The sequence below is a fragment of the Scyliorhinus canicula genome, chromosome 1 (genome assembly GCF_902713615.1).
Source record: "Scyliorhinus canicula chromosome 1, sScyCan1.1, whole genome shotgun sequence".
NCBI classification, from domain to species: domain Eukaryota; kingdom Metazoa; phylum Chordata; class Chondrichthyes; order Carcharhiniformes; family Scyliorhinidae; genus Scyliorhinus; species Scyliorhinus canicula.
The window spans coordinates 214,797,712-214,941,890 of record NC_052146.1 but is presented as its reverse complement, the minus strand read 5'-3'; the positions used below and the strand labels follow the sequence as shown (position 1 = coordinate 214,941,890).

General features: G+C 47.9%; 1 long non-coding RNA gene and 1 pseudogene across 2 annotated transcripts; both read right to left on the bottom strand.

The window, feature by feature from the left end:
• Window positions 1–103,982: 103,982 nt before the first annotated feature.
• Window positions 103,983–140,694, bottom strand: LOC119971617. 2 transcript variants are annotated; one of them, XR_005461875.1, is made up of 2 exons: window positions 140,518–140,694; window positions 103,983–106,362 (listed from the first exon to the last, which is right to left on the bottom strand). It is a non-coding gene; the product is annotated as an uncharacterized LOC119971617 (long non-coding RNA). The 2 variants fall into 2 exon arrangements; XR_005461877.1 differs by lacking the exon at window positions 140,518–140,694 and adding an exon at window positions 115,737–116,387.
• Window positions 140,695–143,110: 2,416 nt separating this feature from the next.
• LOC119971611 lies at window positions 143,111–143,753 on the bottom strand (annotated as a pseudogene).
• Window positions 143,754–144,179: the final 426 nt, after the last annotated feature.

Sequence of the window (144,179 nt, the reverse complement as noted above, 5' to 3'; positions counted from 1 at the left end):
AGACATCTTTAACCTATCCCTACTCCACTCCGAGGTCCCCACCTGCTTCAAGAAGACCACCATCATACCGGTACCAAAGAAGAACCAGGCAACGTGCCTCAATGACTACCGCCCGGTGGCCCTGACGTCAGTTGTAATGAAGTGCTTCGAGAGGCTGATCATGAAGCGCATCACCTCCATACTCCCGGAACGCCTTGACCCACTTCAATTCGCATACCATCGCAACCGGTCTACATCAGACGCCATTTCCCTGGCCCTACACTCATCCCTAGAGCATCTCGAAAACAAGGACTCCTACATCAGACTCCTATTTATTGACTACAGCTCCGCCTTCAACACCATAATCCCAGCCAAGCTCATATCAAAGCTCCAAAACCTAGGACTTGGCTCTCCACTCTGCAACTGGATCCTTGACTTTCTGACCAACAGACCACAGTCAGTAAGAATGAACACCAACACCTCCTCCACAATAGCCCTCAACACCGGTGCCCCGCAAGGCTGCGTACTTAGCCCCCTACTCTACTCCCTGTACACACACGACTGCATGGCAAAACTTGGTTCCAACTCCATCTACAAGTTTGCTGACGATACGACCATAGTGGGCCGGATCTCGAATAACGACGAGTCTGAATACAGGAGGGAGATAGAGAACCTAGTGGAGTGGTGCAACGACAACAATCTCCCTTAATGCCAGCAAAACTAAAGAGCTGGTCATCGACTTCAGGAAGCATAGTACTGTACACACCCCTGTCAGCATCAACGGAGCCGAGGTAGAGATGGTGAGCAGTTTCAAATTCCGAGGGGTGCACATCACCAAAAATCTATCCTGGTCCACCCACGTCGACGCTATCACCAAGAAAGCACAACAGCGCCTTTACTTCCTCAGGAAACTAAGGAAATTTGGCATGTCCACATTAACCCTTACCAACTTTTACAGATGCACTATAGAGAGCAACCTCTCGGGCTGCATCACAGCCTGGTATGGCAACTGCTCGGCCCAGGACCGCAAGGAACTTCAGAGAGTCGTGAATACCGCCCAGTCCATCACACGAACCTGCCTCCCATCCATTGATTCCATCTACACCTCCCGCTGCCGGGGGAAAGCAGGCAGCATAATCAAGGATCCCTCCCACCCGGCTTACTCACTTTTCCAACTTCTTCCATCGGGCAGGAGATTCAGAAGTCTGAGAACACGGACGAACAGACTCAAAAACAGCTTCTTCCCCACTGTCACCAGACTCCTAAATGACCCTTTTATGGACTGTCCTCATTAACACTACACCCTTGTCTGCTTCATCCGATGCCAATGCTTATGTAGTACATTGTATATATTGTGTTGCCCTATTATGTATTCTCATGTATTTTCTTGAATTCTGTTCAATTCCCTTTTCTTCCCATGTACTGAATGATCTGTTGAGCTGCTTGCAGAAAAATACTTTTCACTATACCTCGGTACACGTGACAATAAACAAATCCAATCCAATCCAATCCAATCATGGAGAGCGCTAAAGTTTTTGTCTCCGTTAGGTCGAGTGTAGCCCCTTCCAGCAGTCATTGTCGGATGGGGTCCGACGCAATCCCTGTTACAAACGCGTCGCGCATGAGGAGATTGGAATGTTCGGTGGCCGTAACGGCCTGACAGTCACAGTCCCGTACGAGTGGGATTAGAGCCCGCCAGAAGTCTTCGATAGACTCACCACGGAGTTGAGCGCGATTGGCGAGTACGTGCCTGGCAAAGAGCGTGTTTGCTTTCTGTGCGTAGTTCTCTTTTAGGAGTGCCATCACTTCCGCGTAACTCCTTGATCAACGGGAACACATTGGAGCTCAACCTGGAGTATAAGACCTGAATCGTCTGAGCTTCCGTCGGCGTCAGGTTCGCAGCGTTGATGTAGGCCTCAAAGCAAGCCAGCCAGTGATTAAAGTCCTTTCTGGCGTCGGGCGAGTGCGGATCCAGCTGCAGGCGATCAGGTTTGATCCTGATATCCATCTCTGAGTAAATCTGACTGCAATAAATTGATGCACGATCAATTGCACGAAAGACTCAGATTAGTACAACTGTGGCTTTATTACAGTCAGATGCGTGGCCTCCTACTGCAGCTGGCGAAATGGCTGATCAGAAGGAGGACACGCATATTTATATGGCTCCTTATGGGCGGAGCTGGCCGGCAGGGGCTACCGGTGAACCTGTAGTGCAGGTCCTACCTTACATCCCCTAATACAGGTGCACACAGTGGTTCACCACACTTGGATCCCCAGGTATCTAAATCTATTTTGAGCTATTTTGAAAGGGAGCCACTCGAGCTCTGTCCCGCCCACATTTGGGTTAATTGGGAATGCTTCGCTCTTGCCCAGGTTGAGCTTGTAACCTGAGAAGGTTCCAAACTCTTTCAGGATCTGCAGAATGGCTTTCAGTCATTTTTGTGGTTTTGAGGCGAATAGGATCAGCTCATCTGCATAGAGTAAGTCTCTGTGCTCTCTGTCTCCCCTTTGGATGCCTTTCTAGTTTTTCACGTCTCACAGAGCTCATTGGCAGGGGTTCAATTGCTCGGCAAACAGGAACGGGACAGTGGGCAACCCTGCATTGTGGCTCTGTGTAGCTGGAAGTATTCAGAGTTGGTGGTATTGGTTCGAACGCTCACCTTGGGGGTATTGAACAGGAGTTTCAACCAGGCGGCAAATCCTGCTCCTAACTCAAACTGTTCCAGTACCTTGAGGAGGTAGTTCCATTCAACTCTGTCGAAGGCCTTTTCTGCGCCCAGGGATACGATCACCTCTGATGTTCTCTCCGTGGGGGGGGAGGTCATTATTATATTCATCAGCCGCCTGATGTTCGCAGTGAGTTGGCTACCCTTGAAAAATCTTGTCTGGGCCTTTGCGACCACTTCTGATACACAGCCTTCCAGTGTTTTGGCCAGCACCTTTGCGAGTATCTTTTCGTCTGCATTTAGTAGCGAAATGGGTCTATATGAGCCACATTCCGTAGGGTCTTTGTCTTTATTGGGTTTCAATGGGATTGTGGCCTGTGCTACTGTGGGAGGCAGGGTGCCCCCTGCTAGCAAGTCTGCGAACATATCCCTTAGATGTGGAGCCAGGGCTGGTGCAAATCTTTTGTGGATGTCCACCAGGAACTGTCGGGTCCCGGCGCCTTCCCTGCCTGCATGGAGCTGATGCTCTCCATGATTTCTCCCAGATCTATTGGTGCTTCCAGTTCCCCCCACCTGTCGTCCCCCACACCTGGCATACCCAGCCTGTCGAGGAACTGTTTCATCCCCACGTCTCCGTCGGGGGGGCTTGGAGGTATGCAGGCCTCTGCAGAAGGTCTAAAATGCTCGATTTACCTTTTTTTGTTCCCCTACCAGTCTGCCTCTGCTATCCATTACCTGAGCTATTTCCCTTGTGACTGCCTGCTTTCTCAGCTGGTGAGCCAGTTGGCGGCCAGCCTTTTCCCCGTGTTGGTCCTCAGTGTCTGGCGAAGTTAGTGCACTGCATTCCTGCTGGATGGAAGGTTAAAGTCCATTTGTAGCTTTTTCCTCTCCGCCAGCAGCTCTACGGTCGAGGCCTTGGAGTACTTTCTGTCAACCTACAAGATGGGGTCGATCAGTTGTTGCCTGTCCTCCCACTCTTTCCTGTCCGCACGTCCCTTGTAAGCTATAATTTCCCCTCGGATCACATCCTTCATTTTCATCACAGCAGTTAACTTTCAATGTTAAACTATGAATGGAGTATAAATGCCAGAAAGGGCTGAATGGCCTGTTTCTGTGTTTTGTGGGCGGAGTTTTACAATCCCTCCCATTGGTGTGATTTTCTGCTCCCATGAAAGTTAGTGGGCTATTAAACTGTTCGCTGCATCTTCAGACCCCGCCCTCAACACGACAGGGTTATAGAATTTTGTTCTACAATACATTAAAGTTTTGGTGATGGATTCAGATCAAAGAATATATACATGTGGTATTGAAACGAAGAACAGAGAAGAACATGTCTCAATAGAAACCAGTTTGTTGCTGCATTATGTGTGTGATTATTGATTTCAGTTTATGAAGAAAATGGACTATAGTTAGTTCCCATTACCATTGCACTGTATTCCAAATGACTTGGTGGTATGTGTCTGTTGTTTTAAGGGATTTCTATTGGTAAAATTAGAAATAAGGTATAGTTGTACGTGAGTTTAATTGAACATTTCTGTGCCTAAAACGTATAGTTGAATTCATGCTGGACAAATGTGTTTGTATGTGTAGAGGTTGGTCCAACTGTGTTTCTGTTGTGCTTAGAGAGAGCTATGGCATGAAGAATCAATAAAAGGTTAATGCACGTGACAGTTGCTTAGCAACTAGGGCTTTGTAAGATAGAGAAATTTTATTTAGCTAATTTGATTTTGGTTGGAGACATGTAGTGAGAGAGGGCAGCTCTCACAGCTCTACTAGAAGCAGTTGGTTTTAGAAGGCTGGAAGAAAAACCATACCATGGAGTCATGGTTCAGGGGGTGATCTACCGGGCACACTGCACCCGAAAAGCAGCACGTTGTGGCACAATATGGCCAGTCAATGAAGGGAGACCTTGTTCTCAGAATCTACCCAGCCCGCTAGACATCGCGGGAGGTCACAATGTGAATCCCGCAAGTTGAGGGTGGGTACACATTTCGGCAAATCGGCATATTAGAGTGAGTCAGCTAGTCTCAGCCTAGCACCCTGGCACTGCCAAAGTTTCCAGGCGGTGATTGGACGGGGTGGGGGGTGCACTTTGCGTGTGTGGGGGAGGGTTTGGGCAAGCCCGATAGTGAGTTGGGGCTTGGGGGGAAGTTTGGGGGGGGGGGGGGGGGGGGGTTGCGTCAGAAGCTCGAGAGATCAGGACGCCATTTAAAAACGTTCCGGCAAGCGGAGCTTCTCAATGCAGAAAGTGGGGCTGACTGCAGCCACAGGCGTGTGTTCCCCGCTGAGGTTCCGTATCGAACCGAATGGACAATAGATAGCGGGGTGCTTCACAGCGCTGTGAGAACCGTGAAACACATGGCTAAATGTGCTCGCTATGTTCCCATTTTATTAGATTGGGCCCGAAGTAAACCATTGCCACAAATTTAAAGCCATGATGTGGAGATGCCGGCGTTGGACTGGGGTGAGCACAGTAAGAAGTCTTACAACACCAGGTTAAAGTCCAACAGGTTTGTTTCAAACACGAGCTTTCGGAGCACGGCTCCTTCTTCACCTGAAGAAGGAGCCGTGCTCCGAAAGCTCGTGTTTGAAACAAACCTGTTGGACTTTAACCTGGTGTTGTAAGACTTCTTACTGCACAAATTTAAAGTCCAGCTCATGAACAAAACTAGAGGAATGAAGAGAAGTGTCAAAGACGTCTGGAGTTAGGCAAACAGAGACCACGTCCTGGTTCAGCAGTATTCAAGAAAGATTAACAGCATGTTCTTAGTTAAAGAGAGAATTGTAGTTATCAGATTTAAAGTGGGACGGCAGCCCTCAAAGGTAAAACAAATGCCTGATGTAATTTTCATACAGTCGCTGAATCAAGAGTTAAAACAGTTTATTGTGAGCAGTGTTCACAGTAGTGGGGACAAAGAAATCCTCCAAATGTCAGTGTAAAATCTTGGACTGGATTCACTGTTAAAAGTGGAGCAGAGATTTGTTGAAAAGAGTCATTTGGAAAGTGAGGCACCCTCAATTACGACGCGAGAGCGAGGTCAGTAATCAAAAGGCTTTAATCTACAGAGAACTGAACAGCATCCGAGAAAAGTGTGCTCACCACATGGAGCCTTATCCTATATACCGTTTCCTGGGGGCGTAGCCAGAGGCGGAGTCCCCCAGGGTTCCAAGCATTTTAAAGGGGCATGGTATTAAAGGTCAGGTACCGTTTACAGCAGTTATAAATACTGTTCATCACAGAAAGTCTGGTCTGGTTTTCAGAATTCAAACTGCTCAGGGAAAGCATAATTATGAGGGAGGACTTCAAAGTGTGTTTTGGGAGTGGAGGTGGAATCTCTCATGTGACAATCATCTGGGGGGTTTCTGAGGCGACTGTCATGATATGCAAACATGCAGCGAATTAACACATAGAATAGGACGTGACCAATGAGCAGTCAGGACACTCAGGGGTGGTATCTCACTATAAAAAGGATGAGGCACTCACACCCCGCCTCTTTCCACAGACCAACATCGACACAGTGAGACAGGGTGTATCCTCAGCATCACACCCCAGCACGTGGCTTATAGCAAGGCTGGTTCAGTTAGACTGAGTTACTACATTTAGATTAGCAGAGATTTAAACTCATTGAGAACTGTGCTAATAGTTCAATAAAACACATTGAACTCACTTCAAAGTCTGGAGCATCTTTTACTCAAAACTGCATCAAGTGGCAGCTTGTGTTATTCCAAATTACATAACACAACAGAGACGACCACAGATACTAACTTAGGGTTAAGAGTGGAGAGTGTCTTTGCCCACAGTCATCTTGTGTGCTGAAAAGGAACTTTGTGTTTATAACAATAATTATCTTGATTAGTGCCACATGTAGGCTTACATCAGCACTGCAATGAAGTTAAATGTGACCATTATAGATTAAGACCACAGGGCCGCGGGTGATGCGTCCATCAATTCATTCGGAGACACGAGTTGAAGTAAACTGTGGCTTTAATCGGCTTACAACTGAGCTTGTCTGCGACTGGCTGAACTGAGGGTGGACTCGCAGGACCGCAGCACTTATACTTCCTGCTGGGGGCGGAGCCAAGGGCAGAGCCCTGTACATGCTCCTCATCTCTCCCTGTGGGCAGAGCCGCGCAACGCCTCACAAATGGAGCCCACAGGGACACAGTAATGTACAGTGTGAATTTATAGTGGTTACACATTCACCACATTCACCCCCTGTTAAAAGAATCAAGTCCGGCGGGGGTGACAGGTCTACAAGTTCAGTCGGTCCGGCACCTGAATCGTGCGTTGAGACCGGCGAAGCACTGGTGTTGCAGCTGTTTCGGATGGCTGTGGTAGGATGTTCGGTGCGAGTTCGAGGGTGGACTCCAGGGGTGGTTCTTCCAGAGCTTCGTTCCTGCGGACCAGTGTGACGGGTGGAAGGGAGCGCGAGAAGCAAATAGGTGCAGGGGCGCAGGGCACGGGGGTCGGGTGGGGTGTAGTGTGGGGGGTACATCGGCTGTAGTGGTAGTGGATCCTGCGGGTGCCAGGCCCCAGAGGGAAACGGTGTCCTGTTGGCCATCGGGGTGTTCGACAAATACGTAGTGGGGGTTTGAGTGCAGGAGCAGCACTCTCTCTACCAGGGGGTCTGTCTTATGTGACCGGACTTGTTTCCAAAGGAGGACAGGGCCCGGTGTCCTCAACCAGGATGGAAGCGAGGCCCCCGTGGTAGTTCCCCTAGGGAAGACAAATAATCGATCATGAGGAGTCTGGTTTGTGGCTGTACAAAGGAGGGACCTAATAGCATGGAGCGCATTGGGAAGAACCTCTTGCCAGTGGGAGGTCGGGAGATTCCTGGACCGTAGGGTCAGTAGGACGGTCTTCCAGACCGTCGCGTTCTCCCTCTCCACCTGCCCGTTCCCCCTGGGGTTATAGCTGGTAGTCCTGCTCGAGGCGATGCCCTTGCCGAGCAGGTACTGACGCAGTTCGTCGCTCATGAAGGACGAACCCCTGTCACTGTGGACATAGCTGGGGAAACCGAACAGAGTGAAGACTCTGTGCAGGGCTCTGATAACCGTGGGGGTGGTCATATCGGGGCATGGGATGGCAAAAGAGAAACAGGAGAACACATCTGTAATATTAAGAAAGTAGATGTTATGGTTGTTCGAAGGGAGGGGCCCTTTGAAATCAATACTCAGGCGTTCAAAGGGCCGGGATGCATTTACCAGGTGGGCCTTGTCTGGTCTATAGAAGTGCGGTTTACACTCCGCGCAGATCGGGCAATTCCTGGTGACGGCTTTAACCTCCTCGGTCGAGAAGGGCAGCTTGTAGTGGGCGAGCCGGGTGACCCCCGGATGGCAGAGGTCATTGTGGATAGCCTGTAGTTGGTCATCTTGCGCGCTGGCGCATGTGCCGCGGGACTGGGCATCTGGGGGCTCATTGAGCTTCCCAGTACGGTTAAGCCGATTAAATTGATGCAACCATCAATTCATTCAGAGACACGAGTTGAAGTAAACTGTGGCTTTAATCGTCTTACAACTGAGCCTGCCTGTGACTATGCTGAACTGAGGGCGGATTCGCAGGACCGCAGCACTTATACTTCCTGCTGGGGGCGGAGCCAAGGGAGGAGCCCTGTACATGCTGCTCATCTCCCCCTGTGGGCAGACCCGCAAAACGGCTCACAGATGGAGCCCACAGGGGCACAGTAATGTACAATATGCATTTATGGTGGTTACACATTCACCACAGCGGGCAGGTGTCAGGAGGGCCGCAGAGAGGACGGTTGTGTCATTCCCGATCGCGGGAAGAAGTCCCCAACTGCCGCAACCTGCTTTTAAGAATGTCGGCCGCGAACAACCGATTGGTTGCGGTGTTTGAGGGGGTAGGCGACGTGAGGCTGGGCTGTGTGCTGTTCACCGCATGCGTGTGGGGGGCATGGACTGGGGCTGACGGGCATCCACGTGGACACGTGATCCAATAGTGGTGGTCCTTGCTTGGAGCTCCGCTCTAGTGCTCATTCTTTGCGCGCTGCTCGGCTCGTTCCCTGCCACCGATCGGCAGTATGCAACCAGCGACTCTATGGTCATTCCATTCAACGGCTGGCACAACGTCCCCTTCACGCCCACGATGGTAAGTACTGATCAGGAAGTGGTTGGGTGGATGCAGTGAGAGGGAAGCCAGGCCAGGTTTGTCAGCAAGGAATACTGATCAGAAGAGGTCAGTCAAGGGGGCTGACATATATGAACACTGGAAGAAACCTACACAGTCATAACTTTGTGTCGCAACTCTCTGGAAAATAGGAAGTAAGTCCTTTTGGTGAGAATGGAGCAGGAGGTGACTTGGATGTTTGAACAGTGCAATGCTGTGGAACCAGTAAGAAATAGTGTGACATTGCGTGTGTTTGACAAGTTACTTCATCTCCTCTAAAGTCATACCTTGTAAAGTAAAAACAAGATTGTACTTTTTTCTATAAATGGGAGTATATTTAAATCAAAGTTTGTGTGTAAATGTAAGGATGCACAGGTTCAACTGAAATTGTTTTAATTTTCAACAGTAAAATGTCATAAACTTGGAAAAATTAGGTATTGGAAATAAAGTTTCAAAGTAAAAAAAAAGAATGTCGGCCGCGACCGACCTTTAAATATGAACGATGGAGTCTTTCCGCCAGAGGCAGCAGCAGCGAGAAGGTCACACACAAGGCACTGACATGCCCTATACGTCAATGCTTTGAGTGGCAAATCATGGAAGATAGATTCCTCCATTTTGTAGCTGCCAGCAAGCAAACAACAGGACTGTGTGAAGAACTGAAGATGGGTTATTTTGCAATAAGGAAGAGTGGGCCAGAGGTACAAACAAACCAGGATCTCACAACTGAATCTGCTGGAGAGAAAATCTCAGAAAAGTCCACGGGAGGACAAAGCAGTGCTGGTCTGAGCTGTACCCAGAGCTCCAGGGCCTCTAGTGAACAAAGAATTAAGAAGATACTAAAATTGGGAACAAAGCAGAATAAAGATGATTTCTTGAGTTATGGCTTTAATTGTGCCAATGCAAATCTGGATGCAAAGTCCATGTGTGTTATATGCAGGGAAGTACTGGCAAATGAAAGTTTTAAACACTCAAATCTTCAAAAGCATTTGAAGACTAAGCATGGCGAGTTTGAGGACAAACCTCTTGATTTTATTTCAAAGCATGCAATGAGAACTTAAATCGTTAACTAAAGTCCTGAGCAGAAATGTAACATTGAATGACGAAGCAAGAGAGATCGTGAGGACCAAGCAGGGTCATGTGCCGCAATAAAGGTGAGCAGTAATGGTGTGTCGCTAACGTCAGCCGGCATGTCTCGCGAACTTCGGCCGGCATGCTTCCCGAAGGTCCGCCGGTTGGTAAAAATGTGTCCCAGGAAAGAAAGTTTGAAAAACACTGGATTATGATGTCTAATTGATGTCTAAGATTTCTAATCCAAATTAATCCTAAAACCTGTGTGTAATTGTTAAGATAAATGGGGAGTAAAGGCATAATGTATCACAATCTGATTTTTTCACATTTAATTTTTAAAAAATAAATTTAGAATATCCAATTCTTTTTTTCCAATTAAGGGGGAACCTAGCGTGGCCAATTCACCGACCCTGTGCATATTTGGGTTGTGGGTGTGAGATCCTCGCTGACACGGGGAGAATGTGCAGACTCTACCCAGTAATCCAGGGCAGGAATCGAACCCGGGTCCTCAGTGCCTTGAGGCAGCAGTGCTAACCACTGCACCACCGTGTTACCTTATTCGCATTTAATAATTGTTTTTTGTTGTTAAAATTAATTAGTGGTCCCGCAACTCTGTTCTTCCATATTTTAATTTAAGAAAATAAAAGTTAGAGACTTTTGAGCCAGGATTCCATTCTGGGATCTTCCCATCCATAGAACATAGAACGATACAGCGCACTACAGGCCATTCGGCCCTCGATGTTGCACCGACATGGAAAAAATCTAAAGGCCATCTAACCTACACTATGCCCTTATCATCCATATGCTTATCCAATAAATTTTTAAATGCCCTCAATGTTGGCGTGTTCACTACTGTTGCAGGTAGGGCATTCCACGGCCTCACCACTCTTTGCGTAAAAAAACCACCTCTGACGTCTGTCCTATATCTATTACCCCTCAATTTAAGGCTATGTCCCCTCGTGCTAGCCACCTCCATCCGCGGGAGAAGGCTCTCGCTGTCCACCCTATCTAACCCTCTGATCATTTTGTATGCCTCTATTAAGTCACCTCTTAACCTTCTTCTCTCTAACGAAAACAACCTCAAGTCCATCAGCCTTTCCTCATAAGATTTTCCCTCCATACCAGGCAACATCCTGGTAAATCTCCTCTGCACCCGTTCCAAAGCTTCCACGTCCTTCCTATAATGAGGCGACCAGAACTGTACGCAATACTCCAAATGCGGCCGTACTAGAGTTTTGTACAACTGCAACATGACCTCATGGCTCCGGAACTCAATCCCTCTACCAATAAAGGCCAACACACCATAGGCCTTCTTCACAACCCTATCAACCTGGGTGGCAACTTTCAGGGATCTATGTACATGGACACCGAGATCCCTCTGCTCATCCACACTACCAAGAATTTTACCATTAGCCAAATATTCCGCATTTCTGTTATTCTTTCCAAAGTGAATCACCTCACACTTCTCCACATTAAACTCCATTTGCCACCTCTCAGCCCAGCTCTGCAGCTTATCTATGTCCCTCTGTAACCTGCAACATCCTTCCGCACTGTCTACAACTCCACCGACTTTAGTGTCGTCTGCAAATTTACTCACCCATCCTTCTGCGCCCTCCTCTAGGTCATTTATAAAAATGACAAACAGCAACGGCCCCAGAACAGATCCTTGTGGTACGCCACTCGTAACTGAACTCCATTCTGAACATTTCCCATCAACTACCACTCTCTGTCTTCTTTCAACTAGCCAATTTCTGATCCACATTTCTAAATCACCCTCAATCCCCAGCCTCCGTATTTTCTGCAATAGCCGACCGTGGGGAACCTTATCAAACGCTTTACTGAAATCCATATACACCACATCAACTGCTCTACCCTCGTCTACCTGTTCAGTCACCTTCTCAAAGAACTCGATAAGGTTTGTGAGGCATGACCTACCCTTCACAAAACCATGCTGACTGTCCCTAATCATATTATTCCTATCTAGATGATTATAAATCGTATCTTTTATAATCCTCTCCAAGACTTTACCCACCACAGACGTTAGGCTCACCGGCCTATAGTTACCGGGGTTATCTCTACTCCCCTTCTTGAACAAAGGGACCACATTTGCTATCCTCCAGTCCTCTGGCACTATTCCTGTAGCCAATGATGACCTAAAAATCAAAGCCAAAGGCTCAGCAATCTCTTCCCTGGCTTCCCAGAGAATCCTAGGATAAATCCCATCCGGCCCCGGGGACTTATCTATTTTCACCTTGTCCAGAATTGCCAACACTTCTTCCCTACGCACCTCAATGCCATCTATTCTAATAGCCTGGGTCTCAGAATTCTCCTCCACAATATTATCTTTTTCTTGAGTGAATACTGACGAAAAGTATTCATTTAGTATCTCGCTTATCTCCTCAGCCTCCACACACAACTTCCCGCCACTGTCCTTGACTGGCCCTACTCTTACCCTAGTCATTCTTTTATTCCTGACATACCTATAGAAAGCTTTTGGGTTTTCCTTGATCCTACCTGCCAAAGACTTCTCATGTCCCCTCCTTGCTCGTCTCAGCTCTCTCTTTAGATCCTTCCTCGCTTCCTTGTAACTATCAAGCGCCCCAACTGAAACTTCACGCCTCATCTTCACATAGGCCTCCTTCTTCCTCTTAACAAGAGATTCCACTTCTTTGGTAAACCACGGTTCCCTCGCTCGACCCCTTCCTCCCTGCCTGACTGGTACATACTTATCAAGAACATGCAATAGCTGTTCCTTGAACAAGCTCCACATATCCAGTGTGCCCAACCCTTGCAGCCTACTTCTCCAACCAACACATCCTAAGTCATGTCTAATGGCATCATAATTGCCCTTCCCCCAGCTATAACCCTTGTCCTGCGGGGTATACTTATCCCTTTCCATCACTAACGTAAAGGTCACCGAATTGTGGTCACTGTTTCCAAAGTGCTCGACTACCTCCAGATCTAACACCTGGCCTGGTTCATTACCCAAAACCAAATCCAATGTGGCCTCGCCTCTTGTTGGCCTGTCAACATATTGTGTCAGGAAACCCTCCTGCACACATTGTACAAAGAATGACCCATCTAATGTACTCGAATTATATCTTTTCCAGTCAATATTTGGAAAGTTAAAGTCACCCATAACAACTACCCTGTTACTTTCGCTCTTTTCCAGAATCATCTTCGCCATCCTTTCCTCTACATCCCTAGAACTATTAGGTGGCCTATAGAAAACTCCCAACAGGGTGACCTCTCCTTTCCTGTTTCTAACCTCAGCCCATACTACCTCAGAAGAAGAGTCCCCATCTAGCATCCTTTCCGCCACCGTAATACTGTCCTTGACTAGCAGCGCCACACCTCCCCCTCTTTTGCCCCCTTCTCTGAGCTTACTAAAACACCTAAACCCCGGAATCTGCAATCCAGTTATATCATCAACTGGGATTGTGATTGTGTGTGTCTGTGTGTTGTAAACTGTTTGTTTTTTCAATTCACTTACGGGATGTGTGTGTCTCTACTTAAGCCAGCATTTATTGTCCATCCCTAGTTGCCCTTCAGAAGGTGGTTGGGAGTTTCCTTCTTGAGCCTCTGCAGTCCTTGAAGTGCAGGTACACCCACTGTGCTATGAGAGAGGGAATTCCAATATTTTGTCCCAGCGACAGTGAAGGAACGGCGATATATTTCCAACTCAGGGTGTTGACTGTCTTGGAGGGGAACCTCCAGGTGGTGGGGCTCCCAGGTATTTGCTGCTCTTGTCCTTCTGGATGGTAGTGGTTGGGGGTTTGAAAAGTGCTGTCTAAGGAACCTTGGTGAGTTACTGCAGTGCATCTTGCAGTTGGAACACACGGCTGCCATTGTTCATCGGTGGTGGAGGGTTTGAATGTTTGTGGAAGGGGTAGCAATCAAGCGGACTGCTTTGTCCTGGATGGTGTTGAGCTTCTTGAGTGTTGTTGGAGCTGCACTCATCCAGGCAAGTGGAGAGTATTCCATTACACTCCTGACTTGTGCCTTGTAGATGGCGGACAGGCTTTTGGGGGGTCAGGAGATGAGTTACTCACTGTAGGATTCCTACCCATTGGCCTGCCCTGGTAGCCACAGTATTAATATGGCTAGTCCAGTTCAGTTTCTGATAAATGGTAATCCCCAGGATGTTGATTGTGGGGAATTCCGTAATGGTAATGCCATTCAATGTCAAGGTGCAATGGTTAGATCCTCTCATGTAGGAGATGGTAATTGCTTTGCACTTGTGTGGCGCGAATGTAACTTGCTACTTGTCAGCCCAAGCCTGGATATTGTCCAGGTCTTGCTGCATTTGGACATGGACTGCTTTATTATCTGAGGAGTAGTGAAAGGTGCTGAACATTGTGCACTCATCCGTAAATATCCCCACTTCTGGCCTTATGATGGAAGGGAGGCCATTGATGAAGCAGTTGGAGATGGTTGGGCCTGGGACAGTACCCTGAGGAACTCCCACAGTGATGACCTAGAGCTGAGATGATTGACCGCCAACCACCACAACCGTCTTTCTTTGTGCCAGGTATGACTCCAACCAGCGGAGAATTTTCTCCCTGATTCCCATTGACTCCAGTTTACCTTGGGCTCCTTGATTCCGTACTTGCTCAAATGCTGCCTTGATGTCAAGGACAGTCACTCTCACCTCACCTCTGGCATTCAGCTCTTCTTTCCATGTTTGAACCAAGGTTGTAATGAGGTCATGAGCTGAGTGACCTTGGCGGACCCAAACTGAGCGACCGTGAGCAGGTTATTGCTGAATAAGTGCCACTTGATAGCACTGTTAATGACTCCTTCCATCACTTTTCTAATGATTGAGAGTAGGCTGATAGGGTGGTGATTGACTGGATTGCATTTGTCCTGTTTCTTGTGTACATGACATGGGCAATTTTCCTCATTGCCGAGTAGATGCCAGTGCTGTACAGGAACAGCTTGGCTAGGGGTGCAGCAATTCTGGAGCACAAGTCTTCAGTACAATTACTGGAATATTGTCAGGGCCCATAGCCTTTGTAGTATCCAGTGTTTCTTGATGTAACGTGGAGTGAATGGTATTGGCTGAAGACTGACATCTGTGAAGCTGGGGGCCTCCGGAGGAGATCGAGATGGATCATCCATTCGGCATTTCTGGCTGAAGATTATTGCGAATGCCTCAGCCTTGTCTTTTGCAAATACGCGCTGGGTTCCTCCATCATTGATGATGGGGATATTTGTGGAGCCTCCTCCTCCAGTGAGTTGTTTAATTGTCCACCACTACTCATGGTTGGATGTGGCAGGACTGCAGAGCTTAGATCTGATGTGTATATTGTGGAATCGCTTAGCTCTGTCTATGATTTGCTGCTTATGCTGTTTGGCACACAAGTAATCCTGTGTTGTTGCTTCACCAGGCTGACACCTCATTTTTCGGTATGCCTGATGTTGCTCCTGGCATGCTCTCGTGCACTCTTCATTGAACCAGGGTTAATCCCCTGGCTGGGTTGTAATGGTAAGTGGGAGTTATGCTGGGCCATAAGGTTGCAGATTTTGGTTGAATACAATTCTGCTGCTGCTGATGGCCCACAGCGCTTCATGGTTGCCCAGTCTTGATTTGCTAGATCTGTTCGAAGTCTATCCCATTTAGCACGGTGGTGGTGTCCCACAACACAATGGAGGGTATCCTCAATGTGAAGACGGGACTTTGTTTCCTCAGGGGCTGTACACGTGGCCACGTCTACTGATACTGTCATGGACAGATGCATCTGCAGCAGGCAGATTGGTGAGGATGAGGTCAAGTATGTTTTTCCCTCTTGTTGGTTCCCTTACCATTTGCTGCAGTCCCAGTCTAGCAGCTATGTCCTTTAGGACCCAGCCAGCTCGGTCTGTGGTGGTATTACCGAGCCACACTTGGAGATGGGCATTGAAGTCCCCCACCCAGAGCATATTCTGCACCCTTGCTAACCTCAGTGCTTCCTCCAAGTGGTGTTCAACATGGAGGAACATAGACATAGAACAGTACAGCACAGAACAGGCCCTTCGGCCCTCGATGTTGTGCTGAGCAATGATCACCCTACTCAAACCCACGTATCCACCCTATACCCATAACCCAGCAACCCCCCCCCCCCCCCCTTAACCTTACTTTTTAGGACACTACGGGCAATTTAGCATGGCCAAATCACCTAACCCACACATCTTTGGACTGTGGGAGGAAACCGGAGCACCCGGAGGAAACCCACGGACACACGGGGAGGACGTGCAGACTCCGCACAGACAGTGACCCAGCCGGGAACCGAACCTGGGACCCTGGAGCTGTGAAGCATTTATGCTAACCACCATGCTACCGTGCTGCCGTGGAGTACTGATTCATCAGCTGATGGTGGCCGGTACGTGGTATTCAGCAGGAGGTTTCCTTGCCCATGTTTAACCTGAGGCCATGAGACTTCATGGGGTCTGCAGTTGATGCTGAGGGCTCCCAGGGCAACTCCTTCCTGACTGTATACCACTGTGCTGCCGCCTCTGCTAGATCTGTCCTGCCAGTGAGACAGCACATACCCAAGAATGGTGATCATGGTGTCGAGGACATTGTCTGTAAGGTATGATTCTGTGAGTATGACTATATCAGGCTATTGCTTAACTAGTCTCTGAGACAGCTCTCCCCACTTTGGCACAAGCCCCCAGATGTTAGTAAGGAGGACTTTGCAGTGTCAACAGAGCTGGGTTTGCCGTTGTCATTTCCGGTGCTTGGTTCGATGCTGGGTGGTCCGTCCGGTTTCATTCCTTTTTGTGTCTTCGTAGCACTGTTGCTTCATAGTTCCAGGGTCCCAGGTTCGATTCCCAGCTTGGGTCACTGTCTGTGCGGAGTCTGCACATTCTTCCTGTGCCTACATGGGTTTCCTCCGGGTATGCCGGGCCTCCCGACATTTTTCACGCCCTCCCGCTATTCTCCCCCCCCCCCCCCACGCCCGACCCACGCCACGAATCAAAACGGCGAGCGGCGATTCTCCGAGGCCGATGGGCCGAGCGGCTGGGCCTTCACGCCCGTTTCAACATGGCAGCAAACACACCTGCTCACTGCCGTCGTGAAACGGGCGCCAGATGCCCGTTTGGGGCATTTGGGGGCCCGATTGGCATGGCAGTACCACGGCCGTCCCGCGGCCGGTGCCCACCGATCACGGGCCGTGCATCCATAACGGACGCACTCTTTTCCCTCCGCCGCCCCGCAAGATCAAGCCGCCACGTCTTGCGGGGCGGCTGAGGGAAAAGACGCCAACTGCGCATGCGCGGGTTGGCGTTGTCCAACCTACGCATGCGTGACCGACGTCATCGGCCGCGTCAGCCGGCGTGACACTTGACGTGCGGCCTTGACAACCGTCGTCAAGGCCGTGCCGCCGTGATGCACGGGGCCGCGCTCCTAGCCCCGCCCGGGGGCGAGAATCGGCCACGGAAGTGGGCATGAAGGCTGCCGTGGGTCACGGCCTGTGCCACGGCAGCCTTTACGATTCTCCGCATTTGCGGAGAATCTCGCCCATGCTGTTAGGTAATTTGGACATTCTGAATTCTCCCTCTTTGTGCCCAAACAGGCGCCGGAATGTGGCAAGTAGAGGATTTTCACAGTAACTTCATTGCAGTGTTAATGTTAGCCCACGTGTGACAATAATAATGATTATTATTATTAGGGGTTGAATACAACTGAATGGCTTACAAGACCATTTCAGAGGGCATTTAAGAATTAACCACATTGCTGTGGGTCTGAAGTCACATGTTGGCCAGATTTCCTGACCTAAAGGGGAGTAGTGAACCACATGGAATTTTACGACAATCAACAATGATTTTGCGGTCATCTTTAGACTTTTAATTCCAGGCATTTGGATTTGGATTTGGATTTTCTTTATTGTCACGTGTACCGAGGTACACTGAAAAGTATTTTTCTGCGAGCATCTCAACAGCTCATTAAGTGCATGAAAAGAAAAAGAAAAGTAAAAGAAAGTATATAATAGGACAACGCAAGGTTCACAATATAACTACATAAACACCGACATCAGGTGAAGCATGCAGGAGTGTAGCGTCAATCAGGATTACTAGTCCAATGACAATATCACTATGCTACCACCTTTCATGATTGCTGATAAGATACGTTTTACTCAAAGACAATGCTTTCAGTGATAATGAACATGGCTATAATGAAAGTACCCCATTATGCTTTGTGCTATGATGGTGATTGAGAGCGAGCTAAAGTACGATGCACAACTTGAGTAGCTTAATAAGCTTGAGGGCCCCAACAATTCATTGATATAATTAGTAGACAACAGTAATTGTTTCAAGGGTGTAGCCTGTTAGCTTTCATAAAAGTCCATTTTTTTTGGTCGGATAATCCCTGTCCCGTTAAATCTATTTATGAGCCTGTTTTTAACTGTATTTCCATAGATTATCTTCAGACCTTGATGTCTCTTTTATTAAAATAGGCTAAACCCTATTTCATTTTAGTGTGCTGGCTGCATTTCAGTACACGAAAGGGCTGTTTCACCTGTTTTATTTGATGGCACTAAGTAGTTTTTCATGCTGCTTAATGCATATTAATGAGGTCGTTTTAAGTGTGTTTTGCCTCGGTGCACTGTAATTTTCTTGGCAAATCAAAGTTAAAAATTACAGAATCTCTTTGCATCCTGGGGCACCGTAGATAAATGCAAATTTTAGGTTGATGTAGTTGGACATCAAGTCTGAGAAGAAGCAAGCTCTAATGCTGTTTAATGAATGCCTGATCCAGTGCAGTAGCATTTCGTTTACATGCTGCATTAGAGACACATTATTCGGTTGTATTGCAAATCAAATGTACAAAACCAAATGGAAGAGGAAGAATAGGAACCAAAATTTGAATGTAGCAAAATAGATAACGGTTACAAAAAGGAGGATATGTTTCCCCATGTGCTATTTGAAAAAGTGAAAAGAAAGACGTGCATTATATGGTGGCTTTCACAACCACTGGACATTCCAAAGCACGTTATAGTCAGTGATGTACTTTATGCAGTGTAGTCACTGTCTAATGTAAGAAATGCAGCAACCAATTTACACAGAGGAATATGTAATAATGACCAGATAACCTGTTTTCGTCATATTGGTTGAGCAATAAATATTGGTCAGAACATTGGGAGAATTCCCCTGCCCTTGTTCCATAGAATCCCAACAGTGCAGAAGGAGGCTAATTGGCCCATCGGGTCTGCAGCAACCCTCTGAACGGACACTCTATCTCGGCCCACACCCTCATCTCATCCCCGTAACCCCACACGTTAATCATAGCCAATCCACCTAATGTGTGCATCTTTGGACTGTGGGAGGAAACCCACGCAGACATGGAGAGAACGTGCAAACTCCACACAGAGAGTCATCCAAGGACAGAATTGAACTTGGGTCCTTGGCGCTATGAGGCCACAGTGTGCCACCGTGCTGCCCTTCTTCAAAGTAGTCCCAGGGAACTTTTATATCCATCTGAAAGAGCAAATGAGGCATCAGTTTAATATCTCATGCAAAAGGCTGCAGCTACAACAGTGCAGCCCTCAGTACTGACCCTCTGACAGTGCAGCATTCCCTCAGTACTGACCCTCTGACAATGCGGCACTCCCTCAGTGCTGACCCTCTGACAATGCGGCACTCCCTCAGTACTGACCCTCTGACAGTGCAGCACTCCCTCAGTACTGACCCTCTGACAATGCGGCACTCCCTCAGTACTGACTCTCTGACAGTGCAACATTCCCTCAGTACTGACCCTCTGACAGTGCAGCACTCCCTCAGTACTGACCCTCTGACAGTGCGACATTCCCTCAGTACTGGCCCTCTGACAGTGCTGCACGCTCTCAACACTGACTCTCTGACAGTGCACAACTCCCTCAGTACTGACTCTCTGACATTGCTGCACTCTCTCAACACTGACTCTTTGACAATGCTGCATTTTCTCAGGACTCACCCTCTGACAGTGCAGCACTCCCTCAGTACTGACCCTCTGACAATGCAGCATTCCCTCAATATTGACCCTCTGACAATGCAGCACTCCTTCAGTACTGACCTGGAACAATGCAGCACTCCCTCAGCACTGACCCTCTGACAGTGCAGCACTCCCTCAGTACTGACCCTCTGACAGTGCGACATTCCCTCAGTACTGACCCTCTGACAGTGCTGCACGCTCTCAACACTGACTCTCTGACAGTGCACAACTCCCTCTGTACTGACCCACTGACAGTGCAGCACTCCCTCAGTACTGACCCTCTGACGATGCAACATTCCCTCAATATTGACCCTCTGACAATGCAGCACTCCTTCAGTACTGACCTGTGACAATGCAGCACTCGCTCAGTACTGACCCTCCGATATTGCAGCACTCCGCAGTACTGACCCTCTGACAGTGCAGCATTCCCTCAGTACTGACACTCTGACAGTGCAGCACTCCCTCAGTACTGGCCCTCTGACTGTGCAACACTACCTCAGGACTGACCCTCTCATACTGCTGCACTCCCTCAGTGCTGGCCCTCTGATAGTGAAACACTCCCTCAGTGCTGACTCTGAGAATGCAATGCTCCCTCAGTACTGGCTCTCTGAGAGTGCAGCACTCCCTCAGTATTGACCCTCCGACTGTGCAGCATTCTCCCAGTACTGGCCCTCTGACCGTGCAACACTCCCTCAGTACTGGCCCTCTGATACTGCTGCACTCCCTCAGTACTGGCCCTCTGATAGGACAGCACTCCCTCAGTACTGACTCTCTGAGAGTGCAGCACTCCCTCAGCACTGGCCCTCTGATAGTACAGCACTCCCTCAGTACTGAGTCTCCGGGAGTGCAGCACTCCCTCAGTACTGGCCCTCTGATAGGACAGCACTCCCTCAGTATTGACCCTCTGATAGTGCAGCACTCCCTCAGTACTGACTCTGTGACAGTGCAGCATTCCCTCAGTTTTGTACTGGACTGGCAGCCTGGATTGTTATGCCCAAATTCTTAAGTGAGACTTTATTGCATAACACTCTGACCAAGAGGAAGAGTGCTAACCCCTGAGCCACACTAAATGCTTACATCCAGTTGCTGCAATGAGATATGGACAGGTTAAGTGAGTGGAAAATAAGATACAGATTCTGTATAACATGTGTAAGTATGAGACTATTCAGACTGGTTGTAAGAATAGAAAAACAGAATACATTTTAAAATGCACGAAACTTGCAAATGTTTAATTTTAAAGATACTTGGATGTACTCATACAAGGAACAAATAAATAATTAGTGAGCAGGTACAGCAAGCAATTAGGAAAACAAATAGTATGTTGTTTTTTATTGCAAGAGGATTGAAATACAAGAATGAAGAAGTCTTGCTCCAAATGATTGAGACTTTGGTGTGAACAGACCTGGAAAATTGTGCATGTGCAATTTTGGCCTCCATATTTAAGACAGGGTATACTTGTATTGGGGGAAGTACAGCGAAGGTTCGTTAGATTGCTTCCTGGAGGGGTGTCCAATGATGAAAGGCTGACTAAATAGCGCCTATATTCTCTGGACTTTAGAAGAATGAAACATTCATTGAAACATTCAATATGGAGTTTAATTTGGATAAATGTGAGGTGATGCATTTTGGTAAATCAAAGCAGGACCTATTCATTTAATGATAGGGAGTTGGGGAGAGTTACAGAACAAAGGGATCTAGGAATACAGGTTCATAGCTCCTTGAAGGTGGAGTCGCAGGTGGACAGGGTGGTGAAGAAAGCATCCAGCAGGCTAGGTTTTATTGGTCAGAATATTGAATATAGGAGTTGGGACGTCTTGTTGAGGTTGTACAAGACATTGGTAAGACTACACATGGAATACTGTGTACAGTTCTGGTCACCCTATTATAGGAAGGATATTATTAAACTAGAAAGCGTGCAAAAGAGATTTACGAGGATGCTACCAGGACTTGATGGTCTTAGTTATAAGGAGAGGCTGGGACTGTATCCCGTGGAGCGTAGGAGACTTAGGGGTGATCTTATCGAGGTCTGTAAAATAATGAGGGGCATAGATAAGGTAGTCAACATATTTTGCCAAAGGTATGGGGATCTAAATCTAGAGGACATAGGTTTAAGCTGAGAGGGGAGCTATACAAAAGACACCAGAGAGGAAATGTCTTCACACAGAGGGTGGTGAGCATCTGGAAGGAGCTGCCAGAGGCAGTGGTAGAGGTGGGTACAATTTTTTCCTTTAAAAAGCAGTTAGACAGTTACATGGGCAGGGTGGGTATAGAGGGATATGGGCCAAATGCGGACAAGTGGGTCCAGCTTAGTGATAGAAACTGGGCGGCATGGACAAGTGGGCCAAAGGGCCTGTTTCCATGCTGTAAAAATCTATGATTCTACAACTCTATTCTGAGGGGGCTTGACAGAGTAAGTACTGAAAGATTGCTTCCGCTGGTCAGTGAATCTAGAATATGGAAACATAGCATGGGGATAAGGGGCTGATCATTTAGGACTGAGGTGAGGAGAAACTACTTCACCCAAAGGGTTGTGAATCTTTGGAATTCCATGGTTGAATATATTTAAGACTGGGATAGATTGTTTTTTGGTGTATTGGGGAATTAAGGGATATGGAGAGTGGGTGGAAAATGAAGTGGAAGGCCAGCTATGATTGTAGGGAATGGTGGAGCAAGCTCGGTGGGCCAAATGGTCCAGTCTTCCATCTATTTCTTATCTTTCTTCTGCTAGTGTGAAATTTTATTACATTGGAGTGGATTTCCTGTTGCCGAGGCAATACAATCAAGTGCTTTTCCTAAAAAGAGTCAGTCAAGTCAAATGGGCATGCTCACCTGATCATGTCCCAAAAATATATTCATTACATGTTGACCAACAGTGGCACCTGGGCACATTGACAGTGCTAGGCTTGTACCCAGGTGGCAGTGCCAGAGTGGCAGGCCAGCAGTGCCAAGGTGCCTAGGTGGCACCAGTGTGAATGCCACTTTGCCCAGATGTCTCCCCTGGGAGACCCCCCCCCCCAAGTGACGTTCTGTCTTGTCCCCATTTGTGGGGACCAGCACTGAATAGCGCTCACCTGAGATCTCCGAGGCGAGGAGGTTAGATCCCAGGGCCTTGCTAGATCAGGCAAGCTGCATTTTACAGTGAGACCAGCTGTCTCACTCTAATATGTAGATTTGGCAAATACTGATCCCTCTCACAATGGGCAGGATGCAGATCATGACGTCTCCCGAGAACCTGCTAAAGCAGGGGTGGGCAAACTTTTCCGCGCAAGAGCCACATTCAGAAATTCACAATTTTAAAGGGCCACATAGTAAATTAATAGTCCCGGTTGTAACCAATTAGCGTGCGGCATATACCTCAGCGCTTCCCCCGGCGGCATCCTGCCTTTAGCCCTCTTTTTCTCTACTTTTCAAAAATGGCGCTTCACCCGGTTATGATTCTGGGCGCCTCATATAGAACATAGAACAAAACAGGCCCTACGGCCCTCGATGTTGTGCCGAGCAATGATCACCCTACTCAAGTCAACGTATCCACCCTATACCAGTAACCCAACAGCCCCCCCCCCCCCCCCCCCATTAACCTTATTTAAAAGAAAAAAAAAATTTAAAAAAAAAAATTTTTTTTTTTATGACTTGACCTTGGTAGGCCGCATAAAGACCTTTGGCGGGCCGCATGCAGCCCGCGGGCCGTAGTTTGCCCACCACTGTGCTAACGGGATCTCCCGGTGTCTATCACCTGCATTGCTGGTAGATCGAGCCCTTTATGTTTTCAAGAAAGAGTTAGATTTTGCTTTTGGGGCTAAAGGGATCAAAGGATATAGGGGAAAATCGGAACAGGTTATTGAGTTAGATCATCAGCCATGATCGTAATGAATGAAGGGCCAAATGGCCTACTCCTGCTCCGATTGTCTATGTTTCTATGCTTGTGTGGTGAGGTATCCGGCTTGTTAACTGTACTATCTGAGCTTCTAATCCAAATGCCTAACTCGCTATCAAAATGCTTGGCTCACTAACCAGAAATTTATATTCACAAAGGCATTATCACATTACTGTTTGAGTAGCAGTCTGAAACCTACCCATTATTAAAATGGACAGATTGAGTAACCAAATCATTATTTTTTTTGACAATTAACATAGCTTTAGATGGTCTTAATAAACACTGAAAACTGCATCCACAAGTGAGTTAAATATAAATAGAGCTAGCAATGCCAAATTGCAGCTCTGTTGTTGATGAAGCAATATTTTCCAAACAGGAATGTTAACATGCATGAATGCTCCTCTTTAATAATAAAGAATGATAAAATCCAAACACTGGGCACAATTTACAAATGAGCATGAATTTCACATCAGAGAATCGTGTTATGATACAGTACAGAAGGCAGCCATAAGCTCATGGCTCCTGTGTCGGGTCTTTGGGAGACGGCTTCAGTTAATTCCACCCCTACCTCTGTAATTTGTTTCCCTTTTAAGTATTTATCCAATTTACTTTGGATAGTTACCATTTAAGCTGCTTTCATCAATCTTCCAAGCAGTGCATTCCAGATCACAGCAACATGCCGGGCATTCAAATACAAGTTTCTTCATGTTGTCTAGGGTTGTTTTGCCAATCACATAAGGTATCTGCTTTCTCTGGTCACCAAACATTCAGCTTTCTGAAGGAGACTGTCAGCATCTGATTTTCAAAGATGACACTGTCTGATGCTGTTCATTTTTCCATAAAGTAACCCAATACTCTGTGGCCAAGTATCAGAAGGGAGACTCTCAGAGAAGCGTATGTTAAAGCTCATCCAAGAGGAAACCACAGGGATCTCAGCTCAGAATACTATTCACCATACATGATTTGGACTCAGGAATTAGGAGAATAATTTCAGAATTTGCAAATGATACCAAACTGGAAGCTGCAATTGATGCTGAGAGGGACTGTGACAAAATACAAGAAGGCAACTTGCAGAATTGGTAAATGAACTTCGATATAGCTAAGTGTGAGGTAGAGTATTTTGGTAGGAAGAAAAAGATGGTCAAAAAGTCCTCAGAAAATAAGAGAACAAATGAGGCAAAGGGGAAAAGGAATTTAGGAACGCAGATGCCAAATTGCTAAAAGTAGCGACACAGGTTAACAATTCCATAAAAAGGCAAACCAAATATCAGGGTTTATTTCTGAAGGGATAGAATTGAAAAGTGGAGATGTTGCGTTAAACTTTCACAGAACCTTGGTTAGACCATTCAAACGCCAGATTTGTGTGCCCTCCCCCACACACACACCCCTGATGGATTCTGAGTCGGGGAAGGGGTGCGTAAATTTGCATAGATGGGATTCACTCCGCGGTCCTTCCCCGACCTGGTCACGATTTTACGCTGGGGCGTGTAGGGCCTTGGAAGGGAATACCGTCCTTGCCTAAATTACAGCCCATAATTGACCACTTAATGGCAACTTGACGGTATTTTTCCACCCAGCCTCAATTTATAGGCTGGCAGGCGGATTGATTGATTGTGGGGAAAGCCCCCTTCAGACTGGGTGCGCATTCCCCTCGGGGCCTAGTGACATTCAGACCTCGCTCTCACCCCAAAATATTCCCTGAGGCAAGCTCCAGTTCGGCCTGATGGATGTTTGCTGGGTGATGAGTGATATCCTTTGAAAAGGTGATGACTCATGATGCCACTCAGGCACTTGAGGGCAGAGGTTGAGGAAATATACAATTACTGTCATGCCTCCACGAAAGCAGTGGTGAAGAGGACAATAGGTCGACTTAAAATTAGGTTCCGATGCCTGGACCGCTCCAATCTGCACTATCTGCCAGAGCACGAGTCCCTCATAGTTGTTGTCTGCATAATCTTGCTCTTGCAAGGTGGGAACCACTGAACCAAGAGGACGCAGTAGTCGGTGCACTCGCCTGAAAGGAATAAGACCAATAATACGTCTGATGTGGACCCCTTCAGCTAGGCTGCTAAGACTGGTCTTCCTTTTAAGTCCAAAGGCGCTGCCACCTTCTGTTAGGAAGCTGGATTGAAATGAAAATAAAGAATTGGATAAAAATGAAAGTGATAGGGGCTTGTCTGCACTGAGGACTTCATAGAATCACAGAATTGGCCCATCGAGTCTGCACTGACCTTCTGAAAGAGCATCCTACATAATCCCATACCTCCACCCTATCCCCGTGACCCAGTAATCCCACCTAACCATTTGGACACTAAGGGGCAATTTAGCATGGCCAATCCACCTAACCTGTACATCTTTGGACTTGTCAGACACAGATTAAACTAGCAAGGTGAAAGACATACTTTGTTAAGCAAAGTGGAAACTAGCAGTCGAGGGATCAAGATCATTTTCATACTCAATTGCAAAGGAAGTCTCTCGCAGAGAATCAAGCAATGGGTTTGGAAATAAAAGTAGAAGAAACCTGTCCGTGTGAGACCCCATAGCCTCTGCTCTAAACAAGAAGAAAGGTCCTGTATGGTAAATATTTGCTGGATTTGGCCTAATAGTGTTAAAACCTATGGAATGTTGTTTTGGGGAAGATGTATTCTCAGTGTTTTAGAAAGTTGATAGATTTAGATTGCGGGCGGGGGGGGGGGGGGGGGTAATTTAAGTATACAGTCTGGGCAATCATTATTTTACTTAATTGCAATGGTTATTCTTTGCTGTTGTCTTTCTTGTTGCATTTTAAAGTTTAATAAACAGTTTGATAGTTGAAGAATTCACAAAAAGACTGATCCCTTTCCTCACCAATTTTCACCTCGTTTCTCACATTATTTTCAAAATCGCAAAATTAAATAGTTAAGAGCAGCCACTCCAAGGTTCCCTTCTGGGATTTGGGATGCCCATGCATTGACTATCAGTGGGGTTCATAACACTTCTCAAACATTTCAGACAATACCATGCCAGGACCTCACTACTCCTGTAATAGGTTTGCTGCCTCCACCGTCTATCAAATGGCACTGGTGAGGCTTACACCAACGGAAAAGATAGAAAACTCAGGGCACTGGCACAAAATTCTGATTTATCTGTATGGTATAGATGCAATCAAAGACAAAACGTAAATGGTTGACAGTCACATCAAGACAAAAAATTGCATTAAGAAAAACAACTAAAATCACCTGTGAAAACCTCTTCCTGTGCTCACCGTGCCTTAAAATTAAACTTGTGAGTGCTGCATCTTGGTGCCCCCCTCACTGACTGTGGCATTGAAAACGGTTTGTTGACCCTGCTGTCATGTTGGCCCTGATTAACGTGTCAGCCGTCCTCTGTTTGGTTGGACCTGAACAGGTTCTGCCAGGGAGGGTGTGTCCAGCGACATTGCTGGGCACTGCTCAGGCATCGCGGACAATGAAGGTGGCATGATTGGAAGAGTGGGCAGAGTCTACAGAGAACACAGGCATCTCATCCACCAGCATGAGTTATGTCTGTGCCTCCCTACTCACCACTGGTGGACAGGAACCTAGCAGAGAGACTAGGTGCCTCATTCATCTCTCACACTGACAGTTACCCCCTGAGGTCGCTGCCTGTGTAAGCACTTGGCTGGTCTGAGCACCTAATTCTTTTTCTGGAGCTGCACCTGTCTGAATGGAGGAGATCGTAAGCTCGGTGCTCAGGGTCAACGCAGTGTTCATGCTCCAAATGGACTTCTCCATGACAGTGAGCATGGCATAAGACCCTCAGGGATCTCCACCAATCTCCCCACGCATTCTGTTGGGCATCCAGCATCTACCACCTGAGATTGGAGAAACAAAAAGATCTTAAAATGTTTAGCGGTCAAACAAAGTAAGAGTGTAGAACTTTTTTGAATGAACATAAGAAGCACCTTAACAACATCCTTGAAACAGCTAAAAGAGATTTTGACCAAAGAAGAAATGAGATGTTAATGCACAAAAATGCTACCTTGTCTTTGTTAAATTGAAATGATGGTTTACCACATTGGAGTTCATGAAATAAGTTTAAAAATGGAACTATGGCTATAGTGAAGCAAAACAACGATTGAACTGTAGACTTAAATTAAACTTTCTATCCTGGGGACAAGAAGAAAGGGAAACACACATTTGAGTTGCATACTGCTCTGATGTACAAAACGTGATAATGATGTTACATCCATTGACTTTGTTTTGGTCAAAACATTGTAATGATATAATATGATATTTGCAGTTATGAAATAAGATGATAGTTTATTTTGTTAGATATTTATGATGATAAATTTGTGTGAAGTGTCTCCAACATGATTGTAAAGGAATCTTTATAGGTTTGAAGCTTTCTTTCTTTCAAAGGGGAAGTGTTTAGAGGCTAAAGATAATTTAAACAATTTATATTTGTATTGTGTGGATGAGAAATAAGGCATAAATTTAAGTTTAATTTCTGTTTCTGTAAGAAAGCCGTACAATTTTAGTTTAGCTTCATGTTAAACAAAAGTGCCTGCATAGTTTCATTTCATGTTAAACTTTGGCCGCAATGTAACTCAAGTTTTACGATGTAAAAGCAATTAGAGGCTTTAAAAAATATTAAGCTGTTGCTGAGCAACAAGCGGCCCACACTGAGAAGTGGAAGCAATTAGATTTCAGTTGGAAACAAGTAACCCAAGGAGCAAGAGGCTTAACACAGAAGCTGCCAGCACAGACAGGTAATAAACTAAGGAGCGTACAGTGGTTAGCACTGATGCCTTATGGCGCCGAGGTCCCAGGTTTGATCCTGGTCCTGGGTCACTGCCTGTGTGGAGTCTGCACATTCTCCCCTGGGACTCTGTTCATCCACATCTCCAAACAAAAAATAAAAGTTGGATCTGTTGAGCCAAGGTTCCACTCTGGGACAGACTGTCCAGTAATTATATCAGTTGGAATCATCAGAAAAGTTCCATTTGTCCCTCAACCCTCCACCTCCAACACCATACCCTGCTGTTCCCCTCACTTCCCTCCCTCATACCCATGAACATTGTTGACATTCCCGCCACCTTTGCACATCTGGCCCTTTGATTGACCAGTTCTCCGATCTTACATCCCAGTTTTAACATGCACAGACAGTGGTGTTTTCTGAGACTCTGATTCCTACACCCCTGAGCACTGCTAGGCACAGATACCCTTCCACATATCCAACTGGAACTCTGTATAAAGGACAAGGACCGGCATGTTGATTGTCCCAAAGGGACGGCATTCGGTAAATATATTTGCTGCCATAGGCAGAGTTCTGTGATTGTAATAAAACAATGTTCACCTTACCGCTTGGCTTCCTGGTCTTAATTAAAATTTAAGAGTGAGAAATTGTGGTCTTTTTATTGAAGGTTCTTCTATCACCTGGAGATTCTGTTTAATGTTGAAGAAGAGAGGTGGGATTCTCTATTAATAAACGGCAAAAACAGGTGGCGCGATTCTCCGCAAATGCGGCGAGTCGGAAAGGCTGCCGTGAAATTGGCCGTGTTTCACGGCAGCCTCCGCGCCCCCTCCCAGGACCCGATTCTCCCCCCCGGGCGGGGCTAGCAGCGCGGCCCCGTGAAGCGCGGCTGACACGCACGATGACGTCAGCCGCACATGCGCGGGTTGGCCGGCTCCAACCCGCTCATGCGCAGATGACGTCTTCACGCAGACGCGTCAAACCCGCGCATGCACGGGCCGTCATGCCCCTCAGCCTGATCCTGCGGGGCGGCGGAAGAACAAATAGTGCGCGGGTATCGGACCCGCTGCCCGCAATCGGTGCCCACCGATCGCAGGCCCATGCCACCCTTGGCACAGCCGTGGTGCGGCCGTGCCAATCGGTGCCATGGTTGTCCGGGACGGCACTTTGCGGCCGTTTTCACGAACGGTGAGAGCAGGTGTGATTGCGTTCGTGAAAACGGCCGTAAAGGCCTGGGAACTCGGCCCATCGGCCTGGGGAGAATCGCTGTTCGCCGTAAAAAAACGGCGAGCAGTGATTCGTGTCGTGGGGTGGCCGTGGGCGACGGGGAGAATAGCGGGAGGGCGGGGAAAATGTCGGGAAGGCCCTCCCTCTATTCCCCGACCCATCGTGGGCAGCGGAGAATCACGCCCAGGGAGTGCAATCGGGCGGAGAATAGTTTCCGACGCCAAAATCGCAACAGGCGGTGAATCTCCGTCACCTCGAAAACGGTGTGATTGTTTCACTCCGCGCATACTTTAAACATCGTTTGCATATCATTACTGGGCTCACCCGCGATTCTCCGCCTCCGATGGGCCGAGTTCCCGACGGCGTGGGTCTCTCGTGAACCTGGCGTGGTGGCTGCTGAGAGAGAGAGAGGGTGTACGGGCAGTGTCCAACATCGCCACAGTTTGCTGACAGTTGTGCCGCTGGCTGGGGGGCTTCTGCCAGGCCGGGGGCAGTAATGGGGGGTGGCCAGGAAGTGGGCTGTGTGGTTGGGCTGGACGGACGTGGAGCACCATTTCCGTGACCAGCAAGACAGCCATGCAGCTGGTAACACCGCTAACAGCCCACTTTAAACCTAGTGCCGGGGGTAGTACAGGTGGCCCCCCAGGTCAGTCCCCTAGGTGCCTTTTCGCCCAAGCCGCCCCATTAGCTGTATTGGCACACTCCAGCACGATCAGTGCCATCTTTTTGGCTTCAATATGTGTGTGCGTGGAGAGTGTGTAGCTGTAGTTTGTCAGCCTCCCGAGTGTCAATCACGGACCAGGGCAATCCTGCACCATTTTTCATGGGAATTGACTGTGTTCCACGCGGCACCAGTGCTGGTCCCTCAACAGTAGCGGAATCGTTCCAGGTGAGGCGTCGATATTTCTGTCGTAAAAGTCCACGGATTCTCCATTGCCGTCTCAGAAACGGAAGTTTGTTTGAATGGATGGTTTTTCATAGAATTTCAACGAAAGAAAATATCAGCTATGTGTTGCCATGAAAGACTATGGGCCTAATTTAACGGCCTTCTCACACCTGACTTGGTGTCGGGATGAAGCCGTTGAATCTCGTGAGAGGCCACTCGTGAAATTTGCAACACTTAAGACACCTTGCAAGATTTAATGGAGTGTCGCTAGATGTCGTGCTCTGGATCTTGCCCTCACTGGCATGATCCAGATCAGGATATTTAAACGATCCATTAGGCTCATTTAAATAAGCATTTGCAGGATTCTCCTGGTGTCTGGGACCTAATGACAAGCCTCGCCAAGGCGTCATTTAGCACTGGTTTTGACAAATATAGACCAGTCATAATGGCACCTGGGGGTGTCTCCCAAACTTTTTGAGATCCCTGGGTGGTCGGGGACAGGGCAGGATGGCACCCTGATACACCCTCTTGGCACCCGGGCACCTTGGTATTGCCAGCCTGGTACCCTGGCAGTGGCACACTGGCACTGCTGGGGTACCTGGGTGGCACTGTCAGGTTGTCATGGAAACTGCTAGGGAGGCACTGTCAGGCTGGTGGGGCACTGCCAGGGTGCCAGGGTACTTGGTGGAACTGCTAGACTGGCAGGGGCAGTGTCAGAGTGGCTGGGTGACAGTTTGGCACTTTCAGGGATTGGGCCCGTTGGGCCTTACCAGTGGCGGGGGGGTGGGTGAGGTTGGGGTGAGGGAGCTCATAAGTGGAGGGGCTGAAGGGAGGGGGAAACATCAGGGCATCCAGACAAAATGGCATCCAACCTGCAAGGAGTCTTTCCTACTGGGCTCGTCAGTGGGAAATGACTCGAAGTGCGGCCTCGGTGGAGAGAAACTCCGGAGGCCAAAATTAAATGGCAAAGTGCCATTGACTAATTGGGTGTTTCTCGCAACTGCAGCCACTAAGAAACATCCCGCTATACACACCCAAAACTAGACATATATTATTTTCTGGTTAAATCACGCCCTAAAGGTTGCTAGGCTTATAAATCATGAATCTACATCAGTACGCTAATCTGCACATTTGCTATCCCAGTATTCAGTCGTGGCTCAGTTACTGAACACTTGCACTTCTGAGTCGGAAAGTGGTGGGTTCAAATTCGACTCCAGAGAATTGAGCACAGAAATCAATTTTTTGACATTAGTTGGTTTCCTCTGGGTGCTCCAGTTTCCTCCCTCAGTCCAAAGATGTGCAGATTAGGTTGATTGGCCATGCTAAGTTGTCCCTTAGGACAACCCCTCAGAGGGTTTGTGGGGGATTGGGCCTAAGTGGCCTAGGTAGGGTGGTCTTTCGAAGGGTTGTTGCATACTCGATGGGCCAAATGGCCTCCTTCCGCACTGTAGGGAGGTACTGCTGTCTCTTGAATGAGATGTTGAACCCAGACCCCATCTGTTCTCGCATGTTGCCATAAAAAATCTCTTTCGAATATCTCAAAGGAGAACGGAGGAGTTCGCCCCAGTGTCCTTGGCAATGTTTGTCCCTCAAACAACATCACTCAAAACAGATCACGAGGCAATTATTGTTTTGCTGTTTTTGAGATCTTGCTGAGTGCAAATTACTTTTCTTGTCTTCCATTTCCTATGTTGCAACAGAAACTACATTTTAAAAATTACTTTTTGGCCGCAAAACACATTGGAATATCCCACAGTTACAAATACAATAACCTATTTTCATTCTAATTTTTTTTAAATTTAAAGTACCCAGTTCTTTTTTTTTCCAATTAAGGGGCAATTTAGAGTGGCCAATCCACCTAACCTGCACATCTTTGGGTTGTGGGGGTGAGACCCACACAGACACGGGGAGAATGTGCAAACTTGACATGGACAGTAACCCGGGGCTGGAGCCAAACCCGGGTCCTCGGCTCCGTGAGGCAGCAGTACTAACCACTGCGTCACTGTGCCGCCTAATAATCTGTTTTCATTAACGTGCTTCAGGCAGTCAATGCAATGTCCAGTGTTGAACTGAGGCAATTCAGGTAGGTGCTAGCTTGGAGTCTTGGTTTGATCTGTGCTGAGTTGGATGATCTTGATGACTTGCTTCTGCATCTTGGGTCGAGCAACAATGATTTTCACTCCAGCAGTGACTGATGCTGAAAGGTGTACACATATGGATGATCAGGCAATCAGCCTCGGCTCTGATAAATCAGCGACACTGTACTCGCTAGCACTGAAAAGAATACTTCCACTTGCGGCCAGGCACATAACTAGCATTGTGGATTCGGTGATTGGAGAAAAAACTCAATTACCATTTCATTTGGTTTCAGTGGAACTGAGAATCGGACAGTTTGTGTAATGGGTGACTGATTTGCCAGTTTAATTCTAGGAGGAGAGGTGTTTAAGGTAATGAAGTCATTTGGTAGGATAGATGTAGAAAAGATGTTTCCACTGGGACATTTTAATTCAGCAAGTATTGTGGAATTATATCGTAGCATGAGTCTGAAACTTGGATGAGGCAAGAAAGTTAGAGGCAAGTTTATTTTTTATTTGCTAGGTCACAGGTTGTGTGGTAAACAAATAGAACTAAACTGGGACCAAACAGCCACCAGCCTTGGTCTTGTGTTAACTATGCAGCCGATTTGGTGCCAATCATACATAATGCCAAGCAAATGTACTGTAGGCCTGTGGAATAGTTTCCTATATGAAGCGCAGCCCTTTACTGTGGTCAGTGGCAGAACATTTGGAAATTCTGCCAGTCAAAACACAAATTCAGTTCAAAAATGATTCCATGGCACTTTGACCATGCAGGATGTCAACATTTCATTGCTGCCTAACACTCCCTTATTTTGTCGTTTTTGTTACATAGAATTGCAAATTGCAACACAGACACAGCTAAGGGCCAATCATTCCAATGGGTCTATGCTAACATTTATGCTCCACAAAAGCCTCCTCCTTCATCTCATCTGCTAAAATCTCCTTCTACTTCTTTCCCCTTGTTTACTAACATAGCTTCCTCTTTGCCTCCATGCCATTTGCACCACTCCAATTGTACAGTTCCACATACTCGCAACTCACTGGGGAAAGAGGTTTTCCCTGAATATCTTATTCAGCTAATTAGTGACTATCTACCATTTTTAGCCCCCGGTTTTTGTCTCACACACAAGTCTTTTCTACATCTGCCCTAGGAAACCATTTCATAATTTTAAAGACATCTATCAGATCAGTCCTTAGCCTTTGTTTTTTTCGGGAGAGGAGTCCAGTCTGTGTAGTCCTTCTTGATGGTTGAAACTCCACAGTCTTGGGACCGTCTTTGTCAATCTTTTTCCTACACATTCTCCAGTGTCTCTATACCCTTCTTTACAATGGAGGCCTCAGCGGTTCCCAGACCTCCAAATGTCAATTTTTTGTTGTTGAGTGGAGCACTTCCCGGTAATAGAAATTTTAGACATGATATCATTTTAAACAGGAAACTCCTACATGAAAATTGCAGACAAAGGACCCAACATTAAGCAATTGTCGCAAAGCAGAATTTCAGCCCAAAGTATGAACCAGATTGCACAACTTTATATAATCTGAAGAATTGGATCTTTGCTCATTCAAATATCATACACTGTGGGGCAATAATAAAAAATGTAAGATTATGAAAGGATTGTGCAATGTTGATACAAGCAATGGTTAAGTGATCCAGAATGAGGCACTGTAGAGGCAGGATTTAAAAAAGTGAAAGTTTGAAGGATCGATTTTGAACTTTACCCTAACAGGAATAGGGCTGGTGGGACGTTAAAATTAGATTTGTAAACGTTATCCCCACAGTTCCTGAATCATTTTGTCATTTTTACAGATGACATTGTAGCTTTGGGAATGGTTCCTTACTTGGACAAACAGAGACTAATATAACGCTGCAATCGGGTAATGTCATTTGAACATGCATGTCGTTTCAACCACGGGTTGATTCAGGGGCCCCACAGCTTGGGGGACTGGATATATCAGCTCCTCTTCCAAACTCTCACCCTGTGATTCTCACCCCACATTAAAAATGATCTCTTAGAACCGAGAGCAGGCAAAATCTCTTCATAATTAGAGTTAAGAGGTTGTAGAATTCATTTAAGGGCTAGCGGTTGAGGCAGAATGCCAAAGTTCAAGATAAGGTTGAGAATGGAGCATGTAAATGCGATTAGAGCTAAAGGGGGGAGGGGGGGGGGGGGCATGAACATGGACTGATTGGACTGAATGACCTATTTCCGTGTTGTAACCTATATGTGTGTATATTTCTGCACATATTGTCTGAAAAACATCTGAATGTTGTAAGACGGCAGGGAGGCTCAATTAATACCAACGTGATATAAAAGTAAAATGTAAAGATTTTAAATATTTGAATTATTCCTTCAGTTTTGCAGCTATCTACATTATTTCATCCAGTGGTAAGTTAACATTTTATGTTGCTGGAAACAGGTTTTAAACATTTGGCTCAGTTTAAGTTTCAATCAAGCAGTGTCTTTTCTGAACACATTGGGGACTGGACCTCCTAATGAATGACTAGATTGTCTTTGCAGTCACATATATTAACTATCTCAAACTCCTGAAAAAGAAAAATGGACAGAGCAAAAGCTAGTAAAATGGAGGGGGTTACGTGTAATGCACACATTGCAAAAGAGTATATTATTCATCTAATTCAGTTAATTTTTAATTATATTTTTCTAATCTCACACACAGTTCCATCTCCAAATGGATTTTGTTTCGAAGAATGTGAATTAGTACCATTTCCTGTTCTTAAAATTAATGGTCCTTCATAATACAATGAGGGAAAATGGTGAAGACTCCTCTGATGTAGTGACATTTTCCATATTTATACTAGATGAGCTCATCTTAGAATCAATAATGGAAAATGTTCAGTGCTTTAACACTCTAAATGCTACACGCCCAAGAAACGTCTTCCTTGTGCGGTTTTCACATACATTGTCAAGATCAACCTTCGCTTTCAAACTTACAGGGCTCCCCTCTTCCTAGTCGATTTCCCTTGTTCCACCTTAGGCGGGTGTGCCCTCAAGTGCCAAGTCCCTCCCCACTTTCGTTCTTTCAAACGCTCCTTAAATCATCCCATTTTGACCTATCTTTTGGTCACCTAATACCTCCTAATGTGACTAGTTGTTGAATTTTGTTTGATAGTTACTCTGTTGACGGACATGGAGATGGTTTACATAGAATTTTTACATAGAATTTACAGCGCAGAAGGAGGCCATTCGGCCCATCGAGTCTGCACCGGCTCCTGGAATGAGCACCCTACCCAAGGTTAATACCTCCACCCTATCCCCATAACCCAGTAACCCCATAACCCAGTAACCCCACACAACACTAAGGGCAATTTTGGACACCAAGGGCAATTTAGCATGGCCAATCCACCTAGCCTGCACATCTTTGGACTGTGGGAGGAAACCGGAGCACCCGGAGGAAACCCACGCACACACGGGGAGGATGTGCAGACTCCGCACAGACAGTGACCCAAGCCGGAATCGAACCTGGGACCCTGGAGCTGTGAAGCGATTGTGCTATCCACAATGCTACCCTGCTGCCCGTTTACTGGATTAAATTCACGAGATGCAGCAATGCAACAGAAATAAAATGGCCAATATATTACCAATTGCTTCGGTGACGAGTAATACTATTGCCTGCATTCTTTTTTTTAATAAAAATCCAGCATTTGTTGCAAAATAAATTTTCCCAAAAGTTTTGCCAGGAATGGGTCCTATTGAAAAACTCCTTGAAAGGACAGCAAAGATTCCGGAATATGAGAGAGGTCTTTAAAGCACAGGAAGATTTGTATATGTTTATACATACAAATTGAAACCGATATATTCTGGACACCTTAAACACTGACATCAGCTACTATTTTTGTAGTTGCCTTTATTTTCCAAATATCTACAGAATGTACCGGCAGGGCTTCACGAGGATTCAAGCCCATTATGCAGGCAAGGATAAGAGCTGTGGGAAGATTTGAACCTGCATACAGGGAGGGGCAGTGCTCGTGGGAGGATTCTGAGAAGATGATTCATGCATTTGCTAGGTTTGATGGAAGGTTTTTCCTCAGGTAGGAGAGTCCAGAACAAGAGGGCATAACATTAAAGTTGGAGCTGAACTGTGCAGGGGTGACGTCTGAAAATACGTCATCACAGAGATAAAACGGAACTCTCCCCCTCAAAAAAGCTGTTGAGACTGGGAGCCACTTGAAAACTGAGATCCTTGCATTTCCTTAGGCAAAGGGTTTATGGAACCAAGTCAGTAGGTCGAGTTAAGTTGAAGATCAGCCTTGATCTCGATGAATGGTGATGCAACCAACAATTCACACAAGACGGTGAGTTGAAGTGAACAGTGGTTTTAACCAGCTAGAACTGTGCCTGCCTGCGACTGCTGTGCACTGAGAGCCGCCTGCAGGGCAGCAGCTCTATATACCTCCCCCAAGGAGGCGGAGCCAGGGGCAGAGCCCACAAGGGCATCAACATAATACAGTGCAGTGTAATGTGATACAGTGGTCCATAGATGGAGCCCACAAGGGCAACAACATAGTACAATGCAATACAGTGGTGAATGGTTGCCGTAATACATTCACCACAAATGGCAGAACAGAGGCATGGGGCTGATGGTCCTCCTTCAGTTCCTCTGAACCTTAGTACATTCCTAACATCATTTACCAAATGAACCTGAAATTCCTCAAGTCAGATGACGAGGTTTGAGAATGTAAATGTGATTACAGTAACGTAGAAGGAAACGTGAACATGGTCTGATTGAACTGAATGGCCTATTTCCGTGGTCCAACTTATATGATTTTTCTGTACATGTTGGGTGGAATCTTACCATATTTTTTCAAAGTGTAAGGCTCTGACTCAAAACCAGCGCTCCATTTACACAGATCATCTTTCACTCCAGATCTGGAGCCTCTCTGAAGAAAAGAAACAAGTGGGCGGGGTTTACACTGTCACTCTGGCAGGGAGGGGCCTGATAGAGCTGACACCTGGTTCCACAGAGATCAGGACTTCACCTTTGAAGGAGAATTGAACATTGTCTCTCCCCCCCACTGACCCACCACAATCATCGGGCTCTCTCTTCCCCACCCGACCTCCCCCACCTCCACTGTGGTGGTATCGCCAGCATTTCCTCTTCCCCATTTCCTGCCCCCCCCCACTCCCAAGTTTCACTCTCAATGGCCTCGCTACTCTCCCCCCCCCCCCATCACAAATGATGAGAAACCATTCCACCCCACCACCCCCTACATGTGGCTCCCGTCAGAGGACCCGCCCTGCCACTGCCCCCGTCAAATGTTGGCACTGCCTGGTGGGCATGTCCCTCTCCCACAGGGGTTATAATTGTCTTTGCGACCCTGGAGGGATCACCTTGACTGAATCTCATTTTTAAAAAGCTGTTGTAAACCTATTGAATATGACTTTGAATATTCAGTAAGGGGATAATCATGGATTCAGCACGGAAAAGGTCCCTTGGCCCGTCACATCTGCGCTGGTCAAAAACAACCACTTAAGTATTCTAATCCCACATTCCCTCTAAATCTCCTGTCCCTTACTTTAAGTCTATGCTCCCTGGTCATTGGTCCCTCAACCAAGGGGAAACGTTTCATGGGGTGAGAGCGAGGGGGTGGGGGGCTGGCTAATCATATTCAGATTTATTTAAATGCCTTAAAATGAGGTTCTCACTCTTTTTAGGCATAAACCACATGAGATCACCGACAAAGGGTGGGGGAAATCGGGAAACGCAATCTCTCCGGGAAGGATCGCATTTCCCGATTCTCTCCAGATATTCCATCCATATCGCTGATGTTCCTGACATCGAACATGGGCTGAAAACACCCCATTGTGTGAAGTTGCGTGCAAAACACACATTGCATAACAATATTTTATTAACCTACTTAAGTCCATTTTGAATTATATGACAGGAAGGGAATGTGAGTACAAATCTAAGTGTAAAACAGCAGTCAAAGCTAAAGGTTACAAAATTAGTACAAGGTATCGCGAATGAAGGCAGCATTTGAAACAAAACAGATAAGCTGATGGCGCAAATAGAAATAAATAAATGTGATCTGATACACTTTGCAGAGACATGGCTGCAAGATGACATAGGTTGGGCCATAAACATTGAAGGGTACATGACTTTTAAGCTGAGGACCCGGGTTCGATCCCGGACCTGGGTAACTGTCCGTGTGGAGTTTGTGCATTATCCCCATGTATGCGTGGGTCTCACCCCGCATAACCCAAAAGATATGCATGGTAGGTGGATTAGCCATGCTATATTGCCCCTTGATTGGAAAAAAAAACTGGGTATTCTAAATTTATAAATAAACAAATAATTAAATAAGTAAGTAAAAGACTTTTAAGAAGGTCAGGTAGCTAAGAAAAGGTGGCGGTGTAGCTCTAATAATTAATGACAATATTAGAGCCTAAAGAGGAATGACCTAAATTCAGATAATCTGGGATGTTAAAGTAGTGTCGGTCGAGATGAGAAATGGTGAAGGTAAGAAGTCACTTGTGGGAATGGTATACTAATTGTAGCTGCATGGTAAGATAGAGTATAAATGAGATAATGGGAGCTTGTAAGAAAGGCACGGTGATAATCATGGGGGATTTTAATGTTAATATAGAATGGAAAAATCAGATGGGCCAAGGTAGTCTAAATGAAGAGTTCAAAGAATGTTTTCAGGATAGTTTCTGAGAGCAGCACGTTCCGGAGTTAACCAGAGGGCAGGCTATACGAGACCTGGTTTTGCTCAACGTGATAGGATTAATTGATGAATTCATAATGAAAACAAATCACTGTTTAACACTCACCTGTGCAATACAGCTGCTGGCTCAGGCAGAGGAAGCAGCACCTGTCAATTCCTGGAAAGAGTCTCTGGTGGGTGGTCTCGGCAATTGGGTGGGGGCTCTCTAGTGGGAATCTCTCTAATCAGGGGGTGTCTGTAATTGGGGGGTTCTGCTGGGGGGTTCCATCTAATTGAGGGGTCTCTGCTGGAGGTCTCTGGTGAGGAGGGTGGGGGGTCTGGTGGGGGTGGAGTGGGCAGGTGTTGCATTGTGGGGGGAGGGTAGCCTTCCAATGGACTTTGGGGCCAACTTAAACCCCTTGACCCACTGAGGTCCATTGCCTCAGGGTCATGCTTGTCAGGACCAGCGCCAATTCTCGCCCACGTGTTCCCAGCCCAGAGGACCGTAGAATCAGGTGGTCTTGGAGAATATTGCTCGACGCTGGATTCTCCGCCCGATCGTGAATGGCCCTGCCGGCATCGTGAAACAGAGAATCCAGTCTAAGAAATTTGTGAATGATTTCCTCTGACAGAGTGATGTAATTTGTTTTAATATAACTGGTGCTCCTGGTAAATAAGTTTTTTTAATTCTTACTCGCTGCAGTTTGATAAATGAACAGAGACTGCTATTATATGAAGAGATCTTTTCATTTGAACAATGGTTGTTTTTGATTTGTCAGGATAAGCAAAAGGCAGGAAACTGTTGGAACCAGTCGGAACTCAATTTAAAATGGAAAGATTCCACTTTGAAATCAGTGCTGCTCAAAGGTTTCCCTGGTTCAAGAATGGGTACAAAAACAGAATGGATAGATGTGTTTCCAACCGTAACATTTTCCTGAACCTCCAGAAAATTTGATTGCAGACAGTTACAATGCACGAATCAAGACTAGTGATAGACTGAATCGTGGGATGATTCTGTCTGAGCAGTGGGAAAAATATCGCAAAGCTGCCAAACTACGCCTGGAGTTCAATATTACATGTCCATAACAAGGCTGACCTTAACTGTTAACGAAACTCCGAACGGAATCATCCTGCACCTATATTCTGGAGCAACAATGCAGTTTGCTGTTATTGACATTAGAAGTAGATAATCAGAAGGAACTGATTCGCAGAAAATATAGCCAGCAAACCATATAATTGAACTTCCAGTCAAGTGCTTCCAAAACTGACTCTCAGCTTTCTGACACAGTAATTGGCATATCTGAGAAAATTACTTTTTCAGGGAATTACAGCACCAGACAGGAAACTCTGAGTAACAGTGAGCATTTTGTTCAGAACAGCAGAGAATTACATAGGAAAAGGATATTCAGAGCAATGGTCCATTTATCTTTATGGTCCACACGAGTCTCTTCCCAGCCTACTGCACCTCATCCTATCAACGTACCCTTGTATCCCTGTCTCCCTCATGCGTTTAGCCTATCCATGCTATTTGTCTCAACCACTCCCTGTGGTAGCAAGTTCCATAATCTCACTGTTCTCTGGATGATAATGAGCCTCCTGCCCTCCCTATTGGATTTATTGGTTCTGGGTAGTTTGAATGATAATTATTGAATTATTATATATGTTGTACTGATACTTTAAACATTACATTTTCAGTTCTGGGGAGGTCTAAGATAGGCAGTGACTGTAACTGACTTTACAAAGTAGAAACATATGGGACTGGATTTCACCAGGGTTGGGGGAGGGGAGAGTGGGGGGCAGACTGTGGCCCCTCCCGAAGGAAAGTTAGTCCAGAATGGAGATAGTTCTATCCTGGGCTTTTAGGGCACAGAGGGGTGGGAGTGCCAAATGAGGATGAGAGATGAAAGGGGGATAGGAGGCTAAGTTTTGGGGTTCTGACAAGAGGAACAAATGGCAGAGAGGTCGGTTGCATTTTGGGGGTAGGGTACCCCCGATGTACAAAAGGCATCCTCCAGTTTTTGTCCCTCTCTTTCTCCCTGCCTTTTCAAGGAAATATTTTCAACAACGACCTTTGCACACTGGCCCACCAGCCATTGCCCAGCGTTTTATAATAACATTGCAGATGGATTGAGGCCCTTAGTTGTCCCTTAATTGAGCAGTTAAAATCATGGGCATCTCCACATCATGGCTACCAGCGACACCGCAAACTGTAGGGTCAAAATGGAAAGGATCTCCAAGAAGATCGCGCATGTAGACACTGACATTAAAAAGAGTATTATATCTTTGACTTTGTCTACATATATGTTTCTGGAACCCACCTCTTCATTCAGCTGAGGAAAGAGCAGTGCTCTGAAAGCTAGTGATTTGAAACAAGCCTGTTGGACTTCAACCTGGTGCTGTAAGGCTTCTGACTGGGCAATTGAAGTCAGTAGGCCTAAGGCAGGTGGAATAATAAGTAGTTTACTCACCTTCTGTATTATGGTGAAAAGGTCAATGGTGGGCAGTATAGAGTAATGGGTTAACATCAGTAACACCTGATACTGATGTAACTACTGATGCAACTATGATGCAATGTCACATGACTAAGAGACTGCGATCTGGTGGGAAGCAGAAGCACAATCGTGTGTAGAGTTCCTCAGATGTATGTAAATCTGTAAATAAAGAAGAATAGTTTTGATGAATAGCAGTTGATGGTAAAATACTTAGCGGCAGCACGGTAGCATTGTGGATAGCACAAATGCTTCACAGCTCCAGGGTCCCAGGTTCGATTCCGGCTTGGGTCACTGTCTGTGCGGAGTCTGCACATCCTCCCCGTGTGTGCGTGGGTTTCCTCCGGGTGCTCCGGTTTCCTCCCATAGTCCAAAGATGTGCAGGTTAGGTGGATTGGCCATGATAAATTGCCCTTAGTGTCCAAAATTGCCCTTAGTGTTGGGTGGGGTTACTGGGTTATGGGGATAGGGTGGAGGTGTTGACCTTGGGTAGGGTGCTCTTTCCAAGAGCCGGTGCAGACTCGATGGGCCGAATGGCCTTCTTCTGCACTGTAAATTCTATGAATCTATGTAACAGGCAAACGCTACCAAAACCCCAACTAGACCCTGAACTCAAGAAAGATGATGGCAGCTGGTGGTTTTTGACGACTTTTCATGGGTACCATCTGAAACATAGTGAGAGCAGACAGAGGGTAAAGACTCAGTAAAACTCCAGGAGAAGACGGCAGACCTGAGAGATTTACAAATCCTTGGGAAAAGATCAAGAGGAAAAAGGATTGACGATTCACCTAAGTATGGAGTCAAAAAAGCAGTGAGCACAGATCACAATCTATAAGGTAAAATACTGAAACATTAGCAGGTCCAGTGCTTAGGAGAAGCATGGACCCAACTTTGCCACTGCCAGAACCATTCCAAAGCACTAAAGGCTCACAACAGGCTCAAAGTTGGGAGAATTGGAGGAAGAGATTCTCTGGATACAGAACAGCTTCACGTTTACATAAAAGGGGCCAGGAGGATCGTGTCAGTACTTTACCCAATGCAGTGGGGGCCACAGCAGACAACATTATTGCAAGACAGGACATCAGTGAGGCGTTGAGCTCATATTAGGAAATCCTCCAGCCATTCAATTCATGTCTTAGTGTTCAAAAGCATTCGTTCGTTGAATAAGTGAAATGTAATCGGAGTTGTAACTGGGTAAATCCACAGATAAATTTAGAAATGGCCTGTACAAACTCGCAGTGAATTGCGACTTAATTGTGACTTTGGGTTTCTCAGAGATTAATTAATTTGCAATCGTATACTGGAAAGAGGCCTCAGGTGAAACCCGATCTGACCTTTTGTAAATGAGGAAAGATTTAACTCTCACAAAGAAAGAACTAATAACGCGACAGACCGAGCTTAGGAAGCTAAACAGAACGGTTGTTCATAGAATCATAGAATTTACAGTGCAGAAGGAGGCCATTTGGCCCATCGAGTCTGCACCAGCTCTTGGAAAGAGCACCGATATCCAAGCCCACATCCCCACCCTAGCCCCATAACCCAGTAACCCCACCCAACACTAAGGGCAATTTTGGACACTAATGGCAATTTGTCGTGGCCAATCCACCTAACCTGCACATCTTTGGACTGTGGGAGGAAACCGGAGCACCCGGTGGGAACCCACGCATACACGGGGAGAACGTGCAGACTCCGCACAGACAGTGACCCAAGCCAGGAATCGAACCTGGGACCCTGGAGCTGAGAAGCAATTGTGCTAACCACTATGCTACCGTGCTGCCCCCATGAAGATCGTGGGGCGGGATTCTCTGACCCCGGGGCCGGGTCGAAGAATTGCCGGGCCGGGCGCGAATCACGCCCCATTGCCAGTCCGTCGATTCTCCGGTGACCGGTGAATCGGAAGCATTGGCGCCGGCGCGGTCGATTCTCCGCATGCGATAGATCTAGTTTCCTCCAAGATAGCCCCATTCCTGCCGGCGCCGTTCACATGTGGTCCTACCCGGCGGGATCTCGCTGTTCACCCTACGGGGGGGGAGGGGTGCCTGGTTGGAGGGAGGAGGCTCCGACGCCAGAAGGGGCTCCACCGTGGCCTGGCCTGTGATTGGGGCCTACCGATCGGCGGGCCAGCCTCTCCTGGTGGGGGCTCCGCATTCGCAGATCCGCGACATTGTTTGACACCGGTATAGGTAGCTGGAGCTGTGTGAGTTGCTCCAGTGCCATGCTGGCCCCTGTAGGGTTGAGGATTCTGCTCCTGGGGGCCTCTGACGCCGTCGTAAAACGCGATGGCAAAGAATCCCGCCCGTGGTGCCCCTTAGAACAAAAGGTGTGAAGACATGCAAAATGTCAGTCAAATCAGAAAGAGCTCAGCGAAGCAATTGCCCGCAAAATCAGGAAACAGCTCAGCAACCCCTCAGCCGTTTCCCCCCCACAACCTTGAGATGTTCTCGGTGTAGCAGGAAAACCCTGAACAAGTAGGGCACACATCATGGAGAATTGAGTACCATAACTATGGGAAGTTGGGACTGATGCACGATCAATTGCACGAAAGATTCAGATTGGTACAACTGTGGCTTTATTACAGTCAGATGCGTGGCCTCCTACTGCAGCTGACGAAATGGCTGATCAAGAGGAGGTCACGCATATTTATACGGCTCCTTATGGTCGGAGCTAGCCGGAAGGGGCTATGGCGAACCGGTAGTGCAGGTCCTACCTCACATCCCCGAATACAGGTGCACACAGTGGATCACCACAAGGACATTATAGAATAGTTTGTGTCATGTTCTGTAAACTGGCTGGCAGGAATGATGCACTACAGAACATCCCATTCTTGACTAGTTAAAATAATTTATTATAAAATAAATGCATGCTAAAAATAACTGGAATAAGTATATAACAAACTACTGACACTAACTAATTATTCTTGAGCTACTGCAAAATATATCTATCCACCAACTTACTCTGAACTCCCCGAGGCACAAAGTCACATGGTAGTTTATATTACCATCTGCTGGTCGGAGGTTGTGCACATTATTACATACAAGATCGCTTATGCATGTCATCACATCCCCTTTTTTTTAGAAATGCAGTTATTTACATTCATTACTTAATTTTTTACAATTTAATATGATATGCATAAATCATTATAATATTCAGAAATTTACAGTCCTTCACAAATTCAGTCGCTCAGGTTTACGTCATTGATCTTCTGAATGGCTGCTGAATCTGTGAAGTTAATTCATCTTCCTTTGTAGCTGTGGGTGCTGCTTATCGTTCGTCCTGTATTGTGTCTGTATCTTGTTGTTGTGGCTCCATATGCTGCACTGCAGCTGTCTTAGGCCCACTTCCTACTTCTTCTGGTGGTTGCATTACAACTTCAGCAGAGCCCCTTCTGTTTCTCCTTAAGACTACGCCGTCATCTGTGATGATGAGATATGAATTTGGACCTGCCTTTCGCAGTACCTTCGTATACTATGACCATCTATTCCCTTTGGAATCTTCCAGTCTGACTGCATCACCTGGCTGAAATGGTTGGAGTCTTCTCACAGATTTATTATAAAACGTCTTTTTGCCTCCTTTTTTGAGAGATCAGGGGCTGGATTCTCCGACCCCTCGCCGGGTCGGAGAATCGCCGGTGGGGGGGGGGGGGGGGGGGGGGGGGGGGGGGGGGGGGGGGGGGGGGGGGGGGAGGGGGGGGGGGGGAGTGAATCTCGCCCCCGAGGTCTCCCGAAGTCTCCGGGACCAGAGGTTCAGCGGGGGCGGGATTTGCGCCGCGCCTGCCGGCGCCGCCCGCCCCCCCCCCCCCCCCCCCCCCCCCCGGCGATTCTCCGGCCCACAATGGGCCGAGGTCCTGCTGCTGTCATGCCGGTCCCGCCGGCGGGAATCAAACCACCTACCTTACCGGCGGGACCAGTCGGCGCAAGCGGGCTCCGGGGTCCTGGGGGGGGCGCAGGTCGATCTGGCACCGGGGTGCCCCCACGGTGGCCAGGCCCGCGATCGGGGCCCACCGATCGGCGGGCGGGCCTGTGCCGTGGGGGCACTCTTTTCCTTCCACGTTCGCCATAGTCTTCACGATGGTGGACGTGAATGTGACCCCCTCCCCTGTGCATGCGTGGGGATGACGTCAGCAGCCGCTGAATCTCCTGCGCATGCGCAGACTTCCGCCGGCTAGCGAAGTCCCTTCGGCCTTGGCTGGCGTGGTGCCAAAGGCCTTTCCTGACGACCGGCGTGGCGCCAACCACTCCGGCGTGGGCCTAGCCCCTCAAGGTTAGGGATTGGCCCCTAAAGGTGCAGAGAAATCCGCACCTTTGGGGCGGCCCGACACCGGAGTGGTTCACGCCACTCCATCCCGCCGGGACCCCAAGCCCCGCCCAGTAGAGGAGAATCCCGGCTCAGATGCCTGTCTAGGGTGCGGTTAACTGGTTCTTCAGGAATATAAGGCAAAGTTGAGCTCAGTTGCCTATTCATCAGCAACTGAGCTTGTGAAAGCCCATTGATAATGGTGCAGCACGGTAGCTGAGAAGCACAAGATAAGTGTTTTCACTGCTATCTTTGGCTTTTTTTTAGCAGTTGTTTAATAATATGAACGCCCTTCTTGTCTTTCCGTTAGACTGAGGGTACAGAGGACTCGAGGTGACGTGTTTGAAATCGTACTGACATGCAAACCCTGTCCACTCATAACTATTAAAACAAATTGAAACAAAAACTATTGTCACTCATGAATACATTTGGTATCCCATGGAGTGTGTAAATCTATTTAACATGCTTTGTTACACATCTGGCTGTGGAATTCGCTAGCTGTGCTATTTCTGGATAATTGGAAAAGTAGACAATGACCAGAACGTATTCCTTTCCATTCAGGTAAAAGAGTTCCATGCCAACCTACTGCCACAGAGTTATGGCGCTCTCACCCATCTACAACAGGGGTGGGATTCTCCCCTACCCAGCGGGGCGGGGGGTCCCGGCGTGATGGAGTGGTGTGAACCACTCCGGTGTCAGGCCGCCCCAAAGGTGCGGAGGTCTCCGCACCTTTAGGGGCCAAGCCCTAACATTGAGGAGCTAGGCCCGCGCCGGAGTGGATTGCACCCCGCAGGCCGGCGGGTACGGCCTTTGGCGCCATGCCAGACGGGGCCGAAGGGACTTCGCCGGCCGGCGGACGTCCATGCATGCGCCGGAGCATCAGCGGCTGCTGACGTCATTCCCGCGCATGCGCAGGGAAGGGGGTTACTTCCGCCTCTGCCATTGTGAAGGCTATGGCAAAGGTGGAAGGAAAAGAGTGCCCCCACGGCATAGGCCCACCCACCGATCGGTGGGCCCCGATCGTGGGCCAGGCCACTGTGGGGGCACCCCCCCGGGGCCAGATCGCCCCGTGCCTCCTCCCCCCCCCAGGACCCCGGAGCCCGCCTGCGCCGCCTGGTCCCGGCGGTAAGGTAGGTGGTTTGATCCACGCCGGCAGGACCGGCATGACAGCGGCGGGACTTCAGCCCATCGCAGGCTGGAGAATCGCCGGGGTGGGGGGCCCCCACCGAATCTCTGGTGCCGGAGACTTCGGGACACGGTGGGATTGACGCCGGCCCCCGGCGATTCTCCGACCCGGCGGGTGGGGTCGAGGAATCCCGCCCCAGCTCTTTGCTTTGTTTACATTGAAACGTTTGACAGGTTTCGCAGTTATCAACCTCAATGACATGGGTGCTCTCTGGCCAATGAACTGCATCCCTGGTTCTACGCTTGCACTTTTCTATTCCCAAGTGCCCTTCATGGAGTTTCTTAAGGATCATTGGTCTCAATGATTGTGGAATTATAATGCTTTGTTGTCAAAGCAAAAATCCATTTGCCTGACTTAACTCTGCTCTTACATTGTGGAAACTTGAGCAGGAACCTTTAGAACATAGTGTATCAGCAACAATGAGACGCTTGCCAGGTCTGTAGATCAGCTCAAAGTGATACCATTGCAGCTTCATGATCATTCGCTGAATCCTCTCAGACATCTTGTTAAGATTTTTCTTAATTATTGCGACCAGTGGTCTGTGGTCAGTTTCCACTACAAACGTTGGAAGACCATATACATAATCATGGAACTTAGTAAGACCATTAATTAAACCGAAGCATTCCTTGTCAATTTGTACTTACCAGCGTTCCGTATCTGACATTGATCTGGATGCATATGACACTTGAAGCCAGTTTCCTTCTGCATCTTGTTGTAGTGGGACTGCTCCCAATCCATCCTTTTTATGCGTCCGTCAAAATTTTGGTATTTTTGACTGGGTCGCAAAACATCAGGACTGGCGCTGTTGGCAATGATACTTGCTATACTTGCCATTCCTGTTCATGTGCAGCAGACCATTGGAATATTGCGTCTTTCCTGATAGTTTCTCGGAGGTGTGCAGTTTTAGCTGCAAGATTGGGAATGAATTTTCCAACAAAATTAATCATCCCTAACATTCGTAATATACCTTTTTTATCATTGGGACGTGGCATCTGCAAGATTGCCTTTATTTTATCTAGATTGGGCTGAACACCTTGTGCAGACAGCTTATCACTTAAGAAGATGTTGCTGTCCACACCAATTTGACATTTAGTCTTGTTCAACTTTAAGCCATTCTTTTTAATGCTCTTCAGGACCCTGAGAAGCCTTTTGTCATGTGCTTCCCATGTTGATCCCCAGATGATTATGTCACCTACATAAACACAGACTCCTGGAATCCTTTCAACTATGTGCTCCATGGCATGATGGAAAATGTCTGAAGCAGAGATTATGCCAAATGGCTTCCTTAAAAAGCAATATTTTCCGAAAGCTGTATTGAACATACATAGCATTGTGCTTTCTTTGTCTAATTTAAGCTGCCAGAAGCCTTGTGAAGCATCTAACTTACTGAAGCAAGTTGCTCCTGCCATATCGCATGTTATTTGCTCCCTTTTTGGTGTGGGATAATGTTCTCTTTTAATGTTGAGGTTCAGATCTTTGGGGTCAATACAGATTCGTAGATCTCCATTTCTCTTTTTGACACAAACCTGTCATGTGAGAGTACCTTTAAGAAATGGGTGTTTATCAAATAGCTGCAGTGATGTCAGAGTGTGGGTGGAGCTGGGTTGTCTGTCTTTCACTTTTGTTTTTGAGCAGGCAGCTACACGGTGTTTTTAGTTTTGTTTTGAGAGCTGGATAACTGCAGGAAAAGCAAGCAGCTCGATCAGGGTCTCTCTGCAATCTAAAGACTGTCTCCATATCATTTGGATGATTGCAAAGCGATAACTGCTCTCAGTAGAGAATTTAAACCTGATCTCTGTGTTGAAAAGGGTCTTTTGTCTCATAGATGTTGCAAGGAAAGATTAAGGGTTACTTCTAGAATATTGTATCTGTGGGGATGATTGGTGTTGATAGTCGATGATTAATTTTGGTTTATAAAGTGTTAACTGGTTTCATAAATAAACTTGCTGTAATTTAAAAGTACTTTAACTCTCTGATGCACCACACCTGTAAAGTAGGCCCGTGTGCTCCCCATAACCACAATCTATTAAAAGTTGTGGGTCAGGTGAACTCCATGACACACTTTGGGGTTCTTTAAACCCTGGCCCATAACAAACCAATTACACCTCAATCTGTCATTCTTTCTAGCTCATCCTTCAATTTGTCTTTCAATGGAGCTGGTAGATATCTAGGTGCATGAATCACAGGCTTCGTGTTCTCCTTTAATTGGATTTTATACGTGTACGGTGAAGTGCCTTGAAATATCTCAGGGAAATTCTTCAGCATGGAGTTGACTGAGGCATGTTGTCTGGTTGCATGTTGTCTGCACTGTAAAGCTAACCTGCTTAACTAGCTGAAGTTCCTCACATGCTTCTACTCCTAGCAATGATTTGCGTTCCGCCACTACAATGGAAAATTTAATAGTGTGAACTCTATTTTTCACATTTACATCAAGCTCCATGCTCTGAATGTCATACTTTAGTTTCTGTTGTGGACTCTTAACAATATTGTTTTGTTTACTACTTGCAGTTTAATTCTCAGTTCTTTTAAATCTGACAAATTGATAAGGTTGGCCTTCGCACCTGTGCCGAGTTTATAAGTGTATCATTAATTATTAATGAGACTGTCCATTTGTCTTTCTGGGTATTTGCATTTAATACGCTATTGCTACAAATTGTTACAAAGGCAATGTCATTTTGCATGACTTGACTACCCTTGTCCTCATTTGAAATCATATTGACAAAGAAAGTGGGCGGGATTCTCCGACAGAATCGCCCGGGGCCGGCGTCAAACCTGCCCCCGCCATGTCCCGAATTCTCCGCTCCCCGAGATTCGGCGGCGGCGGGAATCGTGCTGTGCTGGTCTGCAGCGATTCTCTGGCCTGTGATGGGCCAAAGTCCTACCGCTGACAGGCCTCTCCTGCTGGCGGGAATCAAAACACCTACCTGACCGGTGGGATTGGTGGCATGGGCGGGCTCCGGGGTCCTGGGGGGGGGGGGGGGGGGGGGGCGCGGGGCGATCTGACCCCCGGGGGGTGCCCCCGGTGGCCTGGCCCACGATTGGGGCCCACCGATCGGCAGGCTGGCCTGTGCCGTGGGGGCACTCTTTTTATTCCGCCTTCGCCATGGTCTTCACCATGGCGGAGGTGGAAGAGACCCCCCTCCCATGCGCATGCGCCGGTATGACGTCAGCAGCCGCTGACGCTCCGGCGCATGCGCGGACTTACGCCGACCGGCGAAGTCCTTTCGGCCCCGGCTGGCGTGGCGCCAAAGGCCGTTCACGCCAGCCGGAGGTGTGGGAACCACTCTGGCGCGGGCCTAGCCCCTCAATGTGAGGGCATGGCCCCTAAAGGTGCGGAGAATTCCGCACCTATGGTGTGGCCCGACGCTGGAGTGGTTCACTCCACTCCGACACGCCGGGACCCCCCGCCCTGCCGGGTAGAGGAGAATCCCGGCCAGTGTCTTTGAGGCACACTTCATCAACTGTGTTGATAATTTTTGTTTGTTCTGCCTTTTTCCCGGAAAAGCATTGTGTCGCAAAATGACTTTTGCTGTTACAGTTGGAGAAAATATTTTCAAATGCTGAACATTGCCATCCAAATGTCATCTGCCACATCGCTGGCATGAAATGGAGGATCGGGTCAGCCGCTCAAAATGGCCACCTGCGCTGGGACCAGGTTTTTTTTATTCAAGTGCGTCACTACACTAATGGCGCCAGCCACCGCTTCTACCTTCCCGCCAAAATGTCAGAGATTCAATGTGCTGATCTGCTTTGCTGCAAGCTCGCTAGCACAACATATTTTGATCGCATCATCAAGTTGAAGCTTATTTTCTCTTAGTAGCCTCCCGCGTACGTTCTCATTAGGGATCCAAACACGATCTGACGACTGGAGGGTACTAACATTACGTGACTGCGACTTCAACTGCAAGTCGGTGAGAAAATTATCAAATACTTTGCCCAATTTCAAGATGCACATGCAAAATATATAGACCTCAAACGATAGCAATGCCAATCAAATTGCTTGAGAACTTCGTCAAAGTTCTTGCTATCCGCCATCTATCAAAGACAAACGTGTTCTAAATTTCAATTGCTTCGAGACCTGCTACAGTGAGCAGCAACATGATATGCTTCTCATCAGGCAGTGCCTGCAGACCAAGGGTTGTAACATAGAATTTGAACTGCTGCTTAAACACCCACCAATTCTCATCTCTGCCACCAGTAACACAAAGCTGTTGAGGTGCCTTTAAATCTTCCATCCTGGGCTTCGAAGTTTTTAACGTGCATTGAGTACTTGTTACCAGTAGCTTACGAGATTAGTAGAAAATGTTTGTTTCCTTATTGTACCTTCTTCTTATTCATACTGATCTTTAATTGTTCGGATCTTTGCAGAATCTACTGGTTCTTAATTGATCTTTAGGCCTGGTACCATGCCATGTTCTGTAAACTGGCTGGCAGGAATGATACACTACAGAACATGTGGTTCTTGACAAGTTAAGATAATTTATTATAAAACAAATGCGTGGCAAAGGTAACTGGAATAAATATATAACAAACTACTAACACTAATTATTTTAGAGCTACTGCAAAATACGTCTATTAACCAACACCACTTACTCCCAATTCCCCTAGGCACAGAGTCACATGGTAGGTCGGAGGTCAAAAACATTATTATATACAAGATTGCTTATGCATATCATCACAGTCTGCAGGTCCAAAGCTCCTTAGCTCGTAGGAAGAAAAAGATAGCAATGAAACCAAGTGAAATCCAAGAAGAGAAGAGAAGAAACAAAAACCTTCTTAGGAGTAGTTAACAGAAGAGAAAATAATATTGGAGCAATAAATTAGAAGTTGATGGTCATCGCACAGAATTCAAGCTTTATACGAACACAGATGTTTCAGTATCATCTGACAAAGTAAAATGGTTTATGTTATACAGGGGACGGAGGCAAAACTGAACACCTTTATTTTTTTTATTTTTTGAAATAGGCTGTGATGTGTTTCTCCCAAATCCTCTGGTTTAGCACAGGGCTAAATCGCTGGCTTTGAAAGCAAACCAAGGCAGGCCAGCAGCACGGTTCAATTCCCGTACCAGGCGCTGGAATGTGGTGACTGGGGTCTTTTCACAGTAACTTCATTTGAAGCCAACTTGTGACAATAAGCAATTTTCATTTCCTTTCATTTTCATTTCTCCCCATGTCTGCGTGGGTTTCACCCCCACAACCCAAAGATGTGCAGGTTAGATGGATTGGCCATGCTAAATTGCCTCTTAATTGGAAAAAAAAAGAAAATAATTGGGTACTCCAAATTTTTAATCAAACAAATAATGGGTTTTCATGGCGCTCCTTTTTTATAGGATCAAGCTGAGGAGACAAGTTGTCTGATGGTCCCTGATTTTGTTGATTCGAATGTGTTCTTACAATGAGAGTTGAGAGATTCCACAGTAATGAGGGTTGATCTTTTGCACTGTAACTTCTGTTGGAAATTTCTTGACACTGTAGCCAAGGTTTGATTCAAACAGCTTACGGTGTTAGGGATATGCACGGTAGTGCAGTGGTTAGCACTGTTGCTTCACAGCTCCACAGTCTGAGGATTCGGGGTAGACTATTTAGGAAGAGGTGAGGAGGTATTTCTTCACCAAAGAGTGGTGATCCTGTGGAATTCATTACCACAGGAAGTAGTTGGGGCTAAGGCATGAAACACATTCAAGAGGCGGCTAGATATAACACTTGAGGCGAATGGGATCAAGGGAAATGGGGAGAAAGCAGGATTAGGCTATTGAGCTGGACGATCAGCCATGATTGTGATGAATGGCGGAGCAGGCTTGAAGGGCTGAATGGCCTCCTCCTGCTCCTATCTTCTATGTTTCTAGTGAGGTATTAAGAAATTAATTTCATCCATATTTTCAGGCTTTGGAAAGCAGGAAACAGAAAATCACATAACTCTAAGGGCATTTACTCTTCTTAATCTGAAGGAAATTGCAAAAATGTCACCTAGATAGAATTCAATGTTTCAGACTGATACCCTTGAGATACGATTCATTTACTGGGTATATTCAAGGGAAGTACCAGATGACTGCAGATACATTATCAAGAATACCAGTGGAAGGAGCCAAGCTGGAAGATTTAAATTTTATTGATGAAGTGGAAGCATTTACTTTACTCATTACCAAACACTTACCAACCACTGAGAAAAGATTACAGGAAATTAAAGAAACACAGATTCTTGGACAGTTCCTCAGGATGACTTGCTTCTACTCCAGGGAGGTGCAGTCTGTAATGACTGAAAAGTCTGATCCTGGATCCGCAGATTCTGCCACAGGTTTGGTAGGTGGTGTTTGATGAGGTGGGTCAGTGAGACTCTGGATTCTGCACTCCTTCTGCTGTTTACGCTTGGCCTCCGAGTGCTCCACCCTACATCACTTGAGGTGATTGGCGCCTTCACGGATATTTTTTTCCAGCTTATGCGTTCTAAGGAAAGCGATTCCCACGTGTTGGTGGAGATGTTGCATTTATTTAGGGAGGTTTTTAGAGTGTCCATGTCGCATTTCCTCCACCCGCCTAGTGATCGCTTGCCATTGCAGAGCTCGAAGTACAGCACTTGTTTTGGGACTCTTGTGTTGTGCATACGGGCAATGTAGCCCACCCGTCGCAACTGATCGAGCATGACCGATGCTTCGATACTGTGGATATTGGCCTGGGAGAGGGCGCTCACATTGGCACGCCTATTATAGGATCTCTTCTTCTTTCTTCTAATAAGAGTCGATTGTCTGGTTGATTGGAGGTGTCCAAAATACACCTTTATTGCTAATTATTCACTTTAATACACTTGCATAAGATCTAAATCCAAACTTAGATCAAATAATACATAAACTGGACAGAACATGGCAAAACGTGCAAAACATAAAAGCATAAGAAAAGTATAAAGAAATTATTTTTAAACAAAAGTAAACCAATAGATGGTTCAAGAATTCAGGATGGCATAAATTCGGAATGAACACTTGACCACGAGATCTTACTTTTAAGGGAATCCTTATCGATGGTCTAATCCCTCACTTACGATTGGTTTCTAATTCTCAGCTGAGACCTCCTGATTTGTTCAAATAGATGTCTGTTAATTAGAAGATGATTTATTAATCAAACATTGGCTATTACTTCAGATTTACTGATGTGAAATACAGTAGGACGCTTATGAAAACCCTCTGGTAGTCTTGTCCAGGTATACTGCTGCTTTTGTATGGTAAAAGCAAACCATGGTTGTACCTTCTGTTCTATTGGTACTGACCAAAAGCCATTGGCTACGTCTATAACGGAAAACTACTCAAGTTCTGGTGTTAGGGCATTACAAATGGTGGAAGGGCCAGCCACCAAAGGGGCTTTCTTACCAATACCCAGGTTTGCCTTCCTGTAGTCAATGGTTAGGCGTCATGTGTCATTTGCTTTTTTTACAGGCCAAACTGGGCTTTTCGATGAACTGTGTGAATTCATCAATACCTGCCTTTCCTCTAGTTGCTTCACTATAGGCAGAATTCCTTCAATTAAGGACGGGTTGATGGGATATTGTTTGGTACATGGTGGGGCTGATTCCATATGTAATAGGCCATAATCATGTGTCCAATCAGTTTTTGGCAGGTTGTATTTTAACAGCCATTGCTTAATTACAGTCCACCCTCTTCTAGCTGTTGTTCGTCATCCCCTCGTGCTTCTTCAACATCGCTAGAAAACTGTCTGCTTTCCCGTCTAGGAATTACTACCAACAAAACTTAAACTCCGTCCAACGTGTGGAGATTGTAAGTATGTCGTAATCGCTCAAGCTCTTCCCATGTTCCCATTCCTCCTTTCTTGGGGTTAGGTAATTCTTTCAATCTATCAATTCTTTCCAGATCAGCTGGTCTGTGGACCAACCGTTGGGCAAACTTGACTCGAGTAACTCTGGTATTCCCGTCTGAAGAGACTGTTTTTACTAACTCGGACTTATACCGTTTTGACTTTAAAGGGGCTGACTGCATGCCTTTGGCCCTTCGGGACTTTATCTATCTCTAATACTGGTAGCTTTTCCCAAACTTTTCTTATATCATCAAGGGACCATTGTCCTTTGCAAGTATCATACTTTCAAAATTTCTGTTCCATTTCTGCACCCGTCGTGGTCAAATCAAATCACTGTTCGATTAACCTCTTTGCCATCTGAAATATTTCTTCTGCAGAAATTTCTGGTGGAACTTGGCCACCCCTGGAGGTTATAGGCAGGTTCTGGCTGCCATTTCAACTCCGAAACAGTATTTCTAACCCCGGGCCTCAAGTCATAGACTATTATTTTAGTCGAAAGGATCGCAATATATATATCCATAATGCTGTAGAATACATCTATACTATTGTCAGATGCCTGCCTGTTACTGGGACTCGAGCCAATTTCACCCTGGTCACGTTCGCAAGTAGGGCGTCGGAAGTCATCTGACTCCATACAGTTACAGGTTTGAGGGCCTCTTACCTCTTTCTGCCGATCCGCTGCCGATGCCTCGTATGGTGTTTGACCTATTCTCCGTTGCCCTCCTGGCTGGCCCGCCACATTGTAGGATCTTTCTTCTATCTTCTAATAAGAGTCGATTGTCCCGTTGATTGGAGGTGTCCAAAATACAACTTTATTGCTAATTATACACTTGTATAAGAACTAAATCAAAATGTAGATCAAATAATACATAAATGGGTCAGAACATAGTGAAAAGCATTAAACATAAAAGCATAAGAAAAATATAAAGAAATAGAACATAGAACAGTACAGCACAGAACAGGCCCTTCGGCCCTCGATGTTGTGCCGAGCAATGATCACCCTACTTAAACCCACGTAACCCGTATACCCGTAACCCAACAATCCCCCCATTAACCTTACACTACGGGCAATTTAGCATGGCCAATCCACCTAACCCGCACATCTTTGGACTATGGGAGGAAACCGGAGCACCCGGAGGAAACCCACGCACACACGGGGAGGACGTGCAGACTCCACACAGACAGTGACCCAGCCGGGAATCGAACCTGGGACCACTGGAGCTGTGAAGCATTGATGCTAACCACCATGCTACCGTGAGGCCCCAATAACTTTTAAACAAAAGTGAATCGATAGATGGTTCAAGAATTTAGGAAGGCAGGGCGGCATGCGACGCGGTGGATAGCACTGGGACTGCGGCACTGAGGACCCAGGTTCGAAACCCAGCCCTGGGTTACTGGTTGTGTGGAGTTTGCACATTCTCCCCATATCTGCGTGGGTTTCAACCCCACAACTCAAAGATCTGCAGGTAAGGTGGATTGGCCACGCTAAATTGCCTCTTAATTGGAAAAAAAAATAATTGGATACTCTACATTTAAAAAAAAATTCAGAAAGGCATAAATTCGTAACGAACCCTTGACCATGAGGTGTTACTTTTAAGGGAATCCTTATTCATAGAATTTACAGTGCAGAAGGAGGCCATTCAGCCCATCGAGTCTGCACCGGCTCTTGGAAAGAGCACCCTACCCAAGGTCAACAACTCCACCCGATCCCCATAACCCAGTAACCCCACCCAACACTAAGGGCAATTTTGGACACTAAGGGCAATTTATCATGGCCAATCCACCTAACCTGCACATCTTTGGACTGTGGGAGGAAACCGGAGCACCCGGAGGAAACCCACGTACACACGGGGAGGATGTGCAGACTCCGCACAGACAGTGACCCAAGCCGGAATCGAACCTGGGACCCTGGAGCTGTGAAGCGATTGTGCTATCCACAATGCTACCGTGCTGCCTTAATGCCATGATGCCGTGCTGCCGTGATGGTCTAATCCTTCATTTACTCTCATTGGTTTCTAATTCTCAGCTGAGACCTCTTGATTTGTTCAAATAGATACCTGTTATTCAGAGGATGATTTATTAATTAAACATTGGCCATTACGTAAGATTTACTGATGTCCATCGAAGTTAATTCAGTGTCAATGTGCGCCACCTTTCGAGGATGGAATTCGCACGCCATGGCTAGCCATCAACCTTGCTGTAACTAATTATTTCATACATTCTTATTACTAAATGCACTGGAATACAACGGTCTATTCATTATACGAAACATTCATTGAAACAATGTCTGAATTTCTGCAGACATGACCCTAAAGTTCAATAGTTTATTCATTATCTGAAACAATGACTATCTTTTCAGTCTTTTGAATAATTCCATTCTCCAGCTATGCACTCAGTCAGTACCTAAAGACACCAAATCAATGATCAATAAATCAATAACCTATTCTGCCAGTGTGTTTGAAGGATTTTGCGGAGGCGGCATTGGTGATGCCTCTCCAAGGATTTGAGGTGCCTGCTGTACGATGCCCATGTTTCTGCACAGCGGCACAAGCACAGCAAACAGCAGCCATGATGAGTGTGTCAAAATGAACAAGTACTGACGGAGCAGGTTGTACTCCGAGCAATCTAATACCTTTTAATATTTTGAAATTAGAAAATAGCTCACAACTATTGATCAGTTCCGCTGCCAATATCTAATAGAATTGAAATGAATCAGTGAAATATGGGAAGGATCCGAAGAGCCTCAATATCATTGGAAAGGAAACCAATGGAATCTTGGATAGTCCTGGTGGGAGGGCGGGCTGTCCGACTCTGGGGGGGGGGGGGCCTCCATGGTGGCCAGGCCTACCGATCGGTGGGCGGGCTAATTCTGGGAGGGGGGGGCCTATGTTCTTCCACACCGGCCCCTGTAGGGCTCCACCATATTGCCCAGGGGCCAGCGCAGAGACGGCAGCCCACGCGCATGCGCGGACCTGCACCGGCCGTGTCGCGCCAGCTTTTGAATACACAGCACTCCGGCGCTATACAAGCCCCCTGGAAGGGGTGAATACCTGGGCCTGGAGGCCTTTTGACACCGGCGCCGCTCACGCCGGTTTTGACGCTGGCGTCAACACTTGGCTGCGATTTCGGAGAATCCCGCCCAAGGTTAATGACTAGCAGCCTATGGCCGCATTCTTAATGCAACAGCCAAACCCTTACGTGGACAGCACAGTAACACAGTGGTTAGCACTGTTGTTTCACAGCACCAGGGTCCCAAGTTCGATTCCTGGCTTGGGTCACTGTCTGTGCGGAGACTGCACGTTCTCCCTGTGTCTGCGTGGGTTTCCTCCGAGCATTCCGGTTTCCTCCCACGAGTTCCAAAAGACGTGCTGTTAAGTAATTTGGACATTCTGAATTCTCCCTCTGTGCACCCGAACAGGCGTTGGAATGTGGCGACCGGGGCATTTTCACAGTAACTTCATTGCCGTAATTATGTAAGCCTTCTTGACGAAACACAGCCAAGTATCACACACTGTAATTATCTCCCCGGCACCCAAATGTATATATGCCTCCCCAATTCCCCCCACCCCAAACAGTCGTGGCGTAAATAATTTTGCCAGGTGTACAGAGCTGCCGCTGTCAAGCTGGTGCACAAGACCCTACCAGTTATTCTATTTCATATTTTATTTTTATTTTTTTACTATGTACCATTTCCTTCTCCTTGGTATGTTGGGGTGTGCCCTTCTCTTCTAAATATGTGTATATATATATATATGTTTCTTATCCTGTGTACATAACGGTAATTATACCTTGTTCAAAAACCCAATAAAAAACATTTATAAAAAAAAATGTAAGCCTTCTTGTGGCAATAAAGATCATTACAACAAAACCCCACCTAAACCCTGAACCAAAAATGAAACAGGTGGTAAGGAGGCTGGCTGGGCACCCATGCCCAGCCCATGGAAAACTTATATTAGCCATTTTCATTCCAATCAGCAATACACTACAATGCTCCACATTAAAATCCATCTGTTTTTCTTTCCCCTCCTTCACTTATACACTTTATCCAACTCTGTGGTTCCTGAACTGTGTCCTCGGCATCAATTGCCCCCTCCTCTGGTGTCAGGTTAACTGCCCCCTGCAGGTTGGGACTAGCTGTAAACTGGGTCAATTTTCTGAATCCAAATTTTTATTGTCAATTAGAAACTGTAGGAATACCCATTGTCGGGCTCTTCCATTCCACAGATTCCTTCACTTCGACACAATTGCTCCAACCAGTATCCACACCATTCCACCTGCTGAACAATTTATTCCTCATTCCCAAGTATCATTCTAAGTTCCTGCTGCTTAACTAGATTTCTGCGATGAGCAACTTTGTCAGGTCCTTTTGGAAGTCTCGGCAGACAGTGTCACTGAGTATTCCGTAGTCCAATGGGATGTCACTTGTTGGAAAAATTCAAGGAGATTGCTCACAAACGGTGGTGTTGCGATGAATCCTCATTGGTTTTAGTTTACTGGGTCAGAATCATGCACCCTGTCTGCTTCATCCGATGCCAATGCTTATGTAGTTACATTGTATATCTTGTGTTGCCCTATTATGTATTCTCATGTATTTTCTTGAATTCTGTTCAATTCCCTTTTCTTCCCATGTACTGAATGATCTGTTGAGCTGCTTGCAGAAAAATACTTTTCACTGTACCTCGGTACACGTGACAATAAACAAATCCAATCCAATCCAATATAAATCATGTTTTTCTTTCCCTGATAATTGATTCCATTATTTCCCAGGGTGCTCACATAAAGCAGCTGAGTTCCAGCCTCTTTCATCACAATCATATGAAGACTTTTTCATTGCTAGAAACGCAGCTCATGCCAACTTTCTGTCTGTAATGAAGGCTCAACAGTTTTGAATACTTTTTTCCCCCCTCCGTGGGATTTCCCTTACAGTTGGTAATCTGTGCAACAGTCAACTACCTGACTGAACTGAATCTCAAAGTGCTCTCACTTGGCTTGTTTCAAGTTTATTCTCAAATTCTCAAGTTTGGCTCACAAGAAGGATAAAAGGAAGTTTCAGAGATGCCTTTGCGTCTCGAATACAAATTATTTTTGTAGCAGTAAAAGTAATACTGTGTTCGCCCGCCAACACTATTTTTCATTTCCTGAGCACATTCACAAATGGAAACACCCGATGTGTTTGAAGATTGGTTCCATGAGTTCTGTGTTCTTTAGTTCCTCAGTCGAGGTGATTATTTGCTCTCTCCCCTCCCTCCAGACAGAGATGTTTGGATCTTCGTCACCCACACTCAGTTCCTCCTACAGCCTCCAACACACCCTCCATTTCACCAGTTTCACACTCCTGTTTGTGGAAATATCTGGTGAGGTGCTTGAGTAAAGAAGAAAGAAAGACCTGCATTTATATAGCAACTTTCGCAACCTTAGGATGGCCAAAGCACTTTCATGCCAAGGAAATGGATATAACTGTTGTAATGTAGGAATCCAAAAGGCAGAACCTCCAGCTGTGCAGCATTCCCTCAGTACTCCACTGGAGTGTCAATGATTTTTGTGCCTGGAGTGGGACCTGAACTCACAACTTTCTGAATCACAGGAGAGAGTGCTGCCCACTGAACCGTGGCTGATAAAGTCAAGTGTCATGATGGATTCCGAGGCAGGAATGAACACCACAGAGCTGCCAGACAGTCATCAGGCACAGACCTTTTAACGGATGCTACTGTACTAGGCCCCCCTCCCTCACAGCAGCAGAGAACAACCATGTGGTGGTGTGATTTCCCCCTCAGGTTTTCCAAAGGAAATGCATTCGGGCAGACAGAAATCTACCATGTTTCTAACGGGCACTGGAAGACCCAGCCTTTGAATCCAAAAATGCCTAAATACTCAGCTCTATTAATTGGCACTAACCATGCAGTGATGGAGTGTCAGGTGACTATTTTCAATACTCCTGCTACTCTTTTCAATACTCCAGAATTGCACCTGGTGGGACATTGGAATTAAGCCAGAATATGCTTACCTGGATTTCAGATGAATCACAGACTATCAGGCCCTATCCACCTTTTGGTTACACTTGTCGAATTCAATTTTTACTCAAACAAGCTGTCAAATTTAAGTTAGGTTTAAATTGTTGAAAGTGACTTAATTTGACAGTGTGTAGGAGCCTTGAGATTTTACCACTTATCGTTGAAAATACTTCAGTAATGTGATAATGGCATCATTAATAATCCATCTCGTAAAAAGCAAGGTTCGTTCAATTGTATTAACATATTGGTGAATGCACACAGCCCATTTGGGACAGTACGGTGCTGAAATGTATCAGATCGGCAATGTTTTGAATGTGTAAAGGCCAGAATACCAAGTTGAGAGTTAGGGGAAGGCTGTGGCGTAGTGGTATTGTTGCTGGACTAGTAAACCAATACCTAAGTAATGTTCTGGGGACCCAGGATCAAATTCTGCTGTTGCAGATGGTGAAATTTGTTTTAAATAAAAATCTGGAATTAAAAGTCTAATGAAAGCACTGCCGATTGTTGTTATCTGGTTCACTAATGCCTACATGCAACTCCAGACCCACGGCAATGTGGTTGACACTTAACTCAAGGGCAATTAGAGATGGGCAATAAATGCTGGCACAGCCTGTGACACCTTTGTCCCATGAACGAATAAAGAGTTGTACCTGTGGTCATGGTCCCAACTAGCCATGTTGCAATTAAATCTCGATAAACTCTGCATTTCGTAAAATCTGGAAATGATTAATTGAGCATGTTCTACATAAAACAAAACCTAAATATATAATCCGACCCTGTGCAAAATAAACAGGTAAAAATGTAAAAAAGTTCTCTTTGTTAATAAAGAAATGCTTTGATTATGTTTCTGTGCATCAGAAATGCAATCAATTCTTAATTCCATGAAAAATTATGATCATAGAAGTGCCATTCAGCCCATCAAGTCCCCACCGACCCTCTGAAAGAATACTTCACCCAAGCTCACTCTCCACTCTATCCCATTAAACCCGTAATCTAACCTACACATATTTTTGAACACAGAGGGGCAATTTAGCATGGCCAATTCACCTCACCTGCACATCTTTGGACTGTGGGACGAAACCGGACACCCAAAGAAACCTGCACAGACACTGGGAGAATGTGCAGAAACTGGGAGAATATGCAGATCCACACAGATAGTAACCCAAAGCCGCAATTGAACCCGGGTGCCTGATGCTGTGAGGCAGCAGTGCTAACCACTGTGCCACCGTGTTGCCCTCAAGGAGACTTGGTTTGAATGTTGCTTTATAATAATCTATATTCCAACATTCTCCAAAACAAACAGGTTTCTGAGCTTCCATTAGGGTTTCTGATTCTGCCTGATAAGCCTCTAGACTTTTGGTGATCTAATAGAGCTTGTCAATATTTTGAGGGTGATTGTTGCTTTCGAACTCTACCTCATATACACTACCTACCTCAAAATGTCTTTTCCGTTGTGCAGAGTTACAGGAACTGAAAGTAAGGATTCCAGTTTAATCGTGCATTGTGGTAACTGCTGCTACTCCGTGACAGAAAGACAACTTTATTTAAAAGATGGAGAAGTTTAATTTGAAGGAGCAAATCTTTGAGTGCTATGGAACATGATACAAAATCAGCTCAGTGTAGTATTTTCTTCTCTCTGTCAATTCTGTGGAGTTATTTTTATTCGAGTGTTGGATGACAACCTGCTTCACTCAAATCTAGCAGGAACTGGCCTGACATTTATAGCATTCTATCAATGAGGATAAGTCAATGCTAAATTCCTAAACTTGCATCTTCAGCCACTGTCCATAACACAACAGATATTTTCACCACAAGTAAATTACACAAATAATGTACATGGCACAATTCCACTCATTAACTATTTAATGACACTCATTAGAAACCTTGCTGGGAGAATATAAAGGCTCAATTTCTTCAAGCACTTTTACCAGATAATAGGCTTCCTGCAGTGACATGGAATTCAGAGATTCTGGCATCATATTCTTCGTGCCAAATTACATACTGGAGTTGGAAGTACGTTTCAGTCATAAAATATTCAGACACTTACTAGCTTGCTTTCTTGGAACATGATATACTTTCCAGTTTTGTTAGGATGTCTGCACTTGGCAGATGTTGTGGCTCAGACTATCCCACCTCTTCATAGGGGATTGACTGAATGACGAATGGCAATGGGTAGCTAGAATCAGGAAAATACACATACTTTCAATAGCTAAAATGCCCTAAAAACATAATGGCTTTATCAACAACAGCAGTGATTTTCATTCATATAGCAACTTCAACATAATGATAGAATTTACAGTGCAGAAAGAGGCCATTCGTCCCATTGAGTCAGCACCAGCCCTTGGAAAGAGCACCCTACCTAAGCCCACACCTCCACCCTATCCCTGTAACCCCACCCAAACGTTTTGGACACTAAGGGCAATTTAGCATGGCCAATCCACCAAACCTGTACATCTGTGGGAGGAAACCAAAGCACCCGGAGGAAACCCACGCAGATACGGGGAGAGCATGCAGACTCCGCACAGACAGTGACCCCAGCGGGAATTGAACTTGGGAGGCTGGAGCTGTGAAGCAACTGTGCTAACCACTGTGCTGCTGTGCCACTACACCCCAAAGTTCTTCAAAGTGTTGTGGTAGAGAATGCAGCTATTCGGCTAGTGCACTTTACTCTCACTCACGAGTGACCAGACAGAGAGTCTTGGAGCTTTAAAATAAGACCTTTATAGAGCGGCACTATGGTGCAGTGGTTCACACTGCTGCCTCACGGCTCTGAGGACCCTGGTTTGATCCTGGCCCTGGGCCACTGTCCTGTGGAGTTTGCATGCTTTCCCCCTGTCTGCATGGGTCGCTTCCCCCACAAGCCAAAGATTTTCTGGGTAGGTGGATTGACCACATTAAATTGCCCCTTAATTGAAAATTGTTTTTTAAATAAAAAACAGACAAGGCCTTTATTACTTGCTACAGCAAGAGTTCCTGCATTCAAACTAGTGGCATACTACAGAGCTCTAATCCAAGGATTTACAAGAAATTAGCATATACCAATCAAAGATGTGTGTTTGTTTCAAAATTATCTATGTCTATTCACAACTAATATATAGGATTACATATTGTATAGCATATGAGTATCGTAACCCAATTGCAATTTAGATACATCTACTTAATTATATCATCAAGCACATATTTTACTCTGCTTATCTAATAACTTTCAGACCTAGATGTAAGAATATATTTTGACCAGTAATGTATCAACTTCTTTCCTCATTGTTCCTTGTTGTAGTGGACACACATTCTGCACATTCTGTAAATAAAGCGTTCTCCATAATTTGATCCTTGAATGTTACTTGTGGACAGTCTGAGCTGAAACAATTGTTTTCTCATCACTAATTTTGTGTCTATGAGGATTTAGCAGCTTTGTGTGATTTTTAGCTTGTATAATTTTTAACCCTTTCCATTCCCCTATTGGCGTTTGGTTTGCCCAAACAGGCCACTTTTATGTTGAAACTTCTTCTCCCAGAACCTCTTCATTCTGAACAGCAGGCATTGTAGACAAAACTTCAGTTCCATCCTCAATGTGCAACTTGGTCAGTGAAAACTGCTGCTTATTAACTAATTGGATGCCACATCTCACAGTGTAATCAATTACATTATTGCATTCTGATTGGCCAAAATGAGGTTAGACTAATTCTTAATTGGCTTACGGGGTGGGTGATCAACCTGTGATTGGTGTAATTTGTCTCTCCAAGGTGATGGTCATCTCTTGATATAATTTCCCATTGTCTCCTATTTAATTCAAAACCAAGTAAAGTAAACCAAATAAACCCAGGGATCTCATGGTCCGTTAACTGGCCCTCTAAGATAACAAATACTTGTGGGATAAACCCTCTCATTAACATTTGTTTCTGTTACTTCTTGCCAAGGTAAAATAACGTTTTGATATCTCCCTTGCTCATTTGTTCAGCCTGGGGAAAATATGTTGTCCACATCATTGATATCTTGGCTTGAGCCCATCGTCTCAAAATCCCATTTAATTGGTATGAAATCAGACCCTTGTCAGCGACTTTTGGCAGGTTATTTGAAGATTGCTATTCCTCCACTCTTGGAATGAGTTACTTTATCTTCAAAATTACACAAAGTCTGTATATAATGCCAATCAATGTTTGAAGGTGGTCGTTCTGCTAAATATAACACCATACCTTCAGTACATTCAACTAACAATATAAAAATTTGATGAACTGAAGAATTACAAAATCTAATTACAGAAATGAATCCGAAACTTACAAAATCAAAGATGGTTCTTTTCTCTAACCCTTGAGTGGGGGGATCTGTGCAAAAAGGAAAACTACCTTTTTTGTGTGTCCCCTTCACATGATTTGTGTTAAATTCCGTTATATTCCATAATCTATTGTAACTTGAATGTGATCTCTGAATAATTAGATTGATGCTCCTTTCTCTCTGACACTCTCCATCTGCAGATCACTGTATTCAATATCATTCAAAATAACAGCGTGCGTGGACTTAAAATACTCTCCAGCTCTCCATTCATCTGTATCCATCTTCTGGATGCTCCTCACCACGCTTGCTACCAGATCCTTGATTGTTCCAATCAAAATTATTTACCCTTGCACTTTACTCATTTTGACAGACATTAGTGTGTTTGATTCTATCCCAATTGTTTTAAAATTGGTTTATCTATGGAGTATGTGTCAGTGCCTTGATCATTTAATGGTATTGTTTCACTCTATTGGCACTATCAACCATTTAAAGCCATATTTTTTGTCAAGTCGTGCGCATGCTTGAGACCTATTCATCAATGCATAATTGCAAGTACTTCCAAATGCTTAAATGGATTTGTTTTGAACTGGTTTCCTGCATATTAGTTACTTCACACGTAACTCATCTGTGCACTGATGCAGTGTCCTAAATGTGATGCCATACATTCTTGTACTCTTTGTGATCTTATCAAAAGATCTCAAAGTTATTGTTTATCACTCCGCTTATGGTCCAGATGCCTTGGATGGTGGCCAAAGTATCAAATTTTGTTCCCTTAAAAAATAACATAGGCAAGGACACAAGCATCACCAAAAGCACTTTCATATGAACATTGAGGAAAAGGACCATGAATGTGATGTGCTGATGGGAGATGAGGAAGTGAATAGGGTAAGAGAAGAACTTTTAGAGAAGACCGAGGTGACACTGTTTGTCGACAGGTTAAGGCGGAGTGTATGGAGAGCCAAGAACAGGATGGGCGATAGTTCAACAAGACAAGGTGTATTTAAAAGTGAAATTTATTTGATGGGTAACAAGAACAACGATGATGAAAAAATACCTGACACTCAAAAGCGATTTTAAGAAGACAATAAAGCAAAAACAAACACACTTTAGGTGGTTTCTATGGGCATAAGAACATAGGGCGGGATTCTCCCGCAACTGGCCGGAAGGCACGATGCCAGTGCCAAGAGCTACACGAACCACTCCGGCATCAGGCCGCCCGGAAGTTGCGGAATCCTCTGTACTTCCCGTACTCTCTGTAATCCCCGAACAGGCGCCGGAATGTGGCGACTAGGGGCTTTTCACAGTAACTTCATTGAAGCCTACTCGTGACAATAAGCAATTTTCATTTTTTTCATACTTCCGGGGGCTATGCCAGGGCCGGAGGGGTTGGCATCGTGCCAACCGGTGCCGAAGGGACGCCATGGACCAGCGCGAGTTGGTGCATGCGCAGAACCGCCACCATGATCTGGCGCAGGCGCAGAACCGCTGCCGTGTTTGCTGCGTGTGCGTGCGCATGGGGTTTCTTCTCCACGCCGGCCATGTCGGAGCCCTACAGAGACCGGTGCGGAGGGAAAGAGTGCCCCCAGGGCACAGGCCCGCCCGCAGATCGGTGGGCCCTGATCGCGGGCCAGGCCACCAGGAGACGGCCATCTGCCAGGTCCCGCCGCGATCGACCATAACCATTTCACACCAGTCGGACTGGCCGAAAACGGGTGGCCGCTCGGCCCATCAGGATCTGGAGAATTGCCGGGAGGGCTGCTGTCAACTGCCCCCGACTGGCGCATTGTGATCCCCGCCCGAAAACCAGCACCGGAGAATTCGACAGCTGGCGTCGGAGCGGCGGGGCGGGATTCATGCTGCCCCCTGCCGATTCTCCGATCCAGTGGGAGGGGGGGGCGGAGAATCCCGCCCAAAGTTTCTTTCAAAGAACAGATGAAATCGACATTAATGGAAATCTGAAAGACAACGGGTGGGATTCTCCGTGAATGAAATGAAAATCGCTTATTGTCACGAGGAGGCTTCAATGAAGTTACTGTGAAAAGCCCCACGTCGCCACATTCCGGCACCCGTTTGGGGAGGCTGGAATTGGTGAGATGGCCCGAACCCGGCGCCAAAAGCGGCACGAATCACTCCGGCATCGGGCCCCCACAAAATGTCGCGAGTTCTCCGCTGGGAATGTAGCAGCGTGACGCCATTCGCGATGGCGTCACCCATAACTGTACAAAAGACGCGCCCCCACCCGGAGACCTGGCAAAAATTACCCGCCGCGCAGGGCCAAGTGAGACCCCCCACTGCCTGCCCCCCTTTCCCCTTCCCCATCCCACCTTCCCCCATATTCTTCCTTCCCCCATATCCCCCATATCCCCATTCCCCCATATCCCCCCTTCCCCCATATCCCCAATTCCCCCATATCCACCCTTCACCCATATCACCCCATTTCCCCTTCCCCATATCCCCCTTCCCCCATATGTCATATCCGCTTCCTCCATATACCCCTTCCCCATAACCCCTTTCCTAATTTCCCTTTCTCATATCCCCTAATTCCCACGTACCCCCTTCCCCCATATACCCCTTCCCCCATATACCCCTTCCCCCATATCCCCCATCCACCATATCCCCTTCCCCATATCCCCATTCCCCATATCCCCCTCCCCATATCCCACAGATCCACAGCCCCCATATCCCCCATACCCATATTCCCTTCCCCCATATCCCCTTCCCCATATCCTCCCTTCCCCCAAATCCCACTTCCCCCAAATCCCACATATCCCCTTCCCCATATCTACCCTTCCCCCATATACCCTTCCCCATAACCCTTTCCACCATATCCACCATCCCCCATATCCACCCATTCCCCCTTCCCCATATTGCCCCTTCCCCATATCACCCCTTCCCCCATATCCCCTCTTCCCCCATATCCCCCTTTCCCCATTTCCCCCTCCCCATATCCCGCATATTCCCTGCACCCATATCCCCCATATCCCCTTTACCCATATCCCCGCTCCCCCATATCCCCCCTTCCCCATATCCTCCCTTCCCCCAAATCTCCCTTCCCCATACCCCCATTCCCCATATCTTCCGTTCCCCATATCCCCTTCCCCCATAGCCCCCATTCTCCCATATCCCCCTTCCCCATATCCCACATATCCCCTTCCCCCATATCTCCCACTCCCCCAAATCCCACTTCCCCCATATCCCCCTTCCCCCATATCCACCTTCGCCCATATCCCCCCTTCCCCCTTCCCATTTCCCCCATATCCCCATGGGGATATGGGGAAAGGGGGATATGGGGGAGGGGGAATATGAGGGGAGGGGGGTATGTGGGGGAAGGGGGAACAGACCTGGCCCATCAGGCATGCAACGCCCCCAGGACATTCCAGGGTGGCCACGAGCTAGGGACAGACCTGGAGCACCAGGCGGACGCCGCCCACATCTAGTGCAAGTGCGGCAACGCCAATGGGCCACAGCCAGCGACGAAAAGGGCAGCCACAGCAACAGGCCCCCGTCACAGGCAACCCAGGACAGTGACTCACAGGACACTGATGCACAGGACACCGACACACTGGACCCTAACACACAGGACACTGACGCACACACGCACACTCAGGGGACGGATGGACAGGAATCACCACTCCAGGGGACCCCGGACTTCGGGTCAGATAAGGAGCACGTCACAACGCCACTGCTGTCTCCTACACCCTCCACCATCGCAGAGACACTCACCTCGGTTGGGCACTTTAGCAATGAGGCATCTGGGACACTAACTGGTGCGCACAACACAGCCGTCCCGGTACAGCAGGTGGAGGCAGGAACAGCCGAGGGGCCGGGCGGGCGGAGGGCCACCCAGCGCAGGCAACCATCTGCTGCCCAGACGGGTTCCTGGAGTTACCACACCCACCCATCGACCCGATGCATCACGGACCAAGGGATGAGCGAAGGGGGAGCTGCAAACGATGGTGGAGGAGTTGACCTGCGTGCAGGAGCAGGTAATCGTCCGCGGTGGAGGCAATGGGTGCGACGGTGTCAGACATGGGTCGCAGTATGCAAGGTGTAGGACTTCTGGACAGGCGGCGTCCGTGGCCCAGAACAGGGCTGTCCTGTCACAGGCAGCCATAAGCCAGAGCCAGCAGCAGATCGCAGAGGTGCTCAACGCCATGGCCCAGTCTCAGCAGGCAATGGCCCAGACTCTACAGGCCATCGCTGAGAACATCGGTGCCCAGGTGCTGGCCGGCATCACCCAGACACGGACAGGGATGGCTAACTCCCTGAACTCCATGGCTGCAAACGTGCAGACCCTTGTTGATACCAGGGCGGGCCTCCAGGACTGGCAGCGGCAGGTGTAGGGGGGGGGGGGGGGGGGGGGGTGCGTCGAGTGCTCGGTCGTTCGGATCTCCGACCCTTGTAAAGGCCCGAGGGCCATCGGGCACACCGAGGGAAGAGGAGGTGCAGGGTTCGTTCCGAATCCCCCTGTAGAGGAGGTCGCGGAACACCGCGACACCTCGGACTCCCCCCCCCCCCCCCCCCCCCGCCTTCCGTCCCAGGTGCATCTGGTGGGCAACGGGCAGGACAGGCTGGCAGCTCGCCATCCCAGTCGCCCGACCCACAGCCTGGCCCATCTAGGCTGGGCCGCCCCAGGAAATGGCCACCAATTGCGGTCCCTAGTCACAGGGCAGGCATCACAACAGTCCACCTCCAGTTCTGCTGCACCGTCTGGGGTACCACCTAGATGTAGTCATAGGGCTCTTAAGGTCAATAAATTAGACACTCTGTAAGTTGGCACGGGTGCCGGGCACAGATTAGTTTTGGGGCTAGGACACGTATATGGACTGTTTGTCATTAAAATCACTTTTGCACCTACAGAAGCTACCTTTGTGCTTTGTCTGATGCGTGCTGGGGTGTGGTGTGAAGTGAGAACCAGTGGGTGTGTGAGGGGTGATAGAACGCCGGCCTCAGGTGAGTCTGCCCCCCCTCCCCCCGAGTCGCCCTCGCCAACCCCCTGGACAGACGACAGGACTGTGCGCTGCAGTGTCACGGCCTCATGCAGGGATGGTCCGGGTGGAGGGTGGTACTTTGGCCATGGGTCAGATATTGTCCAACGATGTAGAGCCCAGAACTCATCACAGGGCGGGTTGTCATCATCCTCCATGGCCTGCAATAGACACGCTTCCACCGGCGACCGTGTGAGCCCGGCCCATTGTGCCGCCGGTGGATGTGCAATGGAGGGGTGGTGTGCATGCGGGTGGGGTGCGGGTCGTTGGATGTTGGGTGGGTGGGGTGAGGGTCGTAGGCTGGTGCAGAGGTGTGCAATCTGTGCCCATACTCGGTGATTCCCAAGCCCCCCTAGTCCATGAACCGGGCGGCTATCAGCCTCTCCCGTGCCCACTGGACCAGCCGGCAACGGTGGGCAGCCTCCCATCCATGTCCACCCCCTCTGTCCTGACCATTGCCACCATCTTCCTCATCTGGGGAGGACTGCCCCTCGTCCTGCTGCTCCTCCACTACCCCCTCACCTGCCTGCAGAACATTGCCCCTCTGCTGGGCTATGTTGTGCTGGACGTAGCAGACCACAACGATGCGGCCGACCCTTTCTGACTGGTACTGAAGGGCCCCTCCAGAGCGGCCCAGGCACCTGAAATGCATCTTCAGCAGCCTAAAGCACCTCTCTATCACACCCCTGGTCGCTGCATGGGCATCGTTATAGTAGTTCTCCGCATCAGTCTGTGGCCTCCGTATAGGCGTCATCAGCCACGACTTCAATGGGTAACCTCTGTCACCCAGCAACCAGTCCCTCAGCCAGGGGGCGGGTGGGTGTCGGGGGGTCCCTCGAACATGGTGGGGATGAAACATTGTGCCAATACGGATGAGTCATGTACACCGCCTGCGTACCGGGCGCAGACGTGCAAGAACCTCATGCGGTGGTCACAGACCACCTGCACGTTCATGGAAAAGGTCCCCTTCCTATTGGTGAACACGGCCCTGTTATCTGCAGGTTGCCGTACGGCAACGTGCATCCCACTTTTCACCCCCTTGAGCATGGGCATCCTGGCCACGGCAGCGAAGCCCGCTGCCTGGGCATCCTGGCTGGCCCGGTGCACAGGGAACTGGATGTAGCGGTCTGCAATGGCAGAAAGGGTGTCTGTCACTGCACAGATGCACTGGTGCACCAACGCCTGCGAGATGCCGGACAGGTCCCCACTCGGTGCCTGGAATGACCCCATGGCATAGACGTTCAGGGCCACTGTAACTTTGACGGCCACGGGCAGAGGGTGTCCTCCCCCAGTTCCACGCGGTTCCAGGTGTGCCAGCTCGTGGCAGATGTGTGCCACGGTTTCCCGGCTCATCCGGAGTCTCCTCCTGCATGCCCAGTCCATGAGGTCCTGGTACGATGAGCGGGGCCGGTACACACGGGCCCTCATCGGGCGTCTCCGTCGCCGTGGCACCACCACCACCTCCTCCTCCTCGTCGTCCTGTCGTGCGGGTGGCCCTCCAGCCTGGGCGGCTGCCACCTGCCTCCCTGCGGCACGTTCCTCTGCGGCAGCTTCCGCCGTCTCCCTGGCACACTCTTGCTCCAGCTCCCTCGGGGCAACATGTAGAAGAGCGGCTCCCACCACGGCGGACAACATCACTGGGTGATGACCAAACATAACGGCCTGCAGTGGGTGGAGGGGTGGGGGTGAGAGACGACATATCACCATATTTCCCCGCCCCCTCCCCCCGCAGCCAGGTGTCATGGGAAACATGGTCGCGACTGTTGCCAGCTAGCACATGGCCAGGCGGACAACCCCCCCCCCCTCCTTCCCGGTACGCACCCTCCCCAACCCCCTCCCCTCCTCGCAGGCACGCACCCTCCCAAACCCCACCCACCCCTCCACCCCAGCACGCACCCACCCCAACCACCCCCCCTCTCCTCCCTGCCACGCACCCTCCCCAACCCCCACCCCCTCCTTCCCAGCACACACCCACCTCAACCCCTCCCCTCTCCTCCCTGGCACACACCCTCCCTAACCCCTCCCCTCTCCTCCTCAGCACACACCCTCCCCAACCCCTCCCCTCTCCTCCCCGGCACGCACCCACCTCAACCCAACCCCTCCCCTCTCCTCCCCAGCACACACCCTCCCCAACCCCTCCCCTCTCCTGCCCAGCACACAACCTCCCCAACCCCTCCCCTCTCCTCCCCAGCACACACCCTCCCCAACCCCTCCCCTCTCCTCCCCAGCACACACCCTCCCCAACCCCTCCCCTCTCCTCCCCGGCACGCACCCACCTCAACCCAACCCCTCCCATCTCCTCCCCGGCACACACCCTCCCCAACCCCTCCCCTCTCCTCCCCAGCACACACCCTCCCCAACCCCACCCCTCTCCTCCCCGGCACGCACCCACCCCAACCTAAACCCCTCCCGTCTCCTCCACGGCATGCACCCTCACCAACCCCCCTCCAACCTCAGCACACACCCTCCCCAACCCCTCCCCCCCTCCGCAACGGCAAGCACCCTCCCCAACCCCCCTCCTCCTCCCTGGCACGCACCCTCTCCATCACTCACCCCACCCCCCCCCCCCCCCCCCGGCCTCTCCGGGATGCACCGTCCCCAAACCCCCCCCTCCCCCCCCCGGCCTCTCCGGGATGCACCGTCCCCAAACCCCCCCCTCCCCCCCCCGACTCCTCCATGGCACACACACTCTCCATCACTCACCCTTCCCAAACCCCCCACTCCCCTCCCCCTCACCCCCTCCCCCCTTATCCTCAGCTCCCCCTCCCCCCTCCAGCCCCTCACTCCCCCAGCCCCTCCCTCCCCAGCCCCTCCCCCAGCCCCTCCTTCCCCCCAGCCCGTCTCCCCCCCCCCACCCCCACCCCGGCACACACACTCCAACGGCTTCTGCGACTGCCCCCCACCACCTGCGGCCGTGCTGTCACTTCTCCGGCGGCCGCCCTACGCCAACCCCTACCTCCAGCACGACTGGTTGACGCCGTTAAATAGGTGGTTTGATTTACACTGGTGTGACCCGTAGTCATGACGGCGGGACTTCAGCCCAACCGGCCTGGAAAATTGGGGCGGCCCCGGGGCCCGTTGTGTCACACCGGTCCTCGACATTCTCTGAGGCGCAAGGCGCGATTCACATCAACGGGAGTTTTGGGGGGCCGGAGAGTGTCACAGGGCGCCGGGCGGTCAGAGAATCCCGCCCAAGATCGCTGTGGTTTAAATTTGGAACAAATCTGAGATGTGGGGCTGGATTCTCTGCTCCCTACGCTGAAATCGGGTTCGGCGACAGGGCAGAGAATCCCTTTTGGTGGCAAAATCGGGAGCAGTGCCGGTTTTGGAATTCACCACCCCCTGAAAAGCGGTGTACTCTAAGAGTACGCCGCGCCGCTTATCCACCGCCTTAAGTCATTGCCTGAGGCCCGCTTCATGATGCTCCATCCCCGATCGGCCGAGTTCCCGGCAGCGCGGGTTACGTGTGTTCACACCATTCGTGGAGTCGCCGTGATACCCAGGGCAGACCCTCTGGGACTGTGTCACGTTCCTCTGTCACTGGCTCAGGTCAGCCAGTGCCCGGGCAATGCCGTCGACGCTCGCAGCCATGACTCTTTGTGACTGAGCCAAGCTCTGGAGCACAGCCACATTATCCAGGTGGCCATGGTACATTGCTGCCTGTGATAGGGCTGCTTTGTCCTGTGTCTCGGTCACCACCTGCACAGAGTGCCCCAGGCCTTGAACATCCTGACCCATGGCTGATAATTCGGCCCCAAGGCCTCCACCGCAGACACCACCCATGTGGTGTTGGCCTGGGTGGCACGCATGGTCGCCATTGTCTCCTGCCCTTGCAGGCAGTTGGATTCCTCCAACTGACCTAAAGGCACTGGACATCCCTTCATGTAGAGCCCGTTGGTGTCTGCATCTCCATTATCGATGGAACCGCCCTTTCTAGAAGCCCGAGACCCGTCTGTGCGGCAGCTAGTCCCTGGGGTCGGGTCCCTCCGACTGGCCATTCCCTTGGGGGTTCCTTCCTCCACCTGATGTACTGCAGCACAGAAATTTGGGATGTGGCAGGCTGGTATTAGGGGGCAAGACTGTTGTCCAGTGTCACCTTGTCACTCGACATGTCCTGGGCCTGGGTGCAGGGGACACTAGAAGGGCCCACCTCAACTCCAGGTGATCCTGGAAGACACAAGACATAAATGGTTGGATCTCAGGTTGGATGTCGGTTCCTCCCGGAACAGGCGCCGGAATGTGGCGGCTAGGGGCTTTTCACAGTAACTTCATTTGAAGCTTACTTGTGACAATAAGCGATTTTCATTTTCAATGGTGGAGGGGTGGTGTGGGGGAGATGGGGTGGTAGGTTGGTGTGGGGAACGTGGGTTGTGTGGGGGGAGGTGGGGTTGTGTGGGGGTGGTCTGGAGGAGGTGGGGTGTGATGAGGTGGGTTGGTGGGATGGTGTGGAGGTGGTGGGATGGTGTGGAGGTTGTGCCACGGGTACCGTAGGGACACCACAACGTACCAGGTGATCACTTGGTTCCCCAATGCCAACTTTTGCCTCAGTGATTGCCCTCTTTCCGGCCCACCAACCAGGTCCAGTGCCCACCGCTCCACAATGATGAGGCATCCTCCCTGTGTTCTCTATTGGTGGTGTAATATGAGAACGCAATAAAACTCTCACATTTATTCCAAATTCCCCCAGACTATGCTTAAAACTTCCACATTTAACTGGTGTCATTGAGTTTCCATAAATCAATAATTAAACTTTATATCAAGTAATTAGCCACATTCACAATCATAGGCACACAAGTTCTGGGCATTTTAAAAACAAGTCAACTGAATTCTGAAATGGTTAACTATTCTACAGAACCTAAAGGGGCAGGGAGTGGACCGAGAAAATTTCAGAAATTCCGCATGTCTGCACCGACTCTCACAAACTTCTCCAGATGTGCCATAGAGAGCATCCTATCCGGCTGTATCACAGCCTGGTATGGCAACTGCTCGGTCCAAGATCGCAAAAAACTGCAGAGTTTGGTGAACTCAGCCCAACACATCACACAAGCTCGCCACCCCCACATTGATTCTGTATACACCTCCCACTGTCTCAGCAAGGCAGACAGCATTATCACAGACCCCTCCCACTCAGGCATTGCCTTCTTCCAGAACCTTCCATCAGGCAGAAGGTGCAGAAGTCTGAAGACCCGCACATCCAGACATAGGATCAGATTCCTCTCCACAGCTACTAGACTCCTTAACGCCTCTCCCTCGGAATGATCTATTCCCTGTAAGAACACTATTCACGATGCCCTATGCTGCTCTTGCTCATATATTTGCTTTGTTTGACCCTTGTTCCACACTGTAACCAATCACTGTTTGTCAGTGTACCATTTGTCGATGTACCATTTGTCGATTATTCTTTTGGTCCACCATGTACGTACTGTGTACGTTCCCTCGGCCGCAGAAAAATACTTTTCACTGTACTTCGGTACATGTGACAATAAATCAATCAATCAATTCAATCACACAATTGTTTCACTCTATGTAGTTTAAAAACATTTTTCACTCTATTTTCTTCAATTTTGCTCTAGCCTCTTTGTTTTTCATTTCAACCAATTTCAATAACCGATGTTTTTTACTCAACCAAGTCTGAAAGAATTCTTAACAGTTAATTTTTTTCACTCAAGTGGTTTGAAAAGTTCAAATTGGATCACTGCCAAGTTTATCTCTGGATTGAGAAGACTAAACTTGATGACTTGGAACAGCTTAATTTCAAACTCAAACACAACCCTCGAATTCTGAAACTGTCCGAATTTCTTTTGGACGAAACTCATTTGTTACATTTTAACTTGAACTGACTCAATAATCACAATCATGTCCTATTTACTTCATACCTCTAATTGTTCCTCTGTCACCTGCACCTCAGCTAGGGGCTTTGCAACCCACAAAGTGATTGTTTGAGCCCTCCAGCACTTTTTACTGCATAGCGGAGTGTCTGTTGGAATCCATCCCTGTGTTTGGCATGTTATCAATTAGTTTGAGATGCTTCTGGGCAAGGGAAAGAGATATCATTCCTTCCCCTCCCCATTCGCCAATGAACTCAAGCGCCACCTTTCTGGCTTTTCCCTTTTCGGGTTCAACATTTCTTCTTTATTTTGCGGTCTCTAAACCGTTTATGCGAATCCATGGACTTGTGCCTCGCACTACACTCCCTTTGCCTGGTCCATTCACGGTTCGGGCTCCGCCCTTTTACATCGACTGTTGGTCTATGACACTCCCCTCCAGGTACTGTTGGTTTAGCTCAGTGGGTTAGACATCTGGTTTGTAATGCAGAACAAGGCCAGCAGTGCGGGTTCAATTCCCGTGCCAGCTTACCCGACTAGGTGCTGGAATGTGGCGACTAGGGGCTTTTCACAGTAACTTCATACTTGTGACAATAAAATACTATTATTATAATCAAAAACTCACAAAACATAGTCCAGCCTTCACCAACACCCTGGGCATATACTATCCTCATCGCCATTTGTTGTGGGAGAGAATACAGATATTTGGCTATAGTGCACTTCACTTTCTCACTCACGAGTGACCAGAAAGAGATTCTTGCAGTTTTAAAACAAGGGCCTTTATTACAAGCAAGGAGCAAGGGCTCCAGTGCTCCAACTAGTGGTATGCCAAAGGGTCCTGATCCAATGATTACATAAACAGTTAGACTTTTGGGCTCAGTTACAAGAAATTAGCATATACCAATCAGAAGTGAACATTTTTTTCAAAATTATCTATGTCTATTCTCAACTAATAATATGGATTGCATAACGTATAAAATATTAGTATCATCATCCAAGTGTAATTTGGGTACATCTACTTAATTATAATATCAAAAAGAACTTTTTTTTTCTCTGTTTATCCAATAACTTCCAGACATAGGTGTGACAAGAATATATATTTTTTTTTAACAAACAATTTTATTGAGGTATCTTTCGGCATTGTAAACAGTTACAGATATCAAACAGAAAAAAAAAGACAAAAATGTGCAAACACCAACGTAAAACCAACGCCTCAATCGGACCATACTGCACAGGCCCGCTCCTCTCCCATAGACACTGCCCGCCTATTTATCCCTCCTACTCTACTCTAATCTACCCCCCCCCCCCCACCCCCCTGCTGACGTTCACTCTCCCGCGAAGAATGGTTACCACCGTTGGGCGAACCCCAGTACAGATCCCCTCAAGGCAAACTTAATTTTTTCCATACCCAGAAAACTAGCCATGTCTAAAAGCCATAGTTCGGTCTTCGGGGGTTTTGAGTCCCTCCATGCCAATAGTATTCGCTGCCGGGCTACTAGGGAAGCAAAGGCCAAAACATCGGCCTCTTTCTCCCCCTGCACTCCCGGGTCTTCCGAAACCCTGAAAATTGCCACCCCTGGACTCATCACCACCCTTGTTTTAAACACCCAGGACATAATCCCCGCAAACCCGTCCCAGTACCCCCTAAGCTTAGGACATGCCCAAAACATGTGAACATTGTTCGCTGGTCCTCCCGCGCACCTAGCGCACTTGTCCTCTACCCCAAAGAATTTGCTCATCCGAGCCACCATCATGTGGGCCCGGTGAACGACCTTAAATTGAATCAGGCCGAGCCTGGCACATGTTACGGCTGAGTTTACCCTACTCAGGGCTTCTACCCACAGCCCGTCCTCCATCTCCCCGCCAAGCTCCTCCTCCCATTTGAGTTTCAGTTCCTCCGTCTGGGACTCTTCCCCCTTCATGAGCACCTTGTAAATATCCAAGACTCTACCCTCTCCTCCTTCTTCTCCAAAAACTATTCTGTCTTGGATCCCCATTGGCGGGAGTCGTGGGAAAGATGGGACCTGTCTGCGGACAAAGTCCTGCATCTGTAAATACCTAAAGTCATTTCTCCTTGCCAGCCCAAATTTCTCTTCCAAGCCCCTCAAACTCGCAAAGCTCCCCTCCAGGAACATATCGCCCGCACTCCTCACCCCCGCCCTCCACCATGTTCGAAACCCTCCATCCATGTTCCCGGGGGAAAATCGATGGTTATCACATATAGGAGCCCAGACAGACACACCCACCTCCCCTACATGCCTCCTCCACTGGCCCCATATCCGCAGGGCCGCCCCCACTACCGGGCTGGTGGAGTACCTGGCCGGCGACAGCGGTAGAGGAGCCGTGACCAGGGCTGCCAAACTGGTGCCCCTGCAAGAAACCGCCTCCACCCGCTCCCAGATAGACCACGTACCCACCATCCACTTCCTTATCATAGCTATGTTAGCCGCCCAGTAGTAATTGATCAGACTCGGCAATGCCAGCCCTCCCTCGCTGCAGCTCCTTGCAAGCATCGCCTTCTTCACCCGCAGGGATTTTCCTGCCCATACAAGGCTCATGATGATTTTGCCAGTCCTCTCGAAGAAGAATCGTGGGATAAAGATCGGGAGGCACTGGAAGATGAACAGGAATCTAGGGAGGATTGTCATCTTTGCAGTCTGCACCCTCCCCGCCAGTGACAGCGGGAGTGCATCCCATCTCCGAAACTCCCTCTTCATTTGTTCCACCACCCTGGTCAAATTCAACTTGTGCAACCTGCCCCAGTCTCATGCCACCTGTATCCCCAAGTACCAGAAACCTTCCTCAACCAGCCTAAATGGCAGCTCCTTCAGTCTATTCTCCTGGCCCCTAGCCTGCACCACAAACATCTCACTCTTGGCCATATTTAATTTGTACCCTGAAAACCGGCCGAACTTCCTCAATGTTTCCAGTATACTCTGCATCCCGACCAGTGGGTCCGACACGTAAAAGAGCAGGTCATCCACATAGAGAGAGATTCTATGTTCCACACCCCCCCCCCCCCCCCATTCATTCCCTTCCACCCCTTCGCAGCTCTCAACACAATCGCCAACGGCTCTATGGCCAGCGCGAACAGCAACGGGGAGAGTGGGTATCCCTCTCTGGTCCCGCGATGCAGTCGGAAATACTCTGACGTTATCCTGTAAGTCCTAACACTATCTTTTGGGGCCTGGTACAATAGTCTCACCCAATTAACCAGTCCCCCCCCGAACCCAAAACGTCCCAGCACCTCCCACAAATAGTCCCACTCCACCCGGTCGAAGGCCTTCTCCGCGTCCATTGCCACCACCACCTCCACCTCCTTGCCCGTCGGGGGCATCATGATTACATTAAGCAGTCTTCTCAAGTTAGCTGTCAGCTGCCTACCTTTCACAAACCCTGTCTGATCGTCCCCAATCACCCCCGGTACGCAGTCCTCAATTCTAATCGCCAGGACCTTTGCCAGGAGCTTGGCATCCACATTGATCAGGGAGATTGGCCTGTATGACCCGCAGGATTCCGGGTCCTTGTCCCGCTTCAATATCAGCAAGATGGTGGTGATGTACCATCAATTGGATTTGAGTCGTGAAGAAGTTCCATATATCAGGCTTTAATCAACTAGTTGTGTGCCCGACAGTCGACTTACAGAGAAAGGCCGACTGCCGGGTCCTACCGGTTCTTATACCCCGCCTCGTAGGTGGGAGTACTTGCCTCTCGGCCAATGGGCGAGCAGTCACATGACTAGCCTCAACCAATCAGCAGAGAGGCACATGACCAACCTGAGCCAATGGGCAGCGAGTGCTCTGCACCAATGGCAGATAGGTACCGTAAACCGCCTAGTTATACCACCACATTCACCCCTTGTGGAGAAAGAAGCCGGGAGTGGGGGGGGGGGCAGGAGTAAGAAGGGGGGGGCTGTTGGACTGGTGGTACGACTAGAGAGAACGAGGTGTACCGAGGTAAATGGCGGCTGCCCACTGGCTCGCGACGACTGTGCAGATACAACAACGGCAATGAATGACACAAGGAGTCCAATAAAAGTCCAGTGGAACATCAGATTGACGCGATCAGTCTGTTGGGCGCCCTCGATGTTCTGTGGGACCGTCGCAGCGGTGCCGGTGATGTCGGGCTGGTGACCGTCCTTGACTCCGGGAGCGGCGGTCGTGATCCTGTGTCCGTATCTGTCCATCTCTGCTCTGTCCGCCCTGACCCTGTGAGCCCGAATTGAAATCAGCTCCCCCCTCACTACTGCCTTCAACGCTACCCACAGGGTCGCTGCTGAAACCTCCCTGTATCGTTCACCTGCAAGTAGTTTTGCATACACTTCCGAACTCTCTCACATATCCCCTCCTCCGACAACAATCCTACGTCTAACCTCCATTGCGAGCGTTGGTAATTCGCTCCCCCGCCCTGCAGGTCCACCCAGTGCGGGGCATGGTCCGAGATAGCGATTGCCGAATATTCCGTACTTTTTACCTCCCTTACACAGTCCCTGCTCATGACAAAGAAATCAATCCTAGAATATACTTTATGAACATGTGAGTAAAACGAGTAGCCCCTTCCCCTCGTCCGTCTGGCTCTCCATGGGTCCACTGCCCCCATTTGGTCCATGAACCCTTTCAGCTCGCTTGCCATTGCTGGGAATCTACCCGTTCTGGGACGCGACCGGTCCAGCCCCAGGTCAAGGACCGAATTAAAGTCCCCCCCCCCATTATCAACCTACGTGAGTCTAGGTCCGGGATCTTCCCCAGCACACATTTGATAAAGTCAACGTCGTCCCAGTTCGGAGCATATATGTTCACCAGCACCACTCTCCTCCCCTCCAGTCTGCCCCTTACCATAATGAATCTGCCCTCGCCTTCTGCGACTACGCCTTCCGCCTCAAATTGAACCCACTTGTTGATCATAATTGCTACCCCCCTGGACTTAGAGTCCAAGTTCGAGTGGAAGACATGGCTAATCCGGCCCTTCCTTAGCCTAGTCTGGTCAGACACTTTCAGATGTGTCTCCTGCAACATAATTACGTCGGCCTTCAGAGCTCGCAAATACATGAACATACGTGCCCTTTTAACTGGCCCATTTAGTCCCCTGACGTTCCAGGTGATCAGCCTGGTTGGGGGGCACAATCCCCCCCCCCCCCCCCCCCCCCCCCGCCAATCAGCCATAACCTTTCTTCTTTCTTGGGCCCGCCCCTGGCCTGTGCGCCGCGCCATTCTTGGCTCGCCTCTTGGCCGCCTCCACCCCAGACCTCCTTCCCATTTCCTACTTCAGATCCCCCCCACGTCAGCAGAATAACACCCCCCCCCCTCCCCCCCCCCCCCCCCCAGCAACATCCCCCGGTAACCCCGCCCCTGCCATCCATTGGCTGTATTCTCCCCACCCACCTGACTCCCTTGACTAGCCAATCTGCTAGCCCGGTGACTCATCACTTCGGCGCCCACTTGTCCCACTCCCATTGTTTCCCCAACCTCATCCCCCACTCCCCAGCACACCATCCCCCCCTCCAACCCACTGGAGCAATCTCACTAACACTGGAAGGTCAAACAAGATGTAAACCTCAAACAGCCCCGCGAGGCTGCTCCAGGTACAATACAGTTCCTGCCGTGTACACAGAAAAGTGTTAACCCACGTTCCTTTCCGAGCATTAATAAAATAACACCGCAATAACCCAGCACCCATACAACACCCACCCGAAACAAACATGAAAACCATAAACACAAAATGAAACGAAAGCCCCCAACCAACATCTTTAATCCCCATTACTGACCAGCCACCCCTTTGTTGCAATACAGGCTTCAGTGCACTCAGAGATCCCAACAAAAGGTACCCACCCCAGCAGAAAGACCAAGAAAAAAAAAATTAAAGGCAACAAAAACAGGAAAAAGACCATATGAGAGGGGGGGGGGGGGGGTGGTCCCGGGCTGGGGGGGGGTTTCCCCCTCCCCCCACCCCCCCAACCCCCCCCCCCAGGCAAAAACTACGTGAAAAAAACCCAGATGGCACCTTTAAAACAGTACACAGTCGACCAGCAGTCCAGGCACAGTCGGCATCCCTTCAAACGGTAACTCTCGGACCCGAGCTTGCGTCCGTGGACCTGTTTTCGGGACCAGCCCCTGATCCCTCACAAAGTCCATCGCTTCTTTGGGCTCGGAGAAGTAGTGGTGTTGACCCTGATGCGTAACCCAAAGACGGGCCGGGGAGAGCAGAACTGCTTCTTGAACAACACCTCCTTAACTTGTTTAAAGGCTGCTCGCCGCCTGGCCACCTCCTGGCTTAGGTCCTGGTAGATGTGAAGAACACTGTTATTCCACATGCTGCTCTTGGCGCTCTTTGCCCACAGCAGCACCCGCTCCTTCTCCACAAACCTGTCGAACCTAATCACCATCGGACGGGGGGGGGGGGGGGGGGGGGGGGAAGCCCCGGACGCACCTGTGTCGCCTGCACTCTGTGTGCCCCCTCCAGCTCCGGTGGTCATGGGAAGGCTTCAGCCCCCATCAGCTGCATCAACAGGTCCGCCACAAACGCTGTGGCATCCGTTCCCTCAGCCCCTTCCGGGAGGCCAATGATCCTCAGATTTTGCCTGCGGGCTCTATTTTCCAACTCCTCTACTCTGTCCAGCAGTCTTCTCTGCCTCTCCTTCAACCCATCGACTTCTAGCGCTGCAATCGTCTGCGCATCCGCCTGCTCCTCCACCGCCTCTCCCAGCTCCTTAACTTTTTTGTCCTGGGCATCCAGCCTCTGGTTCAGCTGATCCACTGCCTTCTGAAGTGGGTCCAAGTTATCCCGCTTCAACGACTCAAAGCTGCTCTTAATAACCTGCAGCATGTTTTCCAGTGCTTGCTGGATTGCTGGGTCCGAGGTCCGCAGGTCCGCCATCTTGGCTCCCGGGTCAGCTTCCCCTGCACCTTGTCTTTGTCCCTTCCTCTCCTGTTTTCGCTGCTTCCTGCTCTCCATGTTCCATGCAGCTCTGCCCGCTCCTCCACACCTCTGTGGCTGTCCTTTTGCCGCCCCACAGTCCCGCAAAACCGGGGAACCAGGTCCTCAAATCCCGCAGGAGTGAGAGCCCCCGAATGTGCGGCTCACTCACTCATTGCCGCAACCGGAAGCGGCGACAAGAATATATTTTCACCAGTGAGGTATCAACTCCCTTCCTCATTGTTCCTTGTGGTAGTGGACACACATGAGCTACAGCTGCAGTGTGTTCAATTGAATTCTTGTATGCGAATTGTGTAATAAATGTGTTCTCTATAATGTGGTCCTTAACTGTTATCTGCCTGAGCTGAAACAACTGTTTTCCCATCACTAGTTTTCTGTTTTTGAGGATTTAGCAGCTTGTGTGATTTTTAGCTTGTATAATGTTTAACCCTTTCAAAAGGATTAATTATCAAAGTTTGACATCTGGACATATAAAGAGATATTGGAACAAGGTTTTAGCGGGTGTCTTTAAAGGGGGGCACACTTATCTATCATTAATATAGAGCCGAGATGGTTCCCTTCATCATTGCAGGAACACATGAGTACAGGAGCAAGGATGCCTTACTACAGCTGTACAGGTACTCGGTGAGACCGCACTTGGAGTATTGTGTGCAGTTTTGGTCTCCTTATCTAAGAAAGGATATAATGGCCATAGAGGGAGGGCAGTGATGGTTCACCAGACTGATTCCTGGAAATGCAGGATTTCATATGAGGAGAGATTGGGTTGACTCGGCTTGCATTTGGTTTAGCACACTGGGCTAAATCGCTGGCTTTTAAAGCAGACCAAGGCAGGCCAGTAGCCCGGTTCAATTCCCGTACCAGCCTCCCCGAACAGGCGCTGGAATGTGGAGACTAGGGGCTTTTCACAGTAACTTCATTGAAGCCTACTCGTGACAATAAGCAATTTTCATTTCATTTTCATTTCATTTCATTCTCTGTAACTTAGAAGAATGAGAGGGGATCTCATCAAAATGTATAAAATTCTGACAGAGCTGGACAGACTGGATGCAGGGATGTTGTTTCTTCTGGCTTGGGGGGTGTGGGTGCTGGTCTAGAACAACGGTCACAGTCTCAGGATACAGGGTAGGCCATTCAAGACTAAGATCAGGAGAGCTTTCTTTACTCAGAGGGTTGGTTAACCTGTGGAATTCTCTACCACAGAAGGCTGTGGAGGCCAGATCACTGAATATATTGAAGAAGGAAATAGATTTCTAGACTCATCAAGGGGAATGGGGAGAGAGTGGGGACAATGGCATTGAGATAAAGGGTCAGCCTTGACCATATTGAATGATGGAGCAGGCTCGAAGGGCTGAATGGCCTACTCCTGCTCCTAATATCTATGTTTCTATGTTTCTTCTCAAGGTCCAGTTCCTAAACAAGGGAAAATCCAACAGAGAATTGCAATTGAAAACAGTTCGATGGATAAGTATCTTGAAGTGTCTTTTACTGAACCTGTGCTTCAAACTCTGACAAATTCTCTACTTTCCTCGGTTATTTTTAGCTAACAATGCAATATTGGAATTAAAAACAGAAAGGGGGGGGGAGGAAAGTGTGGGGGGAGGAAAAGGCATCAGCATCTGGAAACCAAAAGAGAACATTAATATTTAGGATCTAGCTCTTTTTCAGAACTAAAGAAGTGCGGCACGGTAGCACAGTGGTTAGCACTGTTGCTTCACAGCTCCATGGTCCCAGGTTCGATTCCCGGCTTGGGTCACTGTCTGTGCGGAGTCTGTGTGTTCTCCCTGTGTGTGCGTGGGTTTCCTCAGGGTGCTCTGGTTTTCTCCCTTGGTCCAAAGATGTGCAGTTAGGTGGATTGATCACGTTAAATTGCCCCACAGTGTCCAACCGTTAGGTGGGGTTGTTGGGTTACGGAGATAGGGTGGAGGTATAGGCTGAGGTAGGGTGCTGTTTCAGGGGCTGGTGTAGACTCGATGGGCTGAATGGCCTCCTTCTGCATTGTAAATTATATTCTATTCTATGATCTATCTACTTTCTGATTATTAGAATTTATCACATCCACCATCCTGTCTTTTCTTTTTAGTTATTAATGAGTTTGCTGCATATTTACATATTCGATTTCAATTTTAGGTTTCCAGCATTTGCAATGGTTTGTTTCTTTTTTTTTAAAGTGGGAAACCTGGTTTAGTCCAATCAAATCAACCGCACTCCATTAATTAATTGTCTGAAAGTGGATTTTGCTCTTTGGTAGCAGGTATGATCTTGTTCATGTGCCTTTAGTGGAGGTAAGTGCTCTGAATGAATTCCTTGTTTCGATTCAATCTTTGTGAGACCCACCGAATGAGTGCAGTGCTTGGGGTGCTCTTGGAAGATGATTGCCCAGCACATGTGCTTCTGGTCAGCGGGACCATGGAAATGCAGAGATGTGAATATGTCAGAGATATCTGCTGCCCCTTTCCCTGTGCCGCAAGGATGCAGCACGGTAGCATGGTGGTTAGCATAAATGCTTCACAGCTCTCGGGTCCCAGGTTCGATTCCCGGCTGGGTCACTGTCTGTGCGGAGTCTGCACGTCCTCCCCGTGTGTGCGTGGGTTTCCTGCGGGTGCTCCGGTTTCCTCCCACAGTCCAAAGATGTGCGGGTTAGGTGGATTGGCCAGGCTAAATTGCCCGTAGTGTCCTTAAAAGTAAGGTTAAGGGGGGGTTGTTGGGTTATGGGTATAGGGTGGATACGTGGGTTTGAGCAGGGTGATCATGGCTCGGCACAACATCGAGGGCCGAAGGGCCTGTTCTGTGCTGTACTGTTCTATGTTCTATGTTCTAAATGAAAAGGAATGAAATTCGACTTGGACTCAACAGGAAATATCACATTTGTTGCCAATTGGTCAAAATTGAACATTGGACTGAGGTAAATGGGCACCAGGTGCAATATTGCCTGCTTTGCCTCTCGATCCTGGACCAAATTAATCTGCAACTCTCCATATCCCCAGCCTCTCCCAAAGCACTTTATTTGGAAAATAATGGAATGAGCAAGCACAATTGCTAAATTTAAATAATAACAAGCCTCATTTTGTGCCACTATTTCCAAATAAGTAATATCAAAATAGATAACTTTTGTCGCAAAATAATGCTAATACCATATTGAATAGATTCCTGATGTCAAAATAATGATGTCATGAAGTTTCTTCTTTATATTTCCTACAACCTATGAGGTCAATGTCATCAAAGTTGGAAAAACAAGGTGAATTAAAATGCTGTTTGATTTTGAACACTTCTATAGTTATGTTTGCATAACTAAAACATTGTTCAGACACTATGGATGCTGCCCTGTACTTATGTTAAGGGCAGCACGGTAGCACAGTGGTTAGCACTATCGCTTCACAGCGCCAGGGACCCGGGTTCGATTTCCGGCTTGGGTCGCTGTCTGTGTGGGGTCTCCCCATGGTTGCGTGGGTTTCCTCCGGGTGCTCCGGTTTCCTTCCACAAAAGTCCCGAACGTTAGGTGAATTGGATATTCTGAGTTCTCTGTGTACTCGAACAAGCGCCAGAGTGTGGCGAATAGGGGATTTTCACAGTAACTTAATTGCAGTGTTAATGCAAGCCTACTTGTGATACTAATAAAGATTATTATTGTTATTCTGTTCCGTACTAAATGTCTATATATTAAATTGCTGCAAAACTTTTAAAATGAAATGCACTGGGGGCACCAACAGCAACTGTGCAATACCTCAGCAGCCAGGCAGGCAAAGTCAGCTGCTCCACATTGTCAGAAACCACTGGTATGAGTTCACCCTGATGATGCCTCCCTTCCCTCTTCAAACATAGACATTCCCAAAATCAACCTGATTTTGATTTCTGAACAAGTGGTTAGTAATGCCAAACTTTTCAAGAGTACAGATGAATGTACTCAATGACAGTTTATAGATTTGATGGACACATCTATAAAAACACAAAGATGTTGATGCAATTTAGTTTGTATAAAAGCTGCAAGCACAAAGATGAAAGATGTATTCAGTGGAGATATCAGATACCAGCAGATCTATTTCACTAACAAGATTTGGAATATCAACTCATCACTGTATGCTAATCCTAAGCTTGTATAAAAAGATTTAATTCAACCCACTGCATTATGCTTCTTCTAAATTTATTTTTGGTATATGTATTCCATAGCTTTCCTTCTGTAGTTTCAAAGCAGTGTAGCTTTTAGAAGTGTTGTCGGAGCCGTTTGCAAATTATCCTTAACCAAACATGTTCTTTCCATTGAGTGTAGATGTCATTAGGGGATGGTTATTGCCTAAGGCTGTGCATGAACTTTTCTTTCCAACTGTACACTTTATCTATAATTTAGTTTGCTTTCCTAAATTATTCAGACTGACAGTGGGTGAAAATAATGGAACTTGCTGAATCCCTCCTTTAGGTTTTTAAAGTAAAACAGTTTTTATGTTGATTTGAATTTTTAAGTTTTTTCCCCCCTTTAATCAGAGCTCAGAAGTGGAATATACATATTTCATTTGATTCTTTCTTCTCTGTAACCAGAGTGCCTTTTATTCCAATCATGTGAAAGCAGATTCAGCTCATGTCGAATGAGGGTAAGGGCAATACTGTACAGTTAATAAAAATTACTTCCAAGGTTAATGAGGGTGAATGGTGTTAAATGTGTTTATTTGAGATTCCATTGGCCCAAAAGCTATTCATAATGTTGTTGCAATTAATTGCCTTGTTTTTTTTTCCAGAAACATAAATAAAACCTATCTGTCCAGCATCTTGAATATCGACGACAGCCAGCTCCCATCACCAAAAATGTCATACTCTACTCCATACTCTTCAGAACAGCCAATACTGTAGAGTTTTTAAAAAACTCTTAGGCACTGACCTGACCATTTTCTTATATAAAAAAACTAATAAGTTCAAACAAGTATTTCATAAATTACTTGTAATATTCCCTTCATTGGCAAAGCTGACCATCAATAACGAGATCATCTTCTTTTCTCCCAAATACTGTAGTTTGGTCATTTTATCTCACACTCTTCAGATTCCTTTGGCTCCATCAATCCATCCTCATTTGAGACAGGAGAGGGTCAGCTTGTTCCCCAGTCTCTGCTGTTACGTGTGTAAGGCAATTGGCAGTTTGATTTTCTGTCCCAATCTGTTAGAACACACCTCCTCTCTGTGCAGTAACCCTCTAATTGGCTAGCCTTAAATCTGATTATGTATAAAATTTCAACTACAAAGAAACACATTGCAAGCCACGTTCTCATCAGCATCCAATGGCTCATGAAGAAAATCATGACACAGCCCACAAGATAAGCCCTGTGACCCCCATCAAGTCTGAGTGGGAGATTTTGTCCACATGTTCCTACTTCCTGCTCACTCTCCATATATATATCATTGAAATGAAATGAAATGAAAATCGCTTATTGCCACGAGTAGGCTTCAATGAAGTTACTTTGAAAAGCCCCTAGTCACCACATTCCGGCACCTGTTCGGGGAGGCTGGTATGGGAATTGAACCATGCTGCTGGCCTGCCTTGGTCTGCTTTAAAAGCCAGCGATTTAGCCCAGTGTGCTAAACCAGCCCCTTGCAAAGTAATGAATAGCATAATCTAAACTCCCTTGGATTTATCTTTGATAAATACAGGAATAGTTGTCCATGCAGATTCTGTTTTATAATTCCATAAGAACGCAGGAACTAGAGTAAGCCTTTCAATCCCTTGAGCCTAATTTGCTGTCTGTATCTTAACTGCAGTCACTTTGGTTCCATAATATTTCAGCCCAACAAGAATCTATCTGAGTTTTGACATTTTTAACATATATGAAGGATCCCAAGAAAATGTGTTCAGTTGAATCATAAGCACAAATCCTATCAAATGTTCAATTAATATTATTTGCATAACTTTGATAAAATAATTGATCTTTGCCTTAATTTTGATTTAGTGACTATCGCTTTAAAACTCAGTTATCATAGTTAAGGCATTTCGCAGACAGCAAAGATAGCATATAATACTCTGCCAGGTTTGTTGTTATAGCTTCCATGTTAAATCTCTTGGGTTAAGATGCAGCTTAAGTCAGACTTTTCAAATATATCCATATTGTGTGATTGGGTCAGCTTGTATTTTGAATGGTTCTGAGGGATAAGATGTTCAAGATCCAGGATGTCCCAGCAACTCATTCTCCAGAATTTGAAAAGAATGTTTCTTATAAACAAAATGCACTGGAGACTTCTTTGAAAAAAACAGCACACAATACCTCAAAGAAGCTAAGAGGCTGTTTGAAAATCTCAAAAGGCAAAAGTCAATATTTTTGAAAGGAGGAAAAATCCTACCTGTATATATCTACAAGATTCAATGTAGCATTTCTCCAAGGATTCACAAACACATAACCTCAAACAGTTAGAATGACAAAGGCAATAGGCAGCAGGAAGCACCATCATTCTTCCAAGACATTCACCATCCTGACTTGCAAATCCACTGTCCACCCCTTCACTGTCGCTGGGTCAAAATCCTGGTGTGCAGGCCCTAATAGCACTTGAGCTGTACCTACACCACATGGACTGCAGCAGTTCAAAAAGACAGCTCACCACTACCTCCTCGAGGACAACTTGGGATGGGTAACAAATTCTGGCCTAGCCAGCGGAGCCCACATCCCATAAAATAATAAGTTGGAAAGGACAAATAATAGATTAGTTTTTGGAGTTGCAATGTTTTTAATATTTTACCCAATTGAGTTAGATGAACAATGTTTAACTGATAATATAAAGATATATCGCCAGGGTTTGGTTTTGCTTAATTGTTTGGTCAGCTGGTTCGTGATGCAGAGCGAGGCCAACAGTGCGAATTCAGTTCCCGTACTGGCTGAGGTTATTCGTGAAGTTCCCGCCTTTTCAATCTTGTCCCTCGCCTGAGATGTGGTGACCCTGTAGCCACCGAAGTTGGCCATTTCCCTGAATACAAAATGGAGGAATGCAAAGCATATAGGATAAAATGGACAATGTTTGCAGCGCCAGCAGGCTGCACCTAGCAGGTGTGGATTCTGTCTGCTAAGAAAGCAGACAGCACTGAAACGAACATTCCGCATACTAATGAGGCAATCACCAGGATAATTAGCATGTTAATGGAACGATTCCAGATACAATGGACACAAATGGGGAAGCAACTGCAACATTGTAAAGGATACCAGACACTCAGGCACCAACAGGGTTCGAAAACAAAGAGCCTGAGAGCCCGCCCAGTAGCTAAGGAACAGCCTCAGTATTGGGGGGATTCAAACATATTGATTGGGAAGAGACCCAATCGATTCCAAGCAGGTAAGGGAGTCCGCCCAAAGGGGCGCGGATCCCTGGGACCTATAAAAGACAGGTCCCACACATGGTTCAGTCTTCTCGTCCAGCCCTCCTCTCTCTTTGACCAGCACTCCTCCGTGGACCAGCACCTCGACCAGCTTTTGCCAAGAAGACCCTGAAGGAGAGAAGGGAGAGGTTCGGACAGCAGCCGCCAGCAAGTAAGTGTCTCACAACGATCGCTACCAGAGATAGACACTCCTGACCCCTTTTAACTTATACCAACCTGAAGTCTGCAGACCAGAGCAGAGCAAGAGGCCGTGTTCCCTGACCCGGCAGTTCCTTCGAGATAAGTATTAGTTTATTTAGCGGTAGGAATACCTTAATCCTTTTAGCGTGTGCATGGGTAGTTATTATAATTGTATTATAATAAACTCAGTTGTTTGAACTTACCAATTGGTGTATGGTTTTATTGCTTTGAACTTCACCTTGAACTTGTGGCGGTATCTTAACGATACCTGGCGACTCCAGAGCTAAGTAAAGAAACAGAGCCAAATTGAGTGCTAAGTACACTCACCCAGAACGACCAACAACCCTCAGATTAAATCACCACCAGTCAGCTCTCCCCATCAAAGAGGAAAGCAGCCTATAATCATCTGGGACTATAGCGACTTTACTTTTATATCATTGCGAGATTCACTTGTTCGTTTAATGCATTTATTTCAGATTGTCACCTTTAGAAATGTTCTACTGCTTTGAAAACTGTAGTGAGAGGCATTAAGATATAGTCCAGTACCTACAAGCAATTACCAAGTAGATTTTGCCAACCAATTTCTCAGTGTTATGTCCATTGTAGGCCCCATACCTATGGGCATGCTGAGGATTGATGCGATGGTCACTTGAGCCAGTATGCTCTTTGATTTATGAATGGGTATCTCAATGGCCTGGCTGTGCATTAAGATAAGCATCATGAAGTTTTACAGCACAAAAAGAGGCCCTTTGGCCCATCATGCCTGTGCCAGCAAATGACATTGACCTACCACCCCCTGGTGTTGAGCACTTCCTCAGTATGATCAGCGTTATGTGTGAAAACAAACTGGCCAAGTATCATTGTTGATGTCCTGTGCTGTTCCAGAGGGTGGCCCTCCTGGCTCCACTCTTCTCTGAAGTACCAATGCTGTGGAGATGCTAGCGTTGGACTGGGGTGAGCAGAGTAAGAAGTCTTACAACACCAGGTTAAAGTCCAACAGGTTTGTTTCAAATCACTAGCTTTCGGAGCACTGCTCCTTCCTCAGGTGAATGCAGGTGAATTCACCTGAGGAAGGAGCAGTGCTCCGAAAGCTAGTGATTTGAAACAAACCTGTTGGACTTTAACCTGGTGTTGTAAGACTTCTTACTCTACTACAGTACCAACATTTGGGAACGGTGATGTTTTCCATGTGCCTTGTTTCTGCCCCTTTTCATATTCTTTCCTCGTTTCCTGGTCCCAGACCCAGAGCCTCCCTGATGGGTGGTTCAATAGGTGACAAAGATGCTTTGAATTTTTGCTCACACAGGGCAAAGTTCCAGGCAACACTTGTGTTCAATATGGAGCAGAAATATGTAAAGCATTGTCACTTGTATCCCAAGATTGTGTAGCTGCTGTTTTTTTACCTTTAATGACGTTTCACTGAAATAATTATGTATACTATGCTATTAGTCATTTGTCTGACGAACATTTTAATTTGACTTTCAAAAATCAATTTTGCATGATTCTATATAAATCTCATTTTCTGTTCATGGAGTTTTACTTTTGCCTCTTTCATAAACCTTTGATTCAAAATCAGTTAACAAATTTAAAACTTGATTCAATTTGTCTTCATGGCTCTTGTTTGAGATTAGTGCTAGCGTTGCTTGCTTTCTTAGTTAATGTGTTGGTTTTTGCTTGTACTTTATTCCTTTTGGAGATCTCCCGTTACAATGATGATCTAGCGACAGTCAACAAATTCTCATAGCCGAGGACACAATTCCAATTTGATCTACCACAGCCCATTCATATTTAAATCAGTTGGGAATTTTGTGAATGACATGTCTGTATGCTCATTCACAGAATGTAGAGCCCCTGCTGAAACTCGGAGGCCCCTCAATCAATTTGAACTAAACCTCAGGATGCTAAAGGACATATACTTTCTGCCCTTGATACACTTAAAAATATCATACAATGTCCCTGCAGCCTGTCCGTTGATAGGTGGCAGATCATTGTTGATTCAGCTTTAATTGATTGTTCCATGTCTGGGGTCTTCACAAAGAAGTGAGTAGAAACTTTCTGATGTTATCTCTTCAATAATTTAGCCTGGAATCGTGGGGCCATATGTCCATAAAATGGCTCCCAAACTTTGTGGATTGAGCCCAAATGTGTAGAGCAAGTCTTTTGCAATGTTCTGTGGATTGCAATGAAAATTAGATTTAATTACTGCTTGTCTTGAAATAATATCCATAGTCTTGAAATAGTGTATATAAAACTAATTTGGATCCCAATCCAGGGATTTTGTAGAAATTATTTTATATTTCATTTTTCCTTTGTGGCCTTTAAATTGGCTACTATATCAATGCTTTTCTAAAACTAATGAAACTGGGAATTGTGTCAGGAAAAAGTGAAACAAGATTAATATTCAATCTGCTGTGTAAGCTCAGCATCGACAGTGAGGCTCATTTATACCAAAAAAAATCACATACTACATAGAAGTACAGCATACATATTTGGGATGATAAAAAAGAATTAAGAGAAGGAATAATTAAATTGTTAATCATTAATGGCGATATTTGGCTGATATGTTATCTGAAATATTCTGTCATATGTTCCTAGGAAATCAAAATGAGGAGTAGAACTACTTGGAAGGAAATGTGCATAATAGTGTCTCCTGGTACAGCACCAGATCAGGAGACCCCAAGTTATATTTTTGGCTTGACCTTAGTCCATCTCAACTGAGACAGCGTTTGAGTTGCTCCATGTTGCCTCCTCTCTGAAACCAGGAAAGGAAATTTCCAACAGGTTTCCTGCTCTTGGTTGCAATCCAAGGCCCCTTTTGGAATGACATGTGTGTATGAGCTGGATGGAATTACTCTATCATTGAATAGCCTATGAGTGTACTCTATCCAACTGACAGAGAAATGGCAGCTACGAGAGAGCAGTTAGCATTTGTGGCTTTGTGCCTTTATGCTGTGCTTTCATGGAAGGAGACATCAAAAGACAAAAAAAAAATTAGAGTAAAACAAAACTGCTCAGCAAATTCAAGAGAAATGCCAGAAGCAACATCCATCATTCCACATGGACTTCATCAATCTGACCAAGGCTTTTCCAATCAGAAAGTGCTGTGGAAGACCTTGTCAAAGGCCGGCTGTCCAAGGAAATTCATCAACATCCTCCAACTTCTCCATGACAAGGTGACAGTCCTCACCAACAAAAATAAGACCGAAATCTTTGCAGCCGAGATTGGAATCAAACAGATATGTGTCATCGCCCTCACCCTTTTCTCCATCATCATCGTTCACCTTGTCAAGAGCACGCATCCCAATGGAGTAGACATCGTCTAATGATGGACGGAAAACCTTTCAACCTCACCCGGTTGAAATCATGGAAGCATACCAAAAAATCGGTCTCAGCCTCAACCTCAAGAAGATTCAAGTCCTTTACTAACCTACCCCAGGGCAAGATCCGGTCTCTCCCTCCATCAAGATCAATGGAGAAACCCTACCAAACATAGTGGGCGGTATTCTCCGCCGGCTCCAAAAATCGCTCAGGCCGTCGTGAACTCGGCCGAGGTTCATGACGGCCTCGGGGCCCGTTCCCCGTACCTAATTCACCCCCACCTGGGTGGGCTAGGAGGGGGCCCCCGTCGTTCCCGGCCGCAACCTCGGCCGCCGGAATTGACGCCCGAATGGCGCTTCGCGGATGACATCAGCGCGCAGACGACGTGAACCCGCGCATGCGCGGTGCCGTCTTTCTCCACCGCCGCCCGGCAAGACGTGGCGGCTTGATCTTGCCGGGCGGCAGAGGGGAAAGAGTGCGTCCGTTTTGGACGCAGGCCTGAGGATCGGTGGGCACCGATCGCGGGCCTGTCCCCTCCCGAGCACAGTCGCGGTGCTCCCATCCCAATTGAGCCCCTGGATGCCCCAAACGGGCATCCGGCGCCCATTTCACGAATGCAGCGACCAGGTGTGGTTGCTGCCGTGGTGAAACGGGCGTGAAGGGCCGGCCGCTCGGCCCATTGGGCTCGGAGAATCGCCGTTTGCCGTGAAAAACGGCGAGCTCTGATTTTTCCGAGATTGGGGGGGAGAATCGCGGGGGCGCCGGGGGGGGGCGGAAAAAATGTCGGGAGGCCCTCCCACGATTCTCCCACGCCACGTGGGGAGCGGAGATTTCCGCCCAGTATATTTTCCAAACCTGGGGAGTCACCTCTCCTCTAAGGCCGACATTGCTGCGACGACATTGGGTGGAATTCTGCGGTCATTGTGATTCACTGTACACGCTGGTAGCGCATTCTCACCAGCCCGTTTCCCGGCAGCAGGATGGGGTCATTACATTGGGCAATCCCAGTGACAAGCGGCGGGAAGATAGAATTCCGCCGTCATCGAATTCCGCCACTGTGAAAAACATGTGGCTGGGGGATGGAGAATCTCATCTCTTGTATCCAATCCACAAGCGCCTCTTTCAGACACCTAAGGACGAGAGTCTTTGACAACTGCGACATCCGTGCTGATACCAAGACCCTCGTGCACAAGGCGGTCGTCCTACCACCTCTTCTATATGGCTCAGTAACTTGAACTACGTGCAGATGTCACCTCAAGGCCCTGGCGAGGTACCATCAATGCTGTATGAGATGGATTCTCCGCATCAGCTGGGAGGACGTCCATACTAACATCAATGTCCTGGAAAGAACCAAGAGCATCAGCGTTGAGGCCATGGTCATCCAAAACCAACTCCACTGGGCCGGCCATGTGTTTAGGATTTGAGTCCCGACTGCCAAAGCAAATCTTCTTTGCTCAGCTCAAGGAAGTCTTCCGAACAAGAGGACAAAGGAAGCACTTAAAAGATACCCTGAAGGCATATCTCAAGAAATGCAACATAGAATTGAGCTTCTGGGAGACCCTTGCTCAGAAGATTCTTACTTGGAGGAACCTCCTGATTGAAGGGACACAATTCTTCGAGGACACCCGGCGGCAAGAGGAGGCCACTAAAAGGAGCCTGAGAAAGGAATACCAGTGACCTAGAGTGATCACAAAGACTGATCCCACTTCCTGGAAACACCTGCCAAGTGTGCGGTTGAAGATATGGCTCAAGGATCAGGCTCAGCCAAGCAAGGAGCCACAGAACCCATGATCAGTAACACGGAGATTCTGAGGTGAACAATCATACTCACTAGCGAGTGATCGCTGAAGAAGAAGACTCAATCGTTGACGATCCTCTGAGTGTACTCTATCCACACTGACAGAGAGATGAACAGCCACTGGAGAACAGTCAGCATTTGTGGTTTTTTGTCTTCATGCTGTGATTTCACCAAAGGATACATAAAAAGACAAAAAAAATTAGAGGAAAACATAAAACAAACAACAAAGGCTAAAATTGTGCACACTGATATGACAATATCAGAACATCCGTTCAGGAAACCTAAAATGTCAATTGGGAAATTTGGGAGGAAACACAGGACATCAAAGAAGGATCAGCGGAGAGGAGGGAATCTTATTGTTTCTCCTCCCTCCCATCTCTCAAATATTGTTTGAAAGCATGGTAAAAGTCCCACTTTGTTGAGGACGACTGCCTGGCCCTGCTTGAAGACGGGAGTTATCTCCTTCAATCTGAATACTGAGAGGTTTTAGGAATCTCTCTGGGCCAGCTATTTGCTTTAATGTTTTTAGTTCATCGAGAACAGCAGCGTAAGGAAGATTAACATTACATTAAAAAATCTACTCAATAACCAAAGGAACATTATTATTCCTTCATTCATTAAACAAAATGAAATACAATTTCAAATAGAAATAAAACCTTGGACGATGACTTCTGCTTATGTAACTTTTCCCTTTTCCCCATGTCCTCGTCATTGTCTTCATTCTAATGCAATTATTTTCATTACTTTTATTCAATTTGAGTACAGATTTGCCATGTCCTATCGAATCAAGTCCGCTTCTCTTTAAAAGAACGTCATTTAAACAGTTCACTAAACAAGATCTACTATATCTCATGGATGTGTGACCAACTTTGCAAAGAGACTTATCTAATGACTGGCTGAAAGCCAGCTCCAAAGTCTGGTTTGTTTCAACCAATTGAGTTTCCGAACTTTAATTACTGATCTAATCACATCATACATGTGATGGGGCTTACCTTTCATGTATTTTAGTGCGTCCATCCAGGAAAGGCTACCATGGGATTAGTTGTCTCATTGGCAACCTGTGTTCACAACAGCATAACTTGTCTAAGGATAATTTAAAATCAATGGTTCATCATTAGGACAATTTTTTCAAATGGGAAGCCAGGCTAGATGTCAATGAATCTTCCAACCCAACCTGACTATTTAATTCTACCTCCGAAGCCATGCTCTCACACTGTCCACCTTCAATCAAGTTCCCACCACATGGCCTTTCACCAATACCATATCCATATCTATCAAGTTATCAGTCAAATTGCTCTATCAGTGTTCTAGTTAAGTGAATATTCAATACAGGAGAGATCATAGAATCCTACAATGCAGAAGGAGGCCATTCGGCCCATCGTGTCTGCACTGAACTTACGAAAGAGCACCCTATCCCCGTAACCCCATCTAACCTTTTGGACACTAAGGGGTCAATCCACCTAATCTGTACATCTTTGTATTGTGGGATGAAACCGGAGCACCCGAGGACGCAGACACGGGGAGAAAGTGCAAACACCACACAGTCATCTAAGACTGAAATTGAACCAGGGTCCCTGGTGCTGTGAGGCAGCAGTGCTAATCACTGTGCTACCTTGCTGCCCAATGAGCTTGTTGAGTGACTCATTTATAATTAAATAATGGGTTCCCTAGAACCGCTCCTCATAGCTAATGCCCCCCCCCCCATACCAGGCAACATCCTAGTAAATCTCTTCTGCACCCTCTCGAAAGCCTCCATATCCTTCTGGTAGTGTGGCGACCAGAATTGAACACTATACTCCAAGTGTGGTCCAACTAAGGTTCTAAACAGATGAAGGCATGAACCCCCAGGCGAGACAACAGGGTTACCCAGTGCTGATGGAGACGATATGAAGCGGTCAGAACATTCAGAGGGAGCTGTCAGCAACACTCCAGCAGGTCCCTGGTCAATTGGAGGAGTCCCAGAGGCCCAGAGTCAATGGGCGCATAAGATGTCACTGGCAATCCGTGTCACCAAAGCCAACACTGTGAGAGTGATCACCGCAGTGGAGAGCCTGGTGCACAACGTCAGCATCATGAGTGAAGGTGTCTGAGGCATCGTGCAGTCGGTGACAGCCATGGCTGAGGATATCGGCAGAATGTCCGACTCGCTGGGGGATGTGACCCAGTACCAGGCTGACGTGGATGAGGTTCTGTGGGACAGGTCCCGCTCTCAGATGGGAATGGCTGAGGCGCTGCAGAGCTTGTCCCAGTGGCATGTGGGCATTGCCAAGTCACTGCAGAACATGCCCCAGTCACTGAGCAGCATCGCCGAGAGAGTCAACACCTTGGCACAGACATGAGAGAGACACCAGGGCTGGCAGAGCCAGATGATGCAGGGGCAGCCGGGGCTCACAAGGTGGGCACTGACCGGGAAGAGGGGGTGCTGGGTGCCAACTCGGACCCTTCCCATGGAGTGGCGAAGGTGGCCACCAGCTCCCCCGAGTTCCACCCCTCTCGAGGTCAGCACACAGGACAGGGCAGCACGGCTGTGCATGTGCCGTCGACAAGTTCGTCGAAACCCTCTGGCCCCAGAGGATGCCCGCCAGGGGCATCGTAGGCCACGGGATGAGGTAAGCAGCTGGCTGCCTCCACCTTAGATGTGCAACCTGGGGACACACCTAGATGTAGCGGTAGAGCCAGGTAGGCCAAGCACATTGAGGATCATTGAGAGCACCGGGGTAGGGGGAGAGGGTGGGGTGTGTATGTAGGAGGTGAGGGGGTATGAGGGGATGGTGGGGAGAGTGGGGAAGCACCAGCGGGAGAGTGGGGAATTGTATGCCACCTGTGACACGTTAAAATCCCTTGAGCACAACCAGTATGATGCCTCTGTCACTTTCTTCCGCAAAGAGGGCTGACCTCCGAACACCTCGCCCATCTCACCAGATATCTCCTCCCTCCCCGGGCACACTGCGTGCATGTGATGGGTGTGAGCGAGCACTCAGCTGACAGGCAGGGGTCAGACTATGACATAGATTGAGGAGCACTAGCGCTTAGCTCTCTGCAGGTTATCATCAACCCCCCCTGCCCTCGTCAGTGACCCGCTGATGGTGCCAACACAGTCCCAGCACCCTGAAGTGATGTGGCACATACCCTGGGAGGGTGGGAGATGGGGTGGGGTGTGGGTACGGTAGTGATGGCAGGCCAGGCCACGTTCTATGGGAAGCTGGCGAGTATGAGGGCCTCTCTGGCCCTCCGGGCTTGCCAGACCCTCACCACTGTCACCTGTCCTGCAGCCTCTGGCTGCTCCTGCGGGTCCTCCCTTGGATCGTCCTCTAGCCTCGGCTGGACCGGTGCCACCTCATCAATCTCGTCCTCCTCCTCCTCCTCATTGGAGGTGGCCACATGTTCCTCAACCCCAACCTCCAGCACATCGCCCCACTGCTGTGTCACGTAGTGGAGGACACAGCAGACCACCACAAAGCGGGCATCCCTCCGGGGGCGTGAACTGCAGGGCACCCCCGGAGTGGTCGAGGCATCGGAGCTGCATTTTGAGCAGAACGATGCATTGCTCAATGACAGCCCAAATGGACTTTGTTGTAACGGGTCTCCACTCGGTCTCTGGCCTCCGTACTGCCGTCATTAGCCACATCCTCAGCAGATACCCCTAATCCCCCAAGAGCTAGCAGCCCATCCTGGGATGAAAGAGAAAATGCTGGAAAATCTCAGCAGGTCTGGCAGCATCTGTAGGGAGAGAAAAGAGCGAACGTTTCGAATCCAATGACTGTCAGCTTTGACAAAGAGTCATTGGACTGGAAACGTTAGCTCTTTTCTCTCCCTGCAGATGCTGCCAGACCTGCTGAGATTTTCCAGCATTTTCTCTTTCGTTTCAGATTCCAGCATCCGCAGTAATTTTCTTTTCGCCCATCCTGAGATGGTCCTCAAAGAGACCAGGAATGACTGACTGCCCCAAAATGTAGCGGTCGTGCACACTCCCTGGGAAGCGTGCACACACCTGCATGATCTCCATGAGGTGGTGTTCAGGGAGTGGAACCCCTTCCTGTAGGACATTCACAGATGGACCGATGAGTGCAGGGCAACATGCATGCAGTCTATCAGTCCCTGTACCTGTGACATCCCGGCGACGGCAGGGAATCCTGCTTTCCGGGCATCTTATTGGGCTTTGTCCATGTCAGAGTTGATGTAGTTTTCGGCCCGGGCAAACACGGCATCCGTGACCTGCTGGATGCATCTGTGGGCTGTGGCCTGCGAGATGCCACACAGGTCCCCACTTGAGCCTTTGAATAAGCCCGAGACGTAAAAGTTATGGGCTGTGGTGACCTTGATAGTCACCAGGAGCGGGTGTTCTCCTCCTCCATGTGATGTCAGGTCCACGAGACATGGCACAGGTGCTGCACCGTCTCCTTGTTGAGACAGAGCCTCCTGTGGCAGGCGCTGTCCGTCATCTGTTCAAAGGATCAGGAATGCCTGTGCGTCCTGGCCCGTCATGGTCCTCCCCTTCTGGGTCCTCCCCGGTCTGACAGGCCTCCCCCCAACCCTCCCATGGTGGCCCACCCTGTGGAAGGTCCCACCCCCAATTTTGTCAATGGGAGTGGGACGATTGAATTGCAGGCAGTTTGGCACCTGGCGCGGTTCCTGTTTTCTGCCTCTCCCGCTATTCAACGGCCTCGTTTCGCTTGGGTGGGGGCACAACGAGACTGGAGAATCGCCCCCATGTCTTATTGGGGTAACACTTATTTAACTTGTTTCTACTCCACCAGAATAACACCCCCATCTCTCAAGGACATGTTTTACACAGTTTCTGGTACAGTTTCTGCATAATTAACTCTGCCGTGGCCAGCCAATGTATGGACAGCCTCTAATTAGATGCAAAAACTAAATGAAAAGATGTAAGATTAATGGAAATTAATTTTTTTTAATCCTGTTATTGTTACATATTTAGTGATTCCTCGATAGCGGAGCTTTAACAAGGCTCTTCGGCAAATGTGTATATATCCCTCGGATTTTCAGCTTGTGTCTGACAGAAACCTTCAGATGCCAAAGTTAATAGGAGTGATTTGTATTCCTACTGCTCTGTTGGAGGCAAGAATGTTCTTGGGTTTCTCAAAATACATTTTTATAGTGGAACATGACAAGGTAATACAGTGGTTCGATGGCATGGTTGAAGTTTGGGATTTTAGTTTCAGTTTGATCCAGACCAACCCTCTCCAGCTCATGCATCTTGAACGTAAGATCCTTGGATGCCTCCAGTGTTGAAATCAACAATGTGAGGGTCTTCTCTACAATTTCCGCCCGCTTTGTGACTCTTTGTGGAAGACCTGGCCCTCCCATTTTTAGCGTGAAATTGGCATTTAGGATTTGATGATCTTTTGATTTGGCCTTCACGGGGAGATTATTTGCCAGCGAGCTATCAGTTACTACACAGAAAAGCCCAGCTCCCTTATCCCACTGCTGAATATTGATATTCTTTCTGATCCTTATCTGCAGTGTAGGTCGCTCATGAAATCTTTTGTTCTGAAAACAACAACCATTTATGTTTGCATTGTGCCTTTAACGTGATAGAAAATTCCAAAGCACTTTACAGGAGCATAACAAAGCAAATATTTGACACCAATCCACAGAAAGAGATTTAGGCAGATGCCAAAAGTTTGGTTAGCTGGTAATTTTAAGGAGTGTCTTAAAAGAGTAAAGTGAGGTAACGAGGTGGAGAGATTTACAGAGGGAATTGCATAGCTAGGAGCTGAGCCTACCAGAGCAGCGGTCACCGATGTCGGAACAATTAAAAACAAGGACGTTCAAGAGGGCAGAAATGGACAAGCGCAAATTCCTAAAAGGATGGTGGGACTTGAGAAAATGACACAGATAGGGAGGAGTGAAGCCATGGAGAAATTTCAAAACAAGAATGGGAATTTTAAAATTAAAGTGTTTCTCAGGGTGCCAATGCAGGTCAACGAACAAATGGTAAAGGACATGGGCAGCAGAGGTTTGGATGACCTCTGGTTGATGATGGAGAGCATTGGAACGGTCGAGTAGCGGTAACATAGGGATGGATGTGGGGTTCGGGAGTAAATGGCCTGGGACAGGGGTGAAGCTAGACAATTTTGCAGAGGTGGAAATAGAGGGTCTTAGCGACATCTCCGCTACGGGCCCAGGATCACATCCCACATTAAACAATAATAATCTTTATTATTGTCATAAGTAGGCTTCCATTAACACTGCAATGAAGTTACTGTTAAAATCCCCAAGTTGCCACACTCCGGCGCATGTTCTGGCACACTGAGGGAGAATTCAGAATGTCCAAATTACCTAACAGCACGTCTTTCGGGACTTGTGGGAGGAAACCGGAGCACCCGGAGGAAACCCACGCAGACATGAGGAGAACGTGCAGACTCCGCACACACAGTGACCCAAGTTGTGAATCGAACCAGGGACCCTGGCGCTGAGATGCAACAGTGCTAATCACTGTGCTACCATGCCGCCTGTTAAACCAGAACTAACATCACAGCGGCCAACTACTGACTCGAAACGTTATCCAATTTAACATGAATTGTAAGTAGGGCTAAAATGCTTGCTCCATGCAGCATACAAATAGCGATGGGTTGTCACAGTGCTCTCCTTTAGATCAGATCCTTCCAATTACTTAATTCAGACTGTTTTTTGTACTTCTGTAGCACTTACATCTCCCATGTTTACCAATCCAACACCAATAGTGTGGCCTGTCTCACTTAAGTAAATATCCGACAAGTGAATATTTCTGCTATATAAATACAGCTTCAAAAAAACCCAAGCCGTTTCTGTCCACCCCATTTGTAGTCATCCTGTTAACGTTCTGTTTGCAAAAGTAAACTTCTGTTAAGTGAATTCTTTTTATTTTTGCCCAGATGACACATTTTGATTTAAACCCTGCCAAAACAAGTTTTACTGTAACTTAAACAAAAATGTCTGACAGTTCTGTGAGACATAACATCATGCCTCTGTGGCACTTAAAGCAAGAAGCATCCGTTTGCAAATGTGACAGTCTCTCAGCAGGACAATGGATAGTAAAGTGCAGTGATTTTTTTGGCACAGTCACATGGGTGAGATTGACAGGTGATTAAAACATTTCTACATCGTTGGATATGTTTTAATGGGGAGTTATTGCATAAAGCCTGTACTGTGTTCTGAATGCATAGTTGGTGTTATGAATTACAGTAATTGTTTGGCTTGGTCTTCCTTTATGTCCTTGCCAGCTGGCAGCAACTGCAGCTGTGACACATGACACTGCAGCTGTGTCCACATGTTTCTGGGCAGTGGTATCAAGTTATATAATGTATGCCTTTGATCAATGTTAAGAGTCGTCAATTGCTTTTTAGAGGGGAAAAAAGTGTTTTCTGTGTAATCTGAATCACAATGTCTTCTGCTATTTAAAAATAGTTGTTTGACTCAGCAAAATTAATATCTTCAGCAGCCACAACATTTGAAATGCTGCGGTATCGTCTTAAACGTGAAAAAAAATTCTTTAAGCTATCCATCATCCTCATGTTGAACTAGAATTGCAAGCCCTGCAAGAGTTTTTACAGGCTCAGATTATGTTATTATGCTCAATTTAATCATGATGTACAGTTGGAGGATGCCAGCACTTATTGTCTCACTACATATCTGGAGGCGCACTCAAACTATCACTGAGGTCTAACATGCTCTCGCTATTACTTCAGGGATCCAATGGGAGGGCTGGAATTCTATTCCAGGGCCCAGATAGGCTGCATCTCCATTTTATGCTCCAATTGCTACGAGGAGCCTCCGCCCACCCCAGAAAGGCTGGAGGTGTTTCCCCAATTTGGGGTCCCTCTGCAGCCCCCCCCCCCCCCCCAATCCCATCCCCCATCCCATCCCACCACCTCCTTCATTCTGGGGCTTGCTGCACCCAGCTTTCAGAGGACCTCATCCTCCAAGACAGGTGGATCTGCTTCTCATGCCGGATCCACTTCTCCATTGAAGATGGATGTGGGGTGTCCCTAGGGCTCTGAGTGCCAGCGGGGCCATGTCAAGTAGAGGCTGTGGTGTAGTGTAATATCGCTGGACTAATAAGCTCGCCATGGCAGATGGTGAAATTTGAATTCAATAAAAATCTGGAATTAAAAATCTCATGGTGACCGTGAAACAATTGTCGTAAAAATCCATCTGGTTCACTAATGTCTTTTAGGGAAGGAAATCTGTCGTCCTTACCTGGTCTGGCCTACATGTGATTCTTAAATGGCCACTCAGTATGAGGGAAATTAGGGATGGGGAATAAATACTGACCCAGCCAGTGATGCACACAACCAATGCGTAATAAATGCAAGTTATTTATTTACAGTTTTTTAGCAGTCAGAATCCCCCTTCCCTCTCCCTCTGTATTTTCAAGACCTTGAAAAGGGCTGTGTAACTGAACTTAAAGTGTAAAGAAAATAACCATATTGCCGTTACAAATTGAATTTGTCCAACCTGAATACATGTTTACACTGGGGAACAGCTTCATGATTTTAATGTAATCAGACTGGGACAATCAATTATATTTTTCACAGACAGTTGACTGAGAGAATCTGGGTGCAACATACTCCCCTATACCAAACTTCCCCCAATGTATTAGGGGCAAAACTGCTTTTCTTTCCTGGCTGCCTTTTGTTGGCCGATATAAACAGATTACATTTCATAGCCATCGAAACACAACGCCAAGAAAACGTTCCTTCAATTGTCACGAAGATGAGGTCGCTACAAATGTGGACAAATGGGCTGCGAGTTCTCTGGTATCATCAGCAGATGTCTTTATGGCTGCGTCTGTAAATAATTTGCAGCTTGCTAAGTGAATTATGTAGAAACAGTAGAGCTCTCCTCTATTTGGATAGTGAGCTCCGCGGAGAAAGTTGTCTCTTTGAAGATGGGCATTTGATGTTTTCATTTCTTCTTTCCTAAAGAGTGTTAGCAAGTGACTCCCATTTGTAATAACATGGACGTTGTGAAGTTGAAGATCAATTTCAAACTGTTGAGTTTGCAAAACAAAGGCCAAAATTATTGGAAGAATTTACAGGATATCAGAGAGGGAGGATGGTATTATTTGGGACTTTAAATTATTAATCCGGTACTAATAACCAAAAGCATATTGATTGTGTATTCCTGGCAACAATCATACCTCACTATTACTTTGACCATGAAGGAAAGATGGGCGATTATCTTAATCCTGCAAAACATGATTCATGAATAATGCACGGCCTGCTGCAAAGTTCACATAGTACTGCACAATGATAGCTACAACACTGGTTTCAAATGGATCATCCTTGCATTTTAAAAGATTGGAATGATGATCATTTCCGTAATAATCAGCTGTCAGAGATACTGGTAAGGTACTCAAGACATGAAGAGGATAGTCAAGGGATATATTATTACACGGTGATCATTAATGTATTTCCTACATTACAAGTAGTGACTGCACTTCAAAAATCACTTCATTGGCTGTAAAGTGCTTTGGTACGGCTTAGGATCGTGAAAGGGGCTATAGAAACGCAGTCTCCATTTTCAACATCATTGCAATTTGAATCACCATGGTATGTTCATTTGACTCCCAGAGTTCTGTTTCTGCATCTTTTAACATTGCTTTCAGCTATGATTACACTGCTGTCCGGTAGTGACATGTTGACACGCCCTGTGCTGAAAAAAATACTGGTTCAGTTTTATTTTGAATAAGCGTTTTGCTTATTCTATATTTACGGCACCACATTCAGGCAGCTTTGTTTGTCTTGAAAGCAAACATCACACACCTGGAGCAATTTATGCCAGAATATTTATTCAACTTGTGCAAAGGTAGTTCCTAAACTAAGAAATGGTAAGTCAAGTGCAACTGTTGCCAATGAGCTGCATAAATTCCAGAAACTGGCAGCCACACTAAGCTGTATTTGTAGACATGAAATTAACATTTCACACTTAAACCAAAGAAAATATAGAATTCTGCAGATGAAAACAATGGCCTTTGTGGCATAGTTGACTGGATTCAACTCCAAAGTTCTGAGATCAAATCCACACTTAATTGGTATTGTATATCATGGTGTCAATTTAAAGGTCACAGTTGTGTGCACCAATGCAGTGTTCCGTTTGCTGCGCATTGTAATACTCTGCGCCATGCAGCTATGCTCTGTACCTATCCCACAAAATGTTCACACTGCTCAAAACAAACTGACTCTGTCGCATTCTGTACTGCCTGACCACCTCAAGCTGAATCTCTTGAATATTTTTTATCCTTTCATGAAGGATAATCTCATAATGAAGTTACACTTGGTGAGCAGAGGTACAAGAAGTCTCACTGTAATTGGGTAAGGGCCAGAATCAGATACCAACATTTCCCAATGGCTCAATGTGTAATAAAAGGGCAGAATATTTGCTGTTGTCAATGTGGTGATGCATCATGCTTGCGCACAGTGGCGGGGGTGGGAGAGGGGGTGCAAATAATTCCCTTCTTTTTTACACTGAAGCACTAATCACGTACTGTAGATGAACAAATGTAATTTCCAGGTAGGGCCCAACTCAATAACTGCCTGTTGAAGAATTAAAGGAAAACACAAATAATTTGCATTTGGAGTGTTGGTTTTCCTTCAGCGACAGTTATGTATTCCATCCACTGGTCAGATGCTGAATGGTCTTATTCCATGTGCTATAGTATGCTCTGCAGGAGAGTTTGTCATCTGTCAAAATAGAAAAGGACAGACATGATCAGCTTCATTACAGTGCAATTGCTATATCGCTGCCAAGAAGCTTAGCTATCAACCTTACCGCTTCTAAAATCACTTGACAAATGAAATATATTGACAGTAGCCTCAACACTTGTCAATTTAGCCACAATCAAGTGTTATATTCGCTAAATCAAATGCTGCATTTCAATTCTGAAGGAATAAGTGCTTTATGATACCAAATATGTCAAATTATCTCTTTGAAACAGTTGTGAAGAAATTGAATAAAAGGAGCATTTGACACATTGACTAGGGAAAGGGTTGAAAGGTTGTCATTCCTTGCTTAAGAGGCTCAGTCCAGCAGTGAACATGTGTTTCCTCCCTTCAGTCAACCTTGCTTGTAAGCCCAAGAACTGCTTGCTTTCTGCCTAAGATGTCAAAAAAGATTTAAGTCAGAGACAATGAATGATTAAAAGGAAAGATATACAGTTTTTGTACTGTATGTTACACAGTTCCACAGAGAATAGGTAGTATTGTGATGTACAACTGCTCCTGAATAAATAAATTGCAGAGAATTACAATGAATCTACAGCCCGGAATCAGCCAACTAGCCTGTACTTGCATCTGTACTCCACATCAGCCTTTCCCATTCTCTTTACTGCATCTCAGTCTTTAAATGTATATTTCTCTTCCCTTTTCTCTCATGCACTCATCTAGTTTCCTTTTGAAAATACCGAAGCTATTTACCTCAACCATTTCCTGCGGTAGCCAGGTCCACATCCCAACTACTCTGAGTGAAGAGATTTCTCCGAATTTCCCTATTGGATTTATTAGTAATTATTGTTGCGAAACCGAGGGCGAGATTCTCTGACCCCCCCCCCCCTCCCCCCCCCCCCCCCGCTGGGTCGGAGAATCCCCGGGGGACAGCGTGAAACCCGCCCTGCCGCTCCGATGCCGGCTGCCGTATTCTCCGGCGCCGGTTTGCGAGTGGGTGCAGGGTTTACGCCGCACTGGTCGGGGGCCGTTGGCAGCGCCCCCCCCCCCCCCCGGCAATTCTCTATTCTCTGGGCCCCGATGGGCCGAGCGGCCTTCGTTTCCTGGCCAGTCCCGCTGGCATGAAATGGACATGATCCATTATGGCGGGACCTGGCTTGTCGGCCAGCTGGTGGGGTCCTCAGGGGGGCGTGGGGGATCTGGCCCTGGGGGGGGGTGGCCTGGCCCACGATCGGGGCCCACTGATCTGCGGGTGGGCCTGTGACGTGGAGGCACTCTTTCCCTCTGCGCCAGCCTCTGTAGGGCTCCGCCATGGCCAGTGCGGAGAAGAACCCCCCTGCGCATGCTCAGAACCACACCAGCGGTTCTGTGCACGCGCCAACTTGCACCGGCCCTCAGGCTCTGGGTGGCGCAGCTCCAACCCCTCCGCCAACGGCCTAGCCCCCGGAAGTGCGGAGGATTCGCGCTGCTCTTGGCGTTAACGTCGAGCCATCCGGCCAGTTGCGGGAGAATCCCGCCCCAAGAGTTATATCAAAAACTATTTTTGAATTTATTTTCTGTAAACTCCTCATTTATTTTAAAAAGCCAAATGCCACATTCCAGTGCCTTGGTATCACAGACAAGGATGGATGTACATTTGCATTACTGTACCTTCTACATTCCAAAAACCATTGAAATGCAGATAATCTGTTTGGAAAACCCACACCAGGAAGAATGGCCTTGAAAGAGGATGAATGGGGGGGGGGGCATATCCTATCCCATTAGCAAAGCGGCCAGCTAGTCATCTGGGTGCACAACTGGGTGGAGACAAACTATTCAGGGTGCACGGTAGCACAGTGGCTAGCACGGTTGCTTCACAGTGCCAGGGTTCCAGGTTCAATTCCCGGCTTGGATCACTGTCCGTGCAGAGTCTGTACATTCTCCCCGTGTCTGCGTGCATTTCATCCGGGTGCTCCGGTTTCCTCCCACAAGTCCCGAAAGACATGCAGGTTAGGTGGATTGAACATTCTGAATCCTCCCTCAATGCACCCGAACAGGCGCCGGAGTGTGATGACTTGGGGCTTTTCACAGTAATTGCATTCCAGTGTTATTGTAAGCCTACTTGTGACAATAAAGATTATTACTATAAGCATAATCACTTGTACAATGTGATCCTGGTTGAACAAAGAATTCCCAGCTATGATCTATGTACCTTGGCACTGTCCCAACGCAGGTTGGCACTGCCAGGTTGGCACTGTCGATGTGCAGTACCAGGGTGGGATCTAGTAGGAGCCCCAGTTGGAGGTTTATTTATTTGTGGTCGGGGGGGGGGGGGGATTTGGTAACGAGGAGGTGGGGTTGCCGGTGATACTTCTGTGGTTGTTGGAGCCTGTGATGATTGTCGAGGGTGGGGGGGGGGGGGGGGGGGGGGGGGGGGGGAGACCACCAGGACATCCTTGGTGGGGGTTGGTGGCCATTAGATTTCAATGCCGATCAATTCACCCTTTAAGGTTGAGCTCCAATCTCTGTGGAGCCAGTGGCCGGCTCTATCAGGCCCCAACATGCCAGAGTGATGGCATAAACCACTCATTTTTCTTCTTTAAAGAGGCCCAATATCCGGAGAGAAAACGGTTCTGTGCAACTGGAGAGCTACACGCCTGTTTTCAGTCTGAGCCAGATGGTTTGCCAAATTCTGCTAAGATTCCGCCATCTGTGTGTGTAAATGTGTATTTGTGTGCATGTACGTGTGTGTGTGTGCAGGAGTGTGCACAAATTGCAATATTCCTTAAACTATATTACTTAGATCATCAAGTAAACAGTTAAAAGCTTACTGAATTGGCACATGTAACTTTTGTTGAACAAAATACCTCTTGTGGTCAAATGAGGAGAGAGAAAAGAGAGGAGCTATTTGACCCTTCCTCACTTGATCATAATACTGTCTTGTATTCATGGCCCCGAGCTTTGGATTCTCCCCCAGGTGGGAACACTCTCCACATCTACCCTGTCCAACCCATTCAGAATTTTAAAGATCACTCTCAGGTCACCCCAGTCTGCTCTTTTGTGCAGAAATAAGTCTTCTTGACCGTTATTTGTTATTTTGAAATCATCATCTAAGATGAAATAGGAATTAGTTAATGGATTAGCCTTTTAGCCTTGGTGGGAGAGGTTGGAATTCTAAATTAGTCATGAGATCAAATTCAGATGTAATATTTGTAATAATTCGTGCTATTATATTTTCATTAATCTCAGGCAGAGAATTGGAAATCATAATGTGTTAAAAAGGCTTACAATCGTTATTTACATCAAGGAAACAGTAGCTGGGTATATAATAATGCGGCAAGAGTAATATTGATTACTATCAATCATTATTAATTATAGCATATACACTTTGGAACATGACAGTGAACATATAATTAGTAAAATTTGAGTTACAAATGTAATCCCTATAAAATTGAATATGAACTGGAAACCAATCTGATTGATTGCAGGTAAATAACATGACCACTTCTGCCAATGAGATGCTTGCAACTTTGTCAATTTGACCAAGCTGGTAATTATCATTGACTAACTGACTAATTGACTGTGTATTCATACCGATCAACATAGACATAGACATAGAATTTACAGTGCAGAAGGAGGCCACTCAGCCCATCGAGTCTGCACCGGCCCTTGGAAAGAGCAACCAACCCACGTAACTCAGCAACCCCACCCAACCCTTTTGGGTACTAAGGGCAATTTAGCATGTCCAATCTACCTAACCTGCACTTCCTTGGACCAATTTGAATTAACCATTCATTTGTGTTAATAATTATCTCATAGTCTAAATTCTGCTGTCCACAGACAACTCAGACCCAGAGGCTCCCAAGGCCAGAGTCCCAAGCCCATAGCCTTGCTCCAGAGTTTTATTTATGTTGGAACCTTTTATTGAGCTTTAATTAGCATATCCGTATTATGTCTTCATTTAACTTTGGCTTCTCGGTGATTTCTAAAGCCTTAGCAGACATCGCTAACAGCATTTGGCTTGAGCATCACTGAACTTCACCTTTAAAGAAATGTTTCCTCAGGGCAGCTCGGTGGCGCAGTGGTTCACACTCATGCCTCATGGCACCGAGGTCCCAGGTTCAATCCCAGCAATGGGTCACTGTCCATGTGGAGTTTGCACATTCTCCCTGTCTTTCTGTGGGTTTTGCCCCCATCGGAGACCGGAGAATCGCCGGGGGGCCACTGTCAATGGCCCCCGACTGGCACGGCGCAATCCCCACCTCTGCCAAAAAAACGGTGCCAGAGAATTCGGCCGGCGGGCGGGGCGGGGCGGGGCGGGGGGGGTCGGAGAAGCCTGCCCTTGGAGGGTAGGTGGATTGGCCACGCTAAAGATCCACTTAATTGGAAAAAATGAATTGGGTACTCTAAATTTATTTTTAAAATGGAAATGTTTCCTTACATTTTGTTGAGAGGTTTTGGGTGACCTTGGGCAGGATTGTCCATCCTGCCGCACCTGTTTTCTGGTGCAGCGCGCCCCCACCCGCAGCGGAATTCTCCATCCTGGCAGTCAGCCAATGGAGTTTCCCATTATGGCCACCCACATATAGTCAGGAAATCCGTGGGCGTAAGTGAAAATGAGGATCCCGGCGATGGAGAATCCAGTCCCTTATCTCTAAGGTCAAACAGTTTTGGTCTCCTTATGTAAGGAAGGATGTAATTACGTTGGAGGCAGTTCAGATGAGGCTTACCAGACTAATACCTGGAATGAGCGGGTTGTCTTATGAGAAAAGGTTGGACAGACTGGGCACGTTTCGACTGAAGTTTAGAAGAGTGAGCAGTGACTTGATTGAAGGATATAAAGATATATAATATATATGGAAAGGATGTTTCCTCTTGTGGGTGATTCCAGAACTAGGGAACACTGTTTTAAATTCGGTGTTGCCTTTTTAGGACAGAGATGAAGAAACATTTTTTTCCATAATCTTTACTTGTGTCACAAGTAGACTCACTGCAATGAAATCACTGTGAAAATCCCCTAGTCGCCACATTCCGGCACCTGTTTGGGTACATGGAGGGAGAATTCAGAATGTCCAATTCACCTAACAAGTACATCTTTCGGGACTTGTGGGAGGAAGCTCACACAGACACGGGGAGAATGTGCAGACTCCGCTTAGACAGTGACCCAAGCGGGAATCGAACCCAGGACCCTGGTGCTGTGAAGCCACATGGCTAACCATTGCGCTGCCGTGGGTTGTGCGACTTTGAAACTTGCTGCCTCAGAAGGAGTGGAGATGGGGTCATTGAATACTATTTAGGCAGCCGTAGATAGGTTCTTGTTAGACAAAGGAGTCAAAGGTTATTGTGCAAAATGGGAATGTGGAATTTGGAACACAAACAGATCAGCTGTGATCTTCTTGAATGGTGGAGCAGGCTCGAGGGGCCAAATGGTATGCTACTGCTCCTATTTCATATGTTTGTATATAAATAAAAACCACATTGCCAGCGCTGGATTACTGTTCACGTTAATCACAGGACAGCTATTGAATGAAGCAGAGACAAAGTCAGATCATGAGCAAGGTACTGTAAATATATTTTAGTATGATTTTACCTCATGCTAATGACAATTATGAAGATTATACATTTGAGTAGATGTAGGTCTTTATATTCTGGGAATTGAGCATTGCCTGGGAAAAGTACAGAAAGGGAACTTTGGCAAGGAACATTGTTGAATGTTCCATCCTTTGAAATTAATGGAAAGAAATCTCAGCTGCTTCTGTAACTGGCGTGCAAAGCTCCATGCCAGATTATCCTTCCTGTGTTCTGCCCAGGCAATGCTTAAGACTGACTAAAAGGCAACAACAGCAACAACTAGTATTTATTATATAGTTTCTTGAACATAGTAAAACATTAGATGGGGCAGGACTTTGCAGACGCTTCCATTGGGTTTCGGGTAGGGGGTTTTCGGGTAGGGCCTGCCCACCACCCTCTAACCCACACTTTTAGGGTGCCCCCCCAAAATTTCTGCCAGCTATGGGTGCTCCCTTCCCTTGCCGTCCCCCCACCCCCAGTCTATCCAGCAATACCCCCACATGCTTGGTCCTACGACCCCTTCCCTGCCACGAGAGCCCCATTCCTCAAACTTACTTGATCCTAAACTCCGGGACTTAGAATCTAGGACTGTGTGCCATGCCAAACCCGACAACTGCTGTCAGGTCCACAATGCTGCCAGCCAATCTGATTGTCTGGCAGTTCTCTGAGGTGGGATTTGCTCTGGAGGAAGAGGGGGGGGGGGGGTGGAATGTCCTGTCTCCTATCAATTAACGCTCCCTGGAGCTTTCATTTCTGACACCAAAGAAAGTCTAGTTTATTGGCCTATTTCTTCTATCATCTCTTCAGGTGGCAGGACAGCGGAACTGCACCATAGAAAATCTTGTCCAAGGTGCATCACAGGAGTGATTATCAAGCAAACTTTTACTATGGGCTACTTAAGGAGATATTAGGACATGTGACCCAAAACGTAGTCAAAGGGATAGGTTTTAAGAGAGAGTTGTAATGGAGGACAGAGAGGTAGAGAGATGGAACGGGTTAGGGAGAGAATTCCAGAGCTTACAGCCTAGGCATCGCTAAGGTCTGACAGTCAGTGGTGGCGCAATAAAATTCTGGCTGTGCTCAAATGACAGAATTAGAAAAGTGCAGAGATTTCCATTGTAGGTTGTAGTGGGTTACAGAGATGGGGGGGGGGGGGGGGGGGGAGGAGAAGATGGAGAGATTTGAAATTAAGGATGCGAATTTTGAAATCAAGGTCTTCACTGATTATGTATGTACCTGCAAAATGGGTGCATTGCACATTACCTTCTACCTTACCACTGAAGTTTACATTCCACATGACTATGGATGATGTGAGCCAAATGGACCAATAAATCAATCATTCTTTGGTGCCAAAAATTAAATCTCATCTGTTCCTGGGCCTCTTTATATTTCAGCCAGCTATCTGTACTAAGTTATACATTGTCACTGCGCAAGTTTAAGCAGTGAGTAAATTAGTGACTGGGTTGGTTGTTACAAGCCAATGATTTGCACACAATTAAAGCCAATAAGCCCTTTTAAGTTGAAGTGCACTGGAGTCTAATGAATGTGGTAATGGAATCCGTGTGTGCACTTTTACTCAGCAGGGAGCAGATTATAAGTGTCATATTCCGTCAACATGCTTGTTATCGCATCTTGGGGTCTCTGCACTCGAGAGAGTTTTCAGATGCTCAGCATAAGCTTTACCTGCACACTTACAAAACAGAATCCACTTTAGATTAACTTCTAATGAACCCAGCCCCAAAGTGAATTTGTGTTCCAATCCAGAACCTTGTGATCCGTGACCAAACTAACTTTTAACGTGGCCCGATAGCTAAGGTGGCCTCCACCAGTTCATTTCTCTTTACCAATAGAATAATTAGTCTGGAATACATATTGTTATATACTGGGAATGCTGACTGGAGTTTGGGAGAGGTATTTTCCGTGTCCCCCATGGCATGTTTCTCGGTGGTAGGATGCGGCCCACTGTTGGCTGGTGGCAGGATTTTCTGGTCCTGCCGTTGTCAATGGGATTTTGCATTGAATCCAACCACCCGCTGCTGGGAAACATGTGACAGGGATGCCTCTACGGTGGGACCAGAAGATCCCTTTCTCAAGAACAGCTGGAAACCACCAAGGATATTCTATACACGTATCCACATTTTGTCTCAATGTTAAAGTCCATCATATAACAGAAGTTATCTGTTCAGAAACCAGGGTAGGATTCTGTGATCCTGAGGCTAAGTGATGACACCGTCGGAAACGCCGTCGCGTTTCTGGACGGCGTCAACACGGCCTCAGGATCAGCAATTCTGGCCCCTACAGGGGGCCAGCATGGCACTGGAGCAGTTCACGCCACGCCAGCTGCTGATCCTGGTGTCAACTGGGCGCCACGCGGTCCGCGCATGCGCAGTGGCACTGGCACCAATGCACGGAAGCGCAGTGACTCCCTTCAACGCGCCGGTCCCGATGCAACATGGCGCAGGGCTACAGGGGCCAGCGCGGAAGAAAGGAAGCTCCCAGCCAGAGAGGCCGGCCCACCGATTGATGGGCCCCGATCACGGGCCAGGCCACATCAGAGGCCCCCTCCAGGGTCGGGACCCCCCCCCCCCGCCCCACCTCCAGGGTCGGACCCCCCCCCCCCCCCAAACAGGCTGCCCCCCCAACCCTTCCCCGCCGAGTTCCCACCGGCTGAGAGCAGGGGTGGACAGCGTCGGCATGACTCGGCTTTATTTACAACAGCTGCTCGGCCTGTCTCGGGCCAGGAATAGTCAGGACGGCCGCATAGAGCGGCCACGTAGAGCGGCCCCCGACCAGCGATGCGCCAATGGGGCAATTCTCCGCTCTGCGGAGAATCACGTGCCAGCGTCGGGGCGGCATGGCACGATTCGCGTCGGTCACGGGGATTCTCCGGCTCGGGCCCAGGCTGAGTGAGTCCTGCCCCCAGTCTTCAAAAAGAGTTTGAAATGTGGTTCTGTGACCTTAGTGGATAAAGGGTGAGACACAGTGAAAAATGGGTTTCCAATCTGCTACATTTTCTGCTGTAGGCATGGATAAATTTCATTCTCTGGACCATAGTGGCAGATAGCAGTGTAGGAATATCAGTGGTCTAGTAATCAGACCCAGCTTAATGCTCTGGGGTGATACAAGTTTAAATCCCACTATACTGTTGGAATTTAAAATCAACTAATGAAAGCTAGTGACCATGAAACCATCATTGATGGTTGTACAAACTCATCTGGTTCATAAATGTCCTTTCGGAAAGGAGATCTGCCATCTGGTCTGATGTAAATGTGACTTCAGAACCACAGCAATAGGATTGGCCCACAATTAATTAGGGATGGGCAACAAATGCTGGCATTGCCAATGATACCCACATTCCACAAAAGGGTAAATAAAAATAAATATTTATAAAACCCCTCAATTACAGTTCAATGGTTTAAAAGGCTCAGCATTATTTGCACATGATTTTTACAGATAGAAATTATGCTGATGATGTAATGGTATGTAGAATGTTTCAGCTCCATTTCTAATAGTACAATTTTATATAATTAATTTTAGAACGCGAATAGGTACATATTTGATGATGCAACCTATGCGGAAATGTGCACACGGGGATAGGTCGGATGGGAGAGATACAACAGGAAATTAGCTTAGTTACTGACCTTAAAAGCAGGTAAGCTACTTATCTTTGAGCTTGTGTGACCTCATTTCAGTCTTAGTCTATGAATTATTTCTTGTATCCCTTTGTTGACAATACAATAGCTACAACAGCGGTCAGCAATTATCTTACACTTAGAAATATGTTCCCGAGAGGGAACGGTAAACAAAAACAACCAATATTTACAATATTTAAGTGAAGAACTTACCAAAATATTTCACTTTTGTAATGTTTACTGTGAAATGAATTGGACCAACATAGGGTAAACATGAATTAACAGACAAATTACACTTCAAGTGAAAAGCTAAATTTCACTTTAAATAGTCAATACAATAAAGAGACATCTTACACAACCACAAGAATTCACATCACTCCACATTATGTGGCACAATGTGCTATTCATTATTCTTACAGGATAGGTTAGGAGTCTAATCAGACACCAGCTTTCACCACTGAGTTTGGAAGTATGATTATCATCAGCAAGGCACACTTCTATGAACCCTCTTTTCTTGGGGCATGATCATCTTGGGTGCAGCTGTCCAGATTTCTTTTTCAAACAAACAATTAATAACACCCAGTTCACAGTTGGGCCATGTCAGGTAAAAACCCTCAGTTCATTAACATTTCTGATCTATTCACAATGCTTTCCAGATTTTGGACTTTTTTTTAGCCAGCTCTAACATTACCCCCAAGAACTTTTGTCGCCTTTTTGGACAAACAAAATAACTAACGCCTTTCTGAGGGCGATTTTACTTCTTCTCTTCTATGTATTCCTCTTTTTGTGTCTGCATCCACCTTCACCCTTCAGCTCTCCTATTATAGCTCTCCTTTCTATCTGCCAGCTACACAACATCCATATCTTAACTTCCTTCCTGTTGGTAGTACTTCCAGGTCAAGGGTCACATGGACAAGTATTTCTTATTATCCAAGAAAATTACAACTGATATCTTCACCATTGATGCAAACTCTTAAAAATCCTTTTCAAACATTTTTAAAACGCTTATTGATTCCCTAGATATTTTACAGAAATTATAAATTTTCCTCACTGTACTGCTTCCAGTGGTCACAAATAATTGATCTCAAGCAGGTCTTGATATGATCAGAATTAGTCTTATGGAAACTCTAGTTCACGTTATTTTTTTCACCAACTCAATTTCTTACATCTTCAGTGATTTTATCATTGCCTGTACTTTTGTTGGAATTTTTATTTGTAGGGAAAGTAACTGATTCCGGTGAAGAGATAATAAATGGTTTAAATGGGCAGCATGGTGGCACAGTGGTTAGCACTGCTGCCTCACAGCGCCAAGGACCAAGATTCGACTTTGATTTTGAGCGACTGTCTATGCGGAGTCTGTACATTCTCCCCCTGTCTGCGTAGGTTTCCTCCAGTGCTCTGGCTTCCTGCCACAGTCCAAAGATGTGCCGGTTAGGTGGATTGACCATGCTGAAATGCCCCTTAGTGTTCAATGGTTAGGTGGGGTTACAGGGATGAGTGGGGAAATGGGCCTGGGTAGGGTGCTCTTTCAGAGGGTTGGTGCAGACTAAATGGGCCAAATGGCCATCTTCTGCACTGTAGGTATTTTATGATTCTTTTCCATGATTTTTAATAGATTGAGAGCTTTTGCACGGGATTCTCCGACCTCCTGCCGGGTCGGAGAATCGCTGGGGGGGGACAACGTGAATCCCGCTCCGCCCCTCCGACGCCGGCTGCCGAATTCTCCGGCGCCGGTTTTTTGGCGGGGGCGGGGATTGTGCCACGCCTGTCGGGGGCCGTTGGCAGTGCCTCCCCACCCCCTCCCCCCGGCGATTCTCCAGTCCCTTATGGGCCGAGCGGCCGCCCGTTTTCGGCCTATCCCGCCGGCGTGGACTAGACCAGGTCCATACTGCTGGGATCTTGCTCTGAGGGCGGCCTGCGGAGTCCTCGAGGGGGCGTGGGGGGAGGCCCCCACGGTGGCCTGGCCCGTGATTGGGGCCCACCAATCTGCGGGCGGGCCTGTGCCATGGGGGCACTCTTTCCCTCCTCGCCGGCCTGTGTGAAGCTCCGCCATGGCCGGCGTGGAGAAGAAATCCCCTGCGCATGCGCAGGGATGATGGCAGCAGTTCTGCGCCTGTGTCAGAACACACTGGCTCTCCTGCACGTGCACCAACTCGCGCCGGCCGGCGGAGGCCCTTCGCCGCCGGTTGGCGCGGCGCCATCCACTCCAGTGCTGGCCTAGCACCTAGAACCTTCCGGACGGCCCGACGCTGGAGTGGTTCACGCCACTCCTTGGTGCCAGTCACGGCCCGCCCCGCCAGATACCGGAGAATCCCGGCCTATAAGTTTCAATGTAACTGTTTAATTAACTGCTCTGTGATTAGAATCCAAATACTGAATGGCATCAGGCAAGTGCACAAAGTAAATTATTAATGTACAAAAAGAGGTTGCATCTGACCATAGGAAGTAGAATGTTTAATAGGTTGCAATAGACGGAATTGATGTTCAAGTAAGATGAGATCAAATGGGTCAAAGGACGTCTTTCATCTTTAGCTACGTTGTATATAACCGCTAGATTGAATGAGTTCTGCACATTTCTTGCAATATATCAGAAGTCAGTGTGCCTGAAAACTGACAAATTTAATGGTTTCTAAACCAGTGGCATTAAATATTTACCGCAGTGTTAAACCTCTGTTAGAAAATGTTATCCAGCACACCAACCTTGTGTTATCTAAAACTTAAACACCCATTTCCCACATGGCCCTAAGTCCAAATAAGAATTAACTCACATGCTTCTGAAGCCAGAAGGGCTATTAATGGATTGCTGTCTGTCAATATTAATGCTGCATAAAGATGTAAAAAACACATGTATGTTGTAGAGACACACAAAAGTGTCTTCATTCGGCTCTTCGGCTTCTTGAGCTCAACATTGAGTTCAATAAGTTCAGATCATCAACATAGTTTCCATTTGTTTCACATATTTGGTACTGGTAATGATTCTGCTGAAGCTATTTGCGCTTTCTCTCGACCCACCTTTTGTTTCTTTATCTGGCCGATCGCAATCTGTCCTGCCGTCAATCGTATCACAGACCTTCCCTCTTATACCTGCCACTCACACCCTTTTCCTGCTTGTGCACTCGCTTAAAAGACAGCTCTGATGAATGTTTATTGGCCTCAGACATTAACTCTGTTTTTCTCTCCGCAGATGCTGCCTGACCCGTTGAGCCTTTCTGACATCTTCTGTTCTTATTTCAGATTTCCGGCATTGGCAATATTTTACAATTTCTTGAGGTAGAAATTTGGTTGGGGCCAGTTCTCAGATGTCAAATGAGTTCTGGGGCACTCTCTGCACCCAAAGACAGTGGCTCAGGGATCACACAAAATTGGTCCTTATTTTAGGCCTCAACCCCAAGGTAGGGGCAATCTGCGGGGAACAATTGTGCATGTTGGAGTAGCTCAGTAATCTGATGCCTCCCACTTCACATGTATCTTCTTGAAGGCAAAGGAGCAAGGGATGGGTGTTGCCTGGCAGCAAAGGTTTTGCAATAGAGACAGGACAGGCATTCTGGCTTTCACCTCACTTTCCGCCATTTCCTCACGGTCCCTTTAAATACAACTGGACAGGTCCGTGTAGAAGCAGAAACACTTAGACAAAACAGGCACAGTACAAACCTTGTCTAGTTTGTCATGACCAGGGCCATGGAACAGGTGCAGGTTCCTCTCGTGCATATTTAAATTGGGTAAACGCTGATTAAAAGATCAAAAAGCGGTAAACGTTCATAAGAGCATGAGATCCTGAGAAATAGGAGTCGCTCATTCAGCCCATCAAACTTGCTCCGTCAGTCAATACAATCATGGATGATCTGATTGTGGCCTCCGTGACACTTTCTTCTCTGACTTGTCAATCAAAATCCTGTCTAACTCAGCCTTGAATATATTCAATGGCCCAGACTCCACTGATGTCTGAGAGAGAATTCCAAAAACTAATGGTCTGATGAGAGAAGACATTTTTCCTCCTCTCCACCTTAAATGGGAAACCCCATTTAATGGCCCATTTTTCAGATCTATTCTGTTATGCACTGCTCACTTATCATAACTATAGTCAATCATGGCAGCCCTTCACAGAGCCTTCAGTGACTAACATCCTGCACACAGCAGCACTTTCCCTCAGGGATACTCTCACATAGCTGCCAGATAGGCCTTTGAGCTAAAATATTTATCAATTCCTCCAAACTTAAGGCACAGTCGGAGACCATCCGACCCCTTGCACTTAGTCCAACTTCTCTGCTTTTTGGCCATAATCCTGTAAATTCCTCATCCTCAAGAACCCGTCCAACTCCATTTCTAAAATTATTTATGGAATTAACTTCCATCATATTTTCGAATCGAGCCTTTCAGATCCTGACAACTCTGAGTCAAAACAATTCTTCTCATCTCCCCTCTAGATCTTTTCCCAGTGATTTTAGATCTATGGGGCGCGATTCTCCACAAATGCGGCGAGTCGTACAGGCTGCCGTGAAACTGGCCGTGTTTCACAGCAGCCTCCGCGCCCCCTCCCGGGACCCGATTCTCCTCCCCGGTCGGGTCTAGCAGCGGGGCCCCGTGAACCACGGCATCGCAGGCTTAGCGACCGTCGCTAAGCCCGCGCGCCAAGGGTCACGGCGGCTGACGCGCACGATGACGTCAGCCGCGCATGCGCGGATTGGACGGCTCCAACCCGCGCATGCACGGATGACGTCTTCACGCAGACGCGTCAAACCCGCGCATGCGCGGGCCATCATGCCCCTCAGCCTGATCCTGCGGGGCGGCGGAAGAACAAATAGTGCGCGGGTATCAGACCCACTGCCCGCGATCGGTGCCCACCGATTGCAGGCACCGATTGGCACGGCCGCACCACGACAGGTTGTCGGGAACAGAACTTTGCGGCCGTTTTCACGAACGGTGAGAGCAGGTGTGTTTGCGTTCGTGAAAACGGCCGTAAAGGCCTGGGAACTCGGCCCATCGGCTCGGGGAGAATCGCTGTTCGCCGTAAAAAAACGGCGAGCAGCGATTCGTGTCGTGGGCCGGCCGTGGGGGGGGGGGAGAATAGCGGGAGGTCGGGAAAAATCTCGGGAAGGCCCTCCCGCTATTCTCCGACCCGTCGTGGGGGGCGGAGAATCACGCCCATGGGGTGGGATTCTCCCAGCTCCGCGATGGGCCGGAGAATCCCCGTGAATGGGCCACGCTGCCCCGATACCTGCACGCGATTCTCTGCAGTGCGGAGAATCGGCACCATTAGCGCCGGTCACGGGCCGCTCTATGCGGTTCGCCCACCGATTCTCTGGCCGGTTGGGCCAAGTTGTGGTAGGAAAGGAGACCAGTCCCGCCGGCACCGTTCTAACCTGCTCTGGGCCAGCGTGACCTCGGCGTGTAAGGGTCAGGTGGCGGCCTGTGGGGGGGGAGGGGGAGTCCGACCCTGGGGAGGTCTCCGATGTGGCGTGGCCCGCGATCGGGGCCCACCGATTGGCGGGCCGGCCTCTTTGGCTGGGGGCCTCCTTTCCTACGCAAAGGCCCCCATAGCCCTCTGCCATGTTGCGTCGGGGCTGGTGCGTTGAAGGAGGTCACTGCGCATGCGTGCGTTGGCGCCGGTGCCACTGTACATGTCCTCGTTGGCGCAACTGCGCACGCACGGATCCCACGGCGCCCAGTTCGCTCCGGGATCTGCAGTTGGAGTGGCGCGAACCGCTCCAGTGTCGTGTGGCCTCCTGTAGGGGCCAGAATTAGACGTAGGAGCGGCCAGTTCACACCATCGTAAAACGCGATGGCGTTTACGACGGCGTGGACACTCACCAGAGGAAATAGGGCGGGATTCTCTGACCTCGCGGCGGGGCGGAGAATCGGCGGGGGTCAGCGTAAATCCCCCCCCCCCCGACCACCCCGCGATATTCTCCGGCTGCCCAAAAATCCCGTCGACGTGAATCGTGCGGCGCGCCTCGGAGAATGTCGAGGACCGGTGCGACGCAATGGGCCCCGGGGCCGCCCCAATTCTCCGGGCCGAATGGGCCGAAGTCCAGCCGAATTGACCAAGGACCACGCCGGCGTAAATCAACCACCTATTTAACGGCGTCAACCAGTCGTGCTAGTTGACGCCGGCAATCGCGGAGGTAGGGGTTGGCGTGGGGCGGCCGCCGGAGAAGTGACGGCACAGCCGCAGGTGGTGGGAGGGGTCGCAGGAGCCGTTGGAGTGTGTGTGCCAGTGGGGGAGGGAGGAGGGGTTGGGGAAGGGGGATGGGCTGTGGGGGGGCGGGTCTGGGGGGGAGGGGGTTGGAGAGGTGAGGGGGGGCCGGGGGAGGGCGAGTGATGGAGAGGGTGCATGCCGGGGAGGAGGAGGGGGGTTTAGGGACGGTGCGTGCCAGGTGGGGGAGGGGGGGGGTATCCGCTTGGCCATGTGCCAGCTGGCAACAGTCGCGACCATGCAGCCCATGGCACCTGGCTGCGGGGGGTTGGGGGGGGGGATATGGGCAATGATGACATGTCGTCTATCCCCCCACCCCTACCCCCCACCCCCTGCGAGCCTTTATGTTTGGTCATCACCCAGTGATGTTGGCTGCTATGGCGGGAGCCCCTCTTCTACATGTTGTCCTGGGGGAGCAGGAGCAGGAGCGTGCCAGGGAGATGGCGGAAGCTGCCGCAGAGGAGCGTGCCGCAGGGTGGCAGGTGGCAGCCGCCCAGGCTGGAGGGCCACCCGGCCGACAGGACGAGGAGGAGGAGGAGATGGTGGTGGTGCCACGGTGACGGAGACGCCCGATGAGGCCCCGTGTGTATCGGCCCCGCTCGTCGTACCAGGACCTCATGGACTGGGCATGCAGGAGGGGACTTCGGATGAGCCGGAAAACCATTGCCCATATCTGCCACCTGATGGCACACCTGGCACCGCATGGCACTGGGGGAGAACACTGGGGCAGTTAAGGTTACGGTGACCCTGAACTTTTATGCCACGGGGTCTTTCCAGGCGCCGAGTGGGGACCTGTCCAGCATCTCACAGACATCGGTGCACCGGTGCATCTGTGCAGTGACAGACGCCCTTTATGCCATTGCAGACCGCTACATCCAGTTCCGTGTGGACCGGGCCAGCCAGGATGCCTGGGCAGTGGGCTTCGCTGCCGTGGCCGGGTTTCCTATGGTCCAGGGCACGATCGATGGGATGCACGCCGCCGTGCGACCACCTGCAGATAACAGGGCCATGTTCACCAATAGGAAGGGGACCTATTCATGAATGTGCAGGTGGTCTGTGACCACCGCATGAGGATCCTGTACGTTTGTGCCCGGTACGCAGGCGGTGTACATGACCCATCTGTATTGGTGCAATGTTTCATCCCCGGCATGTTCGAGGGACGCCCACCCCCTCGGCTGAGGGGCTGCCTGCCGGGCGACAGGGGATACCCATTGCGGTTGGGGGTGATGACGCCTGCACGGAGGCCACAGATTGACGCGGAGAACCGCTGCAACGATGCCCATGCAGCGACCATGGATGTGATGGATAGGTGCTTTGGGCTGCCCACCATTACCGGCTGGGCCAGTTGGTACGGGACAGGCTGATAGCCACCCGGTTCACGGGCTGGGGGAGGTGGGAATCACCAAGTATGGGCACATACTGCATACTACGGCACCAGCCATTCACCCTCACTCCACCCACCCAACACCAACCACCCTCACCCCACCCGCATGCACACCACCTCTCCATTGCACCTGCGGCACAATGGGCCGGGCTCACATGGTCGCAGGTGGAAGCGTGTCTATTGCAGGCCATGGAGGATAATGACAACCTGCTCTGTGAAGAGCTCTGGGCTCTTGTTGGGCAATGTCTGACCCATGGCCACAGTACCACCCTCCACCTGGACCGTCCCTGCATGCGGCCGTGACACTGCTGCGTACGGTCCCATCGTCTGTCCTGGGGGTGGCAAGGGCGAACCGGAGGAAGAGGGGGCAGACTCACCTGAGGCCGATGTTCTATCACCCCTCACACACACTGGCGCTCACCTCACCTTGCACGCATCAGACAAAGCACAAAGGCAGCTTCTGTAGGTGTGAAAGTGATTTTAATAAGACAGTTCATACATGTGCTCTAGCCCCAGAACTAATCTGTGCCCTGCACCCGTGCCAACTTACTCAGTGTCTAATTTTTTTGGCCTTACGGGCCTTATGACTACGTCTAGGTGGTTCCCCAGACGGTACAGCAGAACTGGAGGTGGACTCCTGTGATTCCTGCCCTGTGACTAGGGATGCCTTTGGGGGCCTTTTGCTGGGCTGGCCCGGCCGAAATGGGCCAGGCTGCGGCTTGGGAAACTGGGATGGTGAGCTGCCAGCCTGTCCCGCCTGTTGCCCACCAAATGCACCTGGGACGGAAGGGGGGGAGGAGCCCGAGGTGTCGCGGTGTTCCGGGACCTCCCCTACACGGGGTCCCGGAACGGTCCCCAGCACCTCCTCCTCCCTTGGGGTGCCTGATGGCCCCCGGGCCTCTCCATGGGCCGGGGGTGCGAACGGACCGATAACCCAACGCCTCCTCGATACCTGCCGCTGCCAGTCCTGGAGGCCCGTGCTGGTATCAGCAAGGATCTGCACGTTTGCAGCCATGGAGCTCAGGGAGTTGCCCATCCCTGTCTGTGCTTGGGTGATGCCGGCCAGCACCTGGGCAATGGCGCCGCTGCCCCCAGCAATGGTCTGCAGAGACTGAACCATTGCCCGCTGAGACTGGGCAATGGCGTTGAGCGCCTCTGCGATCTGCAGTTGGGTCTCGCTCATGGCTGCCTGTGAGAGGGCAGCCATGTCCTGGGCCACGGATGCCGCCTGCACGGAAAGCCCCACACCTTGCATACTGTGACCCATGTCTGACACCGTCGGACCCATTGACTCCACTGCGGACGCCACCTGTGCAGTGTCAGCCTGGGTGGCACGCATGACCGGCACCATTACCTGCTTCTGCACGTTGGTTGCCTCCTCCACCTGCGTCTGCAGCTGCCGCAAGCCGGCCATCACCCCCTTCGATCGTCCCTTGGTCCGTGACTGCATCGGGTCTATGGGTGGATGTGGTAACTCCAGGAACCCGGGACCCGTCTGGGCGGCAGATGGTTGCCTGCGCTGGACTGCTCTCTGACCTCCCAGCCCCACGGCTGCTCCTGCCTCCACCTGCTGTACTGGGACGGCTGTGTTGTGCGCACCAGTTAGTTTCCAAGATGCCTCATCGCTAAAGTGCCCAACCGAGGTGAGTGTCTCTGCGATGGTGGATGGTGTAGGAGATAGCAGTGGCATAATGGCATGCTCCTCATCCTACCCGAAGTCCAGGGTCCCCTGGAGTGGTGATTCCTGTCCATCCGTCCTCTGAATGTGCGTGTGTGCGTCAGTGTCCTGTGTGTCAGTGTCCTGTGCATCGGTGTCCTGTGCATCAGTGTCCTGTGTGTTAGGGTCTTGTGTGTTAGGGTCCTGTGTGTTAGTGTCCTGTGTGTCAGTGTCCTGTGTGTTAGGGTCCTGTGCATCGGTGTCCTGTGCATCAGTGTCCTGTGCGTCAGAGTCCTGTGCGTCAGTGTCCTGTGTGTTAGGGTCTTGTGTGTTAGGGTCCTGTGTGTTAGTGTCCTGTGTGTCAGTGTCCTGTGTGTTCGGGTCCTATGCGTCAGTGTCCCGGGCGTCAGTTTCCTGTGGTTCAGTGTCCTGGGTCGTCTGCGACAGGGGCCTGTTGCTGTGGCTGCCCTCCTCGTCGCTGGGTGTGGCCCGCCAGCGTCGCCGCACTCGCGCAAGATGTGGGAGGTGCCCGCCTGGTGCTCTGGGTCTGTCCCTGGCTCATGACCGCCCTGGAACATCCTGGGGGCATCGTATGCCTGATGGGCCGGGTCTTCCCCCCTTCCCCCATATCCCCCTTCCCCCTTATCTCCATAACCCCCGGGATATGGGGTAAGGGGGCTATGGGGGAAGGGGGATATGGGAGAAAGGGGGATATTGGGGAAGGGGGGATATGGGGGAAGGGGGGATAGGGGAAGGGGATATGGGGGAAGGGGGAATATGGGGGAAGGGGGGATATGGGGGAAGTGGGATAGGGGAAGGGGATATGGGGAAAGGGGGATATGGTGGGAAATGGGGGAAGGGAATATGGGGATATGGGGAGGGTGGTATGGGGAGGGGGGTATAGGGGAAATGGAGGAAGGGGGATAATCCCCCTTCTCCATATCCTGGGGGACATGGGGGAAGGGAGATTAGGGGGAAAGGGGGTATAGGGGGAGGGGGGATATGGGGGAAGGGGGATGGGGAAGGGGAATATGGAGGAAGGGGGTTATGGGGGGATATGGGGGAAGGGAATATGGGGATGGGGGAAATGGAGGAAGGTGGATAATCCCCCTTCTCCATATCCTGGGGGATATGGGGGGAAGGGGCATATGGGGGAAGGGGGATGGGGGGAGGGGAATATTGGGGAAGGGGGGTATGGTGGGAAATGGGGGAAGGGAATATGGGGGATATGGGGGAGGGTGGTATGGGGGAAATGGGGGAAGGGGATATGGGGAAGGGGATATGGGGAAGGGGGGATATTGGGGAAGGGGGGATATGGGGGAAGGGGGATATGGGGGAAGGGGGTTATGGGGGAAGGGGGATATGGGAGAACGGTGTATATGGGGAATTTGGGACATGGGGAAGGGGGAATATGGGGGATGGGGGATGGGGGATGTGGGGGAAGGGGACATGGGGAAAGGGGGGAAGGGGGAATGGGGATATGGGGGATATGGGGGAAGGGGGATATGGGGAAGGGGGGATATGGGGGAAGAGAGAATATGAGGGATGGGGAGATGGTGAAGGGGGCAGGCAGTGGGGGGGGGGTCTCACTTGGCACTGCGCGGCGGGCGGCCATTTTGCCGGATCTCCGGGGGGGGGGGCCACGTGGCGTCACTGACGGCGCATGCCTGAATGATGGGTGACGCCGTCGCGAATGGTGTCACACTGCTACTAGCCCATTCCCGGCCGGAGAGTTCGCGACGTTTCGGGGGGCCCGACGCCGGAGTGATTCACGACATTTTTGGTGTCGGGTTCGGGCCATCGCGCTGATTCACGGAGGATCCCACCCACTCAGGCGTCTGGCCGCTCGGAAGGTGCGGAATCCTCAGGGGCAAGGACGCCGCCGCCAGGGTTGGCGCCGCTTCAACCGGCGCCGAAGGGCCTCCGCCGGCCTTTGTGAGTTGTCACATGCGCGGGATCGCCAGCGTGTCCTGCCGTGATCCCAGTGCATGCGCGGGGGTGTTTTTCTCTATGCCAGCCATGGCGGACCGTTGCAGTGGCTGGCGCATAGGGAAAGAGTGCCCCCACGGCACAGGCCCGCTCGCAGATCGGTGGGCCTCAATCGCGGGCCAGGCCACCGTGCCCCCCCCCCCCCCCGAGGCCAGATCCCCCTCCCCCCCCACCCGAGGACACCGCAGGCCGCCCGCAGAGCCAGGTCCTGCTGGTAAGGACCTTGTTTGATTTACGCCGGCAGGACTGGCCGAAAACCACGCGGCCACTCGGCTCATCGCGGAGCCAAGAATCTCCGGGGGGGGGGGCAGGGGGGGGGGGGCAATGGCCCCCGACCCACCAAAAAACCAGCGCCGGAGAATCCGGCAGCCGGCATCAGGGTGGTGGGGCGGGATTCACGACGCCCCCCCCCCCCCCCCCCCCCCCCCCCCCCCCCCCAGCGATTCTCTGACCCGGCGGGGGATTGGAGAATCCCGCCCCATGTATTTTGGGATTTGTGGGAGGAAACCAGAGCACCCGAAGGATACCCACGCAGACACAGGGAGAACGTGCAGACTCCACATAGACAGTGACCCAAGCCGGGAAGCGAGCCTGGGACCCTGGAGCTGTGAAGCAACAGTGCTAACCACTGTGCTACCAAGCTATCTGCCATGTTTCCTAACAATGTATTATCTGAATCCATTATTTATTCTCAGCATGTTTGGAAGTAAGCAATTTCCCCTGAAGAAAATCATTAGACATATGAGAACCACCACATAACACAGAACTAGACACTAGTATCAGTGTCATCTCAGTCTCAGCGACTTTAATGGATGAAGAAAAACACCAGCCCTAGCGCTGCCACCCAGTAGGCGATGGGGATTCTGTGGGCATTGGGACATTTCAGATCCCGTTTCCCATCTAACACAAGTTTCACTACCTTTTCAATCATTTGGGGTCCCGTGGGTTTGTTTTTTTCGAATACATTATTTTCTGATCGACTCTCCTGTTGCAATCAGTGAACAATTACAAAGATTAGGCCTTTGTATTATTGGGACTTTTGATTATTTCTGCCCTTCGAAACTGGATAGCTGAACAGTTTGCCATCAGAAATGTATCAATTTTCGGTGGTTTACGGGGCTATTTTGGAGGAGGAGAAGGTACCGCTAGAAGGGATCAAAGCAAAGTGGGAGGAAGAGTTGGGAGAGGGTATGGAGGAGGGGTTCTGGTGTGAGGTGCTTCGGAGGGTGAACACCTCCACCTCGTGAGCGAGGTTGGGGCTGATGTAGCTGAAGGTGGTGTACAGAACACACCTTCCAAGGACGAATACAAGGGTGATATACATAAATGATCTGGAGGAAGGTATAGGTGGTCTTATTAGCAAGTTTTCAGATGACACGAAGATTCGTGGAGTAGCAGATAGTGAAGGGAACTGTCAGAGAATACAGCAGAATATAGATAGATTGGAGAGTTGGGCGGAGAAATGGCAGATGGAGTTCAACACGGGCAAATGCGAGGTGATGCATTTTGGAAGATCCAATTCAAGAGCAAACTATACAATAAATGAAAAAACCCTGAGGAAAATTGATGTGCAGAGAGACCTGGGTGTTCAGGTCCATTGTACCTCGAAGGTGGCTGCGCAGGTCGATAGAGTGGTCAAGAAGGCATATGGCATACTTTCCTTCATCGGAAGGGGTATTGAGTACAAGAGTTGGCAGGTCATGTTACAGTTGTATAAGACTTTGGTTCGGCCACATTTGGAATACTGCATACAGTTCTGGTCGCCACATTACCAAAAGTGTGTGGATGCTTTGGAGAAGGTGCAGAGGAGGTTCACCAGGATGTTGCCTGGTACAGAGGGCGCTAGCTATGAAGAGAGGTTGAATAGATTAGGATTATTTTCATTGGAAAGACGGAGGTTGAGGGGGGACTTCATTGAGGTCTACAAAATCATGAGAGGTATAGACAGGGTGGATAGCAAGAAGCTTTTTCCCAGAGTGGGGGACTCAATTACTAGGGGTCACGAGTTCAGGGTGAGAGGGGAAAAGTTTAAGGGAGATATGCGTGGAAAGTTCTTTACGCAGAGGGTTGTGGGTGCCTGGAATGCATTGCCGGCGGAGGTGGTAGAGGCGGGCACGATAGCGTCATTTAAGATGTAGCTAGACAGATACATGAATGGGCAGGGAGCAGAGGGATGCAGATCCATAGAAAATAGGCAACAGTTTTAGATAGAGGATCTGGATCGGCGCCGGCTTGGAGGTCCGAAGGGCCTGTTCCTGTGCTGTAAGTTTTCTTTGTTCTTCTTTGTTCTTTGACGAGGATGGGCCGATTCTTTGAAGGGGTAGAAGATGTGTGTGAACGTTGGGGAGCGGGACCTGTAAACCACGTTCGTATGTTTTGGTCCTGCCCAAAGCTGGAGGATTACTGGAAGGAGGTTTTTAGGGTAATCTCTAAAGTGGTGCACGTGAAACTGGACCCGGGCCCTCGGGAGGCCGTATTCAGAGTGTCGAACCAGCCGGGGTTGGAGACGGGCACGGAGGCAGATGTTGTAGCCTTCACCTCGTTGATTGCCCGAACGCAGATCCTATTGGGGTGGAGATCAACCTCTCCACCCTGTGCCCTGGCGTGGCGGGGGGACCTACTGGAATTCTTAACGCTTGAAAAGGTCAAATTTGAACTGAGGGGAAGGATGGAGGGGTTCTACAATTCATGGGTATTATTCATTATGCACTTTCGAGAATTGGATCACATCGAACATTGTGGGGGGAGGACTATTTGTGTCAATGGTGACTATGGATGATTCCTGATTCCTTTTTGACATTTGTTTATGTTAACATGCAGGCTAATGTCTGGGGTTTGGTGGGAGGATGGGATCGTTGTTATTGATACGGGATTGACATTGCATTTGTTGCTGATTATTGTTTATTGTTGGGTGTAAATTTGGGAGAAAATGTGAAAAAGGAGGAGAATAAAAAATATTTTGAACAAAAGAAATGTACCAATTCAATGAATGTGAACATGGAGATAATTGTCTGGGCGTAACTATAAGGTATTTACAGCAAATCAGTCTATAGTTGGCACCTCACTGAGGAGATGAAAGGCGGCCCCGAGGACAATCACTGGTTTTCGCTGTGGGACGAAATCTGTAGCTTCAGATGAAACAGTCACTCTGCACCTGCATTGCAGACCAAGTCTGAAATTCCTCTGACTCAAGCTAATGGTTACTTCATGACAGCTTCTAAGAACCAGCTAGGGAATTCTAAAATTCCTGGCGTTTAGATCACAGTTGCAAGTGAGAAGCCACTAACAAGCCAAGAATTTTCCTACATTTACTAAATGACAATAACAGTGAAATGGAGAAGGAACATATGAGAACAAAACAAATCTCCAATGGGCTAAAGAAATTCTTGGAAAGAAATACAATTCAATCGAGAAAAAAGGACCGAGTAAAGGTGTAAATCCCCTCAATCCATCCTTGGTATTACGAATGAGCACAAATGAAGTGTGACTGTCCCAGATGACACAGGCATTTGACTCTGTTCTGAAGTCAAATGAAACAATTCAGCAAGATTACAACCTGGCTGATTGTGAGAGGATTTGGTAAAAGCATTTGGAATTAATAACACACTGAATCAATTCAAGATAAAAGTGCTCATTTTTGACTTGATCTGTCAACAACAATAACTTACGTTTGTGACTCGCATTAAAATGCCCTAAGACACGAGACAAGAACAATTATTAATCAAAACAATTGTCACCAAGTTACATAAGGAAATTTTAAGACAGATAACCAAAAGCTTGGTGAAAGAGGAAGGCAGCTTTTAATGAGAGAGAGAGGCAGACAGGTTTAGAGAGGGACTTCCAGAGTTTAGGCCCAGCAGCACAAGGCACAGCTGCCAGTGGTGGAGTGATTCAAGTTAATAGATTAAGAGGCGAGCATTGGGGGAAGTGAAGAGATTTCAGTGGGTTGTAGGGCTGAAGGAGATTATGAGAGACAGCCAGGACAAAAGATTTGAAAACTGGGATGAGAATTTTTTTAATTAAGGCATCCCTGAACACGAGTAACGTAGATCAGCAAGCTCAGTTGGCGATGAGTGAATGGGAGTAGGTGCTGGTTAGGGCGCGGACAGTAGAGTTTTGGATGAAGTGAAGTTATTAGAGGATGGATGATGGGATGGCAACCAAGAGACTCAAGAAGCAAACACAGAGAATTCTGCCAAAATGCAGCAGGTCTGGCAGCATCTATAGGGAGAGAATTAGGAAAATACAATTGTGAAGGTGTAAATCCCCTCAATCCATCCTTGGTATTACGAAGCTAACGTTTTGAGTCCATTTCACTGCCATTCAGAATTACGAGTGGGAGAAATGTGTTGGATTTTGTACTCTATAAGAGGGTGTGGAACAGCTGGAGCAGAGTAGAATCTCCATGATCAGTGGGAACTGGGAGTGATTGTACCAAAGATGTAGCAAAACAGAACAATAAGTGAGTCCCAGAGGTTGTGGTGGGGTGGGGAGGGGGGGGGGGAGGGTTACATTGTGACAAACAAAGGATAAGTGGAGAAAGGTCACCGATTAAAGTTGTTGAACTCAATGTTGAGTCCTGAGGGCTGTAATGTTCCTCATCAGAAGATGAGCTGCTGCTCCTCTACTTGTACTTTTTAAAAATATAACATTTGTTGCCCATCCCTAAATGCCCTCGAACTCTGTAGCTGCTAGTTTTTTTCAGAGAGGGCAGTTAAGAATCAACCACAGCACTGTTGATCTGGAGTGACATGTAGTCCAGATCGGGTAAGGACGGCAGATTTCCTTTCCAGAAGGACATTTGTGAACCAGATGGGTTTTTAACAACAATCGATGATAGACTAGCTTCATATTCCAGATTCACCTGAGGAAGGAGCTGTGCTCCGAAAGCTCGTGATTCGAAACAAACCTGTTGGATTTTAACCTGGCGTTGTAAGACTGCTTACTGTGCTCACCCCAGTCCAACCCGGCATCTCCACATCATTCATATTCCAGATTTATTCATTGAATTTAAATTCCACCAGCTGCTGAGGTGGGATTTCAATCCGTGTTCCCAGAGCATTACGGACCCCGGATGTGTAGAAGATTTTAGTTTAGACGGGCAGCATGGTCGGCGCAGGCTTGGAGGGCCGAAGGACCTGTTCCTATGCTGTACTTTTCTTTGTTCTTTGTTCTATGAAACTGGGCCTCTGGATTGCTATATCAGTGACATTACCGCTACACCACCATCTCCCTGTGCAATATCATATATTATATCAGAATGTAGCATTGTGCAGGGATTGGAAATGTCTGAAGTTCTTGGCTGTGTATGAAGTTACATGCCTCCACATATGTTTTCATCAAACAGTAAGGGCCATGGATGATCATACGATGTCAGTTTAATTCCACACTGCAGACTAGTATTGCCAGTCAATTGCCATTGATATCCTTCACTACTTGTTTAAAATGATAAATATGAATTCAATGCAAAAGAACAAAGTGAGTGGTGGAACATGGGCTAGTGATTCCCTCTCTTTTGTAAAATTACCCTCACAAAATATGAGGAGTTTAGTTTTCCTGTAAGATACTTAAAGAAACATACCCAGAAACACAATGGAGTGTATTTTCTTCCCTCACATACCATAGGGTAAATGCATACCTTGCAAAAGAATGGAAACGTGCTGGTATGGTGGGTCATCAATGATGTGAAGTGGGTGGGACGGAGTGGTCGGTTTCATGTAGCAACTGTCTGTATTTCTATGCTGCTCTGAGAAGATCGGAGATATAAGTCCAAAGATGTGCAGGTTAGGTGGATTGTCCATGCTAAATTGCCCTGAATGTCCAAAAAGGTTAAGTGGGGTTACTGGGTTACGGGGATAGGGTGGAGGTGTGGGCATGAGTAGAGTGCTCTTTCCAAGAGCCGGTGCAGACTCGATGGACCGAATGTCCTCTTTCTGCACTGTAAATTCTATGATTCTATGATTCTAAAGAGTATGCAGGAACAGAGGAACCTGGGGTGCATGTGAAAAAATGAAAATCGCTTATTGTCACAAGTAGGCTTCAAATGAAGTTACTGTGAAAAGCCCCTAGTCGCCACATTCCAGCGCCTGTTCGGGGAGGCTGGTACGGGAATTGAACTGTGCTGCTGGCCTGCCTTGGTCTGCTTTAAAAGCCAGCGATTTAGCCCTATGTGCTCTGTGTGTTCAGAGGTAGCAGGACATATTGAGATTCGTTAACAAAGCATGTGGCTTCATAAATTGAGGCATTGAGAACATAGAACATCGAACGTAGAATCTCTAGAGTGAAGAAGGAGGCCATTCAGTTCATCGAGTCTGCAATGACCATCCGAAAGAGCATTCTATCTAGGCCCACTCCCGCACCCTATCCCCGTAACCCATGTATTGATCATGGCCAATCCACCTAACCTGCATATCTTTGGACACTAAGGGACAACTTAGCATGGTCAATCCACCTAACCTTTTTTTTAAATTTAGAGCGCCAAATTCTTTTTTTTTCCAATTAAGGGGCAATTTAATGCGGCCAATTCACCTACCAGGCAAGTTTTTTCAGTTGTGGAGGAGACTGACACAAACTCAGCAAGAACGTGCAAACTCCACACAGACAGTGACCCAGGGCCGGGATCGAGCCCGGTCCTCAGTGCCGTGGGGCAGCAGTGCTAACCACTGCACCACCATGCCATCTCCAATCCACCTAACCTGCACATCTTTGGACTCCGGAGCACCCGGAGGAAACCCACACAGACATGGGGAGAATGTGCAAACTCCACACAGACTGTCACCCAAAGCTGAAATTGAACCCGGGTCCCTGGTGCTGTGAGGCAGCAGTGCTAAACATTGTGCTACAAAAGCACGCAAGATGTGCTGAATCTGTACAAAACTCTGGTTAGGCCACAAATAGATAATGGAGGATAGTTTTGGCCACCACACGTTAGGAAAAGATGTGAGGGTCCTCAAGAGGGTGCAGAGGGGATTTACCACAATGATTCCAGAGCTACAAGGTTTGTTCAGCAAAGCTGGGGTTGTTCACCTTGGAGCAAAGGAGATTGGGCACAAATTTGACAGAGGTAAGTAAGATTATGACACGTTTGGATAACACACAATGCTAAACTGTTCCAATTGACTGCAGATACAAGGATTAAGGAGCATAGATTTGGTCAAGAGTTGCAGGGGACACAAGAAGAAGAAATGTATTTGCACACTGAGTATGATAATGATTTCAAAAGGAAATTGGATGGGCACTTGAAGGAACTAAATTTACAGGATTATGGGTTCCGAATGAAAGAATGGGACTGATTGCTCCAAGATGACGACCGGCGCGGCGCGATTTCCACCCCCGCCGAATCTCCAGTGCCGGAGAATTCGGCGGACCGCAAGGGCGGGATTCACGCGGCCCCCCCCCCGGCGATTCTCCGACCCGACGAGGGGTTGGAGAATCCCGCCCATTGAAAACTTTTCTTGTTCACGTTAGCAATGCTTAAAGAAGCCAATTGTGAAAGAATATTCAGTGAAAAGTAGGGATGTGTTTGTTCATCAAATGGCCTCTGACTTGTTCCAATATGGTGATTTGCCCATTTTATGGACTGCATGAGGAGAGAGAGAAAGGACTGAATCTGGCACTTCTTTCAGGATACAAAGTATTGGAAGCCTTACAGTGACTTGTGTGCTAGGTATAGGTTAACACCCAAGATTCATAGAATCAGAGAACAGAATCATAGAATCCCCACAGTGCAGACGGAGGCCATTTGGTCCATTCTAGTCTGCACCGACCCTTGGAAAGAACACTCGACCGAGTCCCACACCCCTACCCTATTCCCATAACCCCACTTAATCTTTTGGACACTAAGGGGCAATTTAGCATGTCCTAACATGCACATCTTTGGACTGTGGGAGGAAACCTGAGCACCGGGAGGAAACCCACGCAGACACAGGAAGAATGTGCAAACTCCACACAGACAGTGACCCGAGGCCGGAATTGAACCCGGGTTCCTGGTGCTGTAAGGCAGCAGTGCTAACCACTGTGCCACTGTGCCGCCACTCATTTACTGAATGGAATGATACATCTTGACACAATAACGTCTGTCAAATGTGATTCACGTGAACTGAATTGATGTTGGACCGAAAAGTTATTGTCTGTCTTGTGAGAGATTTTGGTTGCCTGACAGTAGAACATTTCCGATACGGACTATTTTCTGGAAAAGGACTCTTCACAATATGACCTTGGAAGTTATTTCAAAGAATCATTATTTGCATTACGTGAGAATAAAAAAGCAGCCAGGGAAATCAATTTTGTCGAACATTCCCTCAGAAACTATCCCCTTCAAAGCCAACATATCGCGTGCAATGGGAGATGGTTGTAGTTGTTGGAGGTCAATCATCTCAGTCTCAGCATTTCACTACAGGAGTTCCTCAGGGTAGTGTCCTAGGCTCAACCATCTTCAGCTACTTCATCAATGACCATCCTTCCATCATAAGGTCAGAAGTGGGGATGTTCGCTGATTACTGCACAATGTTCAGCACCATTCGCCACTTGTCAGATAATGAAGCAGTCCATGTTAAAATGCAGCAAGACCTGGACAACATCCAGGTTTGGGCTGACAAGTGGAAAGTAGCATTTGTGTCATACAAGTGCCAGGCAATGACCGTCTCCTACAAAGAAGAATCTAACCATCTCTCCTTGGCATTACCATCACTGAATTCCCCAATATCAAAATACTGGGGGTTACTATTGACCAGAAATGGAACTGGACTAGCCAGTTAAATCCTGACTCCCCAAAGCCTGTCCACCATTTGCAAGGCAGAAGTCAGGAATGTAAAATAATACTCTCTACTTGCCTGAAGGAGTGCAGCTCCAACAACACTTAAGAAGCTTGGCTTCATCTAGTACAAAGCAGCCCACTTAATTGATGCCCTATTCACTGCCTTCAACATCCACTCTCTCCACCACAGACACACTGGCAACAGTGTGTACCACGACGATGCACTTCAGCAACTCGCTTCTTTGACAGCACCTTCCAAACCCATAACCTCTACCCCTTAGAAGGACAAGGGCAACAAACACAGGGGAACTCTACCACCCATAAGTTCCCCTCCAAGCTGCTCATCATCCAGACTTGGAACTCTATCATCGCTCCTTCACTATCACTGGGTCCAAATCCTGGCACTCCTTCCCGAACAGCACTGTGAGTGTACCTACACTGCATGGACTGCAGAAGTTCAAGAAGGCAGCTCCCCACCATCTTCTCAAGAACAAATAGGAATGAACTATAAATAGTGGCATAGCCAGCAATGCCGACACCCCGTGAAAGAATAAAAAAACATGTGTGTACACAAGCGCATGACCACACACACATATACATATACATACAAGTGCATCTATTGACAGATACAATGGTCAATGCAGATGGTATAAGTTCAATCCCACAAACAAAAATGAAATTGTTTCAAGTTAAATGATGGATGTAAGCCTGGTTATCAGTGTGTCAATCAGCTGACGAAGGAGGCAAGCTGAGTGGTTATGTGATATTCATCTGAGGTCATTACAAGGAAGCAGATGGAAATTAATTTAGGTTGGTTACAAAGAACTGAATATGCCACAAGGCAATAGCAGCAGTAAGGGCCTCCAAACCACTTGCCCTCTCAAAGTTTTCAGAGATGTGAAAAGATTCCCTGAACAACCAAATAATATTTCATAAGGCAAATGCAGCAATTGTCTATTTAGCTCCTCGAGCAGCCCCGCATGCAGACCCCAGCCGCAATAGATTTTGTTAACTTTTAAAAGGTGTCTCTCAGTCTCTCACTCTCCTGCTGACTCATGTATTTGATGAGGTGACAAAGTGTTTTGTTCGGGGCTCATTTCATTGAACAAATATTCCTGTTCACCCAACCTGCCACTGTCAAATAATTACAGAACCATTGTGTCTCTCATTAGCCGGGATTACAACCCTAGTGCTACACAGGAGCCAAGAGTAGCCTTTCCCAGAATCACCGTCATTTACTTCCTTCAACTCTACATTTTGCTTCTTCTGTCTGAGCTCCTCCATTTTCCTTTCCGCTCCTCTCTGTAAAATTCTTTGACACAACTTCCTCTGCACAAGAAGCACCAGGGAAATGTTAATTGTTGTTGGTTTGCATTGACTCTCAGTTTGAGAAGGGAATTTATTTTTTTATATAAATTTAGAGTACCCAATTCATGTTTTCCAATTAAGGGGCAATTTAGCATGGCCAATCCACCTACCCTGCACATCTTTGGGTTGTGGGGGCGCAACCCACGCAATCACGGGGAGAATGTACAAACTCCACACGGACAGTGACCCGCTCTGGGATCGAACCTGGGACCTCGGCGCCGTGAGGCAATAGGGCTATCCCACTGCGCCACATTGTCCAGTCAATTTTTCTCAATATTCATTTTCATGAATGATGGGATGTTCTGTCCGCTAGTAAACAATTTGGTCCCACAATTCTGGATGGAACTTTAATAAGTATGGCCGCTCTAAAATGGCAGAGTCCCGCCAGCGCCGTCCACACCTGGTCGCAGCCGGTGGGAACTCTGCGTGCAGGGTCGGGGGGGGGCGGCCTGTGGTGAGGTGAGCGGGGGCTCTGACCCCGTGGGGGGGCTGAGGTCGGCCTCTCGCTCCCCGGGCCTACTTTCTTCCGCGCGGCCCCTGAACTCCTGTGCCATGTTGCATCGGGGCCGCGCATTGAGGGAGGCCACCGCGCATGCGCAGGTTGGCGCCAGCACCACTGCGCATGCGTGGATCCCGCGGTGCACAGTTTGCACCGGGATGGGAGGCTGGAGCGGCGTGAACCGCTCCAGCGCCATGCTGGCCGCCTGTAGGGGCCAGAATCGGTACTCCCAGCGGCCCATTCACACCGTCGGGAAACGCGACGGTGTTTCCGACGGCGTGGACACTCTGCCGTCGAATGGGAAAATCCCGCCCGTTATGTTTGAATCTCTCCAATTCTGCCTTGCCGCAGTGCCAAAATAGCACTGACAATTTTCCCACAGAAACCTGACACACTTTAAAGTTGTTTTTTGAAGGACATGAGCACCGCCGGCAAGCATAGTATTTGTTGCCTATCTCTAGTTCCCTTGAGGGGGCGCAGTCTTGGGTTTCTTCATGAAAGGCACTTTATAACAGTTTGACCAAACAGAATAGCTTGGTCGGTCACATTCATGAAGAAGTAAGAATCAGAACACACAGGGAAAAGGAAGACAAACTTAAAAGACGTCTAAGTAATAAAACCCTCTTCAAGGTTATGACAGCAGAAACTCTTTTATTTATGTTGCTCTATGGTTACACCATATACATGGACAGATAGACACAAATCAGTAAATTATGTTTATGGCTATCATGATTTTATGGTTAAAATTAATTATAACATTCTGGGCATTCCCATAATAACTAATGGCTTTTGGAACAGGAAACCTTAGGAACAGGCACTCCTTCCTACGAAGGTTCCTTTAAGGGTGCCTTTGCCTTATCGCTATAAATGGCAATTCCTTAATGACTTGTTCAATGAGCTGGAAGACAGAAATGCGATGGGGCTATCTTCTTAACTGATTAGATTTCCCCCCTTTTCTTTTTTTTGTTTTTTTATAAATTTAGAGTACCCAATTATTTTTTCCAATTAAGGGGCAATTTAGCGTGGCCAATCCACCTATCGTGCACATCTTTGGGTTGTGGGGGCGAAACCCACGCAGACACAGGGAGAATGTGCAAACTCCACACAGACAATGACCCGGAGCCGGGATTCGAACCCAGGTCCTCAGCGCGTAGGCAGCAGTGCTAATCACTGTGCCGCCGTGCTGCCCAGATTTCCCCCCCTTTCTATCTGTCACCTAGGAGTCTCAGAAACGAAGGATGGCCGCTGATGCTGGCTGTGTCAGGGTGGCAACAAGAAAGAATAAAAGCTGCAGAGTTGCTTGAGTTTGAAGGCAGCTGCTTCATTCATTTCCCTTCCACACCCACAGGAGTTGGTACTCTGACAACACGACAGAGCTCATTAAATCAAATCCCACTGACTGGGTGAAGGAATGTAAATTAGCCCTTCTTACTCAAGTACATGGACACTCCACAAATTCACCAACTGGCTCACTGTGTGACTTTTAAAGCTGGGTGGTAAACGTATTTGTGACCTTAAAGAGCAGGGCTGCTAAGTTGACCTTGGTTGCTTAACCGAAACTATATACGTGTAAATCCAGTGTAAATCCCTTTCCTTTTACAACTTCTCTCCCACTGGAGTTCAGATCATAAGAAGGTTTACAAGAAGCCATGATTCACTTTTCGATAAAGAGCCCTGACACCAAAAACATATTTCTGATTGAAACGTTGGTAACTCAAGCTTGAAAAAATATGAGCTTTAATGGGGATGATGTAATTAGATTGGACAAACTGTACGTAACATTTCAGATTGACCCAATACAAGAAGAGTAATGATAAAATGTAAATGCTTCACTTTGATGACCAAGTTTTTCATCGAGAGGTACATAACTTCCACGGAATGATGTATTAGACATCCCTGTTTTAAAAGTGGCTAATTGTATTTTGCTAAATTATTTATTAAATTAGTATATCAGCCATTCTTCTACCTGATAATAGTTTCATTTGTTCATTTTAATCTGGGGACCTCTGAAAATAATTAATAAAGATTTAGATGGACCTTCAAATTTTAAATCATTGTTGAAAGGTGACATGTTTTTAATGGTCCCCTTCAGCCTTGTTGAAACATTTCCAAAGGTGAGCCATGATAAAATTCTTTAATAATCTTTATTGTCACAAGTAGACTTATATTAACACTACAATGAAGTTACTGTGAAAAGCCCCTAGTCGCCACATTCCAGCGCCTATTCGGGTACAAGGAGGGAGAATTCAGAATGTCTAAATTACCTAACAGCACGTCTTTCGGGACTTGTGAGAGGAAATCGGAGCACCCAGAGGAAACCCACGCAGACACAGGGAGAACGTCACAAACTCTGGCCGAGAGCATTTTGGATGTTGCTCTTCCTCCGTGCCGATGGAAACATGGGACTTGATTTTCAAAGCACTTTGGGGCCGCGTAATGAAGGTCCCGTTCCCTGACGGCATCTTAGGATCCCAATGCCTCCAGGACATGCTCCAATTTTCAAAGTGATGGTAGGCAGGTGGAGAGGGAATGGGAAACCTGCTCACCTCCAATTAATGGCCCGTTAAGCTACTTGAGGAGCTTGTTAATGGACCAGGGAGAATGGGAATGCAATTTTGAGTCTGAAGATCGGTGAACACAAACAGCCTGGTGCACATTAGAACACACTGGTTAGGTTCAAAGAAAGAAGAAGATTTTTAAAAATCTACATAGGTGAATGATCTCAGGATCTGAGGGAATCTTACACTGGATTGCTTCATTATCTCTCATTTGCCACTTTTGTTCACAGTGAGTCTGCTGACCCTCCAATGTTCTGCCTCCTCTCTTCTGCAAGACAACGACAGGCTCCACCATGGCTGATATCTGCTTTTATTGCTTGTGTACTGCCTACAGGCAGCTCTTGCCTCTGCCTCATGGTAATAATTGGTGTCACTAATTAGTAACCAAGCTCACCTCTGGTTCAATTAGACCATATATATTTAAAGATAGTGTTACATAAACAACACAGATGTGGGACAGGTATTATCAGATGATCAGGTTCCCGACCACGATTTGAAAATCAACCTCTTGGTGTCTCTGAGTCTATTGTGCTAATGCTGTTTAGATTTGTTCCTGAATAATTGGTGGCCAATTTGCAGGTTCAGTCTTACCTGGGTCACGGAATCTGCTACCAGCCAGTTATGGATTCCATAACATGAATAGTGGGGAGACATTCACAAGCATCAGGCTCCTTGAATCTGACCAAAAGTGAAGGCCAATATAAAAATAGCTGAGTGAGTTGCAGCCTTGAAGGAACACCTGGTCTATTCCTGCCCATTAATGTTGTATTTTGCTATGGAACAGGTCACTATGAAGTTAATGAGAACAGTTCAAAGTTACTTACTTAAAATAAAATGACTGTACAAGTCAAAAAAGAGAATATTGCACATATAGAGCACAAGATCACCAACTTCTATTTATATAGCATTTATCAAATCTGAGAAATATCCCAAAGTATTTATGCACAATAAATGAATTTGAATGCAGTCACTAGTCTTCTTTGCGACAGCTCGTTTGTGCATAACAACAATAACTTGCATTTATATAGAGCCTTTAACATAGTGAAATGGGCCAACGCACTTCTCAGCATTTTAGCAGACAAAATAAGGAGATATTGGAACCGCTTGGTCAAATCCATAAGTTTCCAGGATCGTCAAAAAGGGAAAAAGAAAGATTAGAGAGCTTGGAGCTGTGGAATTCCAGAGTGTTGGCTCTTGCCAGCTGGAGGCACGGCCGTCAATGATGGAGCAATTAAAGGTGGGGTGCTCAAGAGATGTGAATTAGAGGACAGCAGAGAAGGCTATTACAGAGATGGAGGTTGGGTGTGGTGGAAGGATGCTGGAGGAGGGGAGGTCATGAATTAGGGTTGCCAAGTGTGATTAAATGCATTCCTGGAAGTATCATCACACAATTTGCACCCCCACCTCAGTCCATCCATGTTTTGGCCAATGCATGCATCACATCCATTCTTGTCACGTGTGGCCTTCCTACACCAATTGCAAAGCAAAAAGACTCATTACCCAATTACATAGGACATAGAACAGTACAGTACAGAACAGGCCCTTCGGACCTCGATGTTGTGCCGAGCTTTGTCCGAAACCAAGATCAAGCTATCCCACTCCCTGTCATTCTGGTGTGCTCCATGTGCCTATCCAATAACCGCTTTGGATGATGCTAGACTGTCAGTCAGCTTCGTTTTTTTCCCCCCATGTTCGATATTTCTATGTCTTGTGAAGAGAAAAGTTCAAAGAAAATGACAAGGGGATTTTATTTTCAATGCCCCTGCGATTTTTCTCCAGGTTTCACATAGCAGTGGCCTGAAGATTGATCTTCAACTCGTGGAGACTCCAGGACAATCCTGGAGGGTTGGCAACACCACCGTGAAATGGGTTTAATAACATTTTTTAAAAATAAATTTAGAGTACCAATTTTTTTTTCAATTAAGGGGCAATTTAGCATGTTCAATCCACCTAGCTTGCACATCTTTTGGGTTGTGGGGGCGAAACCTACGCAAACACGGAGAGAATGTGCAAACTCCACACAGACAGTGACCCAGAGCCGGGATCGAACCTGGGACCTCGGCCCCGTGAGGCAGCAGGGCTAACCCACTGCGCCACCGTGCTGCCCGAGTTTAATAACATGAATGAGAATTTTAAAATGATTGACAGGGTGCCAGTGTAGGTCAGACAACCCAAGGGTGATGGGTGAATGGGGCTTGCAACTTTGGTGGATAAAGTGAGGTAAACCCATGTGCAGAATGTTCTGTTGCCCAGGACATTTTCTTCTGAACAAGGTCACAATCTTTGTGGGATGCACATGAGGGACAAGGAAGTGGTGGGGATGAGGAGGTTGTAGAGAGATGGGTGAGGGGAGTGTGCTAGTGGCCAGGGGAAGGAGGACATGGAAACAGCAGGTAAGAATAGAGGGTGATCAGGAAGTGGGTAGTGGGGGAGGGGTCTGTGTGGGAGCGGGTGAAGGTGGCATCATGTAGGGGCACGAGTTTAGGAGCAATAGTAAAGGCACCTCTGTCATTCTCGCTGGCTCGGTACTCCACAAGCCAGGTGGTAGTGGCGGCTTTGAGGGTGGGGAAACAGTGGCGGAAGCATGAGGGAGTGGAGGGAGCGTCGGTATGGTTACCAATTTGTGGCAATCACTGGTTTGCGCCAGGGAAGCTAGATGGGGGGTTTGGGGTGTGGCAGTGAGCTGGGATTGAGCGGTTAGGGGACCTGTTTATTGACGGCAGCTTTCCGTGCTTGGAGGAGGAGTTTGAGGCAGGTGGGAATGAGTTCCGCTATCTGCATGGAAGCAGGTTTCGATCTTTCCACTCCTACCACCCCAGGGGACAGAGGACAAGGTAGTGTCGAAAATGGAAGCGGGGGAGGGGAAGGTCTCGGAAATTTATAAAGAGCTCATGGAATGGGAAGGAACCCCGATAGGAGAGGTAAAGGGAAAATGGGAGGAAGAGTTGGGCGAGGAATTAGAGGTGGGATTGTGGGACGATGCCTTGAGTAGGGATAACGCGTCCTCGTCGTGTGCCAGGCTCAGCCTGATACAATTCAAGGTGGTCCACAGGGCGCATATGACTGTGACCCGTATGAGCAGGTTCTTTGAAGGGCTGGAGGTTAGGTGTGGATGGTGTGCAGGAGGGTCCGCGAATCATGTCCGCATGTTTTCTTTTAGGGGATTAATGCACTTTATTACAACTTAAATGTTTAAATAATGCTTCCATTTCTGATCATGAATTAGCTCAATGATACCAGTCCAACTTTATTGCAGGTAAAATGGTGAGCAGCAGGCTATTAGGGTCGATGAATTCAACATGATGAACTGCAAACAGCAGATTTAGCATTTTTCAATTTCCAAATCATCCTTGAAGAAAACCAGGTATGGAGTAATACCATCTTCACGATAGTTTAACAATCCAACCATGCCACCGTGGTTCATACTCTCGCCTAAGAAAAACTGATAGTTTACAAAATTGCAATAACTGCCTGGACATTGTCAGTGAAAGTCTTCACTCCTTCTGGATTTTGTATATCTATCCTTTTTTTTTCAGCTCTTTCATATATTCCTTTATATAAGTTCTGTCGGTCGTTTTTGCAAAGTTGACTCCCTTCAGATTGTGATTCAATATAATGTCAACAACACGGACAGTAGAAGACTCAGCCTGTTCACTAGGGGATTCTTGAGAAGCATTGCCACCGATTAAAGACTCTGCAATCGATCCCTCAGTTCTGGAAATAACCTTACCCTCCACCTCATAGGTGATACCCTTGGCGCCTTCTTTGATCTTGTAGATGCCAGAGAACATCTCGTCGCCGGAGATGAATCATTTGTAAAGCCTCATTTCGAAGTGGGCAGTGACGAGCAGCAGCATCAACAACCGTGCAGAGCGGAGAGGAAAAAAAAAGCATGTCCACATATTTTGAGCATGTCCGAAGCTTAGGGGTTTCTGGCAAGGATTTGCCGATGTCATGTCCACGGTATTGAAGGTATGGGTGGTTCCAAGGCTAGAGGTGGAAATTTGTGGTGTGTCGGATGACCCGGGAGTCCAGGGGGCGAGAGAGGCTGATGTGTTGGCCTTTGCCTCCCTGGGTAGCCCGGAGACGGACCTGATTGGCACTCGGAGCCCCCAAAGTCGGGGGTATGGGTTAGTGACATGGCCGGGATTCTCAAGCTTGAGAAGATCAAGTTTTCCCTGAGAGGATCGATGCTGGGGTTCGCTCGGAGGTGGCAGCCGTTTATCGACTTCTTTGGGGAAAATTAAGCTGGC